This window comes from Panthera leo, chromosome B3 (genome assembly GCF_018350215.1).
Source record: "Panthera leo isolate Ple1 chromosome B3, P.leo_Ple1_pat1.1, whole genome shotgun sequence".
Taxonomy (NCBI): Eukaryota; Metazoa; Chordata; class Mammalia; order Carnivora; family Felidae; genus Panthera; species Panthera leo.
In genome coordinates this window covers 16,269,172-16,396,993 of record NC_056684.1, presented here as the reverse complement: position 1 = coordinate 16,396,993, position 127,822 = coordinate 16,269,172, and the positions used below count along the sequence as shown (strand labels likewise).

The window sequence follows — 127,822 nt, the reverse complement described above, 5'->3', positions numbered from 1 at the left end:
GTTTTTCACTTTGGGGAGGTTCTATTAAAATGGTATTGTGTTTTTAATTTTAAATTCCACTTGCTCATTGCTGGTATATAGGACAGTGATGGACTTTTGTATATTAACCTTATATCCTTCAACCTTGCTATAATCGCTTATTAGCCTTTGGAGTTTAGATGAATTTAAAAAGTTAAAGTATAAACATGTATATAGAAAATTAAATCAAAAGTGTATAGTATAATGAGTTTTCAAAAAGTGAGCACACTATGTATCAGCATCTTAGAATATTCCTTGTTCTTTTTCAGTCACTTTTCCTTCCCAAAGGTACCCCTAAATGTTGGTATTTTTGAGCCTATGTTTTTCTGTCACATTTGTATCTACAATCTCTTATGAAAATAAAACCTTTGCGTTTGTAAAAATTTCTATTTGTCCTCCTCTGCTTCCCAAGACCTTGATTTGTTATTTATAATTTTAAAAATCATTATTTTAGGCTCCAGATTTTTTTAAAAATGGTTTTTAAATTTTATTTTTGAAATTTAAAATTTTATTTATTTGTCTTGTTTATAAAAGTTATCCGTTCTGAGAAACTGCATTAAACTCTAGAAATGAATTGTCACTCTTGGTTTGATGTAGTTCTAAGATTTACTAGTTGCTTTTATCTTTAGTATGTTTTTATATCCAAAGTTTTAGATTTTTTTTTTTTGGATATATACATGTATACATATATCCAAAAAATTATACATGTATACATGTATACATATATACATGTATGTCATATATCCAAAAAATTATATATATGTGTGTACATATATGTATACACACACACACAGACACACACACACACACACACACACACATATATATATATATTAATTGACTAGGAAGTATAATTGAGCAATATTCTTTTTCAGAAAAGCAAACATTTGGTGTGTTTTCTGAATCCTCTATATACATACACATATATATGTACACATATATGTATACATATATACATGCATGTCATATATCCAAAAAATTATATATATGTGTGTACATATATGTATACACACACACAGACACACACACACACACACACACACACACACATATATATTAATTGACTAGGAAGTATAATTGAGCAATATTCTTTTTCAGAAAAGCAAACATTTGGTGTGTTTTCTGAATCCTTACACAACTGAAGAAATGTTTAGTTGGTCTTCATGTGCAAATGATAATATGGCTTGTTAAAGGATTCAAGATTCACAGTATTTTCTTCAAAACAATGTAGATATTTCTTCATTGCATTTTAGTATTTAGCATTTTATGATAAATTCATCATGTGTTTATTTCTATTTCCTTTTTAATAAAATAGTTTTATCTTTCTAAAAGTTCTTAGTGGTATTTTTTAGAATTAACCTCTGAGTTCAGAAATAATAGCAGGATAGATCTAATAATGTACTACTTTCAGTATTCCTTTTTAGTGTTTAGGTGGCACTTTAGTTATAAAAACTCAAATCTTTCTCAAATAATTCATATTTCACTTGTCTTTTGCTTTATATTATCAAAATGGGCTTTTAAATTACTAGTTGGAGGTTGGGTGTATGTACATCATGTTATTCTGTCCCCCATTGTGTTTTTATATTGCGCTAATCATATTTTTATTTGTCTAAGAATTTTTGTTTTGAAAAAAAAAAATTGTTGTTGTTGTTTTTTTTTTTTTTTTTTTTTACTTTCTGATTGTGCCTTTTTACCAGCCTGCTTTTATTATATGACTGCACATTGCCTTCAATATCATAAGGGATATTCAGATTTGGGGCCACATATTCTTTTCTTCCCTTTGTTAATGCTGTTTCCTTTGGGAACCATTTGTTTTGCTTTTATGGGGTGACTCCTTAATTTTATGCCTTTATTTTTTTAAAATTTCTAGTGACTCTTGGTTGTCAGTATACGTATACTGACATATACATATACATATACATACACATACATATATGTGTATATATGTACACATATAAATGTCTAGAGTAGTTGACATTAGCAGCTGATGCAGAGCTACACAGCAACTGTGGGTTCATCTTTTCTAGCCATGAACGAGAGTGTTATCTGCAGAGTCCTAACGGAATGAGGGGATGCGGGCCAGCTTCTTTAGAGATGCATAAGCCCACATCCATTGTGGTGGCCTGAAGTTGCCTGGGGAACAGCCCCTTTTTCCTTTGGCTTTAATACCCATCAGGAGCCCACCAAGAGCTCACAGCCTGATCCTGCTCCCTGAACTGGCTGACTCTGTACTTGAAGATTTGGGGGGCTTTCTTATTAAAAGTATTAGTCACTTTTCAGCCACATCCTTGTTTTCCTGGAATAGGTCACAACTCAGTTTGGTCTCAACCTCAGTTCAGTCCCACCTGCGTTGGGTCCTGTAGATAATTTCCAATGTTTCTAGTCTTCTGGGAGAAAAGTCCTTGGCCTTTCACTACTTCTATCAAATATTACTTTCATTTTGCCTTTGTCACCTCAGTGAGATGTTTGGAGGATGAATGGGTAATTTGTTAGGTGTGTTGTTTTTAACCCTCATTGAATGAATTTGATAGGTTTTAACCAAATCCAACCAGCTGGGACAAACTCAACCTAGTATCATTTGTCTGATGAAGACGCAATGCCTACCTGGTACACATGCTTTGAAAATTTGGAAATTCAGCAAGACTGACCTATTGCTAACACCTGTCATGGGGAAACAGGATCTTTACTAGATGCTTTTGTATCACTCAGCTCTGGGCACGAAAGATATTTGATCTACAGTCTTGGTGTTACCCAATTACTGAGCCTAGAAAACCAAAGCTGGCTAGATCAGCAATTTGAAGCAGACCATCATTTGGCATATCTGACAGTTATTCTGCCTCAAGTTTTGGGGGAGTCTCTGAAAATCGGGTTCCTCATTCAGCTCTGCTAAAATTCATCCTGCCTGAATGGGGCCCTAAACCCATGACTGACCTGTAGGTGACTTTCCTGAAAGGCTTCGAAGCTATCCCAGTAATTCCAGCTGCTGCCTGGAATCGTGTCCTAATCCAGAGATGTGCTCAAGCAGGAAGCTCCGTCTATTTGGCATTGATTTGCTATCCAGAAGCTTCAGAGATTCTGACCTGGCTGTTTGGGCTGGTTCATTGGACATTGACTGGAAGTTTTACACACAACAGTGTGCTTGCTAACTACTTTATTTGGAGGTCAAATTCTACTTCTACATCACAGACTCAACCTTTGCTCCACAAAATCCCGTGTCCTTTGATGGCCCATTGTTGAAATAGAAGCAAGTTTCTTGATTAAGGCAATTTTATGGTTGTATTCAGGGGGTGGTTTTAACAATGTCCTTGATGGTCAAGAATGGTTATCTATGGGTGTTAGTGTTGTCAAAGATTATCTCTCTTTTTTTAAATCTACAATAAGGGTGACTACCTTTTAAAGAATATAAAGGGCTAAGGTTATTTTGAATTATTATTGTCAAGAATTAAAACTCTACCTAGACCGGACAGCAAGGACACTAAAAGATGAAATAACAGTCTAAAGAAACAGCTTTGCAGATTGAGAATCAGTAACTTGGGATGCCTCCCTGCCTGTCACTTCTCTCCAGAGACTCCCAGGCCGGTCTCTCTAAGGAGAGTTATCAGAACTGGAGAAATTGAAGCCGTACGTCATTAGTAGAGGGTAGAAATTTAATGTGCTATAAATAGTGTTAGTGACTGTGGGGTTTGCTACGTATGTTTCAGTGGTAGAAATGTTTAAATATTTAAATTCTTGACTTTGACAAATTAATAATGTATAGTCTATTGACATTTCCGAAGGTCTGTTCCACCCCAAATCACAGTACCTGCTGAATAATTAATATTTAAAGCTTTTTATTCTTCCCCTGCTCCCCTGCTGGTGTCACTCGAGTTTTGGACCACAGTTGGTGCAGTGGGAATAAGATCAATTTTGGCAACTTTCTTATTCGAATCTCAGCATCATCACTTATCTAGGCTGATGAAGTTGGTCAAGTCACTGAGTAGTTCCAAGCTTCTGGAACTGTTAGCGAACATAATAATATGACATCTAATAATGCAGGGAGTAACACCTACCTCACAGGGTAAGGATTAAGAGAGTAGGATCTGGAATTATGTCGCATGAGTTTGGATCCCCACTGAATGCCTTGCTGCGTAACTTGTTAATGGCGCTAATCTCTCCCTGGCTCAGTTTCCTTATGGATAAATTGAAGCAAGTAATGGTAGCTTCCTCACAGAGTTGAGAGCCAACATATAGACACGTAATGTTTTATTTCAGAGTTTAGCACATGATAAATATTTCATAATTTTAAATATTTTAGGACCATTGTAATATACTAAAAATTCTAGTTATTGGTTTTTCCTATCTTTCTCACTTTCTTCTTTCATTTCATTTTCTACTTGTTCTGTGCACACTGGGCACAATCACATCCCTCTATCTACTATTTGTCTACACCACATGTTGGGAAATCCAGAAATAACCAAAACAGACAGGCTGCCAAACAGGCAGACAACGGGAACTTGAGAATCTAGGACTGGACGCTTACTGACTGTATCGTGATTGGACAGTTTGCCAAAGAAATAAGCATTTATTCCATTTTTATCCCGTTTTTTTAATTTTGTGTCCTTCAAAACTAGTTTACTCTTCTTGCAAAAGTGTGACATATGTTGCTAGAGGCCGTATATTTTGCTTACTTACTGATTTTATTGTTACTGTGAGAAGTTGCCCTTTTTGTAATATAGCTCTCGAGTAGACGGTACAGCGCGGAAAGATGCTACTCGTTTTCTGTACATTGATCTCGGGCCCAGAAACTATTCAGTATTTTCATTCTACTAGCTTGCTTGTGGATTGCTTGATCTACCACATATTTATTATTATGTAGACCGGGGCATGCAGACTTTTTCTGGAGAAGGCAAGATGGCCAATAGTTTTGTCTTTGAGGGTCCAGCAGTCACTGCTTTTAACTCTGCTGCTCTAGGTCTATAGCAGCCATAGGCAATATGTAAACAGATGGGTGTGGCTGGATTTGGGCTACAATAGGCTTCGTTTAGCCCGTGGGCTCTATTTCGCTGACACAGATAATCATTTTATTTATAAATTAGGACGTTTTGTTCTTTTAGCCTTACCTTAAGCCTTTTGCTTCTTTTTCTTATATTTTATGGGCTAGGATTTCTAGCATAGTATTATGTAGTGAGGCCAACAGTGGGAATTCTCGACTTTTTTCCCGAATTTACTGGAATCCATTAGAAAGCTTGATATTAAGAATGACATCATCTTTGGGGCGCCTGGGGGCTCATTCGGTTAAGCATCCGACTTCAGCTCAGGTCATGATCTCCTAGTGCAAGGGTTCGAGCCCTGCGTGGGGCTCTGTGCTGACAGCTCTGAGCCTGGAGCCTGCTTCAGATTCTGTGTGTGTGTGTCTCTCTCTGTCCCTCCCCTGCTCACACTCTGTCTCTGTCTCTCGAAAGTAAATAAACAAACAAAAAGAATGACATCATCTTTGAATTAAGAAACTTTCTATTCCTACTTTGCCAAATGCATTTATATTAAGTAAATGTTTCTATTTACCACTTTTCTGTATCTATTGAGATAATCATGTCATTTTTGGTCTTTTTTGATTGATTTCATATTTTTTAAATATCTTTGCCCTAGTAATATAAGTCCAATGCACTTATGATGTGTTAGGTTTTTTTAGTGTCTATTTATTTATTTATTTATTTTGAGAGAGAGAGAGAGAGAGAGTGCTCAGGGGAAGGGCAGAGAGAGAGGGAGAGAGAGAATCCCAAGCAGCCTCTGCGATGTTGGCACAGAGCTGGAGTCGACGCGGGGCTCAGTCTCCCAAACCCTAGAGACCATGACCTGAACTGATATCAAGAGTCGGATGCTTAACCAACGGAGCCATCTAGGCGCCCCTATGATGTGTTAGTTTTATACACTCTTGATTTGAGTTGACACTATTTTGTTATTGTTGCATTTATACTTATAAATGATTTGGATCTTTTTGCACTCCCCTAGCCAGGTTTCAGAATAAGGTTATAGTAACATCAAAACATCAGTTGGAGAGCTTTCTCTATTTCTTTATTCTGAAAAAAAAAAAAAAAAAAAAAAAAAAAAAGGTTGTAAAAACAAATAGAGAGTTTTGGGCTTTGTGGAGTTAAAGTTATCTTGTGAAATTGGTTGAGGAGGGATAGTTTTTGTCTCTTTTTTTAATAGTTATTTATTATTGAGAGACACAGAGAGACAGAGCATGAGCATGGGGGGGGCAGACACAGAATCCAGAGCAGGCTCCAGGCTCCGAGCTGTCAGCACAGAGCCCGACGCAGGGCTTGAACTCATGAACCATGAGACCATGATCTGAGCCAAAGTCAGATGCTTAACTGACTGAGCCACCCAGGGGCCCCAAGGAGAGATAGTTTTTAGACTGCTGATTCAAATTACTTAATGGCTGCTGGCTTGTTCAGAATTTATTTGTTTTTGAGTCATTTTGGTGATTAAAATATTTTGGGGAAATTTGGCATTTCGTTAGTGTTTTCAAATGTGTTGGTACAAAATTGTTTATAGTATTAACTTAGAACTTATCTATAGCTATGGGGTTGCCTGGCTGGCTCAGTTGGTAGAGATTGTGACTCCTGATCTCTGGGCTGTGAATTTGAACCCCACATCCAGGGGTAGAGAGTACCTAAAAAAAATAAAACTCTTTTAAAAAAATAAGACAAAATAACTTATCTATAGTTAGGTTTCTTTTACATTTCTTTTGCTTAAAAAAATTTTTTTTTAATGTGTATTTATTTTTGACAGAGAGAGAGAGAGGGACAGAGCATGAGCAGGAGAAGGGCAAAGAAAGAGAGGGAGACACAGAATCAGAAGCAGGCTCCAGGCTCCAAGCTGTCAGCACCGAGCCCAATGTGGGGCTTGAACCCACAAACCACGAGATCATAACCTGAGCCGAATTCAGATGCTTAACTGACCGAGTCACCCAGGTGCCCCTCTTTTCCATTTCTAATTATGTTAATTTTTGGCTTCTCTGTTTCCTCTTGATATGTCCCGCTAGAGATTTATAAATAGTACTCACCAAGGAACTACATCTTGATTTTGTTGTTTTACTTCTCCCCATTAAAAAAAAAAATGCAGTTTTGTTCTCATGCTTAGTCCCTTTCCACTACCTTATTTGGATTTGTTTTCTTGCTCTTTTAATGTCTGCTTGGTTGAATACTTCATTCGCTTATTTTCAGTCTTTTAAAATGCACATTAAGGCTGCATTTCCTCAAAGTACTCACTTAGCTGCATCCTACAGGTTTGATGTTTGCTATCAGTTATACATATTTAATAATGTCTAGTATTTAGGAATGTGTTTTTTGGTTCCCGTTGTATGGTGGTATTTTAGGACTTTCCTGGTAAAATTTTAATTTGATTGCATCATGATGAAATAACACCTTTATCGTATCAAGTTTGGAACGGTATTGAGACTTCCTGTGTAGTCCTGTGTAAGTTAGAAGCATCTGTCGTACGTTTCATGTATTCCTTGGGGTGCTGAGGTGGTGTGGGCTGAAGGATCAGGGACACCGACAGGCTGAATGATGCCGCGGGTCTCGGCGCGTCAAGGAAGAAAGTCTGGTTGCGTTTGTCAGGAGTCTATTGCCTTCTCATTTGTCAACCTATCAAACTTTATGATACAGGTTTCTGTCGTATACCGCATTGCGTTTTTACATTCCATACCTTGGCATCAGGTATGTATTTTACTTAAGGACGATTTACAAATCAAAACGGAAACTTGCAATAAACTCCCTTTACAGTTGTGGTTGTAAGAAGCCTCAAATTCCCTTAGGCTTGATTGATAAAACATGGCATTTCTCCTATTCCTACGATAATGTTCGGCAAACTTTATGACGGAGGGAAACAGCTGGTAAAGTGGGTTCATCGAAAGGTGAAGGTAATATAGTCATAAAAAACAAGACGATAATGATTTTAAAAGGGATAATAGTTGTAACAACACCATTAACCTTTTGCTTCAAATTATTGAATGTGTGGTCTCTTTTAGAGGTCTAGTCAAAGGTTTTCAGTAACTGCAGTAGGGGAACAAGAAGAAACAACATAGAATTTGCCGTAATTTTCCCCTTCAAATTACTCTTTTCCCTAATCCATTAGGAAATCAAGACCACTGCTGGGCTTGGACTTACTTTGAAAATTTATGTAATTTGCTTCATAGTAGAGAGAGTGTTCAAGGATAGATAGATAGAGATAGAGAATACATATAGGATATTATATGTGTGTGTATGTATATATATGTAATATCCATATAGTAGACCAGAATTCAAATACCTGGTGGTAAGAACAGATACCCTTGCTGAGGGGAGAAGGCATTTTATGAAGCTTAAGCATAGAACAATGTTTCCTATTCTAGGTTTATCAATCCATTTAGGATTTCGTATGCCATTTGGGCGATAGTGTAATTTAGCGGAAATTAGAATTAGTCTCCTTTTAGACTTTGTGATTGCACAGCTGATGGACGTTGCATGCATGTGGCAGAGGTGAAATTGATTGCGGCCTGCATGGCTCAATGAAAGTCAGATAATGTAAATACTGGTTGGGCCTAATTTAGATGAAAAACTATGATAACAGAATGTTTGTTGAGGGAAGGAGAGTTATCGAGACTGGGGCTCTCAAGCTGGTGTCCAGGGTCACGCCGACGTTCTTGGGCTCCAGAGGTTTTGCAAACCTCTCCAAATAGTATGCACAATTTTGTAAGAAGATACCTGTGCGAATTGTTTTGGGAGAAGTTCTAGAGGGTTCAGCAACTTCTCAAGGTTATGGGGGTTATGGGTCTTTAACCCCTTAAAGTTTCAGAACAAGTGATCTAGATTTTTCTTTCTGTGTTTACCTTGCTGCCTGGTAATGGTTCCATTTTCTGCTTCTAGAAGTTTCTGTAGCTAGAGATTTGAGATTTGGTGCTTCTCAGCTTTTTCCTGTCCTGTAAAAGGCTATTACATGTCTTTTTGGCCACCTTCTCAGAGTGGCCAAATTTCTTATAGGAAATTTACTTTTCAAAATTTTTTTAAACATTTATTTATTTTTGAGAGACAGAGAAGGAGTGGGAGAGGGGCAGAGAGAGAGGGAGACACAGAATCCAAAGCAGGCTCCAGGCTCTGAGCTGTCAGCACACAGCCCCACACAGGGCTTGAACTCACAGACCGTGAGATCATGACCTGAGCCGAAGTCGGGTGCTTAACTGACTGAGCCACCCAGGCACCCCTAGGAAATTTACTTTTCAAACCAACCTTTGGGATACATGGTCCATAGGTTAGGTAGCACTTGGAAGTTTAGGGAGATGCTGGAAGAAGGGATAGTGATACAGTCTGATCCATCTTGGAAAATCTGTGGCAAGGCTCCTACACACACATGAGTCCTTCAACTTTGTGTGTATAAAATGTGATCCAAATATAGTTGGCCTATTGTTAAGGCCTTTGTTTTTATTTTTTTTAACTTTTTTTTTTTTTTTTTCCCAGACAGAGAGAGACAGAGCGCTAGTTGGAGAGGGGCAGAGAGAGAGGGAGACACAGAATCTGAACCAGACTCCAGGCTCCGACCTGCCAGCCCAGAGCCCGGTGCGGGGCTCGAATCCACAAACCGCGAGATCATGACCTGAGCTGAAGTCGGACGCTCAACCGACTGAGCCACCCAGGCGCCCCAAGGCCAGACATTTTTCAACTTTAGAATGTTATTGTCCTTCTTGTTCTGGGTTTCACTAAGAACCTTGGGGAAAAGGCACAGAGCTTTTCCTCAGAGACATGCTCATTCCTACATTTAGGGCACATAATTTGAGAGCTTCCATAAATCCTGCAAAACATGTAGGTCCCAGAGGAAGAACTCCCGTTTTAGGTTCTGCTCATTTCTTGCCTGGTTGTACTGCCCGTGACTTTGGTAACTCCAGCTGAGTTTCCAGGGTGGTCTTTTTCAAAGGCCAACACAATTATTTTGCACCCCTGCTGAAAACCTTCTCGTGGTTTCCCAGTGCTTACAGGCTGAAGTCCATAAAGCCCGGTCTCATCCAGGCACTTGAATGCTTTTCGTGACCATGTTCTTGTCTACGTCTCCTGCTGTTGCCTACCTCTCTCTGTATACCCCAGTGAACACCCTGCCTCTTGCTTGCCTCTGTTACATGCACACATCCTGCCCAGTTGTTGTTGTTGTTGTTTTCTGGAACGGCCATGCTATTCTAGTACCCAGTCCCGCCATTTGCTTCTCCTGGCTTGGCTGGCTACCCCTTGAGTATGCTTGGTGATCACCCACCCACCCTTCAGGACCCTTTCGACTCTTCTCGGATGAGGCCACTGTGGCACCCTCCCTGCCCACTCACACCTGGTATGGCGGCTGTTGGCTTTTGTGTACCACCGTGGGCCTTTCTCATTGTAGTTCTGAGCACACTGCAGCTCATTTCTTTGTTTACATGTTTGTAAGGTTACTATAGTCAGAAACTAATTTTTTATTCATATCTGTAGCTGAGTTCCTAGTCAGTTTCTTGTTTAAATTTTAGCTTTGTTGAATGAATGGTTCATTTGGGCTTGTGGGGTACCATGGAGAATTTATTAGCAGGAAAGATTCAAAAAATCTGAAGGGAGAATCATTAGTAGATAATATATAATCACTCTGATCCAAGATAGTCTGTCAAGAGATTAATTCTCTTTCTCTCTCTATCATTTTTTTTTTTTTTGAATAGTATTGTATAGAGGAGTGAAAAGAATATCTTGTTTCTAAAAGAATTAAATTCAGGGGAGCCTAGGTGGCTCAGTCGGTGAAGTATCCGACTTTGGCTCAGGTCATGATCTCACTCTCCGTGAGTTTGAGCCCCATGTCAGTCTCTATGCTGACAGCTCAGAGCCTGGAAACTGCTCCCAATTCTGTTTCTCCCTCTTCTCTCTGCCCCTCTCCCGCTTGTGCTCTGTCTCTCAAAAATAAATAAACATTAAAAGAAATTAAAAAAAAAAGAATTAAATTCAAATTCTGAATTTTTCATTTATTAAAATTTTTTAAATGTGTATTCATTTTTTTTTTAATTTTTTTTTTAACGTTTATTTATTTTTGAGACAGAGAGAGACAGAGCATGAACGGGGGAGGGTCAGAGAGAGGGAGACACAGAATCTGAAACAGGCTCCAGGCTCTGAGCTGTCAGCACAGAGCCCAACGTGGGGCTCGAACTCACGGACTGCGAGATCATGACCTGAGCCGAAGTCGGACGCTTAACCGACTGAGCCACCCAGGCGCCCCAATGTGTATTCATTTTTGAGAGAGAGAGAGAGAGAGAGAGAGAGAGAGAGAAAGAGAAAGAGACAGCATGAGTGGGGGAGGGGCAGAGAGAGAGGGAGACACAGAATCCGAAGCAGGCTCTGGGCTCCGAGATCATGACCTGAATTGAAGTCGGATGCTTCACCGACTGAGCCACCCAGGTGCCCCTGAATTTTCTATTTATTATTAGGTGACCTTAGTGGAAGCCCATTGTTCTACTTAACAATTATACCCTTTGCCTCCAAATTAGAGATCATAAATACACTTTTTTTTTTTTAATATTAGAAGAAAGCTGTTAGGATGGAAATAATACCTGCATGCATGTATTGCTTCGGGTAACATGACATAGAAGTGTGAGTAGCATTTGTTATTAATATGCTGCTGGATTATAGAACTGTTACATTAATTTGAAAGTGAATGCCAAGTGAGAGGGTCAGACCAGGAAAAGAAAAGAAGCATCTTCATCCCTACCCTCTTTTCCTGTACGCATTGCAGGCATCACCAATGGATAGCAGAACTCTTCATCCTGGAGGCCACACTTCGTTTCAGACACCTTCTCAAGCAGTCGTGAACCACGGTTGATGATTAATCAAGCCGTCACTCATCGGGTTAAGCTATTAATCAGAGCTGGCTCAAGAGATAAAACCCAGGTGTTGTTTTTAACACTAGAGCCCGTGACCTATGAAGGAAGCCATGAGTAAGGAAGAATCTCGTTAGTGGTCAGAAGTCCACAGACAAATGCCCATTTCGCTGTCAACAGCACCTATGTTGTTCCATTCACTGTCTTCCTTCGTAATGGTGGGATTTTGTCTGGGCACACGGTTCCTCAGAGTCAAAATGGAATATTCTGTTCTCTTCTCTGCAGCAGGATGTGGCGATGGGAGGAGGGGTTTCGGCCAGTGGGACAGAAGCCACTATGTTCAGTGGCCGTTTCTGGGAACCCTTCTCAGGAGGCAGTCACACCAGCTCTTTGCCTCTTCTCTTCGTCTCTTCCCGCATTCTGCGGCTGGCATGCAGACTCGCCCCGAGGAGCGATGACAAAACAGTGAACTGGGGGAACACTGTGCTTCTCTCTTGTTTAAGACACCGTTCAACGTCGGGGCAATCCGGTGAGAGTCTGCCATTCCCCCTGCCGCTTTGTTTATTTAACCCCCCTCATGGGGAGTTCCAAGCACCTTCAGATATTAAGGCAAAACCCATTTACTGTAGGCATAGAAAGGCCAACAGAAAGACTTTTGTATACTTTTCCAGGTTGGGAAAACATGGCATGTTGATGTCCACTGGGACCGTTGCCATAAGTAGCAGCAGGAATGTGATGAGGTAATGGAGCGACGCATTGGGCAACTGGGATGTTGGATTTTGACTTGGGCCCCGTGTAAGTTGTCTGAAATTGTTCTAGGTACATAGAGCCTCAGTTTTCTATTCAATATGATGTGTACAGGGGCGCCTGGGTGACTTAGTCGGTTCTGCCCCTTCCCCATCTCGCGGTCTGTGAGTTCAAGCCCCGCGTTGGGCTCTGTGTTGACAGCTCAGCGCCCGGAGCCTGCTTTTTATTCTGTGTCGTCTCCCTCTCTCTCTCTGTGTCCCTCCCCAGCTCGTGCTCTGTCTCTGTCTCAAAAATAAATACACACTTAAAAACATTAGAAAAAAATGATGTGTGCACCTGAGGGAAAGCGGGGAGAGGTTTGTGCTGGTGTGGGGGGTGGAGGGTGTGGGGGTATGAAGCAGGGGCAAGACCAGGAGCCTCTCCAAATGGGAGCGAGACCTTGCCACCAAAGCGGGGACTGACCCGTGAGCTGGCAGAGGCCCAGTCAGGGGACTTGTTAACAAGGGACAGCAGACACATGATGCCTTTGTATTGTGACTTTGCCACATTCATGCACGTAGTCAATATGCCCCGTAAATTTTCAACGGTGAATAGTTTTCTGCATTTGTTACGTGCTGCTTGCTTTAAATTTCTGTCACAGAGCTCCACTTTCGCCCTTGTCTTTTATATACTCTGTTTACGTTTGAGTATCTATATTTATACTGACTACAGTAAAAAAAAAGTATATAATAAAGTCATTCGACATCAAGAACAGCTTTTTATCTGCTTTGTCAGAACATCATTTAAACAGCTACATTCTCTTAATGCACAGTAGTTAAGTAAACTCCAAGATTCTTATCCTGCAATAACCCATTAAATCATCTTAAATACTATGTCATAATGACAACTCGATGCAACCAGATGTGATATTTGGGGATTTAAAAGAAATAGTTTTCTAAAGACACAGCCTCCTGATTTTACGTTCTCGAGGCCGTGTGCACAGCTGTTAAATCTCACTGTTCTACTTTCTGTGAGTGTATATCACTTCTGTTCTGCCTCACGCACGGCATTACCGAAGTGCAAACGAAATGTTCCCCAGGACATTGTGATAGGCACTTTCGTGAGCTCTGCATCGGCCATGATTTAGTTCTCGAGGTGTGATTTTCTCACTGCGGAAATGCATGAATGCGTATGAGCCTGATGCCACACAAAAGCATTAATATCAGGGCGTGCAAGATGCCCCACGGTCTGACAGTCACGGTAAGTCTGCTGAACCCAAAAGGCCAGAAATCACCCCCAGGCTAGATGTAAGGTACAGGTGGAACTTACTAGCCCGCATTTGGGTTAAGCATTACCTCCTGACAAGTGTTTTTAACGCCATCAGCACAGTAACTCAAGACCTCCCGTGTCAGCCCTGCCATTAATTATTTCTAAAAGGTGTCGGCTTTAGAATCTTTGAAGTTTCCATGTCACGTGGGATCGGGAGTGAACTTTTGAACTTCTGATTTTATCAGCTGGTATAAAAGTTGGCACAATTCAAAATTGTGTATGTGATGAACCATCAAAGAGAGAGAACTCATCTGACAGCCATGTTATACACTGTGTGCAGGGAAAGATAATTCCACCATCAAGCAGGAATCCTAGAAATTAGGTCATAACAGGCAGTGCAAGTGGGCCCTAATGAACCGGATTCATATCTGTGGTGAAATTATATGCTGGATAATGTCCTTGGAAACGCTGCCATATTTCAGTCTGGAAAGAAGCCCATTGCTGATACAACAAATCAATTGATAAGAAGTGTCTTTATTGCACTCAATAAAAAAACAGCGCAACCCCAAATAAACATACACGGCTCATAAAACAAATTGCTCACCTAAAATGAATTACACTCTAAGTTTTTTTTTTAAGTAAATTACACAGAATATTCAGTGATGTTTCCACCCACTAAAGAGTAAGATTATAAACAGCACTAAAAGTAAATGTTTCCACGTTTCTTTTTAGTTTAGTTTTTGTTGTTGTTGTTGTTCAATCTACAGGATTACCAAGAGCAAAATGCAAAAGAAAAAAAAAAGTGGTAGAAATTGCCTGTTTCGTGAAATATAGGAAAAAATATACCATCTGTGATTTAGCACAGTCCTCAATATTCCATCTGCGATCTGAACGCGGTTCTTAACAAAAGCTGAATCCATTGTCGTTCAATATGATGTTTTGAAAAGTTTTTCCAAGAAGACGACTTTTGTAAGACACTGGTATTTTTGGCGTGGAGTTCCTTCTGAATGAAATAGTCGATGTGGCTCTTTGCAACTGTGTTAAGAACTGGTTTTTGTGACACGCAAAGGCTTGCAATTTTGAAAAGGTAGTCGGCCAGAGCTGCCTTCCACCACCTTGTCCCCAGAAAACTTCCTGAGAGAAATGTAGTTTTGAGCCCTGTGTGATAGGTTTGGATTTCTTCATGCGTTAAGATTCAACAAATATTTATTACCAACAATCTTGTCAGAGGGGTTTACCCCTTGTCAGAGGGGTTTACCCCTTGTCAGAGGGGTTTACGTGTGAGTCCAAAAGTATCAAATGGTGTTACTATGCTGCCTTAGGCATTGTAGTTTTGTTCAGTATTTTTGTTTAATGTTTATTTAGTTTTGAGAGACAGAGAGAGACAGAGCACGAGTGGGGGAGGGGCAAAGAGAGGGAGACACAGAATCCGAAGCAGGCTCCAGGCTCTGAGCTGTCAGCAGAGAACCTGATGTGGGGCTTGAACTCATGAACTGCGAGATCAGGACCTGAGCTGAAGTCAGACGCTCAACGGACTGAGCCACCCAGATGCCCCTAAAAAAACTTTTTTCATGTTTATTTTTGAGGGGGGGGGGCAGGGGCAGAGAGAGAGGGAGACACAGAATCCGAAGCAGGCTCCAGGCTCTGAGCTGTCAGCACAGAGCCTGATGTGGTTAATTAGACAACACAATGGCCCGTCCTGTAGTGACCACCAATGTTTCCTCAGGGTGATGCTGTCACCAATGTGCTACCCCCTGATGAACCCATTAGGTGATACGAAACCACACATGGGCACTCCCATCCATCACCGTCAAATAACATAAAAATGGGGTTTCTCAATTTTGGCATTACTGGCACTTTCAACTGGATAATTCTGTGTTGGGGGCTGTCTTGTGCCCTATAGGGTATTGCGCAGCATCTGTGCCTCTACTCATGCGATGCCAGGAGCACCCCCCTCCCCATTATGACAGCCACAAATGCGTCCAGAGATTGCCACGTGTCCTCCAGGGAGAAAAAAAAAAATCACCTTCGGGTGCAAACCACTCCTATGAAAGGAATCATTAAATTTTCACATTAGCAATTGTTAGAAACTATTGTTTTCTTTTCGTTTTTTCCTTCCCTCCTTCTCTCTGCAGGTAACAGCTCATGATTCGTACCTAGCTTCTTGCAGTAAATGAAAATGTGATGGAGGTTACTACCGAACGCAGAAAGGAAGAAAAAGTGGGAAGTGGTTTAGGAGAAGCGAGGGCTGCAAGAACTGTTTTGCAACGTGTGAAGAGCAAACAGAGGGGCGGACAACTCCAGTGGCACTGAACACAACCCAGTTCTCCAGCCACCCGGGACTGTTCTGAAACTAACCAGGTTGCCACAGACCACACTTCCTTTCTTCACTCTGGGTCCTTGGTGTGTGTTGGGGGGGGGCGGGCGGGAGGTGCGGTCCAAGCCCTCTTTGGTCTGGAAAAATACTCTTCGTTTTGCAGAGCTCGGCTCCAGTGTCTTCTCCATTTTTTTTCCGTGAGGGGGTCTTAGGTCCCACTGGTAACGCGAATTTTCTCTTTCTGCTTCTGCGTTGTGGACTTGTGTAAATTTCAACTTAGTGCTTTTCACATTCTGCTCAATATTTTGGTTAAGTGGTTAGATGCCTGCCTCTCTCAAGACGTTATAAAGTCTTGGAAGCTAGGCTACCATCATGTGACATCTAGTCAAGCGATTGCATTTGGCTGTGATTAACAGAAATCTGCTTCAAGGAAGTTAAGCGGAGGGGCGCCGGGGTGGTTCAGTGGGATGAACGGCTGACTCTTGGTCCTGGCTCAGGTCATGATCTCACGGTTTTATGGGTTCGAGCCCCACGTCAGGCTCTGTGCTGGTAGCTCCAGCCGATTTAGGATCCTCTCTCCTCTCTCTGCCCCTCCCCCACATGCACTGTTTCTCTCTCTCAAGCTAAATAAATAAACTTAAAAAAAAAAAAACCTTAAAAAAAAAAGAAGAAGAAACTTAAGTAGAGAGCTTGTTTCCCTTATATTATTAGAAGCCTAGAGGTAGGCAGCTGAAGTCACCGGTTCAGCAACTCACCGAGTCTCAACCTCCAAACTTCTTCCGGCATTTCCTTCTTGGTGGCAAGATGGCAGCGGCTTGGCCAGCCACCATCTCTGCGATCAACGAGTTCTCAGCAGGCAAGGGGAGGGTTCTTCAGAAACCAGCACACTTCCCTTCTATCTCTTTGGTCAGCACTGACTCATATGGCAATTCCTGAGGGTAGCAGAGGTGAGGAGAGTGAGTTTTAGCGTCTGTTGTAGAAACTGGCAAAGGAAAGCAGGTTGGAATCGGTTCAAATTAGTTGCCCTCCAATGGCTGACCACGTGCTACTGCTCGTGCAGGGTCCGTGGGGCTAGACGATGCCCCAGCGAGAATTCTTCCTCCTAAGCCCCTTGGCACAGGAAGAACAAACACCATCTCAAGTATTCCACAAAACTATAAATTCGGCCTTAATTTGGCCATTGCTTTAAAAAAAAAAGAGCTCAATAAATATGCATGCCTCCTTATCTTTTGCTTTCATTCTTCATGGCGCGGGGGTTGGATTTAATAAAAGGAATATGCAGGACAAGGCACAGAAGTCCGTCTGGGAGGGATGTGGGGCAGAAGGAAGGCACTGGTGACCGATCTAATCGTGTGGTGCCGTGAGCTACCAGGGCCAGGACGACTTTGAAGGCAGAAAGAAATCTGGATGGCCAACATGACCTATGGTGTCACAGTGGGACTTAGATAAAAGGGGTCGCGTGTTAAAACGTGATTTTAAGATTTGTCTGCCAGAGCAATGCAGCACTATTATTTCTTTTTAAGACCCACTTGAAAACTCACATAAAGACATCTAATAGCTATTTGAGATTTAGTGTACCTTTTCTACTCTGGTCTTATGGCTTAGCCAATGGAAAGCCCAGTTAGCCAATGGAAAGTACAGTTAGCCAATGGAAAGCCCAGAAATTTGTGCTTTAGGCTGTGTGCTTGTGTTTTTTTTTTTTCTCTCCTAAATATATGCATATGGAGATATTTAACCTGTAACCACAAAGTTCCGTAGAAAACATTCGTTTTATTTTCTTCTTCAGTCAGTGTGACAATTTAACCAAGAATGGCCAAATTGTTTTCTTTTTTCTTTTTCTTTTTCCTAAATCAAACTCTGTCTATTCAGTAGAGGATCACTATGGGGTTCCATTAAACAAAATAACACATTCTGTTCTGATATTTAGTAGGGCAGGCCTCAACTTCACTGTCTCTGGGATTCATTCGCGGGAATGCTCACTAGAGGAACATTTTCCCCCATCAAGAGATCTGGAGATCCACATTCCACCTGCCTCCCCTTTCCCTGGAGATTTCTTTTGCTTCCTCTGGTCTTGGGTATGATAAATGACACAAGGCTCCTATTAGCATGTATACAAACTCAAGAAAAATGGGGGGGGGGGGTAGAAAAACAGTATTTCCCTTTTCTCATCTAAAACAATAAACTTAAAATAAAATAAAATAAAGTAAAATAATAAATTTATATTTAATTGATTTTGTGGGTCTTTCCTCATGAAACGGTAAACCCTATTAGGAAAAGAGACACGATGATAAATTATTGGGGGGAGGATCTTTGCAAAGGTTTGTCATTGGTTGGTAATAACGGTCGTGAGGATGTAAGATTGATCACACCTGGCCGGCTCTTGATTCATTTAGTCCAATTGCCTGTCGTTGGCAGCTGGGCCAAGAAACACAAGTGTTCGCGATGTTTCTATTACATGCAGCTTGTCCCTAATCATCCCAGTGGACAATTAATGCTGCGACATCTATGCATGTGGCCAAAGCACAGATTTATGTTTGCACTACCTGCAAGCTCCTGAGGAAAAATAATTATTGTTTTGTTTGTGTGGGCTTTTTTTGTTCTTTATTATTCCCTTTCAGGCATCCTGGTATTCACTTGAGTGCTATTGCTTTAAGGGATGAATTACACTGTAGAATTCTTGTTTTGGAAAGCCAGCTAACATTCCTCTTATCCTTACTCTTGTTGGTTTCAAAATTATTTCATATCGTAAAAGCAGTGCATTCACATCCCCAGAAGTACACAGAATAGGGAAAAATGATAAGAAACTATTCATGGGCTTGGGCAGGTGCAGAAGGCTGTGTGTTGTAATATTGATGGCAAGAGTGAAAATCTGAGAACTAACTAAATGTCCATCAATAGGGAAACAGTTACATAAATGTTGTCAGGGACACGTTAGGAAATCCATGCAGCTATTAAAAAACAAGATAGATATTTTGTGTATTGATACAGAAAGTTCTTTTTTCAAGACCAATTTTTTTTTTTTGGTAAAGTTTATTTATTTATTTTGAGAGAGAGAGAGCACAGTCAAGCAAGGGAGAGCAGGACAAAGATGGGGGAGAGAGAGAATTCCAAGCTGGAATCTCCTCTTTGATAGCAGGGAACCCCAGCCGGACGTGGGGCTTGACCTCACAAACCGTGAGATCATGACCTGAGCCGAAATCGAGTTGGACGCTTAACCAACTGAGCCGCCCAGGCACCCCTCAAGACCAATTTAATTGAAAAAAGAAACATCGCAGAATGACACAAAAAGTGTGATAACATTTATATTACTAAAAATACTAAACATTTATATATTCCTGTATAATTATGTATTTACGTGAATGCGCAGAAAAAAAATGTCGAGAAAGATGCTCACTACCCTGGAGAGGCCGGGAAATGGGGAAAGTTTACAACAAAAATATATTCAATTTTGTCTACATTTGAAAACCAGTACAAAGGAATTGCTTAAAATGAAGGAGGGAAAAAAAGATCCTGAATCTCCTTACTCTAACAAAGAAATGCAATCAGAATGTTTTGTGATTTTTCCTTCTAATCTTTTATTCGTTTGGGAACATAACATTTAAACCTGTAACAGTGTCTAAAATCAGAGAGGGATGAAAAAGAAAACCAGAGTCCTGGTAAATCCGCTGTTGACATTGTCCTATGTAATTATGTGTTTAGGAAATGCGAAACATCCTTTTAGCGAAAGCCTCCTTCCCTTTGTCTGTAAGCACCCTCCACCTGTCCTTGTCTTTACCTCCTAGTTTCCGAAAGACTTGTAAAATTTCCCGACTTCCTCAGGGAGAGGAAAAGAAGTATATACCAATAGGTGTAAAATAATTACCATAACAAGCAATTTGTGAGCTTTTATCCTATAACTGTTAGCCACTGTTCTAAAGCACTTTGTATTAACTGACCCGTGGACTCCCCATAGATCTGTGAGTTAGGCTCTAGGATGACCATTCTACCGAGGAGGAGATTAGGGACAGAGAAGCTAAGGAAATTGTTGACAGTTACACAGCTAGAAAGTGGTGGACCCCGGGGTACAAATCCAGGGTCTATAGCTCTAGAGTCTCCATGGTGGCTTCCACCACACTGCCTCAATGTTAGTAGATTCTTAATGGCAGAAACACATGATGCCATGTGTCTACCTGAGTCTTTAAATTTTACACAAAGGAGGTCACACCATACCTGCTATTGGGCACCTTGATTTTTTTCCCTTTAAAAACTTTTTTCCCCCCAGGGCTAATTCAAAAGAACCGTATTCTTTTAATATATTGCAGAGATTTTGGGGCGCTTGCGTGAAGTCGGTTGAGCGTCCGACTTCAGCTCAGGTCATGATCTCAGGGTTCGTGGGTTTGAGCCCCATGTCGGGCTCCGTGCTGACAGCTCAGAGCCCGGAGCCTGCTTCGGATTCTGTGTCTCTCTTTCTGCCCCTCCTCTGCTCATACTCTGTCTCTTTCTATCTCAAAAATAAACATTAAAAAAAAAACCCAAACAGATTGCAGAGTTTTCTATAATAGGGATACAACTCTATTCATAAATACTATAGTCATTTTCTGTTTCTTTTTTTGGCGTTGTTTTTCACTTGTATTGCTTTATTTATGTTTTCTCCTTCTTCTGGGGTCAATTTTGTACCTTGTATTTTTTCTAGAAAATGCTTCATTTCCTTTTTCTCTGTTTGATATTTCTTTCATTTCTGCTATTACCTTTGTTATACTCTCCCATCTACTGAAAGGGCATATTTTATTGTTGATTTTCTAACTTCTTGAACTGGATGCTTAAGTAATTCATTTTTACTTTGTTCATTATGTAGGTCTTTCATGCCATGAATCTAGAAAAGCACGTTTTTCTCCTCTGATATTCTGCTTAAAAAAAAATCCAGGAATAATGTAAGATGTTGTTTAAAACTTTCTAGCTGGTTCACTTTTTTTCTCCTAATTCACGCCTACACTTTCTGCCTTGTATTACACTTCTTGTTCCTGCCTTGCATATCCTGGTTGATGACTGTCACATCTTCGTATTTTATATTATCAAGGTTGGTAACCTTAACCTTGTCTACTCGTAACATTTTCCATAGTAATTCAGTTTTCATTGTATATTCAGGTACATTTAGTGCTCATACGCAGCATTTTGTATCCAGAATTTAACAATAAACATGGTAAGTTTGTTATCATTTTCATGAAAGCAGGCATGGTCTTATTTTACATGTATCATGAGGTACCTGGCCGTTGCTTCAACATTGGATTTTAGATTGTTTCCAGTTTTCCCTTCTTGTGTGTTACACTGCATTCACTGCTTTTAAGGATTTGTCTCCAACCCCATATTCTGCATTATTTCCACAATTAGAGGAGGGCTCACTAGGTGGGAGTGGGAGTGGTTGTTTTGAAGCCCGGGGTAATTTATACTTCTGCTTTGAGCGTCCCCGACTCTTGCAAGAATCATGCTAGACTGCCCTCCCATGGCAGCCACTGTAACTACACTCACATTTCAGTTCTCCCATTGCTTCTATTGGGAGCCAGAACCACACCAGTGAGTGCATTCAGGGAGACACAGCTCTCCTTGTGGTGAGGGGGCTTTCTCCTTATTTCCAGAACCCTTTTTCTCGATGTTCAGCATATTTCCTGGGCTGAATCTCAGAACCTTTCTCCAAATTGACCCTGCGAGTTGAGATTGACAATGTTGCTTTAAGAGAACCGTAGAGTTTGGACTTTAAGAATCCGTTTTGGAATCATTTTTCCAGAAGATAGTTTTCATGTACTTTCATGTATAAAAATCTGCCTATGATGGTTTACTTTCACACAAAACCCTGAAAATATTTTCATTAAGTTATTACCCAGCAGGTGTTAAACTCATATAGAACATGTTACCTTTGTGCTTAAAAAAAAAAAAAAAAAAAAAAAAAAAAAAAAAAAAAAAAAAAAGACTTTCTTACCAAAAGCAGACAAACAAACACACAAAAGACTCTCTTAGCTATTTTCAGTAGTAATGGGCTGTTGGGCTGGGGTTGACTCATTGACATGCCCACAAGTGAGGTTAGAGAACAATCTGTCGCTATGAAATAACTTCTTCCTACAATGGTGCTGGACACAAGGTGACCCGAACGGAGCTGACTCTGTGGTCCCCAAATCAGTTCAAGCCAGTACATGGAGCCCCAGTCTTGGCTCTTCCTACCACCTTACCTTCTACACCCTGCCAGCTCTTTCTGCCAAATATCACTCAAAATCCATCCTTTCTCTCCCTCCCACTGCTAGTGTCCTGTCGGGTCCAGGCTGCCTCAGGATCTCACCCGGGACTCCGGCACTGGCCTCCCACCTATCTCTTCCTTTCAAACATGCCCTTTGAGACCCTTGCTTGGTAAAGCAGTCAGGGGGATTTTTCTAGCAAGAAAATATTTACTTAAAAGCCTTCAGCAGTCATCACAGCTCTTGTGGTTAAGTTCAAACTTACTGAAAGAACAGGTTATGCTCTCTGTCCTGCCCGTGGGTTTTTGTGCATACTCTTTCCTCTTCTGGAACATTCTTCTCTCCCTTCTCCAACCCATTCTTAGTCCTAACCTTAGATGTTACTTCTCCAGAGAAATCTTCCTGCATCTTCCAGGTTCCCTGGATTTGTAGCTCCTATGGTTCCCTGGCCCACATTGTCATGTTGTATTAGTTCTAGCTGATGAGTCCCTAAGTTCTGTAAAGTCAGGTATCTTGGTCTTGTGTACTGTATCCACTAAAAATTTTACTTGACTGTTAGTCACTGAGACTGAACAGAATAAGATAAAAGGATGTTTTTCTCACATACCACAGTCCTGAGAAGAAAAGCACCTCAGAGCTGGTGTGGGGGTTCCACATTCCCCCTGGAGAACCAAACTCCTTCTATTGCCACTCTGCATCCTTAGGCATTGGCTTTCATCCTTAAGGGCGCCTCATGGTCCAGTATGGCTGCTGGAGCTCTAGCTATTACAGCCATGATCCAGGAAGGAAAAAAGAAGAAGGAGAGAAGGACAGAGAAAGCCTGCACGGCCATTTGTCTCCCCTTTAAAGAGCTTTCCCACAATCCTTCCTGAGAATATCTGCTTCTATCTCGTTTGTCAGAACTTGGTTACCTGGTGATACCTAACTATAAGGTTGGTTGGGAAATAGCCTTCACCTAGGTATAATGTCACCCTAATCGAAGCTGGAGTCTATCACTGGGAAAGAAGATGGGAATGAGTATTTTGAAACAACCAGCAACTTCTGCTCTTGTCGGTATAGTATCTCAAGGTCTACCTACTTGGGTTCCCAGTAGACGTCATGAGACCATGAATGTGTGTCACTCCAACCAAGGGAGCAGACAGCCCTGGGACCCAGAGGGTAAAGGAAACCAAAAGGTTAGGATAGGAAATGTTATACTGCGCTCGACAGAAACCGTCTCCCTTGCGACGATGAGCGTGGCCCATCGACAAGTGACATGGTGACCCCTGTTTCTCTGAGCTGCTGTTTGCTCCGGGTCCAGCACATGGAAGCAGGGTTCTAGGCTTTGCCCCGTAATAAAGAAGCTAGCGGGCTTCGTTCTCCTCACTTGCCCCCGAAATCATTTTCTTCAATTGTTTGTTAGGGCCTGTGCCTTCTCTCCTACTCACTTGCTGCAGAGTGGCGGGGGCCGGGGGAGCCTAACAAGGTAATAAGATAATGTCCTATGTGACACATATGTGGACCCGCAGGCCTGATCATCAGTAGCTCGGCACCCACCTGGGGCCAGCTGCCTACGGCGGTGCCATTCAAGCAGCTACGTGCCTATGCCTCACCTGGAGCCCTTGTGAAATGCACGTCTGACTCAGTCGATCTGGTGTGAGGCCTGAGTTGGGTGCTCTGCTCTTTGGAACTCCAGGACCAGCTCCGTCTGACCGAACTCTGCGGGAGCGGGGGGTGGGGGGGGGCAGCTGTGCGGTAAGCCAGGGGAAGCACATTCCCTACCCCAGTGGAGCATGTGCTCCCCAGTGCAACTGCCCACATCCCTCTGGGGAAGCTCTCTCTCATGCTTTGGGAGTGTGGCTTTGACCTTCTTCGTGCCTTTGCTTTGCTGGGTCAAGTGCCATCAGGACCATCACTGATGGCCGGATCGTTTTTTAACCCTTGTATGGCGAGAATCTCCACTTCAAATACATGGAAACCTTAAAAAAAAACCCCAAAAACAAAAAACAAACACTCATGGAAAAATAAAGTACATAAAATTGGAATCGCTAATAACCAATAAAAACCTTGCAGGACTTGGCGTGGATAGCTCAGCTTTCTCTCACTGCCCGTTCATCTTTGCAAGGAGCTTACATGCAATAGACCCCCAGCCTTCACCTTGTACCCCATGCTCTGAGACCTTTTCTAGGCCAAGGCAGGAAGGGCAGAAGCAGGGATTTTTGTTGGGTTTGTTTTTCAACATTACGTTACATTTTTCTGATTATGAAAACAGTAGGTACTTATTTGAAAATGAGGGGGGGGTGGCGCTAGAAAAAGTCGAAGGAAAGAAATCTCTACGATTTTGTTTTTCAAAGGCAATCGTTTCAAACATGTTGATGTCTTGAAAATTCATTTTTGTATTTCAAATTCTGTACATTTAGACTTTCTCTTTTTACAGAACTGTGAACTCCTGTGAGAGGCAGTTGACTGGAAGATGGGCTAGGAGAAAGGCAGGTAAGAATTCAGGCCTGTGTAGACATTCCCTGGCGGGAGCCGAGGCCAGTTTGCCAGGGAGCTGGTAACCAGCCCGATAGCTGGGTACTGCAGTACTTTTCTGTCTCTTTCCCTCTGTTACTAATGTGTAAATGGAAGTAATGACCTCGACTTCTTAGCAAAATAGAATACCACAGAGGCATTAAACAAATGAATGTGTTTTCTGTTTAATCTTTGTAGCAACCTTTGAAGGCAGGGACCCATGTTATTCCCATTTTATAGATGAGGAAACTGAGGCCACGACCTTACTGGGTTATGGTGATGATTTTTTTTTTTTTTAACATGCAATATACGTATAAGCATATGTAAATTCTGGCACCATTTGTTATCATTGTGGTGAGACTTGGTCTAAGCACTAGAGTTCTGGGGTGGTTTGGAGGGACTCCCAACTCAAAGTAGGAAAATCAAATATGGCCTCTCAGGAATGGGCTATGTGAAGAGAGTGGGGGTGGGAAGGGATCAGCTTCAGGCATTATGGTGCACTCGTTGGTTAGAATGTAAATTCTTTTTGGGAGACTCTAGGGATATCCACAGGCTCTTTGCATTCTTTGCAGTAGGCACGCAAAATAGGTGTGTTGACCGTAATAGCAATACAATCTTCCAGAAGCCAAATCTAGAGCCATTGTTAACCTCAACAGTTACTTGTGCAGATTACAAATGGATGATCCCTCTGGGTGTAGACGTCAGGCACAACGGAAAGGCATCCTCCCTAGACCCTGCTCTAAAGCCTGTGCCTTTGGGCTTGGCCCCCACTTGCCTCTTGTTGGGTATCGTGTTCCGTGCACCCACTGCTCACCACTACCCATCAGAAGTCCCTGGTCATGAGCTCCAGGCTACTGGGGCTTGGGCCTTGAATACAATGACCCCATCTCCCCCAATCCCAGACACTGGGGTGAGTAGCAAGTGTGGGTCTCACTGGCATGAAGGCATAATGACCAACACTGGATATTTTCAAAAGTGGGTTTTGGGACACCTGAGTGGCTCAGTCATCTGGCATCTGACTTTGATTCAGGTCATGATCTCGCGGTCCATGAGTTCGAGTCCCGCATCAGGCTCTGTGCTGACAGCTCAGAGCCTGGAACCAGAACACAGAACCTGGATTCTGTGTCTGCCTCTCTCTCTCTGCCCTCCCCTGCTCATGCTTTATCTCACTCTCTTGCAAAAATAAACAACAACAACAAAAAGAGTGGGTTTTGATGGGGGCAACAGGAATCAATCTCTGAAGGCCCCAAGTGCCTGAAGGGAGTGGAAGAAAAGCAACTCAGTGGATAAAACTGGCAAGTTGAAATACCCACAGACAGGCTTCTCTCCTTCCCAGAGATTTCCCACAGTGGCCTTGCTTAAACATGCCCCTTCTTGCACCTTGAGAATAACTTCAGGGAAAATAATTTTATTTGTCCCTCATTATTTTTATGTGACTAATAAATCACATATAATTCTGGCACTTCTTCCTAATAGCAATTAGAATAAACAATAAGAACCATTTCAGCTGCTCGACAATTAGGATTCTAATGAGTGAAATGGAAGTCGTGTGATGCAGATTTGGACAATTCATTAGTTGGAAGCATAAGCGCTTTTAAAAACGAATGATGTCTTGAGCTAAATTATTCAAAACACAGCGAAAAACTGGACGGGAGGGACAGATGCCAGAAATAGGCCATATTCTTCACATTAGAGGGAAAAACGAGACAAATCCTAAAAAGGATCTAAGAATCGAGAGTCAGAATGGTGTGAAATCTTACTATCACTGAAAGGTACAAGCGTCACCACGTATCTGTGTAAGGAGGTGCACTTTTTTCACTGTGCTGAACAGCTTTGGCACTTCGCCTATGTCCCTGATGGTTAAGTGGGTATTTCTCAGCTGAGAAAGATCAGTGAGGTTGGACCACTTACCCGGAGCTACCCAACCAACTGACCGAAATGCCTATCTTTTGACCTGTGCCCCCTGCCCTCCTTTTTTTTAAGTTTATTTACTTATTTTGAGACAGAGAGAATGAGTGGGAGGAGGGGAAGAGAGAGAGGGAGAGAGAGATCCCAAGCAGGCTCTGCCTTGTCAGCACGGAGCCCGACGTGACGTGGGCTTGAACTCATGAACCGCGAGATCATGACCTGAGCCAAAACCAAGAGTCAGACGCTTAACCTACTGAGCCACCCACATGCCCCACACCCTGCCTTTTCCAAAGGCCAAGGTAAATTTCTCCTGAGGGGACATTTTAGAAATAGTAGAAATCGGGGCACCTGGGTGGCTCAGTTGGTTGAGCATCTGACTTTTGATTTCAGCTCAGGTCATGATCTCACAGTTTGTGAATTTGAACCCTGTGTTGGGCTCTGCACTGACAGCACAGAGCCTGCTTAGGATTCTCTCTCTCCCCCTCTCTCGGCCTCTTGCCTGCCCCCCCCCCCCAAAATAAGTAAAATAAACTTAAAAAAAAAGAGAAATAACAGAAATCAACACAGGAAATGCAAGAGTGGAGGTAATCTGTCTCCTTTCTTCCTTCCTCTCTTTTAAGTATAATTTTCTATAGAAAAATGCACAAATTTCATCCAAGTATACACTTGGTGAGTATCACATACGTGCACACCTGTGTAGCCACTGCTCAAATCAAGAGCTAGAACATGTCCATTATCCCAGAAACTTCCACTGCACCCTTTCCAAGTAATCACATCGCAAAGGCAATTGTTGACCCTCTTTCTATCACCGCAGGAAAGCCGGCCTGTTCTTCATATAAATGGAATCACAGAGTATTTAGTGTTTGGTATCTGGCTGTCTTCACTCCACATAAAGCCATGCTGTTGCACGGATCAGCAGATCATCCCTTTTTATTGCTGTGAGCGATTCCGGGGTATGAATATACCACAGTTTGTTCTTCCATTCTGCTTGTGATAGGCATTTGGATTGTTTCCAGCTCTGGGCTATTATGAATGAAGCTGCTCTGAGTATTTTCATTGCACCCACGTTTTGTGGACATCCACACTCCTCCCTACGAGGGAAATTCCTGGGTCACAGGGTAGGCTATGTTGAAATTCATTAGAGAGTGCCATATGACTTTTTAGCTAGTTCCTTTAAAAAAAATTTTTTTTAACGTTTATTTACTTTTGAGACAGAGATAGAGAAGGAGCGGAGGAGGGGCAGAGAGAAAGGGAGACACAGAATGGGAAGCAGGCTCCAGGCTCTGAACACAGAGCCTGACGTGGGGCTGGAGCCCACGAACCAAACCGTGAGATCATGACCTGAGCCGGAAGCAGGAGGCTCAACCGACTGAGCCACCCAGGCACCCCTAGTTACTTTTTTTTTTTTAAACATTAGCACTTTATAAATGTTAATTGTCCAACTTAGACTTTACCCACAGGCAAGAGTCACAAACTTTAGAGCAATTTCATATCTTTTGGTTCCCTGGTGACCAGTTGTTCGAATCGCATTTTAACTAAGGAAAAACTGGTTAAGGGCATCAGAGTCCCGTGTTCATCAAGTTTTGCCTGTACGTGTCTGTTAGGAGGTGAGTGTTACAAAATAAATAAATAAATAGATAGATAAATGAACGAACTCATGAATGAATGAATGAATGAATGAATCAGTCAATCAATCAATCAATCAATCAGTCAATAAGGTGCTTTACTCAGCAAACACAAACAGCCGTTGGACTGAGCAGAACCTGTTGGCTCCCAGGAGCGATCCTGCGGGAACCACACTGCCCGCCGCCTCGGGCTGCCTGGCCGCGCAGCGCCACCTAGCGTCGGCCGCGCTCGGTGCCGGGCTTGCTCAGCGCCTCGTTTCCTCAGGGTGTAGGAAATCACCCAGCATCCTGGTGACACCTTTTGCCAAAAGCCGGAGAACTCTTCTCAGCATCCTCGGCTTTCACCTTGCACGGTCCCCAACCCTTGTCGTAAGGGCCCCTGAGGGCGTCTCGCATCTCGGGCCCCAGTCCTGGCTGTACCCTGCGGCTCCAAGAGCATCGCGACCATGGACAGCAGCCAGGGCTGAGCTAAACTGCAGGCGCGTTCCCTCCTCCCCTCGATCCTTCCCACTGCGCACCCCTCTGGCCCTCCTGGACCTCTCTGGTAGGTTGGAGACTGGTTTTAAAAAGCCTTTGGGGAAGCCAGAAAGGGCAACTGACCCCGAGAACTTACTTCTCTTGGGCTGGGTGGGCCAGGTTGTGGGATATTTATTTAAAAGGCGAAAGAAAGGTTTATAAGATCTGAAGAGAAACTGAGTGTATGTGGGGTATTTTATATTTGATGTCCCAACAAGCCTCTGAGGCAGCTATCATTAACACATTTTATAAATGGGGGAAAGGGAGATTCAGAAAGGTTAAGTATTTTTTTCCAAGGTCACACAGCCATTCCAGAAAGAACCAGATCTCCAACTCACCACTAGCTGTTTTCTTCCAGGACAAGGGCACTTTTTCTGATTCTGTGCCTCCCCCCTGCCCCCACTCCGTTTTACTTCCTCCCTTCACCATTCACATCTTGTCCTTCTCTCCTGGGTGCTCATAAAATGTTGCTCTTCCTATTTTAAATTTGTTTTAATGTTTATTTATTTTTCGGAGAGAGAGAGAGAGAGAGAGAGAGAATGGGGGAAAGGCAGAGAGGGAAAGAGACACAGAATCCAAAGCAGGCTCCAGGCTCTGAGCTGTCAGCACAGAGCCCGACTTGGGGCTCAAACCCACAAACTGTGAGATCATGACTTGAGCTGAAGTCAGACGCTTAACTGGCCGAGCCACCCAGGTGCCTCTAGCTCCGCCTGCTTTAGAAGCCACATGTCACATGTTTGGAAGGAACTCCAGTTGGCCCTTACAGACCCCTGCCTGGTTCCTGGCCAGCTGTCCCAAGTCTCCTTGAGAGGCACGGTCTAGTTATGGATGTGCCCAGATCGCCACAACCTTCCCTTACAACGTGCGGCTCTTTGCTTGTACAGAAAAAGAATCCTTCTGTGATTCGAGACGTGTGGTGCTTGACCTCCCCCTTCCCAGGAAGTGATGCTTATAGTGAGGCAAATAGAAAAGTAAAAATCGAGAGGAGGAAGGGTGCTCGAAGTTCATTTAGTTCTGGTGCTGCTGCATACTGAGGGAGGAGGAGAGTGTCCTAGAGACGGATCCAGCATGATTCGGTGGTGTGGAGAGCAGAGCCAGGTGGGTTACCGTGTTATCCGGTGTACAAGAGCTGTCCCTGTGTGGAGAGAGACATACGGGGTGTCCACAGGGAGTGGGTAGGAAGATAGGCACAGTGAAACATGCCTACCCACGGGGAGTGGGTAGGAAGATAGGCACAATGAAACGTGAGGGGAACAGTTACCTGTCCGAAGGGCCTTGTGGGTCCACAGGTGGGCCCTTGACCATCAGGGTAGAGGCGCTCTATTGCAGATTGAATTGTGAGCCCCCCACCCCCAATTCATATGGTGAAGTCCTAACTCCCAGCACCTTAGGACGTGACCTATTTGGAAACAGAGTTTTATAGAAGTGGTCAGGTTAAGATGAGCTCGCTGGGGTGGCCCTAATCCAATATGACCGGCATTATAAAAAGAGGAAAGTTGGAGACAGGCCCACAGGGAGAACACCATGTGGGGATGAAGGCAGAGGTCAGGGCGAGGCTTCAGCAAGCCAGGGGCACTGAAGATTGCCAGGAAACCACCAGAAGATAGGAGAGAGGTCTGGGGCAGATCCTTCCCTCACAGACCCTGGAAAGAACCAGCCCTGATGATATCTTGAGATCACCATATCTTGATCGCAGACTTTCAGCCTCCAGAATCAGGAGACACTGAATTTCTTTTTTTTTTTTAAGTTTATTTATTTCTTTTGAGAGAGAGTGAGTCAGAGAGAAAGTGAGAGAGAGAATCCCAAGCAGGCTCCGCAGAGCCTTGCAGAGCCCGACACAGGGCTCGAACCCACAAACTGTGAGATCATGATCTGAGCTGAAACCAAGACTTGGAAGCTTACCCAACTGAGCCACCCAGGTGCCCCGTGAGACACTGCATTTAAAAAAATTTTTTAAGTGTGTTTGTTTTTGAGAGAGGGGGGAGGGGTAGAGAGAGAGGGAGACACAGAATCTGAAGCAGGCTCCAGGCTCTGAGCTGTCAGCACAGAACCCAAACACGGGGCTCGAACTCGTGAACCACGAGATCATGACCTGAGCTGAAGTCAGACGCTCAACTGACTGAGCCACCCAGGCACCCCGAGACACTAAATTTCTGTTGTCTTAAGCCCCCTTCCCTAGCCTGTGGTACTCGGTACAGCAGTCCTGGGAAGTGAACACGCGCTGTAGGGTGCTCCCCGAGTTAATGAAGGTGGGGACAAGCTCATATATGAAGAATATTGTCCTGTTGTTACATACTTCTCTGTAGGCGAGGGACTGTGTTCTGCATTTGCTAAAGATTGCAATCTCTGTCCCCCAAAATCTGCGTTCTTCCCACCTAGAAATGACTACTAAATGACCATTGGAAATGTTAAATTCTTGTCTCCCAAATCATTTCAGCTGGAGGGGAAAATAACCTGCAATTGAAGGGCCATTTGTCACCTGGACAAATTTAAGGAGGCTCCCACTCTCAGGTGCTGGCTGCCCACTGACACTGCTCGGAGATTCCACACCCCCTTAAACTCTGCACCCTACATACCTCTTTTGTCTTATCCTGGTCTAGACCCTGTACATTTGTACCTGGAGCCACAGAGAAGGAAATAAACCTGTAGATATCTAGAAACCGATATATGACTGCAGGAACCTCTGTCACAAAACCTGAGATGATTATAGAAAAGCTTCTTCTGGGGCGCCTGGGTGGCTCAGTCGTGTAAGCATCTGACTCATGATTTTGGTTCAGGTCATGATCTTGCAGTTTGTGAGTTTGAGCCCTACATGGGGCTATCAGTGCAGAGCCTGCTTGGGATTCTCTCTGTCTCCCTCTCTCTCTGCCCCTCCCCTGCTTTCTCTCTCTCTCCCTCAAAATAAATAAACTTAAAAGAAAAGAAAAGTTTCTTCTGGACAATTACATAAAATTATTATTCTTTATCTGAAACAAGTTTAACTGGGTGTCCTGTATTTTATCTGGCAACTTTACTTGGATCCAGGCAATTCCCCAGAAAGATTGCTGATATATATATTTTTTCTGGTTCAGGTGTTTTATTTAATTTTTATTCTTATTGTTTTCTAATTAATTTATTTTTTAATATAATGCATTATCAAGTTAGCTAACATACAGCGTATACGGTGTGCTCTTGGTTTTGGGGATAGATTCCCATGATTCATCGCTTACATACAACACTCAGTGCTCATCCCAACAAGTGCCTTCCTCGATGCCCACCACCCATCTTCCCCTCTCCCCCTCCCCCTCCATCAACTCTCAGTTTGCTCTCTGTATTTAAGAGTCTCTTATGGGTTTGCCTCCTTCTGTGTTTGAAACTATTTTTCCCCTTCCCCTCCCCCATGGTCTTCTGTTAAGTTTCTCAAGTTCCACATATGGGTGAAAACATAGGTTATCTGTCTTTCTCTGACTGGCTTATTTCACTTAGCGTAATACCCACCATTTCCATCCGTGTCGTTGCAAATGGCCCGATTTCATTCTTTCTCATTGCTGAATAGTATTCCATTGTATATATAAACCACATCTTCTTTATCCATTCATCAGTTGATAGACATTTAGGCTCTTTCCATAATTTGGCTATTGTTAAAAGTGCCACTGTAAACATTGGGGTACAAGTGCCCCTATGTATCAGCACTCCTGTATCCTTTGGATAAATACCTAGTAGCGCTATTGCTGGGTCATAGGGTAGTTCTATTTCTAATGTTTTGAAGAACCTCCACGTTGTTCTCCAGAGCAACTGCACCAGTTTGCATTCCCACCAACAGTGCAAGAGGGTTCCCGTTTCTCTACACCCTCGCCAGCATCTGTTATTTCCTGAGTTGTTGATTTTAGCCACTGACAGGTGGGAGGTGGCATCTCAATGTGGCTTTGATTTGTGTTTCCCTGATAATGAGGGACATTGAGCATCTTTTCATGTGCCTGTTGGCCATCTGGATGTCTTCTTTGGAAAAGTGTCAATTCATGTCTTCTGCCCATTTCTTCACTGGATTATTTGTTTTTTCAGGTGTTGAGTTGGGTAAGTTCTTTATAGATTTTGGATACTAACCCTTTATCTGATATGTCATTTGGACTGCTGATATTTTTAAGTGCACACAATAGTATGATAAGGTATGGTGTGGCTGGTGAAAGTTTTGGCCCCGTTCTCTAGGGGTTTATATTCCAGGTCCAAAAAAAGGCCATTAATCTCAGTAGATCAAGTGCCTCTAATTGTTTAGGCAGGAATGTTTCACCTCGAAGAATTCCAGCCAGGCTATTTAGACCAGAGCAGGGCCCCATTTGTTGGCTGCTTAAAGAAATGGGGATAATATAGCCGCCTATTTGTTAGGGAATTTAAATGTGGTCCAGCCTCGAAGGCAAGTCTTTCGTGACTTAGAGCTGGTTCCTTGAGGCTTTCTTCAAGGGCTGGTGTTCAGGGACTGCTTTGAATGCAAATTAAATTTTCTTTAAAAATAATTTGTTCTTAAGAATTGCCCAAGCAATTCTGGCTGAGAAGAGCATCCTCATGACAGATGTGATTTGGACTGGTGTCCTTGGCAACTCTACAGGACAAGGGGAAGCCAGGGTCCTCTTGCTGGGAGTGCTCCTGTCCTTCCACCCACACATCCATCCTTCCATCCATCTGCCAAACACCTGGGTTAGACACAGATTGAGAAGAGACAGAAAAATGCTACAGTTGTATTCTTCAAGGAGCTGACAGTCTTTTAGGGAAGACAAGCACATAAGTAGGCAATTATAATACATTGTGACTTTGTTCTGATAGAGGCAGGCACAGTGGATTGTGGAGATATTCAGGTGCAGGATTTAATTTAAGTGCAGGAAAGGAAAGAAGAACCACTTTCAGGAGGAAATGATGCTTTAGTAAGTCTGGAAGTACATACAGTAAAAGTTACGTAGCTAGGTGATGTATTAGAAGGTCAAGGCAAGAATCATTGGTCATTATTTGGGTAGAAAGTATGGGGTGCGGGCATGTGGGAAGAAGGCAGAGGGAGGAATCAAAAGTGAGTCCTAGATTTCTGGCTTGGCACCTGCCTCCTTAGGTTTAGACCTTCAAAGTAGTCACTTCTAGAAGTGAGTCACTGGACCACAATGAATGTTGGGAAACCTTCAAAATGTTCATTGTCCGAGAGCTTGGTAGATCCCATATTAACCAATGACAAAGAGTCACCTCTACTTCCTGGCATCCAAGACCCAGGAATGCAGACTGAGTTATTAAATACCCACGTGTCTGACATCACCCTACATTTCAAAGGTTTCTTTCTTTCTTTCTTTCTTTTTTTTTTTTTTTTTTTTGCCTGCTACTTTTAAATCCATAGTGTCAGAAGTAGAGCATATCTATGAGATCGCAGGTGAAACAGAATGGGCGTAGGGAAAAGGAAGTTGGCTATGTGTTCCTACTGGGTGTAGGGGGGCTGCTGCTTCCAGAGAGCTGCCCAGAGAACTTGATGCGTCAGTGAAATTTGGCAGATTGGCTTTGAAAATTGGACTGCGTCACCGGGAGGCACATTGCAACAAAATGGGTGGTACTGAGTTCCATAGATTGTATTTTTGGGCAGAATGTCCTGGATGAGCTTACAGATTGTATTTTCCATGTCTTCATGACTAATGTTTGCAATTACTAATAGCTGGGGACAGTTCCCACTGGAACAGACGTCTTCAGTATTTTTTTTAATACAAAATTAGTCATGTGGATTCCCTGGGACTTGGTGTTTTATTAAGTCTCTCTTTCTCTCTCTCTCTCCGTCCTTTTTCAGAGGAAAGCTCTGTTCTGTACACGCCTAAAAGATTTTTTAAAAGTGAGATGTGCATTCAAAGCAACGCGGACGGGTTTCTGCTCAGAATTCAAACAAATGCCTTTTCTGGTCAAAATGACGACAGGATCTAAAAGACAACTCTTTGATCAACTATCAGATGATACTTTTGTTCTACACCAGTGCAGCTTGCAGAATGTTTATTTGGCAATAGAAAAAAGGTCACCATTTTAAGGCAGTTCAGAAACCAAATGTTCCCATAATATGGCAGTTTTCTCCCTTGGCTTTGCTGCTTTGGAATCTGTGCTTTTGACAAGCTCAAGCTCTCTTAGATGTGTGGTTGGGGGGGGGGGGAGGGCGGAGTCGGTGGTGGGAGATCTGTTAATTGCAAAAAAAAAAAAAAAAAGGGAGATCTCCCCTGCAAGGAAACTATTTATATCACAAGGTGAGTTCTTTAAATAAGAAAAGGAGGTGGTGGGGAGAGAATATCTCGGCTAGGTGCGACATATGTAGAAACAGAACAGCAGCGTGTGCACAGAAATTTGAATCAGGTTGTGTTTTTTACTATCCAATCCTTGCTTTTAAGCAGCATTTTACACCCCCTCCTGAAACAGAAACCTCTTTAATTAGTTCCTGCAGAAGTGCCTCTCTACTGCCACCTGTTGTTCAGGAGAATATCAGAGCTCCGTGGGGGTCCCGGGAGCCCGTTTGAACTCCTGAGGTGCGTCTCTGTCCTGCATGGTCATCCTTGCTGGGACCCTTTGAGGCACAGGTTAGGGAGGTGATGTAAACTTGGATCATCCAGAGCTAGCCGAGAGAACTGGAAAATGCCGTATTTTCTCCACACGGAACAAGCTGTGTTCTTAGTTGCTAATCATTATTGATTTAGAATCTTAAAAAGCCATGCTTCCCATTTCAATAAAAGCAATGAAAAGTATTTTAGAGGTGGAAATTGCCTCTTCAAACAATATTAAGGAAAGAGAAAGGGAGTGGATGGAATCCAAGGTTGGGATTGTGTTAAAAGCTATCTAGGCCTTCTGTATGCTAATTACAAGTACTCAGGAAAGTTGAAACTAATCACAGCAGAGGGTCAAAGCCCCAGTCACTGCAAGTTAACCCAAGTGGCCCACTGTATACATTATATTTATTTTTGCTTCTCTTGGGTATAGTAAATGTGTCTGGTTTTGTTCATTAAAGCCTCAGATTGGGCTTATTTGGCTAACATCTGTTAGGACGAGGGTCTTACTCTTAATTGGTACCATCTGGAAAGGGGGAGGAACACACAGAGGATCTTCATAATGGATTGAAGGCCCAGCCCTTCTATATCTTGCAAAAATACTTTTTATTTTTAAGCTAGTATTATATACATATATACATACATACATGCATATATATACACATACATATATACATACACATGCATATATATGTACACACACACACACACACACACATATGCACATTTACTCATGTGAAAGACTATAATTTTACAATCCAGCAATATAACAAAAAATGATCGGGGTGCCTGGGTGGCTCAGTCAGTGAAGCATCCAACTTTGACGCAGGTCATGATCTCGCGGTTCGTGGGTTCGAGCTCCAAGCTGGGCTCTGTGCTGACAGCTCGGATCCTGGAGCCTGCTTCAGATTCTGTGTCTCCCTCTCTCTCTTTGCCCCTCCCCAGCTCGCACTCTGTCTCTCTCTCTCTCTCTCTCTCAAAAATGAATAAACATTAAAAAATTTTTTTAAATGATTGGTATATGAGATACGCATCATTTAAGGTACCAGCGAAACGTGTGCGTGTGTGTTTGTGTTTAGGGACGCTGAGTATCTTCCTTTTCTGGGATGTCCCCTCTTTGCAGCTCCATAGTGCTTATTCTGAGGCATCTCTTTTCCCTCTTCCTCTGGCTCTGGTTTCCATAGCTGCGGTGGACAGGTCCTCCTAACTTGCACACAGATGTCATTCTGCACTCAAAGCCACAATGCCACGGGCCATACCAGTGTTGCTGGGTTTTAGCTCTCTCTTTATGTAATTTGAGAGCTCATTAATAAGCACCATTTTGTGTGATTGAAAAATAGAAAGGGCGTCCTGGCATTAAACATTAAATCTGAGAAGAACTGACTTAGGAACACAATGAACTTCTTTTTTTCTCCTTATGTCGATTCTAGTCTGGGGATGAGTGGAGACCCAGACACTTCCTCTACTCAGCCCCCACCAAGCCTCTGCAGGAAGCAGAAATCTGAGTAGACCCTTAAGATTGATTTCCAGATGCATCTGGGTGATGGAAAGGCTTCTTCTAATTTTATCCCATTTAATTATTGCCGTCCTGTCCTTGCCGGGAAGCTTACTTGTGTGTGTGTGTGTGTGAGTGTGTGTGTGTGTGTGCGTGTGCGTGTGTGTGTGTGTGTGTGCGTGCGTGTGTGTGTGTGTGTGTGTTGACGAGGGTGACAAGCTTTTAAGGACTGGCCTGGGGAGCTCTTCACAGGGATTCGGGGTTGGGGGGAGGTCCCACCCCTTCAGAGTTTCTTCTGCAGGTGACTACGTTCCTGCTACCCTAGAAAACTCTGGCTGAAATGGGAAGTCACCTCTCCAGACCCCAAACTTCTCATACTTTCGGGCAAAGGGAGTCAAATAATGCTGCTGTGATGGACCCTGGAGCTCGACTCTGAGTGGTGATATGCATGACGGTCTCCTTGGATGCTTCCTTCCTCACATTGCGGTTGGTTTCTTTTCATGTTTTGAAAGAGTGGCAGGAAACTGCCCTCTGTTACTCGTGGCTGCCTTTTCATGGACCCACCTTGGCATCGGCGTAAAGACAGACTGTGTGTCCCTTCTGGAAAAGTTTGAAGAGAAAAGTGTGTATGTGATTAAGAGGCTGAATGTTCTATGTGGCTCCAGTATGTTCAGTAATGTTTTTTCGGCCTTCAGTTGTCTTCTCATTATTTGACAGACACGTGATAGTCTATCTCTATTCGTATATGTACTCATACCCACAGATTTGGTTAGGGCTTTATATGTTTATAGGGTCAGGTTACTACATTCTCTAGTGGGCCAATTCGTGAATTATTTTGATACTTTTTGGAGCCTCCAAGGATCCAAGGTCCAGTACTATGACAGTTTTTCAGGACCGGCTTCAGGAGGTAAGATCTGTGTAGGAGTTGAGGAGGTTTCTTGCCATCTTGGGGGACAGCCTCCGACCATCCATGCATTCCAGTTCAGTGGAAGTTTTCCCAGACTCGGTGCTTGGGAACCAGGCAGGTGCACACCCTAGTGTCTTTGGGTCCACTCACATGTGCATGGATGTCTTTGAGCAAATGCAGCTCTGTGCCTGGGACCAGTGTCTACAGACACTGTGTCTGGCAGTGGAATCATTGCAGTCACGGGGATTGCAAAGGAAGACTCCAGAGTGGCAGGCCAGATATTTGCTGAGTCCAGTTGTAGCATTTCTCCTCCTCCTCCTCCTCCTCCTCCTCCTCCTCCTCCTCCTCTTCCTTCTTCTTCTTCTTCTTCTTCTTCTTCTTCTTCTTCTTCTTCTTCTTCTTCTTCTCCTTCTTTTAGAGAGAGAGCATGAGCAGGGGAGAGGGGCAGAGGGAGAGAGAGAGAAAAAGAGAGAGAAAGAGGGCATTTAAAAATTTTCAAATATGGTTTTTTAGTCTCTAGAGACAGATAAACCACTGAGAAATGACTGATTTGCTTCTTAAGACTGTGGCATATCTTCTGTTCCAAAGTTCTTTGTTTTCCGTTTTTTTCCCCCAACATTAGCAATGGTATCACAAAATAAGAGCTTGCATTTCAAGAATATAGCATAGGAAACATTTAAAATTTGTGACTGTACTTAAAAATAATGACTCAATATTCACCAAAATTGTGTGCCATATAGTTGAGAAGTCACTCACAAAGATGATGGGATTTTTATCGATTAAAGCTGTCATATATCTGATCTTAAACACAATTTACAATTCCCATGGCTTAAAACTAAATGGCTCTTGGTTAAGTACAAAATTTTAGAGGGAGGTTCACATTGTTGTTTTTTTTTATAATGTCATATTTATTACTATTTCAATTGTGTCTATTTCAAATCTGCACAATATGAATTTATATAAAATATAAGTCACCCCCCTTTGAAATAAATAACTGCCCAGTATTTTTGAAAGTATAAAGGTCTAAATAGAAGCTAAAGTTTTAACTCAGGGCTTAGTTGTGTCTTTTGGTTTGCCCTTAAAGAAAACACTTTTTTTTTAAATTGTGGTAAAAAAATATGCTTAAAAGGGCGTCTGGGTGGCTCTGTCGGTTAAGTGTCTGACTCTTTTTACATCTTTTTTTTTAATGTTTATTTATTTTTGAGAGAGAGAGAGAGACAGAGCATGAACAGGGGAGGGTCAGAGAGACAGAGAGACACAGAATCCGAAGCAGGCTCCAGGCTCTGAGCTGTCAGCACAGAGCCTGACACGGGGCTCGAACTCACAGACCGTGAGATCATGACCTGAGCTGAAGTCGGACGCTCAACCGACGGAGCCACCCAGGTGCCCCTAGTGTCTGACTCTTGATTTTGGCTCAGGTCATGATTCAAGCCCCACGTCCAGCTCTGTGCTGACAGCATGGAGCCTGATTGGGATTCTCTGTCTCCCTCTCTCTTTGCCCCTCCTCTCTTGTGCTCTCTCTCTCTCTCTCTCTCTCTCTCTCTGCCAAAAATAAATAAACATTAAGAAATACACATACAAATGTTACCATTTTGACTTTTTAAGTGCAGAGGTCAGAGGCATTAAGTACCTTCACGATGTTGTGTAACGACAACCACCATCCATCTCCAGAATTCTTTTCATCTTGCAAAACCGAAACAATCCATTATCCATTAAATAATAACTCTATTCCCAACTCATTTAGCCCCAGACAACTACCACTTGACTTTCTGCCTCCAAATTTGACTGATCTAGGTACTTGTTATGGGTGGAATCATACAATATTTGTCCTTTCGTGACTGGCTTATTCCACTTAGCATAATATCCACAAGATTCATCCGTGTTGTAGCAGGTGTCAGAATTTCCTCCCTTTTTAAGGCTGAGTAAGATTCCATTGCTTGCATAGACCACATTTTGTTTAGCCATTCATCTGTCATGGGTCACCTGGGTTGCTGACATCTTTTGGCTATTGTGAATAATGCTGTTATGAACATGGGCGTATGTATATCTGCTTGAGTCCCTGTTTTCCATTCTTGTGGGGTATATACCCTGCTTTTGCGCCACGGTACTTTTCCCTCATGCCGTTCACTCTGCTTGGGATAGTCTTCCTCCCATTCACCACCACCATCGCCACAATCTTACTCGTGCTTTCAAGGACCGGTTTTAATGTCTGTTCTTTGGACTACCTTCCTGCAAATTCTCAGCAGAAAGCAGGCTCCCTACTCTGTGTACCCTTAACACTTTGTTCCCACGGGGCGGGTATGGATTCCAGGGAGAATGAGTGGGACAAGGTGAACTGCGTCCACCACGTGGAGGTTGTTGACAAGAGCCTTCACAGCAAAGAGCAGGCCCCCTGCCCGATGCCATCAGGACAGTGTTGGTTACCATGCAGTCCATCTCTGAGAGGTACTCCTGGTCTCCTTGTGAAGACAGGACGTGTTCATATAGAAGACACACGACAGGTACCCTCTCTCCTTTGGTGAACGTGATATTAGCAGACTGTGTCGTTCTAGTTCATGGTACCGGAAGCATATTACTGGTGTATTTAAATTCGTCCAGATTTAAGTGAGTACATCCTCTGTGCCCTGCACTGTGGGGGACACAGGTCTTCAGGCAGTTTGCAACTGACATGATCCCAAAGAAGTTGCATGAAATACTTTACTTCCCATCCCCGTGTTGGAATCATTGACGGCCCATAAGAGGTGCTGCCCATGCTTTTGAATGAATCGATGAGTATTTTAGAATCTTGTAGGGAGAGATATCATGTTTTTACTCGATCACAAATGATATTTCCTAGCATTGAATAGTGAAACACAACCCAGACTTCCTTTAACGGAAGCCCCTGAGGGTTTCACTGAGGACTCAGTGTTGCTGTCTTCACGGTACCCCTTAGGGGAGGTTAGGTAGGGCACAGGGTGGCAGTAGGCCCATTTATCAAAGGGGTGGCCCCCACCACTTGTTCGAGGCTTTTTGGCCAGGATTCTGTGCTGTCTCTCAACCTCTGCATTTCGTAGTTGGACCCCCTTCACAGATGGCGCCCAGCAGGCTCACTGGCGGCCGTCTCAAAACCTTAGCCATTTTGCTGATGGCTTCCAAAATGACAATGACCTCTATAGCTGTTCCCTTCCTAATACCCCTGATGGTTTCAGTATTCTACGTATTGAAGATCAACCACACGAAACGTTGATAAAATCATGAAGCTCTCAATAGGTAAGCCAATCAGGTGCTGTCCCTAGAGGACAAATTTGATTGACCCCTAAGAAGCGAGGTCCCCCCCACCTTTTCCCACCACCAACTCTAAGGTGTGAATGTAATTTGGTGGGAAAGCAATGGAAGGTTAGGGCAGAGGCAGGCTGGTTAGATTAGACTGTGATTTTCACGGAACTCTGTTAACAGCACGAATGATGAATTCGGGTGACTGATGTTGATGAGCTAGAGCCATTCAGTTCAGTTTTGTTTTCGATTCAGAAGAATTGTACTGACTTTTCCCCATGTGCTTAACGGTGGGCGATGAGGAAGACGCAGGGGGGTTCCTCCATGCTTCAGGTTTCCCGAGCCAGTGAGGATTCAGAGGGTCATCACCTGAGAAAATCACGGCGACAGCAAGAGCAGTGCCAGCATTTACGTCACTTGCCTGTGTGCCGGGAGCTGTGCATATTTGTATACCTTATCTCATATCATCCTTGAACTGATGGAGACTGCGGTTATTATTATTCCTGATTCGTGGATGAGGAGACGAGGCCCAGGGAGATTACTTCACGCGCCTGTGTTTGCACAGCTGTGTAGTGGGGAGACCAGGATCCCAACCCGGGTGGTCTGCCTCCAGGGTTGATGCCGTAAACTACGTCGTGCTGCTCCTGCGTCTACTGAGGGTAGCCGGTCCTGACTGGGTGCTGACTCCTCACAACTCTGCTGTGAAAGAGATGCTGTTGTCATCTCCGTTTTAGAGACGAGGTAACACATGCCCAGAGAGGGCCGTGACCGACCGAGGCCACGCAGTCCAGGGCAAGGTCAAGGTTTGAGTTCCCTTAGTTGACCTCATCAGTGTTCAGCCTGGGCACACTGTGCTATCCCCGCCCCCCCCCCCCCCCCCCCCGCAGTAACTGTAACAACCGTTGTCTTTGTGGTTTTTTTTTTTTTAAATATTTACTTATTATTTTTGAGAGACAAAGAGAATGCGAGTTGGGGAGGGGCAGAGAGAGAAAGAGACACAGAATCCCAAGCAGGCTCTGAGCTGACAGCACAGAGCCCGATGCGGGGCTCAAAATCCACCAGCCACGAGATCATGATCTGAGCCGAAGTCGGACGCTTAGCCCACTGAGCCACCCAGGCGCCCCCTGTCTTTGTGTTTTGAAGAGAGTTGGCATGATCTCTTCTTTTGCAGAAATCCAGCCTCTTAGATCTCTTTTGCACTGCTGGTGGGGATGCAAACCGGTGCAGCCACTCTGGAAAACAGTATGGAGGTTCCTCAAAGACTTAAAAATAGAACTACCCTAGAACCCAGCAATTGCACTACTAGGCATTTATCCACAGGATACAGGTGTGCTCTTTCAAAGGGACATATGCACCCCCATGTTTATAGCAGCACTATCCACAATAGCCAAAGTATGGAAAGAGCCCACGTGTCCATTGATGGATGAATGGATAAAGAAAATGTGGTATATATATACAATGGAGTATTACTCGGCAATCAAAAAGAATGAACTCTTGCCATTTGCAACTACGTGGATGGAACTGGAGGGTATTATGCTAAGTGAAATTAGTCAGAGAGGGACAAAAATCATATGACTTCACTCATATGAAGACTTTAAGAGACAAAACAGATGAATATAAGGGAAGGGAAGCAAAAATAATATAAAAACAGGGAGGGGGACAAAACATAAGAGACTTAAATATGGAGAATAAACAGAGGGTTACTGGAGGGGTTGTGGGAGGGGGGATGGGCTAAATGGGTCAGAGGCATTAAGGAATCTACTCCTGAAGTCATTGTTGCACTAGATGCTAACTAACTTGAATGTAAATTACAAAAAGAAAAAAAAGAAAGAAAGAAAGAAATGCAGCCTCTTAGGTCTCTGCTGAGCCATAGAACAGGTATCCCCAGTGGTGGCCTGACCAGGACGCCAAGAGAAGCCTCACAGCCCCCACCCCCTTACTTGCTGGAACCTTTCCAAGAGCCTGGGAGGGACCCTACAGTGGGGTCGTGTGTGTGTGTGTGTGTGTGTGTGTGTGTGTGTGTGTGTTTGTCAAACAGAGAAAAGTAAATAAGATTTGTGTAAAATGTGAAGAAGAATTTTGTACTTTTTCTTAAAGAGCCCCCAACAGCCGATTGTATAAACCAGCGATTCCCAAAGTGTGAACCCTCTCGAAGTGGGGGCCAGCAATTCGCCCCGTATCTCCGGGGAATTCTTTAGAACTGCACATTCTCAGCCTCCCGTCCCGGGAGATTTAGCTTCAACTCTGAGCAGCGGCACCCTTCCCTGCAAGGTGAATTCTAAACCCCTGTAGCTAATTTTATACTGGTAACTTCAAATTCTCTGTCTTAAAGGGCACACCCAAATGGTAGCCTCAAGACCTCCACTTGGGGGGCTCCTGGGGGGGCTCAGTCAGTTCTGTGCTGAGCTGTGCCGACAGCTCAGAGTTTGGAGCCTGCTTCAGATTCTGTGTCTCTCTCTCACTCTGTCTCTGTCCCTCCCCTGCTTGTGTGCGTGCTCTCTCTCAAAAATAAAGAAACATTAAAAAAAATTTTTTTTAATTAAAAAAGAAAAAAAGACCTCCACCTGGATCCACACTTCGTCACGACTTTAAAATGTGCCTATTTCTTCCCCTAACACTGAGCTCGTTTCTGTCTGGGCAACTTGGTGTTTTACGCAAACTTTATGATATTTCTAAAATGTTTGAACCTGACAGGAAACCACACGATCATACGGCTCACCCAGAGAGAAGGATTTGTCTATGCAGCAGGAAGGTAACCTCAACGTTCAGTTCACCTGTTGTAGCAGCTCGGATTGCCCCGGGCTTGCAGGCAGGCTGTAGCCCGACACCCTCTGAAGTTCAAAGAGGCCTGGAGAGAGGGCTTCTGAGACTTCTGAGAGGTCTTCCTCGGCCTGTCGGGGAAAAGCAGGTAGCATGAGGGTAGCAACCTCCTCCAGCAAGATGGCCAGGCCTCCAGGTTGAACGCTCTGCGGGGCTCCGTCCAGGACGAGCTCCCACGGGATGCTGCCCCAGGCCGGAGGATTGCTCTCCAGAGCAGCAGGAGGTGGGCTGGAAGGATTGCAAAGTGGTGTTGTTGCCATGTCCTTGGAGAGCTCTTTTCCTGTGGATGAGGACCTGGGGCGGAGGAGGAGAAGCGAGGGGGTTCGGGGGGGGGGGGGCTGTGAAACAGGTACAATCCACCTACCAGCTTCCCTGGGTATTCACTACTCTATGGCCTCTTGGTCAGTTCTTAATACAAACACTTTTTATTTTTATTAAAATTGTTTTTAAAAATGTTTATTTTTGAGAGAGACAGAGTGCGAGTGGGAGAGGAGCAGAGAGAGGGGGCGACACAGAATCCCAAGCAGGCTCCAGGCTGGAGCTGTCAGCTCAGAGCCCGACGCGGGGCTCGAACTCATGAATCATGAAGTCATGACCTGAGCTGAGGTTGGATGCTTAACCGACTGAGCTACCCAGGCACCCCTCACCAACACTTTTTAATTTTTTTTTTTTTTCTTGAGAATCTACTGTTCAGAGCTGTGTAGTAAGAGTTACCTTCAGGAATGTTCTTTGCAATACCTTTCTCTCATAGTGAAAACTAGATACCATGAAGATCTCAAATCAGAGGACGCTTAATATATGTAGCCATTAAAATAACAGTTATTAAAATGATGATAGAGAAGATTGCTAAATGACAAAGCAGAGGAATGCTCATGATTGTTGGATTTTTTGTTAGTTTGTAAGAGTTTGCAAATTACTATGCCCAGTTCAATTCTGGTTTTTTTGTTTTGTTTTGTTTTGTTTTGTTTTTGTACATTTTGTATAAAGAATGAACAGTGGAGGGGTGCCTGGGTGGCTCAGTTGGTTGAGCCTACAACTTCGGCTCAGGTCATGATCTCGCTGTTCGTGAGTTTGAGCCCCGCATTGTGCTCTGTGCTGACAGCTCGGAGCCTGGACCCTGTTTCTGATTCTGTGTCTCCCTCTCTCTCTCTGCCCCTCCCCCATTTGTGCTCTGTCTTTCTCTCTCTCTCTCTCTCTCTCAAGAATAAACACTAAAAAAAAAAAAGAATGAACAGTGGAAATGTACACCCCAAAATGTTAACACAGTTGTCTTTTAAACATGGTGGAATATTTGGTGTGTGTGTGTGTGTGTGTGTGTTACTTTCTTCAAAATAATGTACATTGAATGACTTCTACTTTGTCATCACAGAAAAGAAATGCTCAACTAGCTAATTGGATGGGAAGTACCAGTTGTTAAAACAGCATGGCCATTTTAATGCTGCTGGATTTAAGCAAGACTCTTCAGTGTGTGTCAGTCGAGAGACTGAGTGTATAAATCGGCAATGGCCAGACCATGAATAAAATAGACCTCTGACCCGCAACCTGCAGCAACAAATCCGGGCAACTAAGTCAACCGCTGTACCAACGGGCCGTGAATAGTCAGGACTTGATCAGTAACTGAAACCTTCCCTAATTTTTGTCCCTGCTTCCAGTTGAGGGCCAAGCGGAGAAAGCCAGATACGCTTCCCTAACCAATGACATAGGATGTCCCCCTTCTAGCTAGCCCGTGTCCAGCATCCCCATCACCAGTGCCTCCAATGAGGGCACACCTGAAACCTTCCCTTTTCCCCACCGCGGCACACGTGTTCTGTTCTGTCTGCCTTTGAATCTCTGCCAAGCGCCCGTGATTGTCGCTGGCTCCCTTGAACTCAAAAGAGAGAGCCCCTGCTTGTTCTCATGTGGGTGGTCTCTGTTTATTTCCACAAAAATTTGGCCTTTTGGAAAAACATGTGCGTTAAAAAAAATTATTCACTCTATGTGTAGCATTATGCTATCGTTACTACAAAAAAAAAAAAAAAAAAAAAAAACAAACCCAATTCCTCCTTGTACAGAAATTTTTGAATCTCAAGCCAGTCACTAAATCCGAATGGTCCAGGATTATTTGGAGAGATGACGGTCCAGCTCATGGGGAATGAAATAAACACTGAGTCTGAGATTATTATTATTAAGATTTCCAGGTAGGGAAAAGTAAGTAACGTCAGGAGTAGAGAGATCGCTGCTTTTTGCTCTTCTGCGGGATTCTAACGTTCCCTACCTATTTGCCAAGTCTCATTACCTTGTCCCTCTAGGATGAAATCAGCTTACAGAAAAATTAAGTTTGATTTAGTGGCAAACTGGTATTTTCTACTGTGCAAATTGTGTAAGTGATCAAACTTGGATGGGTCAAACTTCATTATTAATATGAGTTACTAAGTCTTGTAGACAGTTTTCATCTGAGAGAAAGCTAGAGCTAACTTCAGAACCTTTACATGAGAAGAACGCCAAACAATTTGGAAAAATGTGTTGAAATCCTGCAGAAAGGACTGAGACACTATGTGAATATGAATGAGGGATTCTGGTTATCTAACAGGTTTTCAGAAGACATCTGTGGTGAAATACCCTGATATGAATAAAACAAGGGTAATCTGATTCCTGTGTTAACGGGCATGTGTGGGTGGGGGTGGGGTGACAGGGAGAAAAGTCACAAATCCAAGCCACCGAAGAGAAATGATGCTTCCGTATTAATGCCAAGCAATTGTCTTGTGTTTTCAAAATAGGACAATGAAGGTATCACATATGTCATTGATTCAGATGGCTACTTTGTATATGGTGGGTCCGTAATACATGTGTAACAAATGCATTAATTCAGTACAATAATCTGGAGATCAAATGGGATTATACAGTGTCAGAAAGGCTTCCCCAAATTCAAGCTAATAAAATTTGCTGACTTTTTTAGGTGTGGGCTGTTTTGCATTATGAGTGAACATTGCATGCTTTTGCCATACCCTTGGGTAAGTGCTTACAAGTTCAGAACTGGGTGAAATAGAAACGCATTAGACAAGAACAGCGGTGACTTATTTTTTTTTTTTCACCAAATTTAAGTGTTTGGCAAAGAATTTGTTGATTTGAAGGCTTAAGACTTAAATCATTAAGCAGTCAAGGATGGAAGAAGTTGGCTTTATCGTCACAGAGAATACTACAGATGGACTAGAGGTACTCCTGTCCTTACAGTACTGAATCAGAAGGGCTATATTCAAAAAATGTTTTTTATATTTATTCATTTTTTTAAGAGACAGAGAGTGAGAGAGCAGGGGAGGGACAGAGAGAGAGAGACACACACACAGAACCTGAAACAGGCTCCAGGCTCTGAGCTGTCAGCACAGAGCCCGACACGGGGCTCGAACCCACGGACCGTGAGATCATGACCTGAGCCAAAGTCGGACGCTTAACCGACTGAGCCACCCAGGTGCCCCGGGGTGTATTTAAAGTAGGGCCAGTTTCATAGGTAGCTGGGGTGATGTCATCATATGGATTTATTGAAAGGTCCGCCTTACCTATGACAAAGTACCAATCTTACCCACCTTCTTTGGCAGCTATCCATGCTTATCTAAGCAATTGTAGTGTTTGCTTTTAGAGGGTCAACAATGATGGCCAATAGTTTCCATCTGAAAGAAGTGGTTACTTGGAATCCTGTATTTAGATTTGTAAGGTTGCACCTGGGTTTAGAGGGCACAAATGTAGGATTGTCAGACAGGACCTGGGAAGGGTTGTCTTGGATCTAAGACTTTATTTTCAGAAGCCACTGTAACAATATTTACACTGTAGCTCTTACTTTAACCATTTAACTGTTTTAGTAGCTACAGATTAGTACGGTCTACACAGGCTAGGCATGTGTGGACAGGATTGGGAGAACAGATCCCATTGCCGGACACTTTCCAAATGAGGAAGACTGGTCTGGTTTGAGGTCCTGCAGTCGGGAAGACGGGGTGCCTGGTCAACTGTCAGGAGTTAGGAAAGCACTTGGAAGGAATAGCAGACAGGCAGAAGGAGACAGAGTCTGTGGGAGGCAAGTGCCGATCAGAGAACTCGCATGGCCATTTTATTTTTCCAGCCCTGATTTCATCACCCTCTCTGGCAACCGAGGCTGAAATTCTCAGGCTTCCCACTTCAAGGAGGGCAACGCTTTCCGTCTTTCTTCCGACTCTGAAACTTTTTATTTTCCATTGTTCTCAATTCAGTCAGACTGGATGTTTCTTTGTAGCTCTTAAAGGAACAAAGAAATATCTGGGTAACGAAGACTAGATGCAGGTCTCTGGGAGGTAAGACAGTGTGGATATCATTCTGGGAACTGCTAAAGGCAGAATGGTATGTATTGATTTTCAACTAGAATTAGGTGGGTAAGATCGTCTTTCAAAGTTGGCTAAAAAAATGGACTTGTCCTTTCTAAGGTCTAATTAAGATCCTCTGTCAGAAAACATAAAAAGGACTGTATATTATATCACTGGGGACAATGCAAACCATTGGCTCCTTTTGCATTTAATAAGATGTCATGATAAAAAGAAGTTAGCTTTTTTTTTAAAACCAAGGAATGGGAAAATATTAAAGAAGCTCTTCTCATTAGATTATATCTGAGTAACCCTCTTGGTCTGATATTTGCAACATATTTGGCATAAAATTCATGGATCAATATGGTTTCTGAGGCAGGAGGTTACCTTTCATGTTGATGAGATTCAGGTTCCCTTCTGCTATCACGTTATTAATGGACGTTATTTGCTCATCAACCATTATGTAGAAAAGTTTCTAATCTAGAAAAGTTAGAAGAAAGAGCATATTAAGAAAGACTTCTGGGTTAAACTTTTTCTCCATTTTCCCCCTTTTCCCCCAAATGAAAGAAAACTGGACCAACAAATGGTTCTTGGCTACATATGGATGCAATATGGGTCCAAGAATGCTTGATGACAGAAAGCAGAGTTGTAATCTATTCCAAATGGACCATCATCTGGATATTTGAAATGTCATGCTGTAAACAGTGTTCCCTTGTCTTATAGGATGTTATGTGGGGTTGAATGCAGATGAAAGCATAAATTTATATCATGAAGTAAAGTATAAAATGAATGTTAACCTCCTAAGTACTTCTTTTTTTCAATGTCAGTTTCTGTTAACTGCCTGTCTTCTTCTAGCAGTGCACCTGCCGTCTTTAATCCTTTGGCCATTTGATGACCCCCATCATTCCTCTCTCTCCCTTCAAGAAAGGGGTAAGAAATTTAGAATTCAAAGGAATTTTGGAGCTCTTTTTTATAAACCTTATTTTGTAAATCAGCTCAACCTTATTTCGTAAATCAGAAAACTAAGATCTAGGGAAGCTATATAGTCCCACAGCTCGGTAGGTAAGTAGATGATACAGGAATTTAGTCTACAGACTCCTAGGGTGGGATAATTTGCATGGTGTTATGTTGCCTTTCAGTAAATACCTGTCTGATCCTATAATGTTTCCATCCCTAGCAGAGGACTGATTTCATCAGCTTGTCCTCATAACCAGCATAGGTATTCAGAATTAGCTACTTGATTATGTGGATGTTATTCATTCAATTTTCATTCATTCACTCATTCATTTAGATAATACTTATTTTCCTCAAGCTTTTATTGTAAAGATATACATACTCAGTGCACAGAGCACCAGCAGCCTCAAAATTCACATAAAGGAGCAAAATTCTCCTTTCCTCCACCACATCCACTTCCCAGAAATGTTCCTCATGAGAGCACACTGTATATCCTTTCAGACATTTTTTTGATGCATAAAAATGTTATAGTACATAATATATATATATATGTATATATATATATACACGTATTAAAAATGGGAGCATACTATACATGTTTTCTGCAACTCTTCTTTTTTAACTTTTCTCACATAATAATGCCATGCACACTTTATCATATCATAGTTAATTTGCTCCTGTTATCAGTGCATGTGTACATGTTATGTATATTTTTATCTATGTAGCAATCCATAGTTTGTATGCTATGGAAGGTTATCTTACCATTCCTCTGTTGATGGGCATTTTATGTAGATCCCAATTTTTATCGTGGAAGGCAATGCTACAAGGAATATCTCTTTTTGCATTGCTGCCAACACATCTGTAGGACGCATTCCTAGAAGGGGAATTTCTGGGTCCTTCAATGTATATTTATTGCGTAACTATCGTGTGCAAAGTGCCGTAGGTGATAGGATGCAATCTTTGAAGAAGAGATGGTTCCTCTTCTCATGAAGCTTGTGGTTCAGGTAGCAAGAAGTATACACAAACAATGGATTTCAAGTAGAAAATCATGAGTGCTGTTTAGAAAACTTGGTGACTCTGCCATGGGAGGATAAAAACACCTTGACTTTCTAACCCAGTCTGTGTGTAGTAACAGTTACCTGGAGATGGGAGTCTCAGTGGAAATGCGTTGAAAATTTCTGAACAAAATTACTAGGATGAGTTGAAATGTGGGAATGTGGAAGGTGACCTGTGTCTTGCGAGAGCCGCACAAATGTCCAGGAAATGTAATTGGTGGTGTTGAACTTCGAGGAAGTATCGATATTGGTGAGGGCGAGAATTGTTGCTATCCATTAGATGATACAAGACTGAAGAAAGGACTTTTGTTCCCAAGATCTTTTCTCATTGTTTGATGGAGCAAAGTTTTATTTTGACTCAAGGCTAACTTGCTGTGGGTTTTGGCTTTACATATGAGTGGGGTCAGCTACAGGGAGCCTCTTCTTGAATCTGGACCATTTTGGTAAATCACACATTCGTCTTCAGTGTAGCTAGAGTTTAAGAACGAGTGCTTGTATTTTTTTTTTCTTTTTTCATTTACAAACCCAATCCGGTTTTCCTAGGGAAGCTTCTCTTGAACCTTCAGCAGCCGTAGTTAAGACAGCAGCCCTCATCAGAATCTTACAATAGGATGCAGATTTATGGGTTTTAAAAATCGATTCAAGCATGACATTATTCTTATTATCATTTGATATTTATTCATTTATTTTGAGAGAAAATGAGAGAGAGAGAGAGAGAGGGAGAGAGCAGGAGAGGGACAGAGAGAGAAAGGGAGAGAGAGAGAATCCCAAGCAGGCTCTGTGCTGTCAGCGCAGAGCCTGACGCAGGGCTCGATCTCATGACCTGTGAGATCATGACCGGAGCAGAAATCACGAGATGGATGCTTTACTGACAGAGCCACCCACGTGCCCCCAAGCATAAAATTATTTAAGTGGAGATGTAGATTATAAGCCTTGTGCTCTAACGCGTTCATCTTTCCAGTGAGGAATTTGGTGAGAAAAAATTCAGTACGATATTTGACAGAAATTCCTCCAGCCACATCTTAGAATCCTTTTGGCTTCATGGCCTTGAAGTTACCTCACCTAATGCGTAATACAAGCTCAGCCCCCACTTGTAACACTCAGCAAGTTCAAAGTACTCATCAACACGCAGTGAAAACCCACAGGAGAGAGGGGAAGGTAATCAAATACTGGAGAAACTAACCCTAGGCAGAATCAGTGGCAATTTTCAGAAGAAAAATTGGGGAGACCTTAAAATATTTTGATCATGCAAAGCGTTTTTCAACTCCTGGTAAGAGAGAGCAACGCATTAAGTCGCTGGCAGTTGGAGAAGGAATCAGATTCTGGTCCTTCCATTGCAAGGTACCCGGCAGAGCAGAGCGTTTTCCATTCTGAGGGATGCAAAGCAGCCAGCGGTGTTTAAATGCTCCCTCTGGTCTGTGATGTCTTCATCAGGCAGTCGGGAGGCCTTCCCAGGAGCCCCTCAGGCCTGGGTGTCCAAAGAGCTTCTTCAGGAAGCACCGTGAGCTGATCTTGCAAGGGTCCCCATGCCTATTGTGAGTCATGTCAGGCCCCAGAGCCCGCATCCCACAAGCAAGAAGCAGCAGGGGAAAAACAATTTTGGCTTTTGCAGGTGTCGGGACTGCAAAGAAAGAACGGTTGGTACAAGAGGCAACACCCCCTTTTAAAAAGTCGGCTTGGGTGATTGAAAGCCAGGCTAGGAGTTTTCAGATAAAAAGGATTTTAGTAGTGATGACCACTCCTATAGAGAAACCCTCTGGAAACGGAACAGTTAACTTGTCAGAAATATACAAAAAAAAAAAAAAAAAAGAAAAAAGGATGTGGTTGGTTTTTTTTTTTTCTTTTTAAGTTTATTTATTTACTTTAAGAAAGACAGAGAGTGTAAGTTGGGGGAGGGACAGTGAGGGGGACACAGAGGGTCCAAAGTGAGCTCCATGCTAACAGCAGAGAGTCCAATGTGGGGCTCAAACCCACAAAGCGTGAGATCATGACCTGAGCTGAAGTCAGACGTTCAACCAACTGAGTCACCCAGGCGCCCTGATGTGGTTGGTTTTCAACTAGATTTTACCTATTATATTATAGTGGAACATACCCTAGAGGCTTCTTTAAATTGTGATTTCTTTTTATTTTTTTTAAGTTTATTTATTTATTTTGAGAGACTGAAAGCGAGAGCGAGAGAGAGGGAACCAGTGGGATAAGGAGAGAGAGAGAGGGAGAGAGAGAGAATCCCAAGCAGGCCTGCACTGTCAGCATGGAGCCCAACGCAAGGCTCGAATCCACGAACCATGATGAGGTCATGACCTGAGCCAAAATCAAGAGTCAGATGCTTATCCATCTGACCCACCTGGGTGCCCCTAAGTTGTAATTTCTTTATTATTAAAACTAGTAACCGAATCTAGGGTGCCTGGCTGCCTCAGTCAGTAGAGCACGTGACTCTTGATCTCAGGGTCATGAGTTCAAACCCCACGTTGGGCATGGGGCCCACTTTAAAGAACAAGCCAACAAACTAGTAGCTGAATCTAGTTGGTGTGGTCGTGGGTTAGGACATTGTGGGTTCAGAACCAAGGAGAACCTGGTTTCAGTCTCATTTCCATCCCCACCATATTTAAAACCAGGCACAGATCACTTCACTGTTCTGTGCCTCAGTTTCCTCATCTGTAAAATGAGATCCATAATAGAATCTCTCACATAGGTTAATAGGAGTAATAAATGAGCTGCTTTCTAGGATGTACTTAGGACAGTGCTCAAAAACGACTAATTGTCACAACGAACACTAGTCATAATTCGTGTTGTGGTTTAAATATCAATTACCATTAAAATATTACCGAGTATTAATTGTGTTCCAGAATTAGCAGCTTTTAAGCCAATATGACTAATTATTGTTGGGTTTTAATAAACTTCACTTCACATATTCACAAAATAAGATTTAATTCTTACTCAGGTCAATTGGTCGCCATTATATATACCAATAGATCGCCGACTTTAAAAGTAATTTAATTTAATACCTACATCATTCAACATCTCTCTGATGATGAAGATGATGAAGAGCCTGGCTTTTGTTAAGCACCAAATAAATACAAATTATTTTTAGCATCATAAACGCATGCTTATCTAGTCTGACTGCCTTTGGAGTTCCCTGTGTTAAGATGTTGCTTACAAGTGTCTATAAGCCTGTTATCATGTACCTGCTTTGTCTACACATGTTTATTTTGAGGACAGGGATTGTGTCTTCAGCACCTGAAGAGATAATGGCTCCTGGTGGGCATGAAGCATCTAGCATAGTATTTGGCACATAGCAGGTTCTTAGGCAATTGAATTCCCTTTACTGTGAAGCTGTGTTGCTGACTCATTGGATTCCTCTTCCATTGGGGAGTGTGGTGCTCTACAGTCTCCATTAGTTTTGTGTCACCCTGGGACTTTCCTTGTATGTTTTATTCCTTCTCGTTAAGAAATTCAGGATTCTTGGAAGTCAGGGGACAGCACAATAGCATCAGGCTGACAAAAGCTATATCTACCAATGGCCTCATGGTGGTTGGGGACACAAAAATGCAAGAGTTTTGAGGCAGCAGGCACCGCCAGGCAGCAGAGGTGGATGCTGGGGCAGACTTTTACTTGTTTATCGTTGCATCTCAGATTTACCGGGTCTGTTAATTAAAAATGTAAATTAACTAATAGTTCATCATGGCACACTAACAGGAAAGGAGGGAGGTGGAAAAGGTAGAGATGTTGAGGAAAAGGATGCTTCGTTTTAGAGAGGGAGTTGGATTAGTTAAACTGATCCTTGGGTACTATTCCAAATCATAGAGCGAAAGGGGGGTTGTTGACAGTCCAAGTTTGATAAGTATACTTGGCATTAGTGGCATTAGGAACTAAAGGAAATTAAGGGAAATTAAGGTAAAAAGGAAAGCTAGACAGTGCCCAGTAGGAGTTGGGTATAGCCAAACCCCAATGACTGGGGTGGCCAGGAGAGGATGCGGAAGTCACTGTAAGGGACTTCCAGACTCTCTTAGTCTGCAGTCACCCCATTGGGGGACCAACACGTGGCAGAGTAGAGGAGGAGGAGGTGAACCATCACACGCACCCCACCCTGCACAGGCGGACCAGCCACCTTTCTCCCATCTAGGGCCCTGTCTTGTTAGCACCAGCCCAACCATCGGGACGTTTAGCTGGACTCTGACAACAGAGATGGGAAAGTGTACCCGTGGGTCAGGAGAATCTGAGTGGGATGGTAGAGAAGAAAGGGAAGGGGAGTAGATAACAGAAGGAAAGCTTTTCCTTCCCAGGGACCAGAAAACAGCTCAAAACCTGGCTGACTATACCTTGAATTTCCTTCCTTCCTTGATTGGCCACATTACTAAAGAAAGAAAGCACAACAGCGCCTTCCTTCCTTTCATGGTCTGAATGCTTATTTAAAGAACACGGCTTCCCATTTCCTGCTGTAGCCCCAGAGCCTGGTCTCTTGATTTCGTTTTCCTCTGGGACCCTCTTTCTCTCTGCTGAGTGTCTCCACACACTCCCCTGCCTCTTCCAGCCCCCTCTGCTTCCTGCCCCTGCGGCCACCTTCATCCCCTGCCCAGCTCCAGAGGAAGAAAGGCTCCTGTCACTGTGAAGTCTAAGAGGACCACCCAGCAGGTTTTTCTTTTCTTTCTTTCTTTCTTTTTCTTTTTCTTTCTTTCTTTCTTTTTTTTTTTTTTTTTAGCTTCAAGAGTGTCTCTTGACACTCTTCAAGAGGCCAGTCTCTCTGGCCTTGGTTAAGAGCGGGCAAGGGCTTTGGGAGATAGAGCGGAGAATGAGGACAGGAACAGTGACAGTTGTGGCAAAGCCCACAAGTGCCAGCAGGAGGGAAATGTTAGTCTGCCATTTCTGGGAGCTGCAGAGCATATGGGGAGCCTGGAATTGTTGTCAGCAGCCCAGATCAGGGCTGTCCCATCCTGGCAGCTTCCCTGGGGCTTTAAGAAAGCGTTTCCGTGAGCTCCCTTACCTGTGGTTGTCAGAGGAAATGGTCCTATGTTGTTTTTCATATCCTTCGATCTGTTCATCGGGGTATCATTATTAAAGGCTGCATTGTACTCCACGGTGTGGATGCACCATATAATTTATCTAACAGAATCCCGTCTTTAGGACATTTGGTTTGTTTCCATTTTTAAGAACTGACGCTAAACAATGCTATCATGAATATCCTTTTAATATACATTTGTTAGCAGTGTAATTGTTAAATCAAAGAACACATCTATTTCTAAAACTTTCGGTATGTAAGGCCAACCTGGTCTCTAGAAAATGTAAGCCAATGATTATATCCTTCAGCTATGTGATATGAGCACAGTTATCTCATTTATACATGTCAGTAGATGTGCACTTATGTTTTAGCTCAGGAAATATTCTGAAAGATAAACACTATAATGTTGAGAATGGTTATTTCTGGATACTAGGGTTTTAGGAATATTTGGGGGTGGGGAGTGAGGGAGGTTGACATTATTTTCTTTTTTTCTGTAATGAACATTTGCTGGTTTTGTATTTAAAAACTTAAATGCTATCGTTCTCTCTAAGACTGGATGTCTTTAAGAGAAAATAATATCATAATGAATCTTAATTAATTGATTCTTAAATAAGAATTTTTTTTCCTTGTAGACTGATTGACTGTCAGGACTGGAAGGGAACCTGAAATTCAGCTGGTCTAACTACATTGTGTACTTACTGGTGTGGAATTGAGTCTCCAGGAGATGGCCTGAATTGCTTCTATTCACAGAGCTACTCTAGGGCAAATCCAGACCCTGGAGTCCAAGAACATTCTGACTGCCTGTTTATTAAAGCATTGTTCTACACTCTTCCTCCTGCTTTTAAAAAAGGAAAATCTAATTTGCTTTTATTTATTTCCCCTTTACTTTAAAATTATTCATACTAGCTAATGATTAGTTTACCAAAGCATGGCTCCAATATTTTTGGAGCTCCAGAACAGAGTTCTTAGCTTTGCCTAAAGGAAGGCTCAGTGGGTGAAGTATCTGACTCTTGATCTCAGCTCAAGTCTTGATCTCAGGGTCATGAGTTCAAGCCCCACATTGGGCTCAAAGCCCACTTAAAAAAAACAAAAAACACAAAAAACAATAGATAATAAGAGCTATAAGAAGAACATGAATGAAGGCTCAGAAGACAGACTGGTGCTGCTTTTTTTCTTTGCCTTTTTAAAAATTGCTCTTTAATTTTCCAGTATCTTTCCTATTCTTTGTCACTTGTCTGTAAGTTGAAAAAAAAAAAGCTTCAAATTGCCCGCACAGGACAGTCATTTCGGACCACAGAAAACTATCTTTACATCTTCAGAACGTCCAAATAAGCTCTCTACCATTTAATGGGGATGGGAGTGGGGTAAATTGCTGCATCCCAGGAGGCCAGATGTGTGAGCAGAAGAATTCTGCTAACTGGCAATACGACATGACACGTGGAGCCTTCACTCTATTTAAACAATTTTGATAAGAGATGTTAAAAATGGAAGACACACAGATACTAAATTCTGTAGCGCATGGAGTTGCTAACCATTTGGGAAGTCGACGCCCCTACACCGCGCTCTATTTTCACGCAAACTCTAAAAGCAACATGTGAGTTTATTGTACTCATTTCACCAAGTGAGTTTATTGTACTTCATTTCACCAAGAAGTACAGCAGGATCCTGGAAATACAAGGGCTTCCTCTTAATGCGTCGTTAGCTGAGCTGTGAGAGGCCAGGCCACTGAGCATTTGACTTCAGTTCAATTCACCTATGACCTCCGAGGAATCCCGACTTTAGATGAGGAGGGTGGGTCTGAGGATTGCTGTGACTTTTCCCAACATGGTGCACAGCCTACCTGGTAATGCGACAGGTTGTATTTGGACGGGTATCGGTCTTTGCCTCTCTGCTTACACACACACACACACACACACACACACACACACACACACTTTACATAATAAATAATATAATGAAATATAAATGGCATAATAAAAATCGATTAAAAATATCTATATATATATATATAGAGAGAGAGAAAGAGAGGTTTTCTCTCTATATGGAGAGTTTCTCTTTATATAGTAGCTTCCTGAAAATCAATGTACTGCAATACAATAGGAGGAAAAATACTCAGTGAAATCTTTCCTTTCTTGTAGTTGATGCAGGTTGGAAAATAACACTACTTAGATTAAGAAAAATAAACATGGTCATTTTTTGGAAAAATAAGCAGGAGCTCTCCTGGACCCTTAGATAGGAAAACTCCCCATCCTAGCCCCCACTTGCTTTTGTTCATCATCCTGTGTCTGATTGCACGTTATCACCTTCAAGAGAACAGCTGGGTCACCGTGAAAGGGTGTTAATCTCCCAGTGGCTTCCCTAACACCTTATTGACAGCTCAAGTCAGGGTGGCCTACTTTGGCTTTGGTGAATCCGACTTGTCAAAATTCCTTTTCAACTTTATATTCATTTAAAAAAAAAAAGATGGCCTCTACAATTTCCCCAGCAAGATCTGTAATGATAACTATTCCGCATGACCTAGCAGCGTTGCGGGAGAGTGCTCCCGTTCCTGGGAGGCATACAGCACGGAAGTCAACTCCTACCTGCATATATCAGCGGAGCCTGGGGGACTGTCTTTAGAAAGAAGCGAATGTACAACTAATGAGTTACAGACAGTCCCATGCATCACACAGAGGAGCTCCGGTTCTCCGCTGGTTTGAAGATTTGAGCATTATTTCCTGTGATTTTTAGCTGCAGTGGAATGAGTGCCGTCAGTTCCGGATTCTCTCTGGTACACCTGCCAGGACTTCAGCCTGCCCTAGATTGGGCCTGCCCTAGATCAGATCAATCTATCAGCAAAACCTGATTGTCCACTCATTTGATGAACCTTTGGGGTAAACAATTATGCTGAACTAGTAGGGAGGCTTGGGGATGCAGGACAGCGCCCTGTTCTTGAGATCACCCAGAGGGGACACAGCTGTATGGAGAGCTGACTCATGAGTCAGTGGGTGATTAGCTAAGATCTAGCTAAGACCCCTCAGGAGAGAGGCATATGATGAGGAATGCTATAAGGAAATGTCTGATGAGGGAAAACGGTTTGAACTTGGCCTTGAAAGACCAACCATGGGATGAGAACATTCCAGGCAGAGCATGAAGATTTAGGATGCAAAACCTTAACACACGCCAGGGAAGGTAGGTAGGGTGACCAGCTGTCTTGGTTGGCCTGGTAAGTGAGCAGGTTCCTGGGGCTTGAGGTTTCAGTGCTAAAACCAGCAAAGTCCCAGGAAAGCTGGGAGAAATTGGTTATCCTACAGGAAAGCCAGAATGAAAAGGAGGGTTGTGGCTGGACTGGAGAGTCATGGTCCCAGTTCAGTGGGAGATGCTGCTGGCTTAGGTAAAGCACCACATGGAGCTTACAATCTAGCCAATGAAGTAAGACTACCAAGGACAGAACAGTTTTAGCATTACAAAAGAATATTGGACACCGAGCAGACTTAGTGTGAATTTGTGCTTTGCACACAATTAAGGGCACGGGCCAGGTACTAATTGGGTAGCTAGAATGAATTACAGACAAGGTAAGGAGGAGGTCCCTAGGGTTGAGCTGAGACCTCAAAGTAGGGACAGGCAGATGGCGGCATGGTAGATAGGAAGAAATAACTTGAGTTTAGGCTTGGGTTTGAGGCAAATTATAGTGTGGGTAGAAGATTACCTACTACCTATTAGAAGAGAAAATGTTCCTGCCAAATAATAATGCAGGGACATGATTAAGCAGGGCTGACGGGTCTGTATGGAAACTTGAGGCATTTTAAGAGGCCAGCATTTCCAGGAGGATGTTGTCCAGGTGACTAGGCTCCTGAGGGTCTCAGGAAGGCAATGGGTTCCATGAGGTATCCAGGCTGGGAAACACCACATGCTGTCTCTCCTTAGTGGAGACTCATGATGAATAGTAACATACTTCAGGCTGGGAGATGTTCTGCAATAATGAAACAGAGCAAATTACCCTTTCTAACACAAGAGGCCACTAACCCTCTTTGGGGACGGGGTCAAGACTAGAAGGCAGGGATTTAATAATATTTTGTGGACGAAAGATTCTTTGGAAAGACTTTGAGGCGCTTGACTACAGATATGAATGAGTCACTTTTTTTAAAGCTAAAGCGATGCTATTAATGCATTTCAGGAAGCTTGCCCTACCAACGATTGCAAAAAAGATCTGAAGAGGTACTATGGCAGCAAGAACTATAGAGGGACAGGTAGATCTCAGGTCAGATTTGCTGCTCACTCACTGTCAGAAGCCTCATGGGTTTGTATGGTTCAATTAAATTTTGGTTTGAAAGATCTTGGCACGAAGCCTACCACATGGCAAACACTATATGGAAGCTATTGTTATAATTTTCATTTTTGGAGTGATAAATTGGAGCAGAAAGGTCAAACAATCAGTTTAGACTTTCCCAGAGTTGTCTTGCCTTCCTTCCCCAGACAAAATCCCTCACGCTAACAGTCTCGGGTGCCATCTTACCTTCCCCGATGAGTGAACTGTTAAAAGACTAAGTAAGCGGCTCCCTGCAGTGGCAGAGCCCAGCAATATGCAGCCTGTTGTCTGTCAGACGATACAGTCGCAGTCCCAGTGAGGGGCCCAGCACGCACACCCCAGGAGAGAAAGTCTTGCTGCATGTGATATGGAAGATGCTGAAGAGGTGAGGGAAGCACCATATGCTGCTGGGCCTTTGTGTGTGTGTGTGTGTGTGTGTGTGTGTGTGTGTGTGTGTGTGTATGTGGGGTAGGGGGAGAGATAAATAACAGCAGAAGCCTGGCACAAGGCTCCGGCTGGAACACCCACCAACAGGTCCTCCAATGGCGTTCTCCTGGACACATGCACATGGCTTTCTTCTTCATTATGGAATAAAAGAATGTTCTTAATTTTGGAACAAAGGAACAGTAGCAAAACATGCTCAGCCAAAACTAAAGTGAGGAGAGAGGGACAGGAGAAGACCCATATGCCCATGTTCATCCAAAGAAGCAATACTTCCTTTTGAAATTGGGGAGAAGCCATGTTGTACTGTGTGGCCAACTGCTGCCTACCAGGTCACTGTGCATCTCCTGATTTCTTTACCTAGATCCTGAAAAGTGCCAGGTAAGCATAATTCCCCTCAGGGGCACCCCGTATTTGCACAAAGGAAGTATTTGAAAAGCAAGAGGGGACAGGCAGATTTGGTGAGTAGAGTAAAGCTGAAACTCCATCTGTCGTTCTTGAGATGTTTTATGAGTTCTGCTGTCACAGTTGCATGAGTGTGGGATTGATCATTCAAACGGGGATGATTTTTGAGAGTGAAAAGGTGCTATGTAATAATTACCTTGGGGCAATGAGCTCACACTGGCTATTCCAGGCAAACTGGAGTATATGGCCCCTGGTGTGGTCTGAATTGTGTCCCCTCACAAATTCATATGCTGAAGGCCTAGCCTTCAGTACTTTGGGATGTGACTGTATTTGCGGCTAGGCTTTTAAAGATGTGATTAACTTAAAATGAGGCCTTTAGGTTGGGCCATAACCCAATCTGACTGGTGTCAGAGGAAGAGACACCAGGGGGTGCACACAGGGGGAAGACCGTGTGAAGACACAGAGAGAAGGCGGCCATGTGCAAGCCAGTGAGAGAGGCCTCAGAAGAAACCAAATTGGCCAACACCCCAATCTTGGACTTTTGGCCTCTAGAACCATAAGAACCATAAGAAAATACATTTCTGTTGTTTAAGCCACCCCATCTGTGGTTATTACAGCAGCCTTAGCCAGCTAACAGGAGCACTTATTTTCTCTAATTTTCCTGATCTATAAAAATGGAGGTAATATGCCTAACACTCAGGGTTGAATTAGACAACATATAGTACATCGCATTGTGCTATAATGTAACGTGTATACACCTTGACATACGTAAGCCTCCTTGCGGCCACATCCTGAAAGTCCTTGGTTTTACCAATTCTGGACAATGCACTGGAGTATTAATTATAAAAACAGTAAATATCTGCTAGTCCCATGTAGCCCTTGAAAATGATAGCCTGATGGGATTTTTTTAATGTTTATTTATTTATTCTTGAGAGAGAGAGAGAGAGAGAGCAGAGCAGGAAAGGGGCAGAGGGAGAGAGACAGAATCCTAAGCAGGCTCCACTCTGTCAACGCAGAGCCCAACTTGGGGCTTGAACTCACAACCACGAGGTCATGACCTGAGCCAAAATCAAGAGTCAGATGCCCAACCAACTGAGCCCCCCAGGTGCCCCCTGAAGCTTTTTTTTTGTTTTTTTTTTGTTTTTTTTTTTTGCTTTGTTTTGCTTTAATTTGGAACTTTAGTAAGAAAACAAAAGGACCAGTTGAGAATGACTAAACCCTCATTCTGGAATGTGAACTAGAGATGAAATTTATTCTAATGTGGTTAAGTTAAATACGGTCCTGCATCACCGAACATTCAATGCTGTGCACTGGTGGGCAGGCTGTCCAGGAGTCAGCTGCAGGGTTACAGCATCAACTGTGGTTGGGGCTCATCTGCACGACTTGCAATGCCCCTTGCATTGCCCACATTGGGTTGACCCCCTTGTGGGGGCCTCCGGTGGTTCTTGAGGTTACCTGCCTGTGGCCAGGCCTTCCCTGCTTGTACGCTGACTCTCCTGCCTCTGTGCATGTGTTCAGGTCCCGTTGGCCATGGTTCCAAGCTCATTCTGTGATGATTCCAAGAAGGCCTGCTGTTATCATATACTCTGCCAGTGGCTGAGGCCAGTTATCAGAGGTCAGGGGGTACAGGGAAAGGTGGGCGGGGGGCTTTCTCTCTATTTGGGCCAGGATTCTATGAAGCTTTTCCTTCTCATGTGGATGCTCTGGACTCTGCCCCCTTAGGACTCATGGTTTTTCCCGCATGGAACTTACATAGGGGGTAAACGCCAGCAGAGGGTCCCTGGCACATTCAGAACGTCATCCTCCTGGTCAGACAGTCTCAAGAAGGTCTGTTGAACCATTGCACACAAGGCTCACTGAGCAGTGCTCAGAAAGCAGTGGGTGCCCAGCCCATGGTGGCTTTTCCTTTCTGGGAATTATTCCAGGGCTGTTACCTTGCACTCTTCTGTTCTGAGGAATAAAGAAGGCCTTGCTCCTCCCCATGGGATGCATAAGGGCATCTGTGACATACACAGAAACAGGAGGCCTGCTTCAGTCAGTCACATGACCAAGACTCCTCCAGCCCTACTCTCTGCCCAGGAGTCTTTAGAGGGTGATAGGCCCAGTGAAGGAGGCAACAAGGACAAGGCAATAGTGAGCTTAGGCCTGAACAACACCCGGCCCCAGGTTCAAGTTCCTCTTGCCCTTAGTTTTCCTCTCTGGGCTTCAGTTATTCTCACTGGCTGAATCTTCTCCTTCTCCTTCCTCTTCCTCTTCCCCTTCTCCTTTCTCTTCCCCTTCTCCTTCCTCTTCCTCTTCTCCTTCTTCTTCCTCTTCTCTTTCCTCTTCCTCTTCCCCTTCCTCTCCTTCCTCTCCTTCCTCTTCTTCTTCTTTTCCCCTCCCATTGTTGATTTTCTTATTTTGCAGACTGGTTGTTCAGATGGCTGAATGTTTTCTGATACTTTCCGGTGGAAACATACTGAGGTCAAAAGACAGCGCTGTACCCCACAAGAGGCTGATTCCTATTTAGAGAGAAGTCTTATTAAAAGAACCAATGCCATTCAGTCTCTCAACAGTCATGCATGGCCTACTGTTTGTCAGGAACTCATTCATTTATTCACCTATTTATTTATGTATCCATTTTTTACCATCTTTCTTATGGTGTACCAGGTAATGTTTCTAGGCTCTTGGGATTTATCAAAAAAACCCAAACAAAGACAAAAAAAATACAGCCTTTACCTTTAGGGAGGAGAGTAAGATATTAATGTTTAGGAACAACAAATTATGACGTGTTAGAGCAGATCAGTGCTATGGAGAATATACAGCAAGGTAAGGAGGTGAGAAGCACCACGAGGCATGGGTGAAGGCAAATTTATACGGGCTAATCTGTGAAGGGCTCTCTGATTTGAATAGAAAACTGATGGGATGGTAGGGTGAATCTGGTGGAGAGCTGGAGGAGAACATTCTCAGTAGGGAACAACAGGAGCTGAGCTGGGGCCCATGGAGAGCTCAGGGAGACTGGGCAGGGTGAGCGGGCAGGTGAGTGCTGGGACGTGAGGCTCAATCAAGTAGGGCTTTGGGCAAGCAGAAGGACTTTGGCTATCGCTCCATCTGATTTGAGTCAGAGTGACCTGATATGACTTACGTTTCCAAAGGCTCACTTTGACTTTCATGTACACAACAGATGCCAGGGGAGAGGGCGTTCCAGAGTGGGTCAAGGAGACCTGTTAGTTAGAAGGCTATGGCAATAGTCCCGGGTGAGAGCGGATGGTATTTGGATGGGTGTTTTTATAGTCCACCTCTGTGGTGTGAAACGGTTAAATGGATGCCCTCCCAGCTCCCGCTGGGGGATGTTTACCAGCGTAATGCTGGTAGGATAGTGATCATGATAAACCCTCTTCGGGGTTCATTCAGCATCTGCCACATACTGGGAACTTTCCATACCTTATGTCTAATTATTATAAAAATACTCCAAGATAATCTGATTGCTTCCAAATTACTAATGGAGAAACTGAGGCTCAAAGAAGTTAAGCCACTGGTCCAAGGCTATACATCTAGTACTTTTCAGAACTGGGCCTCTGTCCCAAACCCATCTGTCTCCAGATCTGCTGTTTATTCACTCCATCCTAAAGCATCTTGCATATTCCTTTTTCATATGGGATCTGTGAGATGTAGCACCTTTTGGTACTTGAAAATTTTAACAGTTCAAAAAGAAAGATTTCCATAAGCCAGACACCATATCTGCCTCTCTGTAAGTTTCTGGCAGATGACTGCCCCCTATCTCCATGTTTACCGAAAAAGCATACTGAATCCCTATCGAAAGATGGATCTGAAATTTTGATATCCTTCTAGAAGTCTGAAGCATACTTTTCTGTTGGAAACGACACTTGTGAATGTCCTGATAATGCCTCATACTCTGATGTCATAAATATAAATGTAAAGAAAGCGAATACATATAAAATTTTTCAATAACTTATTCATTGGGTTTTACCTTTCATTAGATCAAATTGTGGCTAATATGACATTTCTCTTTCTATCAATTTTGAAATAAAATTGGCCCACATCAGCTAAATATTTTACTTCTCGAGAACCGTAAATCAATACCCTGATCATTTTAATACAAGGAAAATATGCTTGATACAATATTGTATGTCCTTCAGGCCAGGTCTCCCCCAGCCAAGGGGAACCAAGAAATGAGATGGTTGTCTGGATAATCAGAACAAAATCATTTTACCCTCAATGATCTATGGAATTTAAGACAAAGTGTTTTGTATTGTGAATTACCCACCCATGCAGTTTTGTCTGTTTTTGATATTGGTGTTGGAACCTGAAGGCATCCAAGATTGTTTTGTTCTTCAGGTATTTTTATGCTCAACAAACTATCCAAGTGAGCCCAGATTTTTGCTAGAGGCTGTGGGTCTTTTTTTTCCAGCTCGGAAAATCTTCAGCGGAATGTCTGAAACAACGTGGTCTGAATTGTAGGCTGAGTCTCTGGGAAGGTCAGATGGAATCCTGGAGCCCCTCCACCTGGACCTGAGAGTCTAACCTCGTGCAGGTGGCTGCAGGTGTCTTTATGACTTCCTGTGTGTGTTTTGACTCAACATTCAGCCTGAAACAACCGTCAGGAAAGAACAAAGGGCTGTTTTCTTTTGTTTTGTTTTGTTTACTGAGGTCCTGGTTGCTGATCTTGAAAGGTTGGTATTTGTCAAGCGGATTTGGGCAGGGGCAGAGTCAGGTGTAAGGGTGGATGGTTGCGGCTGGATCCCTAACAGATTGAAAGGGCAGTGTCCCCGAGATGAGACTTTTTATTCCCTCCTGGGAATGTTCTGCCAATGTGTTCGTGTAGAGTGTGGGACTCCTGTGATTTTTCAGGTTGGCCCCCCGCTACTTTGCTGTGTCTACCTGCTTCCTCCACCTCATGCTTAGGTAGACAATTCCTAAACATCTTTAGCATCAGGCTCTATCTGAGGGCAAAGATGAAGTATAGTAGTACGATGTACGTCCCTTCTCTCTTCCTCACAAAGTACAATCTGGTCAGGGCACCTGGGTGACTTAGTCAGTTAAGCGTTTGCCTCTTGGTTTCAGTTCAGGTCATAATCTCACAGTTTCGTGGGTTCGAGCCCCCCATCAGGTTCTGCACTGACAGTGTGGACCCTGCTTGGGATTCTCTCTCTCTCGCTCTCTTTCTGCTCCTTCCCCACTTGCACTGTCTCAGTCTCTCTCAAAATAAATAAATCAACTTTAAAAATACAATGTGATCTTAATCATAAATCTGAAATGCACCATAGGCGTATATCTTGCGTGGGTTCTATTCAACTCAAACACAAGGAAGTATCCTATATGTAGACTTACAAAGTATAGGTATCATCTGAAAGCTCTTTTTTTTTTTAAATTTTTAAATGTTTATTTATTTTTGAGGGAGAGAGAGAGAGAGATGCAGAGCGTGAGCGAGGGAGGGGCAGAGAGAAAGGGAGACACAGAATCCGAAGCAGGCTCCAGGCTCTGAGCTGTCAGCACAGAGCCTGACGAGGGGCTCGAACTCACGGACCGCGAGATCGTGACCTGAGCTGAAGTCGGACGCTTAACCGACTGAGCCACCCAGGTGCCCCAAGGAAGCTCTTTTTTGTTTTAATGTTTGCTTATTTTTGAGAGAGAGAGAGAGAGACAGAGAGACAGAGCATGAGTGAGGGAGGGCAGACAGAGGGTGGGGGGCAGAAGATCTGAAGTAGGCTCTGTGCTGATTGAGGAGAGCCTGATGTGGGGCTCGAACTCACAAACCCAAGCTGGGAGATGATTACCTGAGCCGAAGTCTGATGTGTAATCGACTGAGCCACTCAGGCACCCCCTGCCTGGAAGCTCTTAGGGACGTGATCTTTCCAGGCCCACTGCAGACCGACTTAATCAGAATCTGCATTTTAACATATTCCTCGGGGATTCTTGAGAAGTTTGAGAGGCACCGTCTCTGGGGACAGTGCGTATGTCTCTGGCTATGTGAACTTGGGCGCACTATTTAATCTCCCTTGCCTCAGCTTCCTCATCTACACGCGGGGATCAGCGGAGGCTAGCTGAGGGGAGGGATGTCCGACGCCCAGCCTGGTGTTTGGTGGAGAGCAGGGGTCACGGGGAAGCTGGGACTCTTCCTCCTGCAGGCTAAGTGCAGTGCTCTCTGGGAGTTGGCAACATGTGACCGTGGCCTTGGACAGACAGCTCAGGAAACGCAGCCAGCCTTGACTCACGGGGAGCGGCGGGCTCTGCTGTGATGCCAACCACCTGCCAGGCTCATCCCAGCCCCCACCCGGAGAACACTGCATGCAAGTGCCAATCAGCGGCAATGAACCCCAGTGGGCCCCCAACAACAGGTGTCTCATTAAACATCTCTCGTCCTCCCAGGCTTAGCCACTGACAGGCACCAAACTCACACTCAATCACGGCTTAATCACAGCCAGACTCCATTAACAAGTCATACTAATTACCAACTTCTAACAGTGTCTCCAGTTTGGAGGCAAAATACCTTATTCTTTTTAGATGAAAACTGGCTTGTGATCCTCCAGAAAGACCCATAATTAGGTCCTTTAAAAATGGGGACCAGGGGAGGAGGCAGGGGTAAAGCTGATAGGCCGGGGGTGGGTGCAGCCCTGAAAGGGCACAATGAGAGGCTTTGTTTGTTTTAATTTTGTGCCTGCTGGTGGCCCACAAGGGTCCAATTAGCTTGTTACAGATGCTTGTACTGGTTCCATCCTCTTGTCTCGTCCTTCCTTCCTTTAAATTTTTTTTTTTTTTCCCTAGGAGGGATAAACTTGTAGCACAGATTGCTGGCCTGCAGGCATCCAAAGATCAACAACTCGTTTTCTGTGATCGAACCCCCCATGAACCATGAACACTCATTTGCAGAATTCCTAATGCATAGGCTGAAGCAGGGAGGGGGTGTGGCCTGTGCTTGAGGTGCCTCTAACAGGACCCAGTGCGTTTTTTAAATGACCAGGAGGTATGTATTCTTGGAATGAGGACAGCTTTCGGAGACTGGCTTTTATGCCTTTTTTCAATTGTATTTTGAATCAGGATAAAGCTATTATCCTTGGTATTATTATTCTTTGCATTACCTTTTCCATCGCAAAGCACTCCATTTTATTCTTTGAAAGAGATCTTACTCTTTAGAAGAACTCATACTATACTATCTTATGCTATAGAACTTATTCTATGTTATGTATAGAATATCCATTGCCAGTCAAATATAACAAACAAAAATGAATTCCTTATTAGGTTGGATGTGCTTATGGACTCAGCCCATGGATGCTAGGCACTCAGGTGTCAAGGCCAGTGAGGCCAGCTCCAGCAGTGGTGGGAAGGTTTAAGGCGAGAGGCAAAACTACCAAAAATATGGCAGAAATTTGGGTGATTACCATATGTCCCAATCTTCTTCCAAGGTTCAGTCGAGGGGCTCTGTAGCCCAGACATTTGAATCAATTCTACCTTTAATTGAAGAAGTTGAGGGGCGCCCGGCTGGCTCAGTCAGCAGAGCATGTGGCTCTTGATCTCAGGGTTGTGAGATCGAGCCCCATGTTGGCTGTAGTGATTACTTAATAATAAAATCTTTAAAAAAAAAAATTGAAGAGTTTGGGATTGAATCAAAATAGTGTTTTGAAATCTATGATTTGTGTTCCTTAATGGACATGTGATCATGGTTTTAAGGGTTCTGATTTATAGAAAATGTTTCTTTTAAAATTTCTTTTCTAAGAATTCTAGAAGTTTCCATGGCTCCAGCCAGCAAGTTTTTCCCTCCTTTCATATATTCAGTCATTCCAACTCCAAATGACCCGATGTAGTTTCTGAGGTGGGGGAGTCCCACTTGAGTGCCACTTGATGGCACTCATTGGAGATGGTGACTGTAATCTTGGCCATAAAGCAAGTCATTAATTAATTGCACATGATTAAAGTCATGTATGTTCTCTAACCATAACAGAACTAAATCAAAATAAATAAATAATAGAGATATGTGTGGAATCTTCCCGAATAGTTGGGAAACAAGTAACATACTTCTGAAAAACGCATAGGTCAATAAAAAATGCAAAAGGGACATTAGTATTTTGAATTGAATTAAAATAAAACATGCCATATCAGAATTTGTAGGATTTTGCTAAGGCAGTACTTAAGGAAAATTTAAAGCCCTATATGCTTTTATTATAAAATAAGTAAAGTCTCAATCAAAGTCTTCAGGTTCAATCTTATGAAAATAGAAAATATGCATCAATTAAACCCAAGGTAATAAGAATAAAGGAAATAATCGATATCAAAGTTAATGAAGTTAATGAAATTAATGAAATAGGAAACAGAAAAACTTCTAAATTAGTCAATGAAATAAAATTAATTCTTTGGGAAGATTAATAAAATTGATAAATCTCTGACCAAACTGGTCAGGAAAAAGCAAGACACGAATTACCCACATTAAGAATTAAGTTGGTGACATAGAGCAGATTCTACAGATATTAAAAATATGTGAAGACAATATTATGAACAACTTCAAGACAATAAATCTGACAGCTAAAATGGCCAACTGTCTTGAAAATCATAAACTAACAGTGATCACTCAAAAATAGCTTTATACCTACCCAAGAAATATACTGTTTAGTTTAAAGCGTTCTCAGAAGACCATTTCAGGCCCAGGGAACTATGCCAGTGCATTTTACCAACGGGTGGTTTTCACATTGGAAAACATTAATTGATGTTATTCTTATGTTTTCCTAGTGAATAAGGAAAACCCCATGACCATTCCATTGCATACAAATAAAGCCTTTTGGAAAAAAGTCAACATCCAGTCTTTTTTTTTAAGTGTTTATTTTTCAGAGAGAGCGAGCGAGTGTGCGCGGGGGAGGGGCAGAGAGAGAGGGAGACCGAGGATCCAAAGCGGCTACGCTGACAGCTGAGACCCCAGCGCGGGCCTGAACTCACTAACCGGGAGATCACGACCTGAGCCAAAGTCGGGTGCTCAACCGCCTGAGACACCCAGGCGCCCCTAGTTCTCACAAATTTTAATCGACATTGTACTGCACGTTCTTGCCACAACAGCCAAGCACAAAAGGAGTGCCTTACTCCCATTAGGAGAGAAGAAATGTAACTTTATTCACAGGTATGATTGTATATGTAGAAAATCCAATGGAGGGGCGCCTGGGTGGCGCAGTCGGTTAAGCGTCCGACTTCAGCCAGGTCACGATCTCGCGGTCCGTGAGTTCGAGCCCCGCGTCAGGCTCTGGGCTGATGGCTCGGAGCCTGGAGCCTGTTTCCGATTCTGTGTCTCCCTCTCTCTCTGCCCCTCCCCCGTTCATGCTCTGTCTCTCTCTGTCCCAAGAATAAATAAAAAATGTTGAAAAAAAAAAAAAAAAAAAAAAAAAAAGAAAATCCAATGGAATCTCTAAAAACTATGAGAAGTAATGTTAATTCACCAAGGTAGTAGGGTGTAAGATCAATATATAGAATATAATTTTGTTCCTATATACAAGCAACAAACAAACGGAGATAGTGATTATAAAGGAAATACATTTACCATAGCATGAAAAATATAATTATTAATTATTAAAATAAAATACAAAAACTAATTATAATTTTGAATGTAAAACCTAAAACTACAAAACTTCTAAAGGAAAACAAGTGAAAATGTTTGTGGTCTAAAGTTAGGCAAAGATTCCCAAAGGACAACACAATGGCTGAGTCCTAAAAGAAAAAATTTGATAAGCTGAGCTTTACCAAAATTAAAAATATCTGCCCTTCAAATGATACTGTTAAGGGAATGGAAAAAAAAAAAAACAATTCACAGACTGAAGAAATTACTTGCAAAGCATATCTGATAAGGGACTTGTATCCAGAATACACAGAGAACTTTTGACATTCAATATAAAAACTAGTAGCTCAATAAAAATAAATGGACCAAGGTCCGATAAGATACCTCACAAAGAAGATATATGGATGGCCCATAAACACGTGAAAAGATGCTCAACATCGTTAGTCGCGTGTTAAAATGTGCCAATTTGTTGCTAACACACTTACAACCAAAGGCGTGATGTGATAAAGGTCCATCTTGCACATGGAGACTATAGACGCAAATTCCAAGCACAGGGAGATACTACTACCCCGCTAATAGAATGGCTAAAATTGAAACTGATCATAGCAAGTGTTAGCGGGAATGTGTAGCGGTTAGATCTCTCATACGCCGCTGGTTGGTATCGAAGATGGACTGGCCACTTTCGAAAACAGAGTGGCAGTTTCTTTTGGGAGGCAGGATGAGAGGGGTGAGAGGGAAGGAGAGGGGGAGAGCGTGGGGACACAGGAAGGGAAAAAGAAGGGGTTACCAAGGGGAACAGGAAACATTTGGAGGTAACAGATCCATTCATCATGTTGATCGTGGTGATGTTTTTCATGTGTATACATATAACACAACCTACCAAATGTTACACTTTAAACATATAAAGTGTTTTGTACTTTCATTATATTTCAGTATGGTTTAAAATATTTTTATGTTTTGTGTATTAAAATTTTTCAAAGTTAAGTTTTAGTCCTTGTTAATACATGGGGGAAATTAGGTTTTTCCTTTACTTGTGTGTAGCTCCTGGAAATTTCATGGTGCAGAGATTTTATTTTATTTTTATTTTTTTTAATTTATTTTTTTTTTGTTTTTATTTATTTTTGAGACAGAGAGAGACAGAGCATGAACGGGGGAAGGTCAGAGAGAGGGAGACACAGAATCCGAAATAGGCTCCAGGCTCTGAGCTGTCAGCACAGAGCCCAATGCGGGGCTTGAACTCACGGACCGGGAGATCATGACCTGATCCAAAGTCGGATGCTTAACCGACCGAGCCACCCAGGCGCCCCATGGTGCAGAGATTTTAGAGTGAAAGGGAGAGTTAACTCTTCTCTGAAGTGTTCTCCTTCCTTTGTATAATCTATTGTCCTCAATGTGGGCCAAATCCCACTTTATTAGTTGATGGACCCATCGTTCTTTTATGAGACTTTTGTGTGTTATAATTCCAGCTCTTGAGGCTAAGACTGTCAGGTCAACAGAAATTGACTCACAATTACCCTTCCCTAAAAACTCTGATTTCTACTTAATTGAGAAGCAGAGCATATTAAGTTTGTTTTTTTTTTTTTTGGATGGTGCCTAGTGAATCACAGATGTACTCTGATGTACCACTGTGCACATCCTGTGTTAAAATGTTCAATTTGTTGCTAAAACACTTACAATCAAAAGCTCGACGTGATAAAGATATATCTTGTGCATGGAGACTATGCTGGCACTTGCTTAAATATGAATCGAGGTTTATGCGCTGAGACTAAGGACAAAGCTACTCTAAGTTGTTGCACCGATGGACCAATCAGAAGCCAAGTTAGAAATGGAAGGTTTGGTGGTTTTTGCACTTACACGGAGTTTAAAGATCCAAACCTGCCAAGAGAATATTATTTACCCTGATGCATTGGGCTGTCAACTCATTAAAATTTGTTTTCCGAATTTAAGAAACAAAACAAAGAAAAAGTAGAGACAAATCAAGGAACAGACTCTTGGGAGAACAAACTCACCAGAGAAGAGGTGGGTGGGGGGACAGGTGAAATAGGTCAAGGGGATGAAGAGACACTTATCTTGATGTGCACTGAGTAATGTATAGAATCGCTAAATCGTACACCTGAGCATATAATGCTCTATGTTAACTATACTGGAATTAAAACAAAAAGTAAACATCCTCCAAAAACTTTGTTTTCTGACACTTCAAAGCATTGATTCTATTTTAAGCTTTTCCTAAACTCTTAATCTTTTTCTGAATGCATCTGTATCATAATAGGGATATTTTCTTATTTTATTCGCAGTGTGAGAATTTTGGGGAAGAACTTGCCTTTAAAATGTAAATGAGTTAAGCATAAAATAAAAGGGCAGAAACTCTTAGTTTGGCCACAGTGATTGAGATAATAAAGATCAGAAATGATTTCTGAACTTTGTGAGAACTTGGGAAATTTTAAAACTCTTGGTGACATATTTAACTAAAATGAGTTTAAAGAAAGCTGAATACAGGACTTCAACTGAATTAAACTATGTGCAGAGTAGACCAGCAGTCCGGCAGATGGTTCCCTTGGCCCCTTAGTCCTGCTTGGCCAATTTGATGTACTAACATTCAATAATTCATCCTAATTGCCGGAAGTCCAGTAATCCCCCATCACTAGCCAGTTCTTCTATGTTTTTTTTTTTTTTTTTTCTGGACTATGTTTGTAGCTCAGTGTGAATCATCAATATATATATATATTTTTAAGTTTATTTACTTATTTTGGAAGGGAGAGCAGGTCAACGGCAAAGAGAGAGGGAGAGAGAATCCGAAGCAGGCTCCACACTGTCAATGCAGAGCTGGACTTGGGGCTCGATCTCACGAACTGTGAGATCATGACCTGAGCTGAAACCAAGAGCTGGCTGCCTAACCGACTGAGTCACCTAGGCACCCCAGTGAATCATCAATATTAATAAATGTTAACAATAAATAACATACCCACTCACTTGGTCATTTGATCATTCACTCATTCAGAAAACATTTTTGGCTCATCTTCTCTGTGCCCATCACTGCTAGGTTCCAGGCCACAGGACATTTTCTTCCATTCCTTCTTTTGAGGAGGAACCTTGTGAAATAGTCTTTGTGTGTCTTGACACTATTTTGTCTCATTCAGGCTGTTATAATAAAGGACCATAGACTGGGAGGCTTAGAAAGAACAGAAATTTATTTTCTTACAGTTCTGGGAGACTGGAAGTCTGAGGTCAGGGTGTCAACTTGGTCAGGTTCAGGTTAGGACCCTCTTTGGGGTTGTGGACAGATGCCTTCTGGTTGATCTTCACATGGCAGAAAGAGAGCAAGAAAGCTCTCTGGGATATTATTAATAAGGGTGTTAATCTCCCCCCTCATCTGATTATCTCCCAAAGGCCTCACCTCCTAATACTATCATACTGGGGGTTAAGATTTCAACATATGAATTTGGAGGGGGACACATTGAAATAACAAACATATTATACAGCCTCTTATTCAAGCCCAGTTGTGATGAGTAACTTTTCTCTACCTTTGTTTTTACTACCTTTGATTTCCCCCCAGTTCATTCATCCTCCCCTCCTCATAACAATCCTCATCATGCAGCACGTTTTATCAAAGGGGTGAGTGGGGAGGGCTTTAGCGGTTACCATTTTGTGTTGTCTCTTTATTGCATAAGCTTTTGGGATCTTGAGATGTGAAATACCTTCCCTGAAGCATGGTCAAAGTCACCGGATGGATCCAGGGGCTGGTGGGGCATCTGGTACAATGATACTATCACCATTCAGCTGTGTTCTTTCCGATACCTCATATCAAGTTAGGTACCTAAATATAATACAGTGGAAGGGGAAAAGTAAAGGGTCTTGTGTCTAAGTAACTATGATCTAATTCCCACAGCAGGCTATAGAGAGTCTTAGGCAGGTGACAGAGAAAGACCTCAGAGGCTCTGCATTTTCTTGCCCTGTATTAAGGTGTTCCCCACCATTGAGGGTTCAGGGAAGGCATAGAAAAAGCCTGGCAGGAGCTTCCACTGGACCCCTCTACAACCCATTACCATTCCTGAGTCCTCCAACCCCTGACTCTGTTTAGGCAAATCCTAATATGATCATTTGTAGAGTTTAAAAGCCTTTTTTTTCAGGAGTCTGACAATTGCAGGCCAACTCACTGGGTTGACCTGGAGCCAATGATTAATTGCTCAAGAACTCAGGTGCCTCTTCTTTGAGATGAAAATAATAAGATTATCTACCTTGTAGGCCTACTGCCAGCCTGAAGTTCCTGCTGTTACCATTATTATTAATTTTTTACAATGTGCCAGATGTATATTTAGGAACTAGAACCATGAAGGTAAAGAGTGAGTTCCTGACCTCAGAGACACCATAGACTAAGGAAGAGACAGACACTAAGCAGGTGGCCTGAGTAGAGAAGGGGAAAGGGATGGGGGCTGAGGGCTCAGGTACCTGCAGAGGCTTGGACTGGAGAAGAGGTGTGTGAGGCCAGGGCTGATGAGCAACTTGCTGCAGGTGCTAGAGGGGGAGGAGCTGTGGCTTGACCAGGTTGGAAGACCTTGTATGCCATGCCCAGGATCTGGAACTTGATCTTATTCGACGATAAGATGGAAAGTTATTCAATAGGGAGGTGATATGGTGGTACTGACGTTTTAGATGGAATGCTTCTGTGGCCATTAGGTGGGACTTGAAGACAGAGAGGCCAAGGTGGGTCTGGACAAGGGTAGCCATAGTGACCATAGAGAGGAGGGGGGAGTTGGAGAGACTGCAGATACCCGCTAAGAGTGATGTGCCAAGGAGATTTCCAGGGCTTAGTGGAGAAGACAACAGTTGCTTGTTGAGGTATGAAGGCTGCATGTGTATGTGGTGGCAGTGAGAAGGCCAATGGTAGGTGATAGCAAAAGCGTCAGACTTTTACTATTCCTGATTCAGGAAGAGCGATGTGTGGGCATGCTTGGATTGGGAGAACACCAGTGAGGGGAAGGAGGAAATTGGGCATAATCCCTGTTTCTCCAATTTGACAAACAGGGAGGAACAGAGGGGAACTGACTGGGAGGAGAGCAGTAGATTTCAGGGCAGATTTCCTCACCCTCCCCTTCCTCTGCCTCCTTCTCTTCCCTCTGGCTCTGAGCAAGCCTCAGCCTGTTCAGTAGGTGATAACTGGGCTGCAAGGAAATCCAGACGCTTCTGGAACAGCAAATAACTGTGGATGACAATTGGGAAGTTCAAGCCTTTGGTCTTGAACTCCTGGGTCTATCGTACATTATCAACGGGCTATGCCTTCTGGAGTTAGGATAGTACCTTCTGCTGATAGCAGCACAGGGACACTGACCAGCATCCACACTCATGGAGACATGGATCCTGCAGAGCCCTCTGAACTCTTTGTTTTGTTCTTCTTGACATTGCAGACTCAGCTTCTTGGGTGGACAGGATTCTGTCCAACATCCAATTTAAATGACTTCATTGGAAGGGGCTGTATTTCCATAATGAGCTCAAACCTAAGGGTAATTTAGTGGCTCAGTGGAAGGTGAGAGGTGCTGAATTTTAATCAAGGGATTTTTCTTTTATTTTCCACACTACCAGATGTGATCCTCCTTATTCTTTTTCTTTTATCAGATATTTGCAGCACCAGGTGATGCTTAAACTTGCACGTGATGTCACTCGGGGCTGATTTGAAATGCACGGCATGGGAGCCTACAGGGTTCCTTGGCCCCCAAAGGCCTCCTCAAAATGCTTAAACCAAGAGACCAACTACAGTATACCCAACAGTATACAGTACTTCGAACAGTATAGTGTAGACACAGGCTTGAAAATATCAACCTTGGTGCTTATCCTGGGCTTGGCTTTGAAAGGTGAGCTCTTATTAAATACAGCAACACAACTACTGAGCTTTTACCCAGGAGCTTGAATACAATGCTAGGTGCCAAGACACCCTTTTCATGCCTTCGCAAGCATTTCTTGTTAAGTAAAATCTTTATTTGCTGCGGGAAAGATGAGTCCTCACCCTGCAAGCCTCAAAATATGCCCATACCTCTCCCATCTTGAAAACAAAAACCCAAATCAACTGTTCTTGACCCATTTACTCAGCTAACTGCCACTCATTTCTCTGTTCTCACTGAGAGCAAACTTTCTTAAAAGAGGTGACTGTACATCTTTCTCCACTTTCTTGTTCTTCCGTAGAGCCACCCCAGTCGTACCCTGGCCCCACATAACCGTTGGTATGACTCTTATCAAGGTCACATGTGACCTCCTCTGCTGCATCCTGTGGTCAGTTCTCAGGTCTCATTTCAAATGACCATGAGCAGCATTTGCTCTGCTCTCCTCATTGTCTTTCAAGACACCCAATGCTTTGTTCGTTTTTCCCCGATCTCGTGAATTGTCCTTCTTCAGGCTCCTTCACTCATTCTTCTTTTCTCTAGACTCTTGATTTTTCACTACCAAGCTCAGTCCTTTTTCCTCTTTTCTACTTAAACCCTGTTCATGGTCTCAATTCCTTTTGATGGCCTTGAATGCTCTCTACCTACAGATGATGAGCAATTTCACATCTTCAGCCTAGACCACATTCTTGAATTCTGGACTTTTATTGCATCATGGACCACCAACTCACTTCATCTCCCTTCAAGAAAGAACTTGCCTTGCCCTTCAGCCTCAAGAAACACAGTTGGCTATCAGCCTCCAGCTTCAGCACCTTCAAGAGCTGCTATATTGTTTGAGCTGAGGCCATGCTCTCCCCAGCCAGTCGTCAGCCAATGAATGAAGACAGTAAGGATATTCGAATCTGGCCATTTCTGTCTAATGTAAGAATTCTCTAACCGGCAGACTTAGCCCCAGAGCACTTAATTGGCTTGGCCAAGACTTAATCAGATGTATATCACAATCTGTACTTCTTCTGGTCAAATCCTGCTTCTGCCTCCTTAATTATAACAAGTAAGTGGTGTTTTTTTTTTTTTTTTTCCATTAAACTCCATGAACTCCCAACTCTGTCCCAGTGTCTGCATCCTGGAGACCCTCACCTGACAGTGACCAATTGCCTGCAAGAGCCACCACAACAGGACATGTCAAAAATCAAACTCCCGTTTTTCCCTAGTCTACAGCAACGTTCTTCATCTTGGGGAATGGCAGGTTCACCCATCTAGAAACTCAGCCAAGAACCTTTCTTTCTTTCTCCCTCTCTCACAATACACCTCAAATTCATCAGCACATCTTGGTGCCTCTACCTTCAAAACATATCCAGACTCTATTCTCGTCTCTCCCCCTCCACTGCCTGCACCCTGGATTATTGCAGTACCCCTTAACCGGACTCCCTGATTCTCTCCTTGGTCCTCAGGTTTACCCATACGGCCCGAGTGTCCTTTGAAAACTTTCCCAGGTCAGATCCCCTTAAAGCAGACCTAAGACAACAATTCAAACATACGTGGGTTATTTAAGGAAATGCACCCAGGTGAAACTGATAAGGGAATGGAGAAAGGGACAAAGGAATGAACGAGGAAGGGTGTGATGGAGACAAAGTCCCAGTCCCAGCCTAATCCAGGGCAAAGGTGTTCTGGAGTATCATGTATGCCCTAGAGTGTGTCTAGCTTGAAAGAAAGGATCAGTGCTGGGCACTAATCAATTCCAGGCTCCAGGCCACCTGGGAAATGTAAATTGCAAGGCACTGTGCATCCTCTGTGCTGGGGTCAAGGCCCCTGGAGCCCGAGGGCAGTTTGTGAGAAGGAGAAACACACAGAAGCCAGGGGAAGGTTGCACAGGAGAGCCCAAGGGATTAGATGAAGCTGATGATGTCTGCTACAAACATTATATCATGTCACCACTTTGATCATAACCTGCAAAGTCTCCCCATTTCCCTTCTAATAAACCAAAGCCTTTACTATGGTCTATAAAGCCTGACGAGATCTCTCCCTCTCCCACCCCTGATTACTCGTTTGTTCTCATCTACTACTCTTATACTCTCCTTCCCTCATCTCACTCTGGCCACTCTGGGGTCCTGCTACATTTCTAACACTCCAGACATTTCCTTACCACAGGACCTTTGCACTGGTTGTTATTCTCCCCTGGAAAGCTCTTTCTCCAGATAACCACACCATCAAATCCTCCACTGCTTCTAAATCTTTCTACACAGGTCATCCTCAATGGGTTGAGATTTCTTCAATCTCCTGAGCCCCCTAATTAAAACCGTAATCTGCCTATGCTGTGACCCATTGTTGTCCTGACTTCTCTCACTACGAGCTCTTTTTTCTATAGAACTCACCATCTTGTAACTAGAACTTACCACCTTGTACTGTGTAATGTAGTTGTTTATTGTGTTTCTTTTGATGCAATGTCAGCAGCGGGAAGTCTGTTTTGTTCACTGATGTGGACCAAGGACCTAGAACAGTGCCTGACATATAGGCTTCTCAAGAGGTAATGATCAAATCGACCCCAAAGGGTACCATAAGGGTTAGCTTCTCCATGCTGACCATCCTAACAACAGCTGTGGTGAATGTTTTAAAAATCTATTCCACTGCTTTGCGAACTAGAACACATACCTCACTATGGGAGATTCCTTAAGGATGCTTAGTCATGATGCTTGGTTCTGGAGGGATGAGTTAGACGCTGGGATGGATAAAACAAGTGTCCTAGAAGAAATGAGGCTCACTATTTTATTTTAAAGGCCAATGATATGCTGAAGCAAGCTGTGTGAGGGCAGAGGTGGTGTGAATTTCTTCTGTGTACTCTTTTCGTCCCTCCATACTTACATGCCTAAAGTAAGGACTCAATAATGGTTGAATGAGTAATGAGTGTATTATCCATTTGTCTTTTCTTCTCCTATAGCTTTCTTTTCTCTAATGGTAGAAGGATACGTTTGACCAGTGAGACTAGTTTTGACCTAGGTTTAAGGGTCAGTCTTGAACCTGAGAGTCATTTCACTGAGTGTCAGTTTGGGTGTGGTTCCACTCTGGTTGGGTGTCAGGAACTATAATCTGTAGGGTTATGAGGACAGAACTCTGGTCTTGGTACCAGGATTTTCCATGAATCGTGCAGGAATAAAGTTGGCTCTGGTTCTTTCAAATGGAGTGCCTTTTCCTTTCGACTACCCAGCACAGACACACACACACACACACACACACACACACGCACACGCACACACATACACACACACCCCACATTCCTGGTGTCCCTTGAGGGCAGGACCCAGATGGCTGCTGATGGGTTTCCTTCTTGCTTCTTCTATGCTACCTGCCAGACTTGTCTCTCCCAAATGACCTATTTCTGGACTTTAAATGGATCCCATGTTGATTGTTTTGCCTGGAATGTGACCTGCGCCTGGCTATTTTAGTTATTGGGCTGTCTCTGGCTGACATCTCCCTCATTACCAGCTTCTAAACCGCATCTCCTAACCTCTATTTTCATGTTACCTACAAAGCAGGTAATTGTTTTAGGTTTTCATCCAACTTACCTAGTTCTGCTATGATCAACTCTTTCTCACTTGGCCAGGTAACCATGTCATAAAGTAAGCCATATATTAGAGAAACTCAGATGTAGCCTAAAAATCCATTCTCAAATTTGTGTAAACCCAATGCAGACAGCTTTACCCCGGGTAATGTATCCCTGGAGTGACTTGATTCTACCTCTGGAGCCCACCATCATTTGGTCGACATGAGTATCTCCAGACACACTATTTACGTCCTGCTTTAGAACTTGACAGACTCGGGCATTTGTAATGAACACAATCAGAAATTCTGGAGCTCGCATTCCCCTTTGATCAGGGCTTCCTGTGATAATTCCCCTGTGTGCTGCCTCAGTGAATTCCACATCTATTTCAAGACTGCCGTCATTTGGTAGGACCTCCCTTCAAAGAATGTTGTTAATGCAGCACGTACAGATGACAACACCCACCATCTGCATTTCAGGGAAACGGAATATGAAGAAAGATGCTGTTTAAGCTAGGGATTTGCAGTTTCATCAAACTGCTTTGAAATGAGTTTCCTTGCATTTTTCAAGGGCTGTATTAACAATAGAACCACTGAAATATCCCCACAGTGAAGGAGACAGGCTAGACTGGCTGGTGTCTGGGTTATAAATACAGCTATCATTGAATTCAGATATATTAAAGTTGATGTTTCCCTTTTGGTTTCCAATTCATTATAAGGAAAGAAAACACTAAGGCCATGGCATCGGTGTAGGTAAGGCCCTAAGACATCCTGACTCAAGAGCTTTCGAACTGCGTGCTAAATTCCCAGATTTCTCATCATTATCTCCAGGGGTGAGACAGGGTAGGGTACAGAGTGTTGAAGTTTTGGACATGACACTGAAATAGCCAAGGCTTTGGGTAAACAGGTCCACTTTTCCTGTTGTACGTGTTAGTGTTTATACCAAGATTTATTTTGAGTAAGACGACTATTATTGTTTAACTAGACTTTTTTTTAGAGTAGTTTTAGGTTTTCAGAAAAATTGTACAGAAAATACAGAGGTACCATACCACAGTGTGGTACATTAGTTACAACGGATGAACCAATATTGATGCATTGTTATTAACTAAGGCTATAGTTTACTGTTGGGTTCACTCTTTGTGTTGTACGTTCTATGGGTTTTGACAAATGTGTAATAGCATGCATCCATTGTTACAGTTTCATACAGAATAGTTTTGTTGCCCTAAAAATCCCTTGTGACCCACCTGTTCGTTCCTCCCCGCAAAATGCTGGTAGCCACCGACCTTTTTAATATATATAGGTTTGTCTTCTCCAGAATGTCATATAGTTGAAACCATACAGCTTTTCAGACTGGCTTCTTTTACTTAGAAACATGCAGCTAAAATCCTTCTATGTGTTTTTGTGGCTTGATAATTAATTTCATTTTATTACTGATGATACTCAATTAAATGGATATGCCAATCTGTTTATTGATTCACTCATTGGAGGTCTTCTTGGTTGATTACAATTTCTGGAAATTATGAATAAAGCTGCTGTAAACATTAATGTGTAGAGGTGCGTGCGTGCGTGTGTGTGTGTGTGTGTCGATATAAGTTTTAAGCTCATTTGGACAAATACTTAGGAGTACAATAGCTGGATCATATGGTAAATCTATATTTATCTTTGTAATAAACTGCCAAATTGTCTTCTTATGTGGCTTTCCCATTTTGTATCCCCAACAGCAATGAATGAATTCTTGGTGCGTCACATTTTTATCTGCATTTGGTATTGCCAGAATGGGATCTCAGCCATTCTAATAGGTTTGTGGTACCGTGTCATTGTTGTTTTAATGTGCAATCTCTTAATGCCGTCTGTATATCTTCTTTGGTGAGTTATCTGTTCAGATCATTTGCTCATTTTTAAACTGCATTGTTTGTTTTCTCGTCGAGTTTTAGGAGTTCTTTGTGTATTTTCAAGATGAGGCCTTTATCAGATATGCGTTTTGTAAATATTTTCTCCTATTCTGTGGCTTATACTCTCATTCTCTTAACAGTGTCTTTGTAGAGCACAAGGTTTGATTTTAATGAAATCCAACCTATCAGTTTTTAATTTCACGAGTTGTACATTGGTGCTGCATCTAGAGAGTCATCACCAAACCCAAGGCCCCCTTTGTTATCTTCTAAGAGTTGTAGTTTTGTGATTTACATGCAGATCTGTTCATCAGTTTTCACTTAATTTTTGTGAAAAGTCTGTGTCCCAATTCATTTTTTGCACGTGGATGTCTAGCTCTTGGTTGAATTGGTTGAAAAGATTCTTCTATTTTTGTCGAACTGCCTTTGCCCCTTGGTCAGAGATCATTTGACTCTGTATGTATAAGGGTCTTTTACAGGCTTGCAATTCTGTTTCATTGGTCTATTTGGCTATGGTTTTACTAATACACCCTGTTGATCACTGCCGCTTTTTAGTAAATCCTGAAGTTGGGATGAAACGGTTCATTTTCAGAATTACATCGGCTATTTTATCATCTCTTTCTGCTCTCTTCGATGGTTTATAATTTCTTTCTCTCTGTGTGAGCTTTGATATGCTGTATGTACTTCTTTCAGAGAATTGTTCCAGTTCATCTACACCATTACATTTGCGGGCATACAGGAGTTCAGAATATTTCCTTATTATCTCTTTAATGTCAATGAGGTCTGTAGTGAAGGTCCCCTCTTTCAATTTGGATATTATTAATGTGTGAGAGAACTCTTTTTTTGTGTATGTAGCCTGGCTATAGGTTTATCAATTTTACCGATCCTTTCAAAGGACCAGCTTATACGTTTTATTGATTCTTTCCATTCATTTCTTGTTTTCAGTTTCATTGATTTTTGCTCTACTTGTTATTATTTCTTATCTTCTACTTACTTTGAATTTAATGCGCTCTTTTTAGTTTCTTAACATAAAATCTTACATTATTGATTGTACATCTTTCCTTCTTTTCTAACATATACATCCAGTGATCTACATTTATCTAAGTTTTTGCTACCTTAACACATTTTGATAAGTTGTTATTTTCATTTTTGTTCAGTGAAAAGTTTTTTTTTTTTAATTTCCCTTGAGACTTCTTCCTTGACCCATGTGTTATTTCTAACAATTTTGTTTAATACCCAAACATTTTGGGATTTTCTAGCTATCTTTCAGTTATTGATTTCTAGTTTAAATCTATTCTGGTCTGAGAGCCTACTTTGGACAGTTTCTATTTTTGTGATTAAAAAATTTAAAAAAAATTAATTTATTTTTGAGAGAGAAACAGAGCATGAGCGGGGGAGGAGCAGAGAGAGAGGGAGACACAGAATCGGAAGAAGGCTCCAGACTCCGAGCTGTCAGCACAGAGCCCGACGCGGGGCTCGAGATCATGATCTGAGCTGAAGTCAGACACGTACCCAACTGAGCCACTCAGGTACCCCTCTTTTTTTAATTTTTAAAAAGTGTCTTTTGTAACTCAGAATGCAGCCTATCTTGGCATATGTCCCATGTGAGCTTGAAAAGAATATGTATTCTGTTGTCATTAGGTTAAGTATTCTACGAATGCAGATTAAATCCAGTTCATTAATGGTGCTTCTCTGTTCAATTATATGATTTATTTTCTTCTGAAGGGCCTGCCAATTACTGAAAAAGGAGGGTTAGAGCCTTCAAATATAATAGTGAATTTGTCTATTTCTCCTTCAGTTCCGTCAGGTTGTTTACCTCGTGTATCTTGATGCATTGTTTTCAGATACATACACACTCAGGGTTGTTATGTCTTATTGGAGCATTGGCCCCTTTATTATTATGTACTGCCTCTCTTTCTTCTTGATAATTTTGCTTGCTCTGAAGTCTGCTTTATCCAAAATTAATAGAGCTACTTCAGCTTTCTTTTGATTAATATTATGATGGTATCTTTTTTCATTCCTTTATATTTAATCTATCTGTATTTTATATTTAAAATGGGTTTCTTGTGGGCAACATAAATACTTTAGGCTAGTTTTCTTATTCAGTCTGATAGTCTCTGTCTTTTAATTGGTGTATTTAGATCAATCATACATATTATTTTTTATTTTTCCAATTGTTTTTATTGTGGTAAAATACACCTAACATAAAATTTACCATCTCAATCATTTTTTAAAAGTTTGTTTATTTATTTTGAGAGGAGGGAGGGGCGGAGACAGAGGAAGAGAGAGAGAATCTTAAGCAGGCTCCATGCTCAGTGTGGAGCCCAACGTGGGGCTTGATCCCACGAACCATGAGATCGTGACCTGAGGCCAAATCAAACAGTCAGATGTTCAACCCCCTGACCCACCCAGGCGCCCTTCTATCATTTTTAAGTGTACAGCTCAGAGATATTAAATATGTTCGTAAAGTGCTATCATCACCACTACTCATCTCCAGAACCCTTTTATCTTCTAAAACTTAATAATGTCCTCAATATTCACGCCTATTTCATTAGACGTGAAAATTTCTTTATTTTTAAGACTGAATAATATTCCATCGTATGCATGTGCCACATCCTGCTTAATCATTCATCCATCAGTGGACACGTGGGTGCTTCCACATGTTAGCTGCTGTGAATAACGCTGGAATGAATGAACGCACAAATATCTGTTTGAATCCCTGCTTTCGAGTCTTTGAGGGTTACACCCAGCAATGGAATTGTTGGATTACAAGGCGATTCTGTTTTTAGGGTTCTGGGGAGCTGCCATACTGTTGTCCACAGCAACGATACGATTTGATATTTCCATTGATAGTGCAGAAGGGTTCCAATTTCTCCACATCCTTGCCAACGCTTGTTTTCTGTTTTTTTGATAGTAGCCATACTAATGGGTGTGAGGGATTACTTCGTTGTAGTTTTGATTTGCATTTGGTTAGTGATGTTGAGCATCCTTTCGTGTGCTGTTTGGCCATTGTTGTATCTTCTTTGGAGGAATGCCTGTTAAAATCCTCTGCTTATTCTTAAATTGGGTTGTTAGTTTCTTTGCGGTTGAGTTTTAGGAGTTTTGTATGTATTCTAGGATATGAATCACTTGTCAAATATATGATCGCAAATATTTTCTGCCATTGTGTGGGTTGCCGTTTTACTCTGTTGATGTGTCTTTTTTAAAGTTTATTTATTTATTTTTGAGAAAGAGAGAGAAAGAGAGAGAAAGAGAGCTAACGAGGGAGAGACAGAGAGAGAGGGAGACAATCCCAAGCAAGCTCTGTGCTGTCAGTGCACAGCCCCATGCGGGGCTTAATCTCACGAACCAGGAGATCATGACCTGAGCTGAAATCAAGAGTCAGATGCTTAACCAACTGAGCCACCCAGGTGCCCCTGTTGATGAGTGTGTGGATGCACAAACTTTTATGAAGTCCCATTTGGCTCTTTTTCTTTTGCTAACAGTGCTTTCGCTGTCATATCCAAGAAATCACTGCCAAATCCAATACTATGAAATTTTTGCACTTTGTTTTCTTTTAAGAGTTTTATAGTTTCAGGTCTTATATTTGGGTCTTTGATTGATCTGGGAATAATTTTTGTATATGGTGTTCAACTTTATTCTTTTGCATGTAGATATCTAGTTTTCCCAGCACCATTTGTTGAAAACACTGTTGTTTCCCCCTTGAAGGGTCTTGGCATTCTTGTCAAAATCACTTGACCATATATGTAAAGGTTTATTTCTTTTTTTTTTAATTTGTTTTAATGTTTATTTATTTTTGAGACAGACAGAGAGAGAGAGAGAGAGAGAGAGGCAGAGGCAGAGAGAGAGGGAGAGAGGCAGAGGCAGAGAGAGAGGGAGACACAGGACCCGGAACAGGCTCCAGGCTCTGAGCTGTCAGCACAGAGCCCGACACGGGGCTCAAACTCATGAACCACGAGATCATGACCTGAGCCAAAGTTGGACACTTAACAACTGAGCCATCCAGGTCCTCCATGTAAAGGTTTATTTCTGAGTTCTCTATTTTATTCCATCAATCTCTTTACAACAATACTACACTATTTTGATTATTATAGTTTTGAACTAAATTTTGAAATTGGGAAGTGTGAGTCTTTTATGTTTCTTTCTTCTTTTTCAAGATTGCTTCGTCTATTAAGAGTCCTTTGAAATTATGTAAATTTTAGAATGGGTTTGCTATTTAGAATTTAGAATTCTAGATTTTAGAATGGGTTTGCTATTTCTACAAAAAACATCATTGGGTTGTTTGTAGAGATTACACTGAATCTGTAGATTACTTTGGGTAATACTGACATCTTAACAACGTTAAATCTCCAAATCTATGAACATGAGATATGTTTCCATTTACTTATGTATTCTTTAATTTCTTTCAGTTAGAGCTTTATAGTTGTGTGTGTGTAAATCTTTCACCACTTTGGTTAAGTTAGTTCCTTAAGTATTTTATTTTCTTGATGTTAATGTAAATGGAATTGTTTTCTTAGTTTTCTTTTCCGATTGTTCATTGTTAGTGTTTATAAGTACAACTGGTTTTGAGTGTTGATTTTGTACCTGCTATTTTGCTTAATTTATTTCTTTTAACAATTTCTTTTGTGTGGAGTCTTTAGGGATTTCTGCATATAAAATCATAACATCTTCAAACAGAGTTAATGTTACTTCTTGCTTTCCAATATCGATTCCTTCTATTTTTTTCTTGCCTAATTTCTCTGGCTAGAATTTTAAGAGTGTGTTAAATAGAAGTGGTGAAAGCAGGCAGCCTTTCCTTGTTCCTGATCTTAGAGGAAAATCTTTTATTCTTTTACCATTGAGTATGATGGTTCCCTGTGGGTTTTTCATATATGGCTTTTATTATGTTTAATTTCCTTCCATTCCTACTTTTTGAGTGTTTTTTTTTATCATGAAAAGACGTTGAATGTTTTCAAATGACTTTTCTGCATCAATTGAGATAATCATATGGATTTTTCCTTTTGATTTCCATAAGATTCTCTTAATGTGGTAGATTACATTGATTTTTCTTATGTTGAAATATCCTTGCATTCCAGGAATAAATCCCACTTGGTTATGGTGCCTTTAAATATGCTTTTGCATTTGGATTGTTGGTATTTTGTTGTGGATTTTTGCATTAATATTTGTAAGGTATATTATCTGTAGTTTTCATGCACTGTCTTTGTCTGCCTTTGGTAGTAGAGTGCTACTGACCTCAAGGAATAATTTAAGAAGCAACACTCTCTTTTTGTTCTTTGGAAAAGTTTGAGAAGAATTGGAGTTAGTTCTTTTAAAACTATTTGGCTGATTCATCAGTAAAGCCATCAGGTTCAGGACTATTTTTTGATGGAAGATTCTTCTTTACTGATTCAATCTCTTTACTAGTTATAGATTTATTCAGATTTTCTATTTCTTCATAATTTAGTCTTGTGAAATTCTGTGCTTCTAGGAATTTGTCCATTTTATCTAGTTTATAAAATTTGCTGGCACAAAGCTGTTCATAGGACTCTCTATAATTCGATTTATTCTTACAAATTAGGTGGTAATGTCCCCATATTAATTTCTGATTTTTATTAATTTGAGCCTTCTGTATTTTTTCTTAGTCCATCTAGTTAAAGGTTTGTCTATTTTGTTGACTCTTTCAAAGAACCAACTGTTGGTGTTATTGATTTCCTCTATTGTTTTTCTATTCTCTATCTTATCTCTGTTCTTATTTGTATTTTAGCTTTTCTTATGCTAGCTTTGAATTTAGTTTTTTTCTTCTTTTTCTAGTTCCTCAAGTTATAAAGTTAGGTAATTAATTTGAGATCTTTCTACTTTTTAAAATAAACATTTATACCTATGATTTTTATCCTCAACACTTCTTTTGCTGTGCCTCATAAGTTTTGGTGTGTTTTGTTTCATTTGTATTTCTCTCTAAGTATTTTCTAGTTTCCCTCATGATGTGTTCTTTTATTCTACTGGTTGTTTAAAGATGTGTTATTCGCTTTTCACAAATTTATACATTTTCTAGTTTTCCTTTTGTTGTTGATTTCTGTCTTTATCCTGTTGTGGTTAGAAAAGATGTTTTGTATGGTGTCCATCTTTTTAAATCTATTGAGATTTAAGTTTTAGCCTAACATAGAGTTTATACTGGAAACTGTCCCGATGCCCTTGAGAATAAAGAGCATTCTATTGTTGAGTGTTATATACATATTTATTAGATGCAGTTGATTTATTGTATTGTTCAAGTCCTCTATTTCCTTACTTATGTTCTGTCTAGTTGTTTTATCCATTACTGAGAATGGGGTATTGAAGTCTCAAATTATTACATAGTATCTCTCCCTTTAATTCTGTGAATTTTTTATTTTATATATTTTGATGATCTGTTATTAAGTGTGCAAATATTTATAATTGTTATAACTTCTTGCTTTATTGAAACCTTTATTAATATGCAGTGTCTTTCTTTTTCTTTTGTAAATTTTTTTGGATTTAAATTCTACTTTGTCTGACATTAATGTAGTCCCTCCTGCTCTCCCTTGATTATGATTTACATGGACTAGCTTTCTTCCATCTTTTCACTTTCAATGTATTTGTATCTTTAGATCTAAAGTGAGTTTCAGAGCACATGGGTGGCTTAGTTGGTTAAGCGTCCGACTTTAGCTCAGGTCATGATCTCACGGTTCGTGGGTTTAAGCCCCGTGTCGGGCTCTGTGCTGACAGCTCAGAGCCTGGAGCCTGCTTCAGATTCTGTGTCTCCCTCTCTCTCTGCACCTCCCCTGCTTTCACTTTGTCTCTCTTTCTCTCAAAAATAAAAATAAACGTTAAAAAAATAAAGTGAGTTTCTTGCAGACAGTAGTTAGAACATGCATTTTCTGCCAATAATTGCCTTTTGGTCGAAGGGTTTAGTCCATTTACATTTATTTATTTTTTAAAAATTTTTTTAATTTTTTAATTTTTTTAGAGAGAGTATGAGCGGGGGAGGGGCAGAAAGACAGGGGGACACAGAATCCGAAGCAGGTTCCAGGCTGTACCCCCTGAATGGTGAGAGTATTTGGCTCTGTCAGCACAGAGCCTGACATGGGGTTCAAACCCACAGACCACGAGATCATGACCTTAGCCAAAGTTGGATGCTTAACTGACTGAGCCGCCCAGGTGCCCCAGTCCATTTACATTTAAAATAATTATTGATAAGAAGGGACTTACTTTTGTGATTTTGCAATTTTTCCCATATATTTTATGCTTTTTTGTCCCTCACTTCGTGTCTTACTATCTCCTTATATTTTGATCTTTTATATTGAAATGTTCCAATTCTCTTCTCATTTCCTGCTGTATATATCCTATAGCTATTTTCTTTGTCATTAACATGGGAATGATATTTCACATCCTTATGTTATAGTACTCTAATTTATACCAGCTTAACTTCAATAGCCTACAATACTCTGCTTCTTCATAGTTCCGTTACCGCAATTCCAGCAGTCGGTGTCACAGAATTATGTCTTCATACATTGTGTGTCCGAAACCACAATCTAATAATTCTTTTTCTTGTTGTAGACTGCCTGTGTGCTGATATCAGGGAAAAAGAGAAAAAAAGGAAGGAGGACGTAAAGGATGCTAGCTATTTAAATCCCCCGGAAGTCACTTCCACGGGCAGCAAGTATTTACAGCGATGGGAGGAGAGGTGACCACAGTGTCTGCCTGCCTCTGTCTCTGCGCCTCTGAAGTCAGAAGCAGAAATTAGTGATAGAAGCACAGATCCCTAATATTTGGAGGACAGGGACTTTTTGCCCACCCTGGCTCCAAGGTGCTTGCAAGCTGCTCTGGTAATTGTGCATAGCTGCCTGCCACAGGGCTAGGGAGTGGGCCGTGGGCAGCTAGTGCAGAGCTAGGATTTAAAATGGGATGAAATTAACTATAATTTACCATCCTAGCTTCCTCAGGAAGTTGCATGCTCTTTAATAGGGTCCAGAGTTCCCAAGTAGTTACACCAGACAGATTCTGACAGTGCAATTGTTGTCTGGGTGACGAAATAGTATCATGCTTCTTACTCTGCCGTTTTCCCATAATCCTCCTCCAGGCCATTTATATTTAAAGTGATTACCAACAGGGGCGCCTGGGTGGCTCAGTCGGTTGAGCGTCCGACTTCAGCTCAGGTCACGATCTCACGGTTCGTGAGTTCGAGCCCCGCGTGGGGCTCTGGGCTGATGGCTCAGAGCCCGGAGCCTGCTTCCGATTCTGTGTCTCCCTCTCTCTCTGCCCCTCCCCCATTCATGCTCTGTCTCTCTCTGTCTCAAAAATTAAATAAACATAAAAAAAAAAAATAAAGTGATTACCAACATAGTTGCACTAATATCTATCATATTAACTTGCAACTCTTTTTGATTCGTTGGCCCAATTCTTTGTTTCTTTTTCTTTCTTCTACTATTTTATGCCTTTTCTCGTTTCAACTGAGCATTTCATATGATTCTATTTTCTTTAGTGTCTAATATATCAAATATAGTGTTGTTTTTTTAAAGATTCACTGGGTTTCCAATAAATTGCAAAATCTAAGTTCACTTAGATTTACAATTAATCTAAGTCCACTTTCAAATAACTCCACATTGCTTCACAAACCATTTTGGTACCTTATAAATACATTATTCTCAATTCATCCCTCTCATAGTTTGTTAACATTGCTATCATTCATTTCATTTAGTCATGAGCTATAAATGCCCAATATATTGTTGCTATTATTATTTTGAAAAAACTTTTATCTGTTAATATCTGTTAAGAATAAGAAAACTGAAAGATTTACATTTATACATATTTTACCTATATATATTCCTTTTATTTAATTTTTTTTTGTCTTACAAAGAGAAAGAAAGAGAGAAAGGAAAAGGGTCAGAGGGAGTGAGAGAGACAGAGAGAGAGAGAGGTGAAATCTTAAGCAGGCTTTATGGGCAGCACGGAACCCAATGGGAGGCTCAATCCCATAACCCTTGGACCACGACCTGAGCCAAAATCAAGAGTCAGATGCTCAACCAACTGAGCCACACAGGCTCCCTGATATATATTCCTTTTCTAACACTTTCTTTGTATAAATTTGACCTATGTCATTTTCCTTCTCTATGAAGAACTTCTTTTAACATTCTTGCAAGAAAGATATACTGACAATTCCCTCAATTTCTATTTTTCCGAGAAAATCTTTATTTGTTCTTCATGTTTGAAGGATAATTTTCTCGGATACATGATTCTAGATTTAAAAAATCAACATTTGCTTTTACTTTATTCTTTTTTTGTGTTCATAATTTCTTAAGAGTTCTCTGATGTAATTTTTATCTTTGTTCCTCTACAGGTAAGGTGCTCCCTGTCCCCCTCCCCCCCACCCCCGGCTTCTTTCTAGATTTCCTTTATGTTCTTCTAACTTTCTTAACTGTGGTTTGCATTGATTTTGGAAAATTCTCCAACATTTTTTCAAATATTCCTTCAGTTCCTTTCTCACTTCTGGTATTACTACTGTGTGTGTTACAGGTTTTGTAATAGCCCCACAGTTATTTGTTATCCTGGTTTTTTTTTCCCCTCCATTCCTTTTTTTCCTCTTTACTTTCCAGTTTGGGAAATTGCAGTTGATATTTCTTTAAGGTCATTGATTTTGCCTCAACTATGCTTAGTCTACTGATAAGCCCATCAAAGCCATGCTTTATTTCTCTTACCATGTTTTTTTTTTATTTTTAGTATTTCCTCTTCATTTGTTTTTGTTTCCATCTTGCTCTTTACATTGCTTTTTGTTCTCGCATGTTGTCCACATTTTTCCATTAGGGTCCTTGACATATTAATCAGACATTTTTAAATTCCTGGTCTGATAATTCCCAAATCTCTGCCATATCTGTGTCTTATTCTCATGCCTGCCTTTCTTTTCAGACGATGTTATTTTGTCTTTTAGCATGACTTGTGATTTTTTGTTGAAAGCTGAACCTGATGTATTGGGTAAAAGGAATGGGTAAAAATAAATGTGTAGGGTGAGGTTTAATGTTCAGCTTGCTAGGATTTCCACTGAATTTACTGTTTTCTGTACTTACAAGTGTCAGCGGCTAAAACGTCCTCATGCGTTCTTGTTTTTGTCTCCTCTGTTGCCTTTGGGTTTCCATAGAGGCTTCTTCTTAAATTGGTATGAGACTTACAGTTCTTTCTGTTGTATTCCTGTTATTATACAGGAGCCTGATTGATGTGATGATAATATATGGGGAAACATTCTATAATCCTATGATTAGGTCTCAGCCTCATAGGAGCCTGTGACCCTGGGCTGTGGACTTCACAAAAGTTTCTCAGCTTATTTTAGCCTCTTTCGCAGGCAGCAAGGCTGACAGGAGCTAGAATTGTATGTTTCCATTTTTAAGGGCAACAGAACACTCAGTACATATTTCAAAATGGTTACTGTTTCCCTTCCCTTGCCAAAAGCAACAGCGAATTTGCTCTAATCTTCAAAGTGAAAACTCGGCAGGAGTCCTAGAGGTATGAGTCATGAAAATGTGCACCCTATCCTTCTCCTAACAAGCCTGGGCCCCAGGAGATTTTATCTCTTCAGCTAGTTCATGCTCAGTCTCCAGTGATTAGTCAATTGCCCTTTGAGTATTCTTAACACTTGCTGGCTCCAGGGGTGGCTCCCAATATCTGTGGTCTTCTGTGTCCACCTGTCTTTCTACCTTTGGAGTAGCAGGTTACCCACTGACTTTAATTCTCTGATGGACCTAAGAAGGGTTCCTAATTTTCAATTTGTTTACATGTATCTTTTCCTGAGGATGGAAGTAATGACTTCCAAGCTCTTTACGTGTTGCATGGGGGACCACAGGCCCAGCATTATTTTTTAGATGTTTGATAATCATTGATATAGTTCAACATCTTCTTTTTATGAAAGACCAAACTGAACAAAAGAGGTTATATCAGTTGCCCGATATTGCATAAAAATATGATGACTATGTTAGTGAAAAGCATGTCTCTAGACTGAGTTTTCTATATGCCAGTGATGAACAATGTGAACAAAAATTAGGAAAAAAAATTTCCATTTACAATAACAACCCAAAGAAGTAAATACCTAGGAATAGATTTAATTAAGGAGGTAAAAATCTTATACACTGAAAACTATAAAATGTTTCTTAAAGAAGTTAAAGAAGACCTAAGTAAATGGAAAAAAAAAATCCCCCTGTCATGGATTGAAAGACATAATTGTTGATATTACCCAGAGTGGTCTGCAAATTCAACACAATGCCAATCAAAATTATGACCTTTTTTTGGGGGGGGGCGCCTGGGTGGCTCAGTCGGTTAAGCATCAGACTTCGGCTCAGGTCATGATCTCACGGTCTGTGAGTTCAAGCCCCGCGTTGGGCTCTGTGCTGACAGCTCAGAGCCTGAAGCCTGTTTCGGATTCTGTGTCTCCCTCTCTCTCTGACCTCCCCTGTTCATGCTCTGTCTCTCTCTGTCTCAAAATAAGTAAACATTAAAAAAAATTAAAAAAAACCCCAAAATTATGACTTTTTTTTTCAGAAATAGAAAAACGAATTCTCAAATTCACATGGAATTTTAAGGGGCTTTTAATAGCTAAAACAATCTTGAAAAAGGAGAACAAGTTTAGAAAAGTCATACATTCTGAATTCAAAACTTACCACAAAATAACGGTAATTAAAACAATGTAGGACCGGCATGAGAACACATAGATGCTTAACCGACTGAGCCACCCAGGCACCCCATGAGAACACATAGATGAATGGAGGAACAAAATGTGGCAAATACATGCAATGGGATATTACTCAGCCAGAGAAATTAATGAAGTTATGATACGTGTCACAACATGGATGGATCTTAAAAATATTATGCTAAGGGAAATAAGCCAGACACAAAAGTACCAATATTATATGATTCCACCTACACGAAACATATAGAATATCCAAATTTGTAGAAGCATAAAGTAGTTTAGAGGTTACCAAGAGCTTAGGAAAGGGAGAATCGCGAGTTATTGCTTAATGGGTGCAGAGTTTTTGTCTAAGATGATGAAAAATTTTGTAAATACATAATGGTGATAACATTGTGAATGTAATTTATAATACTGGATTGTAAACTCCCCTTCTCCTCTTCCTCTTCTACATCCTCTTTTTCTTCCTCCTCCTTTTCTTCCTTCTTCCCCTCTTCCCTCACTTCCTCTTTCCCTTATCTATCTTCTTCTAATAGCTTTATTGAGGTGTATTGTTCCTATTATAGAATCCATCCATTTCAAGGGTTACAATTCAGTGATTTTTAGTAGCTTTACCAAGTGGTTCAATCATCCCTATAAATAAGTTTTAGGGTATTTTCATTCCTTTGATATGATTATTCATACCCATTTATAGTGAATCCCTGCCTCTCACCTGCTCAGTTTCTGCCCCCCAGTCCTAGGAAATCAACCTATTTTCTATCTCCATAGATTTTATTTTTCTAGATATTTGAAATATAAGGGTACAATATGTGGTCCTTTGTGTGTAACTTCTTTCGCCTCGGATACTATTTATGATGTTGATCCACGACAGGCATGTATCAGTAGTTGGTTTCTTTATATTATCGAATACTATTCCATTGTAAGTTATACTACATTATCTTTCTCCATTCACCAGTTGGTGAACATTTAGATTGTTTTCGGTTTGGGATATTATGCATAATGCTGCTTCGAACAGTTGTGTGCAAGTATTTTTGTATATATGCTTTCATTTTTCTTGGGTGTATAACCTAGAAGTAGAATTTCTGGGTCATAGGAAATTTTTTTGTTTAACTTTTTAAGACACTGCTAAATTGTTTTACAATCTAGCTTCACCATTTACAGTTCCACCAGCAATGTACCAAGTTCTCACTTCTTCAAAACTTAGCCATTATTTTGTATATTATCCGTTACAGTCATTCTCATATGAGTGAAGAGGTATTTCATTGTGATTTTAATTTGCATTTCTCTAATGACTACTAATATTGAGCATCTTTTTGAGTGCTTATGAAGCATTTGTATATCTTTGGATAAATGTCTGTTCATATTTCCCCCCCACTTTTTGGTTGGGTTGTTTGTCTTCTTACTATTGAGTTGTAGGTATTCTTCGTAAATTCTGAATATAAGTCTTTCATCAGGTATGTATTTTGCAAATTTTGAGTTATCAGATGAGAAGATCTTGGAGGCCATTGAGTGTGAGCTGACAACGTGGGAAACACTAGAACACAGGATGCCACACGCTATGGCACCCACAGCTCTTTTTTCACAAATAGCACTTTTTTCTAATAATGTGTAATTATGTCAAAACTCAAGTTGTAGGGTGTCTGGATGGTTCAGTTGGTTACATATCTGACTCTCGTTTTTGACTTAGGTCATGATCTCACAGTTCGTGGATCGAGCCCCATGATGGGTTCTGTGCCGACAGTGCAGAGCCAGCTTGGGGTTCCCTCACTCTGCCTCTCCCCTGCTCACATGTGCATGCTCTCTCTCTCTCTTTCAAATAAATAAATAAACTTAAAAAAATCAAGTTGTTTATATTGTTAAGTGGAGCCACTGAGTGTCTCTGGGAGGTCAAGAGCCATGCCGAAGTTGTTCCCTGCTATATTTGGAGGTGATGTGGGGTTGGGGGGGGGAGGAGGGAAGTGTTTTCTTGTATCATTTGACAACAAAACAAGCTCTCAAAGAAACCTTCCAGCAAAATTACAAATAATTTTGATAAAATGTCTTTGAATGTACGTAGACTATTTATAATTAGGATCCTAATATACACAGCATCCTAACATAAACAGCATCCTAGATTTTTACCCAAATTGTAAGCCTAATGCATTACTTTACCATTTTTGTGAATCTGCTTCCCTGTTTGCTTTGACCATCTCTCTTTTCAGTGGGAACATCATGCAGAGAAATACATGTGAGACTAAAATGTTAGAGAAGCCTTGTGGAAATCCCAAAAGATGACCTGTGCAAATGTTTTAGTTCTTCAGAGAAAATCTAGGCAATTAAAAGCATCAGGTCAATAAAATTCCATTCCATTGATGAAATTTCTATTTTCCTGTGTTAAATTTATGGATTCTTACTTCTTTCCTCACTGAAAAACTTTACACATGCATTGGAGTAAGGAGGTAAGCATGTGACCCAGGATCACACCATGGGAAGCCTTCTCATTTCAGAGAGGGGGAAAATAGTTATAATTGAAATTGCAAGCATATTGTTAAGTGTACATGGAAACAATTAGGTATGTTGGGGCACATAATTCCTGCTGTTATTTTATTTTCTTCATTGCTCTGGGTCAATATAAGATCTTCATTTTTCATAAAGATAGAAAATAAAAACAAAGACACTGTGGGCATAAACCAAAAGACCTACTGTTGCTCAAATTACCACCACACACACCCTCTTTTTATGGCCTTCCCATTCCTCTAACTTTTTTTTTTTAAAGCATTGATCTACAACTAGTACACTCAGAAGTCCCTTGAAACAAGATTCTCATGAAAATCAAATCAAGATGGAATAGAAAAAATGGTAGAGATTATTCATACTTCTGGCCTGAATTCTTTTAGGTCTTTGGCATTTCTCTTCTTAAAATAACTCAGACTAAACTTCTAGTTATTGATTTGCACCAATAATACCCATGTGAAGAATAGTGGAGGTAATTAATCACCCAGCGTTAGATCCAGGAATACTGAATCGGAAAAAAAATACCATTACACCTTACCTTAAGTTAAATGTGTGTTCTCAAACGCTTGTTTATTATTTTTAATAAACTGAGTGGTTTTAAATACATGAAGAGTTTTGTGTATTTAGAAACAGGTTGCAGTGGGTCATAAGAAGCGATCAAATGCAGTATTTCAGGGTTGATAAGGGCATTCCGATGGGTTTGTTTTGTGAATATGGAGTTTAGCATGTGCTACTTGGACTAGTGGCATGGCTGTTCCTTTCTGTGCCAGAGGGGGTGCTCTTCACACCCATGGTGGAGGGAGAGGGGACAAATAATGAGGGAAATGGTCTTGCAGGTGTCATAACTTGGGAATCTTCTGATGGCCCCTCGTCCTCCCCATCCAGTGATCCACAAGAGTGTAGAAGCAATAGATGTTGGGAGAGAAAGTGTCATCTTCTTGAAATCTTTTCTAAGTTGAACCCTTTTTAGACACCAACCAAGCTGAAAGCAGAGGCTGATAAACATCTCAAAGCAGGACCACATTTTGACTTTGTGGAACTAACATATTCCCTTATGCCCCATCCAGTGGAAGAGACTTTTTCACATGCATGGGCTTTTGGGTGCCCTATGTGTGGGTCTACATCTCAAGCTAAATCTGTATTATTATCTCTATCTACTCCTTCTTGTCTATTTCTTAGATCTCACCAGTCTTTCCTTCAAAGAGCCTCTTCATATCCTGTTAATCTACTTTCCTCTGCCAATCATCTCCCTGGCTCCTCCAAAGAGAAAGGAGCCATAAATCCTTGATCCCTTAATGTAGCTTAAAAGTCTTAGCTGTTCAGAATTTGGCTTCCTTTACCCAGATTTTTCTGGTACCAGATAGGGCAGGGGTAGGATAAAGGAAATGATGATGCTTTGATTCCAGTTCTATTTATTTACTAGAGAGATCTGTAGATGGTTCACCAAAGATCTTAGATTAATCTTCTTGCCACTGTGAGATTTATTTTCTTCCTAGGAAAACAGAGAGATTAATGGGACTTGATGAACATAATTTTGCACAAACTCCTTTAGTTAAATCACTTCTTGGAAAATGATTACTGAGAGCTTGTTTCCTTCCTGAGTTTACTTATGCTCCAAGAGTCCTCTATATTGTGGATAATATCTCTCACTTAAACAGAATGAATAATTTCTCACTAAAAAAAGCATCCACTTAATTGGAGTATGAAGGTGGGAAATAGTTCTCACTTAGTTTTTCCTTTCATGTATGTAATGCCGTAACCCACTTCCACTTTTTAGAGTATAACAGGTCACTTTGTTTTAAAGTTTTCAAATTAGCCTCTTGTGAACCCCCAAGTTCAGATGAGAGGGAAGTTGAGCCTCTCCAGGGAGAAATCATCGGTTCAAAATTTCAAGGACTTAGTCTTCAGGGACCAGTCCTGTTCACAATCCTTTGTCTTGAGCTATGTGCAGAATTGAATCAGCCTGCTCTTGGGGCCCTTTTATTCTAGGTCCTGGTTGACCTGATTTTGGGGCTCTGAGAAAGACTTGGTGATGCAGACAACTGCAGAAAACACAAGAATTCCTCGTGAACAGGAGGCCCCTTCTCTTTAGTGTCCTGCTTGGCCAAGGGTGTGTCATCTTGGGCGTTAGAGCCTTTCAGGTGATATTTGTATGCTTAGCCAACTTCATGGATATTGTTGGTCGATTACCCACCCTCGTGTCCTCCTCACTCACTGGGCTAGCATCCTTTCTTTTCTATTCCTTTAATCCTTTAAATTCTTGTCTCCTTAGAATATTTGCACAGATGATTCCTCTTCCTGGAAAGTTTTTGTCCCTCAGATTTGCATGGCTGGCTCATTGTCACTGAGATCTCTGATGTCAGGCATGGCATCACTCTATTCATTCTCTGCATTTGTCACCATCTGATATGTGTGTTTGTGGTTTGCTGTCTACTTCTCCCAGTAGAAGGTAAGCTTCTTAGGAGCCTTGCCATAATCTCTTTAAATTCTGTGTTCTTTTTTTTTTTTTTTTAAATGTTTGTTTATTTATTTTGAGAGAGAGAGAGACAAGGAATCCAAAGCAGTCTCCAAGCTCTGAGCTGTCAGCACAGAGCCTGATGCAGGGCTCAAACCCACAAACTGTGAGATCATGACCTGAGACGAAGTTGGCTGCTTAACTGACTGAGCCACCTGGGCGCCCCTAAGTTCTCTGTTCTCAGTTTACAGAACAGTGTCTGGTATGGAATATGTAAATATTAGCCATTTTTGGAAGAAAAAAAAATAGCTGGGAGTGAAAGAGGAGATAGAAAATTTGTGGAATTACATTTATGGGAAAATAGTTTTTCATCATTTCTCTAAATAAAGTTCTTTCTGCCTTCTATTTCTCTATCCCCTCTTTCCCACACTCCCTCTTTTTTCCCCCTCCTTTATTAATTTGGTCTTTATTTGTACATCAAAAACGGAGGCAGGTAGACCCCAGAGAACAACACATGGAAAAGCTAGGCATTGTTATTCACTCTCCAACACATTAACAGAGTTACAATGCTGTTATCTCATTGTAAATTATATGTTTATTTTTAAAGTTCATGTATTTATTTTGAGAGAAAGAGAGAAAGGGAGAGGGAGAGACAGAATCCCAAGCAGGTTCTGCGTTGTCAGCACAGAGCTTGATGATGGGCTCAAACTCATTAACCAGGAGATCATGACCTGAGCTGAGATCAAGAATTGAATCTATGACTGAGCCACCCAGGCTTTCGGTAAATTATATTGTTTATATTAATCAGATATATGTAGCTAACAGTGTAAGGTGTTTATTTATTCTGATATTTACCTCCGTATTTGTAAATCACATTATATTTTATATATTGGATTTTACTTTATTAAAAAATTTACAAAAAATTTAATGTTTATTTTTTGAGAGAGAGAGAGAGAGAGAGTGAGGATGAGTGGGGGAGGGACAGGGAGAGAGGGAGACACAGAATTCGAAGCAGGGTCCAGGCTCTGAGCCGTCAGCACAGAGCCTGATGCGGGGCTTGAACCTATGAATGGTGAGATCATGACTTGAGCCGAAGTTGGTCGCTTAACCAGCTGAGCTACCTATGTGCCCCTACGTATTGAATTTTAAAATTTCATATATCATCTATTAGTGTTTAGTTTCTCACTTTCCCTCACTTATATTTACCCCCCCTCCTCCTAATATTGCTAATTGTATTCACACGGTTATGCCTGGGAAATAAGTTTCATGACAGACGTTTATGTTGGAATTCCATCCCCGTATCAGAAGGCACGTTCCATGGTGTTCTAGCCTCCACTGTTCATTCCAAGAAGTATACTACCATTCTCAGTTCTTTGAAACTCACTTTATGCTTCAATCTTTTATTTACTTCTTTTCTCCAAAGTGCTTCGAATATACTAAATGTTACAGATAATATGATTATATCCACGTTCTCATTATTAGCTTAAAAACACAGTGTAACACAGGGACGCCTGGGTGGCTCAGTTGGTTAAGTGGCCAACTTTGGCTCAGGTCATGATCTCATAGTTTGTGGGTTCAAGCCCCGCGTCAGGCTCTGTGCTGATAGCTCAGAGCCTGGAGGCTGCATTGGATTCTCTGTCTCCCTCTCTGTCTGCCCCTCGCCTGTTTTGCTCTGTTTCTCTCTGTCTCTCAAAAATACATAAATAAATGCTAATAAAATAAATAAAATAAAAATACAGCACAACACAGAGTACAATTCCAAATTCCATGCCTACCACTTCTTAATCTCATTTCCCTATATTATTTTTGCAAAGGTAATCATAATTGGTAGTTTAATATTCCATGCCTTTTTACTTTTATCCTCTAAGAACATATCCATAAACAATATGTGGCATTGATTTTCATGTAGTCAAACTGCATAGACATGATATCATATTATATATTATGTTCCGGAACTTATTTTTTTCTCATTATGTCTGTCAGATTTATCTGTGTTGGCACAGTACCTCCACTGCATATTTCCCCTATAATTAAAAAAACCAAGTTTCCACAACAAAATGGCCCATCAAATAACTACGGTAATGACTGCTACACTGAGGCACATCGTTGTGATATTTTTGAATGCTAGATATGGGATTCTAAAAGCTTCTGGGGAGAAAAATTAGGTCATTTGGTGTGCTGGACATTTTGTTCGTCCTTAAATCCATTCCTGCTCTTCTGTGCTCTGGGGGGCTGAAAGCCTGCAAACTGGTGTTTTTTTTTTTTTTTTTTTGGCTCTTTGACAGCTGGGTTCTGATAATGCTCTGCCACAGAAGACATTGGCACAAGACTGGAAGGAAGAAAATAGCCATACTACTTCTAGTAAGAGCCCCAGCAGTGGCTTTTGATGGCCCCAGCAGAAGCTGCATGGACTCCCCAGGGATGCAGAGATTGTGCAGGCTCAGGGGTCCTGCAGGGATGATGGTAGCTCCCTCATCTGCATCACACTCACCCCTCTTTGGCTGCTGCAAGACTTGCCTTTACTCCTTTGCTTCTGTACCTCTTCAGTCTCCTAGTAAGCAAATTCCCTGCATTCAATACATCTCTGTTTTCTGACTTTTCCTTGACAGATGCACTTAGTTGCTGACTCCTAAAAAACAGCCTTTCAGAAAAGTGTCTCTAAAAATTCTCCCATGGTATACACCTAGAAATGCTGGATGAAACATAAGCTTCCTTTCAAATGGGTTAGTAGAAAGGAATGTAAGAGGACTGTTCACAGGCCAAAAGCAAGGTGAGACGTGAAATTTCACAAAGTTTGAATAAACCAAGCGCTAGTGAGGATTTGGAGTAACTGAGTGAACATTACCTATTGGAAGGTGCAAAGACTAATACAACTACATTGAAAAGCACTTACCAATGGCCAGTCAAGTTTAAGCTAAGCGTTTCCTCAGGACCCTGCAACTCTACCTCTGCTAGTCGTGTTTCGTTCTTCTTTAGTTCTTTCTATGCATTCCCTAGAGAAATTCTCTCGTATGTGCCCGAAGAGAAATATACAATGAAGATCATAGCAGTGTGGCTTAAAACAGTGAAAACTGGTATACTCGTCAACAGGACAATTGATTAAGAAATTGTTCTCTAGTAAGGAGGACAATACAAAGCTAAAGATAAGGAATATGAGGGGCGCCTGGGTGGCTCAGTCGGTTGAGCGTCCGACTTCAGCTCAGGTCATGATCTCACGGTTCGTGAGTTCGAGCCCCGCGTGGGGCTCTGGGCTGATGGCTCAGAGCCTGGAGCCTGCTTCCGATTCTGTGTCTCCCTCTCTCTCTACCCCTCCCCCATTCATGCTCTGTCTCTCTCTGTCTCAAAAATAAAATAAACATTAAAAAAATAAAAAAAAAGATAAGGAATATGATAAGTGTCAACATTGATAAATCTCACATACGTGATCTCGAGTGAAAAAAGAACTATTTGTAACTAGCTTGTGACTATTATATCTTTATGTACAATTTTAAAGCATCCAAAATAATGCTCTATGTTGTATATGAATATGTAGATACATAGTAAGAGTATGAATACATGTAAAAACAGGTATATAAACCCTACATACCAAATTCAGAATACTGATTAGTTCTGAAGAGAAGCAAGAACCGTTGGATAGATTAGAGGCACACGGGAAGGAAAAACAAAATGTAATCATCTTCAAAGCAAACAAAACTTTATTATATTTTCATCAAAAATGTCGTTAAAATTCATTCAAAAGTCAAAACGTCAAGGGGTACCTGGGTGGCTCAGTCGGTTAAGCATCTGACTTTGGCTCAGGTCATGATCTCACACTCTATGAGTTCGAGCCCCACGTCGGGCCCTGTGCTGTCAGCTCAGAGCCTGGAGCCCGCTTCGGATTCTGTGTCTCCCTCTCTCTCTGCCCCTCCGCTGCTCATGTCTTGCCTCTCTCTGTCTCAAAAATAAATAAGAACATTAAAAAAATTTAAATAAAAAAAATTAAAAAAGTCAAAGCGCCAAAAAGCTCTTTCCTTTTACAATATCTATTAGAAATAAAAGAGAAACACAAAAGGTACTATCGAAATTTAAAACTAAAATTATATCAATAAAGCTGAAATATTTTCCTACTTTTTGAAACATTAATTAAATATTGTTACATGTATTTATAAAAATTAAAACTGTTTTTTGATTTAGAGCTCAGGGCTCCTCTCTTTCTTTGCCAATGCCAGAGAAGGCGTCCCACTTTATTTGCACTTCATCTGTATTCACAATTGTTCAAATTTAAGCTTAATGCAAATTTGTTTAATGCCGCAAAAATGGTCCTTAGCATTAAGGGCAACTGTTGTGTGGACCTTGTTAATTTCTATACAAATTCACTCTGGAAACACAAGTTGGAACAGGAAGAGAGGTTGAAAACTGGACTAATGTTGGGCACTATGCAAAACTCTTACTGCGTTTTATCAGAGACTAAAATACTGACAAGTGAATTAAGTTGGGTTTTCACTTTCCCAGGTGATTTTACCATTCCAAACACTCTCCTCACTTCCAAGCCATGTGCGTCCCCATTTTGGCCCTTCACAACCTGCAGGCCTTTGTATCCAACCCCAATGACAGAGGCACCCGTGTGTTCTTTTTTAATAAACGCATTCCTTTGTGTTTGTGATTTGTGAGCCCAAAGCATCGGGTCCAACACAGGGGCTCCTATTGCCAGGATCTAAAGGTGGTGCAGTTAAAAATAATTTAGAATCAGGATAAGTAAGTCTACTTGATTTCTAAAATCTTGGAAAATAGTCACAAATCTTGAGCTGGTCAATCAATCTGGTATTTCCATGCAAATTCAGAAAATGAAAATACTAAGTCATTTAAAAAATGTTTTTAATATTTATTTATTTTTGATAGAGAGGGAGAGAGATAGAACACGAGCAGGGGAGGGGCAGAGACACACAGAATCCCAAGCAGGCTCCAGGCTCTGAGCTGTCAGCACAGGGTCCGACACGGGGCTTGAACCCACAAACCGTGATATCATGACCTGAGCCAAAGTCGGACACTTAACCGACTGAGCCACCCAGGCACCATTAAGTCAATTTTTAAAAATGAAAATGAAGGAAGTATACGTTGAAATAATAATGGATATTTTCCCCAAAAGATTATTTTTTTAAATCCCATTTTTATGTTTGAGTCAGTCTCAAATAATAACAGCAACGCAAAATGTCTCAAGGACTCTGATAAGGGTTTGGATGTATCATCTCTTTAGCCCTTAGACCATCCCTGTGATGTTGTTCTTTGGGGCCCAGTGGTCAGTAGTACTGAAATTCAAATAGAAGCTACGTGATTTCAAAATCTTTTCTCTTAACCACCGTCAAGCTGTGGGTCCCTGAGAATATAGTTTTTTATTGTACAATGTTGTGAATGTACTAAATGCCACTGCATTATGTACTTCAAAATGGTTAATTTCATGTTATGTGAATTTCACCTTAATAAAAAAGCCAAATTCATGACTTTAGTTTTCTTTCATTCTAAAGTGATTTCCACACTTACATTATCTCCATGCTAAACCATTATGTCTGCTATGGAATTGCACTTTGGAGCCCTTGTAATAAAATGAGATGGCATTTGAACACAATTTGATTGATCTTATGCAAGTTAGAATTGTAAAAAAAAAAAAGCAATTGATATGTGCAAATGTATGTGCACTCATATTCACATGTATACACGCACACTTATGCTTTGTGGTTATATGCGTGATGGACTGGATGATGAGGACGGGGTAGGAATTAGACTAGAAAGGAAGATGCATGTGTGGAAATTCTTGTGAGTGACCTCTGCCTGGAAGGGACCACATTCACCCAGTTATGCTCGTAGATGTTGCTGGTGGCTCCAGCTTCCAGACTTCGGGCTTTGAGACCAGCTCTGGAGAGGTGACTAAGTGGGGGTGAGGGCTGATGTGCCCCTTGGTGGATGGTGACTGGAAGACTTGGCAAAAGCAGCAAATTTGACCGCCAGGAAAACCACTTAAGACACGTGGTGAGTCTCCCCTTTGGGGAAGTATTTGGCAGGTGACAAGTACACCCTGTGGCATTTGATGACAAAGCACAGAATAAGAGCTCTCTTTAAAAAAATGTTTTAAATTTTGTTTATTTTGAGAGAGAGAGAGCATGAGCAGGGGAAAGGCAGAGAGAGAAGGAGAGAGAGCGAGAATCCCAAGCAGGTGCCGCACTGTCAGGGCAGAGCCTGATATGGGGCTCAAACTCACGAACCATGAGATCATGACCTGAGCCAAAATCAGAAGCTGGACCCTTAACTGACTGGGCCACCCAGGCGTCCTCTTTCATGACTTTAATGTCCATGTCTAGTAGATTATAATTTAGTGAGTTGTTTCAAATATTTTCTGGGACATCTTAAAATAGTACATGCAGTGAGGCATCTTATTTTCTCTACGTAGTTTGACTCATTTGACAATTCAACTGATAGTTTGCCTAACTATTGGGCACCAATTATATACTAGATACACTGGAGAGATTTAAAAAAATATATGTATTTGTTTTGAGAGAGTGAGAGCGCGAGCATGAGTGGGGGAGGGGCAGAGAGAGAGAGAGAGAGAGAGAGAGAATCCCAAGCAGGCTCCATGCTGCCAGTGCAGAGCCAGATGACGGGCTCAATCTCACAAACCGTGAGATCATGACCTGAGCCGAAATCAAGGGTTGGATGGTCAACCGACTGAGCTACCCAGGCGCCCCTATATGTGCTGGAGACATTAACAAAATGAGTAAGAAGTTGCATTAGACACGGAGCAGGTGCACATTCTTTATCACACGAAGCACTCCGTTCTCAGATACTTCCAAAAGGTGGAATTATTTAAAAAAAAATAGCTGTTATATAAAATCAAGTAGCCCAAATATATGAACGGTTTTGCTAATAGAAAACAAAATCAGTGAATCCCAGCGCAAGCATCTTATCCGACATAATTTACATTGACATAATAAAGCCGCTGGCTCTTTAGCATGGATGACACAACACTAAATATCCACCTATGGCTAGGTAGGGAAAGGCTTCTCACTACTGAACGCCGGAAGCCGCTGGAGTTTCTGAAGGATTGGCTGACCCCAAAATTAACCCACAAGCAGGGAATGATTGGGAGCCAAGGGTACGTTGTTTACGTCCTTCAATGAGCTGGAGTTCATGGTTCCTTGTGGGCAACTTTTCCCTCCCCTTTTAACACTGAAATTTCATGGTGCGTTTTGCTTTTTAAATTCCCACGTGAAATATTTAAATACAAAAGAACATACATATAGTGCACGCTATTCAACCACAATAGAAGTAGGCCCGGCAGCTAACATTTTCCTCTCTGGGAGTCATTTTAATCTGGTGGTATTTAGGGCTCCGTTAAAACACTTACTGGCACTTGCAAGCAAATTCCCTTTCCATCAAGGCGCGAGGTTTTAATTTCCCAGTTCTAACGAGAGAGAGTGGCTCAATCACCTGACAGTTTGGGGGTTCATTTTTTCCAGTCGGCTGCGGAGTGAAGAAGAACGACGGCAGCCTGAGGTCCCCTGGCAAGTACAGAAGTGGCGGACCACTCTTCCCAATTAGGGCTCCTTGAGGATGCCATCAATATGCACCAGTGGTTTCGCACTATTTTTTTTTTTTTTTGCCAGAAGCAAATGAATATATTATCCGTCAGCAGAGAGACACAGGGCAAATGGATCTATGAGTCGTGGGTGATTGGGATTCCACGCGTGCGTGGGGGTGTGACTATGCTTCAGAACTCATTTTCACTGATGCTGACAGGCAAGACGGTCCTCAGAGACCTGTCTATCAAACTGCCGCACGCTTTGCAGAAAAATTAGATTACTCATGCACAGACAGAGGGGGTGATGGCAATTTAGGATGGCCCCTTAAATACCAATTACACTTGTATTTACAAAGCAAATTAAACTCACGCGAAGGATAGTGTTCACGGTGGCTACCCGGGCTATGTAGGAACGGGGTTCTTCACTGCTGCTTGAGAACTCATGAAAACACACACACACACACACACACACACACACACACACAGAGTGTGTACAGTTTTCTCCCCTTGGGGATTTAATTTCGATAACCCGGAGCTCAATCTGTTTATTTTAGTAGCGAGATTTGTTGTTTAATTATTATTGCAATATGCCTAAGTTTGCAAGTCCACTACCTGAATACTTATTATCCGTATCCAAATACCTATTACAAGCGAGGAATTTGCAGGTGGATTCTCTTTGTCAGAGCTGAAGCCGGGGCAGGGATGTGCTCGTGGTGAGGATGTATTCCTGGGCTCTCCGCATTTCATTCACAGTGTTTGCATAGTTACTGAAGACAACAGATGGGTCAAAATCCATCAGACGAACCCGCTGCCGTTGTGTGGAGGCTGGCCAGTTAAACGTATTTTTTTTTTAAATTAAAATCTACGTTAGCAAATCCTGTGTAATGAAAAATTATATATTGAAGGGGCCATGAAATCGCACTGAAGAGCGAGGTGAATAGCTCTGAAGATTTTAAAAGAAACCACGGAGGCACATGATACTTCTTGGCTGGAAATAGAGTCTGGTGTATGGGGAGGTCGAATATTTCCCAGCACCTCGTGGAGGGCTTTTCACAGGGCTGGATAATGAGAGAGGCTGGCCGGGATAAGATTTCCCTCCTTGTAATGACATGACATTGCTAGGCTCTTTGAAACTCCCAGGGTGTGTTCTGGAATGCTAATTGAGCATTTGGATCCCTATCTAGTGGGGTGTTTATTTGGATTTGCTCGTTGTAGCCCGGTGGCAAATTCTGCTTGAGTTTCGTGATCAGCAGAGGGATCACGGAGGATTTCTTGGATTTACAGCTCCCCGGACCATGGCACTTGCAGCCGAGTACCCAACTTTCTTCATGGTTCCACATTCTGGTATCTTGCCGTATATAATCAGCATAGATCTGTTTATCCAGCATTCTGTCATCCAGAAAACTCTATTAAGTTCTGCATCTGTTCTTTGCTGCTCTTGGGATAATTGATGTTCATGATAATGACCCTGAAGCAATTCAGGTGCCTTTTGAATCACTCAGGATTACATTCTACTTTGTAGGGACGGGAGTGAGGGAGTCTCTGGGGGTCCTGAAAGAGGGCAGTGGTTTGAGAGGCACAGCCGTGTCTAGCGTGGGACAGAAAAAGAAGCTTGATAGAGAAAGAAGTTTTCTTTGTTCACTCCAATCTCTTCATCCTTTATGTATGCGTCCCGCCCTCATTTTCTGAATGTGTATACTAGCCAGATACTCTGTGAGGCACCAGAGATACAAAGATGGGCTAAACTCAAACCTTGTCTCTAAGAGACCCTCAGCATAGGGAAGGGGCAGGCTAATTCTCATGAAATGGTGGTCATGAGTCACAGCGTGATTTTGGTATGGACATGTAGGGATGGGCACCTCAATTGGTAAAGCCCAAGGGGCGGGTTGAGTCGGGCTTTTTGATGGAGACAGTGCTCGAAGTGATTCTAAAACCTGAATGGTTTTGGAGGGGGTGAAGAGTGCTGGGGCAGAGCGGGGAGGATGAGCAAAAAAGCCCAAGGTCCTGACGCAACACAACGTCTGCTGGGAACTGCGAGCAGTTCAGTGTCATTGGGAGATGATCTGCATTTGAGGGGGCGGTTTATGCAGGTTCCTGGCACCACATAAAGATGCTACACTTCATTTGGAGTCTGTGCGGCCATGACAGGGTTCCAGGCAGTACCTGTTGGGCCAAGTTTTTGTTTTCAGATTGCAGTTTTCTATAACTTTTTTTTGTTTCAGTTGTAGAACTTTGCCTCTGTTTTGTTTTCCAAGAATAACCTTGGGAACAGACCTACCCCCCGGAGCAGACAAAAGTGGAGGTCTTCTATTGGAAGTAGGGTAATGGCGGTGAGCGTCTAAGTTGGTTTGTCCATCCCTCTACCCACTGAGGTCCCAGGATGTTGCCCCCCACCCCCGGATCTAGGGGCTACTTGATTATGGAGAGGTGATAGGGATCCAGAGCAGGGTGCTATGAGCAGGGCAAGGGGAGAGGGAATGATTTGAGAAATATTTAGGAGGAAAAACTGGTAGATACAGCAGGGAGCCTTATGAAGACTTTTCCTTGCAAGACTCCTGCAGCTTGACCCTGGGTTCGAGACTCATTATGTGTGATAGTGAGGAGGAAATTCCAAAGAATGTGGAGAAACTTCTTAGTGCTCCTGAGTTCTGAGCCCTTCTTAGAAGAGCTCAGATTCAGAGCCCCTGGGTGGCTCAGTCAGTTAAGCATCCGACTCTTGATTTTGGCTCAGGTTATGATCTCACGTTTCATGAGTAGCAGCCCTGTGTCAGGCTCTGGGCTGACAGTACGGAGCCTGCTTGGGATTCTCTCACTCTCTGTCTGCCCCTCTCTCTCTCTTTCTCAAAATAAAATAAATACACTTAAAAAAAAGAAGAAGCGCTCAGTCTCTCTGGGGTGTGAAATGGAGGGGGAGAAATGCTCTGTGATTAGAGAAGGTTTAAAAATAAAGCAACGTCCCAAAACAAGAGAGAAGGACTGTGACTTCAGGTGGCACCAGCACGGGACTCCTAAGACCCATTAGCAGAGGCGTTCCCCGGAGGACTTCCTATGTATAACTGAAAGAACCCAGCACGCAGACACTAGGACAATACTGTCTTATTGCAGGGTCACAGCCAGGGAGAGCCATCCGGTGTCTCTAATTTCATCATTTGTCCATGAAAAGCAAAGGCAGTAACCAAATCAGTAGGTTGACCTCCACCAGGGCCTGTCCTGAATGGGACTGGCCACGTCTTGGGGAAGATTTCCCTTCTCAGTGCTCTAGAAGATCCAGAAGATGGTCGGTACAAGGGTAGTCATAGTGGACTTCCCGCCCATATAGCAAATGGGAGTGTGTACCGATTTTATTGTAATTTATGAAAACGGAAGAGAAACAAGTGTGCAAGCATTTCCAATGTTGTGAACGCTTGTTAGCCTCGCAGTGCATGATTGCTGAGATTCATGAGTAAGGTGAATCAAACAATACTCTCAGGTTTTTAGCTTGAGTCAGTGGTTACATGGAATTATATGCCATAGGAGAATAACGGGAGAAAACGTGAGGGATGGAAAATTCAGTCTGAGAGCATTAAATGTGGGGGGGACCAGTGGATTCAAGTATCTGAGAGGTGGCCAAATTTGGAGTGTCAGCTCTGGAAGTATGTTATCTGGTCCTGGGTGGAGAATCTCTCTGTCTGCGTCTCAGTTTCCTCATCTTGAAAATGGACGTCAAACGCACCAGTTGGTTCTTGTATTGGCTAACTAATTCTTTGGCGCTCTTCCCCTGTCCTTGAATCTGGGCAGGATTGTGACTGCTTTAACCAAAAAAAAGTATGGCAAAAGTAACAGGATGTGACTTTAGAGGATACATCATAGAAATCAATGAAGCATCTGTCTTCTCTGTAGGGGACCTCATGTTTGGAGCCCTGAGACCCCCTGAATGACATCTGGCTACTCTGAGGGTGCCCTGTTTGCATGTAGATGCTCTGACCGATAGCTCTCACAGAGGTCCCAGACCACAGTCAGCATCACCTGCCATGCATGTCGGTGAAGATGCTTCCAGGTGATTCTGGCGCGCCAGATACTGACTTGCCCCTGGCTTCCCAGTCTTCCCCATGGAGGTCCTATACATCACGGTGCAGCAACAACCGATCCTTACTGAATTCTGTCTGAATTCTGTATCCATAGAAAAATAAAAGTGTTATTTATCCCACTAAGCTTTGAGGAAATGTTACACAGCCATAATGTATCAGTCTGGGTCATCTGAGAACCAGTTATCAAGAAGGGGCTAAGTGTCAAGATACTTATAGAGGAAATAATGCAAAGACAAAGTGCAGAAGAAGCCAGAAGACCCGTGGAGAGACACTAGGCCATGGTGCATATCTGTTCCCTACTGAAGGAGAAAGGGAAGGAAGGAGGGAAGGTTGGGGAGATCTGAGCGGTTCTAAGGGAAGTCTAATGAGGCTGCTGGGGAGTCCTCAAGCCAAAAACACCTGTTGTAAGAGGTCCAGGTCCCCTAGAAGCATATCTTTCTTGGTACCCCACCAGCATTCAAATGTGTGGCCCTGGGACACAAGTTGTGATGGATTTCAGAGCCCAGTCAATAGCAGAGATCAGAGAGGAACATTCTCATGGCTATCACAAATTCTAACTAGAACAAATAGTATCTACCTCATTTGAAAATTAAATGATTACACACACACACACACACACACACACACACACAAACACACACACTTCGTGCTTAGAACATTCTTTACCTGATGCATTGCAAATACTTTGAAATAATGAGAGTGGAGGGTCAGGCCATCCAGGAAAAGTACCATAAGAAGAGCTGTTTGCTCTGGATAAAACCATGGGGATATTAACATTTAAGAAGCACTCAGTGCAAGGAGAACCATGAATACATCCAATGTCTGATGTTAGCTGAACACGTACCATGACCAGGGACTGCCTGCCACTGAAATGTAGCATCAAGAAAACAGAAACTTTTGTCTGTGGAGTTTACTGGTGTATTTCTGGTATCTGGAACAGCCCCTGATTGGAGGCTAAGGGAGTTATTTAAAGAGAGTAAGGAAAAGTGTTTTAGATAATAAATTAAGCAATGATTGGATTAGAATATTATCATTTTGAAGCCTCGGATGAAATAATGGATCTAGAAAATGACCACCAATAACTGCTAATATCATAAAATGAGAGACAATCTAGTATTATGTACTGCCTGATGGAAAAACACATTACAGGTTATGGAGTGTGTGTGTGTGTGTGTGTGTGTGTGTGTGTGTTCTCATGTATAAAATCAAACTTGAGGAAGATCATACGTCAGGATCTAACTACAAAGTTAATAGAAACATAAGAAGGAGGGAAATAGGTTAAATAACGTTAGATTTTGCAATCAGCAACATTCATACCTTGGGTAACTATAGGACAGATTCACCCAGTTTTTTTCATTAAATAAATTGTTAGAGAAAAAGAGAGATGTATTTAACCAATTACAATGTACGGACCTTGTTTGGATCTGACTCACACAAATTATTACAAAATGCCTTTGTAATCACGGTGAGATTTTGAACACTACTTGGATATTTGGGGATATTAAGGACTTACTGTTAGATTTGGTAGTGATATTTAAAAAATGATTTTAAAGGATTTCTATATCTTTTGAAATATTTATTGGTGAAATATTTATTTTGGAAGCAAAATTTATTGCTTCAAAATAAACCGGGATGGGTTGGGGGGGGGGAAGTAGGGAAACAACACTGACAATGAATTGAGAGTTCTTGAAGCCAGCTGATAGGTTTATGGGAGTTCATTATACTAGTCGCTCAATTTTCATATATATTTGAAATTCACCTAACTGAAAGTATGGTCAAAGTTAAAAGTAAAGTGTGGGGCATTTAAGCAAAACAAATGAGAGAGTGAATAAAAATGTCAAATGCGGTGAAAGTCTGGGTAGATGAAAACTGGAAGAAGCATCACCTGTCTGACATTAGGAAGCAGTGCCATGACTTGCACAGTTTGAGAGGTGAATCTGTAGTGACAGATGTACATGTCATGTTTAGATTCTTCTTTGAGGAAGTTCTTTTTTTTTTTTTTTTAATTTTTTTTAACGTTTATTTTTGAGACAGAGAGAGACAGAGCATGAACGGGGGAGGGGCAGAGAGAGAGGGAGACACAGAATCGGAAGCAGGCTCCAGGCTCTGAGCCATCAGCCCAGAGCCCTACACGGGGCTCGAACTCACGGACTGTGAGATCGTGACCTGAGCCAAAGTCGGATGCTTAACCGACTGAGCCACCCAGGCGCTCCTTCTTTGAGGAAGTTTGAAACAGTAAGACACAACTTGGTTTTGGGAGCTTGAGAGGATCTGTGTCCAGGAATAGAGAGACAGTGTTGAGATGGATAGGTCAATTAGGAGTCTCTAGAAATTGGATGCAAAAGAATAAAACAGGTGAAGGAGTTTGGTGTGAACCAAGGGACATCCTAGGAGGCAGGAACATATAATTCCACTGAAGGGTTGGAATCTGGAAGCCTCTGTGAAGTAGGAAATATGGCTGCTAAGCATGAGCACAATATGGTTGAGTAGGAGTTATGAGTTTCTGGGGTTGATGGCCCAGTTGAGGTTAGAGATCATGAATGGGTTAACCCATTGTGCATGGTCCGTGTGACTTTCATTATGCAGTGTTCGGTCACCCGGAACAGAACCAGGGAGGAAAATACTTCAATCCCTGATGGGAGAGTACGGTACAAGGAGGGTTATGAAGTATGGGGAGGGCTGTTCAGAGACACGCTCTGACCATCAACCCTGGTCTTCCAATAGGGTCCACAAGGAGGAAAGACAGTCAAGGAGGTTAAAGTGGATGATGATGAAGGGATCCAAGGAAGAGGCTGTGGTTAAGTCAATGTGTAAGTGAAGGCACTGGAAGGGCCAGAAATGATGATCAAAAGGTAGAATATCATTTCTTTGGAGTGATAGCAAATTCCGGCATGTGGCTGAGTGGAGTCTGGGTCATGGTCATTGGAGTAGAGAAGGTCAAGGACTGGTAAAGACAAGGTAGTGATTAGTCATTGATATGGGCTCTGAGGTTACCCAAGGTGAAATTTGGATGTGTACAAGAGAAGGACAGACGGAAAGATGGCATGGTCCTTTATGAAAGTGTAATAACCAGATGGGACTGTGGTCATTAGGTTTCAAGACCTCACTTGGGTAGTCTCAGTCTAAAAGCCAGATGGATTGACACCTAGTCTGATTGACCCTTTCAAATATCTTTGAGTTTGTATTGTCTCTGTAAAAAAAAATGTGGCTCATTGTGAATCAATTGTGTGTCACACATCGATTGTGTGTTAATTCTACAGTCCCAGAATTATAGTCTATGTCAGTTTATCCCTTTGCCTCTCTGAGAAACATAAGTTGAGGCTCTGAAAGAATAAGTGGCTCATGATTATCCTTCCTTCTCTGAGCTGTGGGCCAAGGGAGAAAGCAAGGCTGAGATGAGATCTTATGGATCAGCCAGAAGAGACATTTTTTCCCCTGGCAACTTAATCCTTTCTGATGCTGTGCAGACGTGGTCTTTTCGATATCTCTGTCTTACTTTTGCTTCTTCATAAAGGAGCTCTTTAGGTTTATTTGAAAACCACTTTTTTTTACTAGATTCACTGTGGCTTTTTATCTGGGTTTTGCTTTTACTCAATAAAATTAAAAATTCCAAATGGTGCCAGAGAACTGACCAACACCTCTCCTCCCCATGCCCCGAATGCTCTACTCTTTACGGCCCTGTGAATGATGTTTGAGTGGGACATAAACTAGGACAGAATCTAACTGCCAGTAGTACCCAAGGTGGGCTGGAATGTCTGGGGTGTGGCAGGTAGAGTGTCATCGGAGAAGGCTCTGCAGTACCGGAGGCACAGTGAACACGGGGGTCCTGGAGGTTCAGGCCACCACCTTTGACCACAGTTCTGGTGATTAGAAAAGTTTGCTCTCCTTCAGAGCTTTCATCTGCTAGGGGTGTCTGGTGTTGTCGTTTTTGCTGCAAACTCCATTACGGTCATGGGATTGCCTGGTGGCTGGATTGGGTAAACATAGAGGAAAGAAAGAAAGAAAGAAAGAAAGAAAGAAAGAACCCAGGGATTGATTTTGGTTGCCTTTCCAGATATCCCTGCTAGTATTTACTTCTCAGGGTCCTCAAAGAGCGGCTATATGTGTTTTTTCAGGCTCTCCAGCAGCATTCAGTGGGGGAACAGGGTGGTAGGTTGCCCCTTCCCTCTTACCTGGAACTGAAACCTTAAAATTGCAATTTGGTTATTTGTCATTATTTCAGGATAAATGTTAGTGCTTGTTATTTTAATCATTCACCCCATTATTTGGGCCACACTATTCTTTCCTTTTCCCATGATCTCTTTAATTTTAAAGTCACCTGCACTTAGATATAGTATTTTTGAATCTGGATCCAGAAGCAGAAAACAATTCCCTATTAATGAAGAGAGAGGGTATAAGACAAACCCTCGATCAAACTGAATGTTGACAAATCCGGACCCATTCTAGGGCAGAGGGCAGAATGTGAGGACCAGGGGTCCCCCTCTGAAGACCTGTTTGGAAGGGAGAGCACAAAATCCCACCTACTCTTTTGGCCTCATCATTTGCTTCTCCTTCAAACAGCTCAACAGGAAGATTAACATAGTCTTAAAATTAAAGTCTATCTGGATTTATATGAGAAGAAACGTGGTTTGTTAATGGAGAATGGAAATATTCAAGGTAACCTCAATGCAAATGTGTTTTGCTTAATGAATGCTACTGAAAACTGGGACAGGAGACAGGAAAAAAAAAAGCAAGTGGGAAAGACATAAATTATAAATCTGCAAGTTTTTCATGAAGGATCATCCCTTCCCTGGGGTTCTTTTACATTGCTATAGGATTCTCTGAACTTTCTAATTTCTGGTAAGCATTTCTTCAGGTGTGCTATTCATTTTTTTTTCTTAATTTATATGAATACACAGACTGCCTTTGGTGATCAAGTACTGGTAAAGAGCATTATTTGACGTTTATTTAAGTATGTCTTCAGGCGTAGTGAATTTTGTTAACACGATGCTTTTGAATTTAATGAAATCCCTTATCAATACCAGTATTTAGTATTTCATGTTTACTTAGTTCAAATGATGATTTAAGTTCCTGACTATATAACTATATATTCACTGGAATCACAATGCATGCTATTTAGAAAAGAAGGAATTTATTTGGGAGAAGTCACAGGCGGGGGGAATTCTGTCCATGGTCCCTGAGAAGATCCCATGCATGGTAAGAATGCAGGAGGCTGTAGGCTGGTTTTGAGTAGGGTCCAGCGGAGAAGTGATGGTGCAGAGGTCAAAGTTCTATTCTTGACTTTGCTGCTAATCAGTTTCATAACTTAAGAAATTAAAAAAAAAAGAGATGTTTCTTTGGGTACAAAGCAAAGGGAATTAATACAATAATTTCTGAGGGTATATCTGCTTCTGAGATTTATAGAACCTAGTTTGTGGCTATGTTGAGGGTTTTATCTTCTGAAAATCAACTCAAATCCATTTTTACATCAGGGGAGAGATGAACCTGAATTGGTAGCTCTTAAACACGGCGGCAGGTGGAAATTATCTGGATAATTAAAAAAAAAAAAAAAAACAGATTCCTGGGTCCCAATCGAGGCCTACTAAATTATCCTCTCTGGTGGAAAGGCCTAGGAATCTATAACCTAAAGTTGTCCTGGGTGATATTTATGCAACAGGTTCCAAGTACTTGAGTTTGAAAATCTCTGGTTTAGGTGACCCCTAAAAGCGCTTGCAACTCTGGCCATCTCTGACACTCTCCAATATTTATTAAAATACCTACTCCATGTCCAGAACTGCATGCAAATGGTAGTGTACTACAGTGAGGAAAACCTGTCTTCAAGAATCTCAATTAAAAAAAAAAGTACATGCATACACCACAAAAAAAAAAAATTGTCAACGAAGTCACTGAATCATGAAGCTCCTTATACAGATATGATTGAAAATCATGTAGTTCTAACAAGACAGGAAAATAAGTTCACTTGTATAATGTTAAAATAATCAAATTGTCTTTATTCTTTGAATGCTTATATTTATTTTTGAGAGACAGAGAGAGAGAGCACAAGCAGGGGAGGGAGACATAGAATCCAAAGCAGGCTCCAGGCTCTGAGCTGTCAGCACAGAGCCCAACACGGGGCTTGAACTCACGAACCGCGAGATCATGACCTGAGCCGAAGTTGGACGCTCAACTGACTGAGCCACCCAGGCTGCCCCGTAATCAAATTGCTTTTATTTGAATTTTAATAAATACCTTTATAATACTGGCACAGCTTTACAATGCTATACTTGTAGATCTAGAAGAAATATTTAGAATTAAAAAAAAAAAAAACACAACGAATAAGATTTGTCAAAGTCCCAATTAAAAAGCTGTAAATTTAGAATGCACTGGAGATATTCAAAGAAGACAAAACAAACAGCAAACAAACCCAAATCCAAACCAAGCCCACCCACTCCCCACCCCCACCAAAAAACAACCCCCCTCAAACCCAGGAAATAAGTGTTCAGGGCAATGAGCTTATCTGGAGAGACTCTAGGACACAGAATAATGATCTTATTTCAGAACTACAGGGGAAAAACAGCTTATCTTGCTCTCTTCTCACATTCTCTTACATGATTTCTCTTTTATTCAAATGCCATGTGAGATTACAATTGCTTTTTGGCCCATCACTTATTGTAGCCTTTGTTTAAAATTGGGAGGATGCCTGGTTGAAATGGGGAAACAGTGATTGGAGGGTATGTGCTTTGAGGTCAATGTGAATTACAAGTTCTGTAAAAAGCGTCTGAGAAGAGGGGAGTTCGGGATGGGTTGCAGTTCAGGGAACCCCGGGGGAACAGTTGGGGGTCGTGCTGAGGGAGCCTCTTCCCCTTGGGTAGGTGTTGGAAGGAATGCCCTCGGAGTGTCGGCCAGAAGAATGAGGAGATTGTACTTGTTAGCTGAGATGCATGTATCCGTCTAGCTGGCTGTCACCTATTTCTCTTTGTGTGTATTCTGAAATGGAGAAGAACGACAGACAGAATGTTGTCAAAAAAAGAGTGGTCTGCAGGAATTAATGAAATGAAGAAAACAAAAAGTTGACCAATCTGGTGGAAAAGCTTCTTTTAAAAACTCTTTGTTTTTAATTTCACTTGTTTTAAAAGGGAACATGTCCATTAAAATTAATTCAAAACATCTCTTGGCTATTTATTTTTAGGGTGCTGGAACTGTCTTCTACCTTGAATGGAACGGTGGCGGTACAGGGGCCATGTGTACGTAAACATCCATGGGGTTGTATATTTCAGAACTGTGTAGTTTAGAGTATAGTGTTAAACTGAAAATTATCAAAAGGCTTTGGGTTGAATTTTAATACTAAATATAACATCCTCATAATACTGTGCTCCTAGATCCGGAATGACTATTTAGAATTTAATACACAGCGTGAGAGGTTCCGAGTAACTCTCTTTGATTGAGAAGCATCCTACGGGGCAAAGTGGGACTTCTAGGTGGTTCATAATATCAAACCAAACATAGTTTTGAACAAAACGCAGGGAGAAGTAAAAACTAAAACCTACAGCAACAACAAAAACTGTGAAAAAATAAAAACGCAGGCAAGGGAAAACACTTATGAATAAATCATCCGTCATCTTTGATCTCAGCGAAATGACCGTTGACTTGGCAAGCGCTCAAGACAGCATTTCTTTTATTTGTAAAAGTTGAAATGATTTCTCATCGTATTATTTTTGGTGCCAAAGCTGAGGTTATTTTCTCTGGCTCAACATCTGTGGCTACCCCTAGGAACTAATTGGGCCATAAAAGTTCTCAGGCTCATGAAAATCAGGTATTAAAAAGATGGCCGATAAATATTAGTTTTATAAATACAACAATAGGGTTTGGTAACTGAGCTCTGCCAGTTGCGTACAGAACAGATTTCAAAATGCCAGAAGTGAAACCGATGTGGCCAAGTGTCAGAGCTGAGGACGTCTGCCTCTGCCTGCACATGAAACAACTTTGATGTGGCTTAAGATGTGTTTTTGTATTTCAAACAGCCCGCAGAAGGGAAACCAGCACGGCATCAAATTATTTACCCTTCTCAGGAAAATATTTTAAAAGCTCTACGAGGGCTCCATTTCCTGAAGCCACCTGTCACCTAAAGCACATGTAATAAACCCCAGATGCTGGATCCCAACCTGCGAACCCCATGACTCGGAGAGAAAATATTTCACTCATTCCTTTGGCACATCCTTAATTCGTTCGAAGCTAAACTTTTAGGCTATATTTTCTACTTAAACTTAATAACTCAGCTTTGACATTCCTTCCCGGTGACCCCAAAGTTCCGTTTGGCCCCCTCGACATCTGCTCCCAAATGCATTAGAGGCGCTCAGGTTTTTTTTTTTTTTTTTTTTTTTTTTAAAGTATCAGTTTTGTTTTCTTTGCTCAGCCTTGAGGCCATCCTTTGAATGCACGGAAGTAGGGGATACTGGTCTCTATTCCATTGTGAATTTTATTACTGTCTTAGGTTTCTCTCCTCAAACTTTTGTTGATCTTGTTTCAGGGACAGAGATATTTTAGTCAACAGGATTTTGGAAATCTATGACATTATTGTTTCAAGTCTTGATTTTGGAAGATAATGGGGGAAAGATTCCAACGATCCCTTAAGTTAGCTATAGATGTAAAGGAGTCTGTGCCAAGAAGCTTTTTAAAAGTTTACGAATCTTTCCTCTGATGTAAAAAAAAAAAAAAAAAAAAAAAGAATTTGTGACTACTTATTCCTGCTGGCATAGGCATTAACATTCCAGCACGGACTATTCAAAAATTTAGTTGATGATCTAAAACAACGTATGGCTAAAATGAAAAGTGTTGAGGCATTTTAATGAAAGTTTGTTAAAAAATCTGAAAACACAGAAAAGGTGCAAATCTACTGAGAATGAATAACTATACCCATTTTCAGGGGGAGAAGGGTTACAGGTTTTCATTGCGTTATGAACAAGCAGCCAAAATGATTCCACCTTCCCATAGGAAATCATTCTTTCACTTTTGTCTATGTTTAAAATGAAGTGTCTTTCTCATATTAATGAAATTATCAATCAAAACATGTTCTACAGGGCGGATGGGGGAGAATGGGTGTTGATTCTGGAGTGTGTGTGTGTGTGTGTATGTGAGTGTGTGTGTGTGATTATGGACAAAAGAAAAATTGGGCCATGACAGAAGTTTGGGGCTTACACCCCTCAGATGACTTTATAAAGAAAGATGGAACTTTGAGAAGGTTTCAGGGGCAGATGACTAGTTTTGCTTGTATCGAGCAGCGACGTGTATCTGTTACCTCTTCTTTTCTGAGAAGCTGTAAAAAGCACAGTACCCCATGTATTTCAGATAGTAATTGTAAATGGAGGCCTTTGTTTTTTGGAGGAGGGGAGATCAAGACGTTAAAATAATGATCTCCACATCCAACCTGTTGTGAGCTGCTTTTTTCTATCAAACAGGGGGAGGCATGTATAGAGGCCCCGAAACCGGGCTCCCCTATCGTATTTCCCTCTAATCCAGATAACACCAAATAAACCCTTAATCACACAAGAAATCACTCAACTTTTACTGCTCTCCTGCTCCTTGACCCGCCACCAGCCCATTTCATTTCCCATGGTCTGGCCTCTTGGCCTCTTTCTTTATAAGCCACATCACCTGGCCATCAAGAAACTTCCAGCTCCTGGATCCTGTCTGGTTTCTAGTTTCACCCAGGTTACCCAGAGTTTACGGACTGGCTGTGCTCCTCCTGGTTCTTTTCTGCCCCTGGAAGTGCTGTCTTCCCTCTACCCCCGGGGCATAAAAGTCTTTCTCTACACCGGGCCTATTCCCTTACCAGCATCTTGGAAGGCCTTGATCGCTTCAGGGAGACGTTTTGTTTTCATTCCCAGCAGGGACGTGAAACATTTCTTCCCCATCTCAAGCGGGAAAACTTAAAAGATACTTCCGTTGGCAATTTTCCATGTGATTTCTCATCCCCAGGTTGAGGGTTTGTAAGACGAGAGTACCTCCTTACAAGTACAAAACCAGTCAGACACTCTCCGGGAAACAAAGCAAGCATGTAGTGTCTAACCTGAACAATAGTGTCAAAGCTTTAACATTTCCTCATTACCTCAACTTCAACATGTCCCAAATAACCTCCGCCTCCATTCTTCCCTTCCCTACCCTTCCTCCAACGCTTAACTAACCCCTTTAATTGGTGTGTCCTGTTTCTGCCCATGGCCTTGAGGTCCTTCCCCTGCCAGCTTCCAAACGAGCAGACCTCTGCTTCTCCCTCTCTGCTACGATAGAAACAGAGTGCATTCGTGGCCATCTCCACCCCCTGCCCCAACCCACCCCCCACACACCGAGTTAGACTGACATGGCTTTGAATCAAGTGCTGTAACTTTCTAGACTTGGGAGCTGCTAGATGACCTCCCGCTGAAAACCGAAGGCAGCGGTAGCCGTCTCCATGGTTATTACAAGGATTAGTGAGATTTTGTCAAGTCCCTTGTATAGCACTAAAAAAAAATAGGCAGTTTTCTAGTGAATGTCAGTTGTTGGCTTTACTGTTATTCATCATCAAGATGGTTAGTAGGCTCCAGAATCCTATCTTATTGCTTTTCCGTATCAGTGAGGCTTCAGCTAGAAAACTGGCACCACGGGGAACCATATCTTTGTTACCAGGATTTGATGCTGTGCAATTGTGGGGGCTGGTTAACAGCTCTAAGTTTCTGTAAGGCTGGTGCACTGTTACCTCTATATCCGATGCTGGAGTTTCAAGCCCACAGGGCATCCAGTCAGGTGGGGAAGATAGATGTACAGTGTAGGACAACAAGGGTAAGCTAGAAAATGAAAGGAGACCCGTGTCAGTTCTTGGAACCTGGAACCTTTCATCATGGAGATGAAGACATAACCCTAACCCAAGAGCCGGAGTAGCTAAAGAAAAATCTAGGGCAAGGTAGAGCCGTCACAGGCCCAACCACTGCTTCACACGAAGGAGGTGGGTCAGCAGATCTACAAAAACTCATGAGCTGTAAAATGTTTCCCCCTTCTCTGCACCCTCCAAGTCTGCCCCAAATCTCCATGGTGGTCTTCCTAAACAATAAGTGTACAAGAAAGGGCATTCTGGGAAACACAGACCCACCCAAACCACCATACTTTCTTCCAACATGTTCTCTCCATGACCTCCCTTCTCAGTTTCCATTAGGGCATTGGTCTCTAAGTGGTTCCTCATTTATTACTTAGTCTCTCCTTCCCAACAATTCTACTTCTAGATTGTTCTTCAGGAACTCTGCTGTTATCATAACACCATTCCTAATCTGATGCCACTCAAGTCTCCATACCAGGAGGAGCCCACCTGTTACCCCACCATGGTGTGCTTGGAATGGCCAGATTGATCTCCTTTCTCTTCCCAAAACACACTGGACCATTTGTGCAGTGTCCCCATATGAAAACCACTTTAGCTCCTTTAGAGCCCCAATCAAATCCCACTTTCCGCCTCAAGACTTTCCAATCCCAGGCAGCTCAGGTGTTGTGGTGGCAGATTCTGAGATACAACAAGCAACCACAGCTCCTCAGTTAGGTTGGGGGTTATCTCTTACCTCTTCAAGTCTCTTACAGGGCTGGGGAGCTGGTGGGAAGGAATAAAATGCTTTACAGTGAAAGAAATAACATCTTGTATGACTTCTACTATCTATACGTAAGTGGAAAAACAAAAGTGATGGTTCACTGTGTGGTAGGAGAGCTCTGTTCTCCAGTATGGTAGTGTGGCCTCCACTCCCTGGCTCTTAATGGCCATATCCAACCAGATCCAATGAGATCTTGACGGAGATCTATTTGCATGCAATTATCCCTACATCTTTGTTTAACCCAAATGCACATACTTCGATACTGATATTCCTCCAGAGAAAGACTTTCCTTTTTTCTTTTTGTATTTTGCTTCTTTAGAGGAAGACTGAACGTTGCTTGTTAAAGTCGGGATCTGGTCTCCCTTCATCACAAAGGTCCTGACTACTCCTTCTAAAGTCCCTTCGTCTCAGTTGGTCTTTTGTCCGGGTTTATTTTTCTTTGTAACACTCTCCTATGGCTGACATTATCGACTGTCATCCTTTATTTACACCTGGTATATCTTCCCTACTGGAAAGTAAGGACTCTGTTTTGTTCACTGTAGAATCCCCAGCATCTGGCACTTAGTAGGACCTTAGTAAATATTTGTTGTTGACTGAATAAAATTGGTCTTGTTTGCCTCTTGCTGGCACACCAGGTCATTTTCTCTCTCTGGGTCTCTGTAAAATGGGAGCATTAGAAGTGGCTGCTGGCGATTCCTCTGCTAACACTTGAGGAGCATAGTATGTAGGAGAAGGACATGCAGAGGGTGAAGGCACAGGTTCTGGAATCAGACCCCCTGACCAGAGTCCTGGCTCTGTCTTTCGTGTAAACATGGATGTAGTCTCACTTTACTGAGCCCCAGTTTCCCTTTTGAATTGGGGGAAATGAAAATACTTCTCCCATAGGGCTGTTATGAAGATTAAGTAAGATAGAAAGAGTTCAGTGCTTTAGATGGAGCCAATGCTCATTAAATGTAAGGTAGGCTGACTCACAGGCTTAGAAAGATGCCCACACCCAAATCCTCAGACCTGGTGAATATGTTACCTTACAGGCCATAAAGGGTTGTGCAGATGTGATTAAGTTAAACTTGTTGAGGTGGGAAAGTTATTGTGGATTATCCAGGTAGGTCTGATGTCCGAGGGAGGGAGGAGGGCCAGAGTTAGAGAAGAGGGGAAGACAAAATCAGGGGCTGGAGTGATGTGCCTTGAAGACGGAGGAGGAGGCCACAGGCCAAGGAATGGAGGTGGAATTTAGAAGCTGGAGAGGATGAAGAAACAGAGACCCTCTAGAACCTGCAGGGGGAATGAGGCTTGCCAACAACTTGTTACATCTTTCTGTAGGACTAATTTTGCTGTTTTGACCTTCTAAACGAGAAGATAATGGGTCTTTGCTGTTTTCAGTCTCTGGGTTGGTGGTAATTTGTTATGGTGGCAGTAAGACACCAACACGTGTGTATCACCAGGCATTCACTTTTACTTGGCCTGTTTTCATCACCTAAGCACTAAGTTTATCATTGCTTCTTCAATTCCCCACAGAAGACACGTTTCTGTGTTATCTGTGGCTGAGGACTCAATTTTGAGTACTGGGGACTGACTGATTTGTATTCCACAGCCCAAGTCAGGATTGTGACATTGTGGCCAATGTGATTTTCTTCCCCTTGTTCCCTGATGACCTTATTCCTCCCATTGTGATCCTTTATTTTCACTCTTCAGGGTCCTCAGACCTCTCTTCACCTGACTTGCCCCTTGGTCTTCTTTTAAATGATCTGTTCCTACACAAAAGATCTCCCCAAACTTAGAGGCTTAAAACAACAGCCATTTTGTTGTTTCCCATGGCTCAGTGAGCTCAGTTGAGCAGATCTTCTACTGACCCTGTTGGTGGCCTCTCGTGGGGTTGTTGTCACACAGTGACCAGGAATAGGGTCATGAAGCCTTGACCGGGATGCTGGGCCTTTCTTCCTCACCGTGAAGTGTCAGGGTCTCCTCTCTACATGATCCTTCCATATTGCCTTCCTGACCTGACAGGCACACTTTTTAAATGGACTCTGAAGACTCCAGCATTAGTTTTCTGGGGACTTCATGACAAATTATTGCAAACTGGATGGCTTAACATGACAGAAATTTATTCTGTCACAGTTCTGGAGGCCAGGAGTTGGAATCCAGGAATAGACAGGGCCCCGCTCCCTCTAGAAGTTCTCGGGGAAGAATCCTGGAGGAGGCTCCTCTAGCATCTGGTGGCTTCAAACAGTCACTGGTTTATGGTAGCACCTCTCCGTTCTGTGCCTCTGTCTCTGTGTGGTCTTTTCCTTTTCTGTGTCTCAGGTCTCCCTCTTCTTTTTTCTTATAAGGGCACTGTGGTTGGGATTAGGATCCCCTGGGTAACCCCAGGTGATTTCATCTCGAGATCTTCAACCAAACTACATCTACCAAGATGTTTTTTTCCAAAATAAAGTTACATTCCCAAGTTCTGGGGCTTAGGACATGGATGAAACTTTTTAGGGAGACTCATTGAACCTACCACCACTCCCAAAGCAAGTATTCCAGGAGAGGAAGTAAAAGCGTTCCAAAGGTGGTTATTGGTGTTTTTTCCCAGTCCCTGTGGAAAGGCCACTTTCCGCTTTGCTCTGCATGGCCTCGGGACAAAGCAGATTAGGGGTGCAGCTTTGAAGTGGAATAACGAAGTGCCTCCTCCATAAAATGCAGAGAATAAGACAAAACTCCCAACATGGGTATGGGGATCACATTGATGAAGATGAGGTATTGTCCTATGAGTGGGACCCCCCCCCCAGTGGGTATGTAAAAAGCATTGATGTAAACTTGATTTAAGGGGTACAAAGCGAAAAATTACCTTTCTCTAGATATCGAATAGCTACTTTTTATTTATTTATTGAAACATTTATTTTTGAGACATAGAGAGAGAGCAGGCTCGCACAAGTCGGGGAGGGGTAGTGAGAGGGAAACAGGGGATCTGAAGCAGGCTCTGTGCTGTGAGGGCAGAGCCCGATGGAGCGTTCGAACTCAACAAACGTGAGATCATGACCCGGGCCAAAATCAAGCATTGGCAGCTTAACCAACTGAGTCGCCCACATACCCCTCAGCCACATTGTTAAGAGTTAACTCTTAATTGCTTTGGATAAATACTCACTCTTTCTTTTTCATTCATAAGAAATGTTCAACATGCCGCATCTGTTGTGGTAAAATAGGGTAAAACAAGAAAAGCCGGCCTGACAATCTCCTGAGGACTTTGGTTTGGACTGGTTATGTGTGGGAAGGAAACCCCTCCAATTCTTAGAATCCGGGCTCACCTCTGTCTTCCCTGCCTTTGTCCCTGCATATGAATATGCTTTCTCAAAGCCTCCTACACGGAAGAGGTCACTGGGGCAGGACACATGGCAATAACGGAAGTCGCTGGAGAGGAAGTCACGCTCCGATGACCCGAGGGTTTGGTTTCGCATCCGGTTTCACTTCCGGTTTGCAGGCCGTTGCGGGGGGGGGGGGGGAGGGGTTTCTTGTATTTGCTGGCAAACAGTGCCTTTGGCTCTGCAAAACTACCCCCCCCCCCACCTGCCACTGTGTGCAGCCCTATGGTTGATTCACAGGCACAGGCTGGAGAAGGTGCCACAGGCCGCAGAACCGGAACTGACAGAGGGTCCAGGAGGCAGTTGTGGAGGTGAGATTGCCCAGGCCAGCTTGTTGCATCCTCCAGGGCCCTTCACCTGTGCTGCGTTTGTCACAAATCCAGCTCTGCTGGTGATGCCTGCTGTGACCCGGGGACCCTTGCTTCCTTCCTCCTCCGATCCGTCCTGCTCACTAGTCTAGGCATGTGTGGAATCTGGAGGCAGAAGGCCTCAGCTTCTGGGGCGCCTGGGCCGCTCAGTTAAGCGTCTGACTTTGGCTCAGGTCTGACTTCACAGTTTGTGAGTTTGAGCCCCGCATCGGGGCCTTCTTCAGATCCTCTGTCTCTCTCTGTCTCTCTCTCTCAAAAGTAAACATTAAAAACAAACAAAACTACTCTTCCTTACTCTGTTGGGGTATCCTTAGGGAAAACAGGTAAGTGGACTTCTTTCTAAATAAATAAATAAATAGGCAAATAAATAAATAAATTCAGCTTCATGGCTTATTTCTTCTTCTCAGATCTTGATCAAATTATTTCACCTCTTTGAGGCTTGAAGGTTTTCACCCATAAAAGGGAAAGAACAACCTCGGACCTGTTCTTTGTGTGTAGAGAAGAGACATGATCCAATGAACCGTGTCTGTGAAAGCTCTTGGTAACTTCTTGTGAATGCGAGCTGTGTTTTGTTTGTTCCTGGCTGGGAACAGAATGGTCAGACACACGGACTCAGGTTGGGGTGTTCTCAGGAGGTGCAGAAAAGAAGTGAACGGGTAGATTTGGGCCACTGGTTCAGCCTGGACCATGTGTCCTAGGTGCAGGGGAAGGTACCCTGAAAATGATCCTGAATCATGCCCATTTTCTACATGAGGAGACTGAGGGCAAAGGGATAAAGGGCTTGGCCTAGGTCTCAGACTTCCTTTCTTTCCTTATTATTTTAACGACATTTATTGTTACCTGCACACACCTCCACTATGAATGTTTCTAAATTGTTTATCTGTTCGCCTCCCCATCCCAGCACCACCTAGACTGTCACTGCCCTGAGAATCGGAGCCCGTGTGACTGGTTTGTGTGTGCAGAGTCGTGGGCATCGGGCTGGCATATAACTGGGCCTTGAAAAAGCGTCCAGTGGGCAACATGCCGGATGCCTCCCTTGGCTTCTAGTCCAGGGGTCTTGATGGTTCAACTCACATCTTCCCGTTTCAGGGGTCGTGTGTGTACCCTGGGCAAGTCCTGCCAGGGTTAGACCTTAGGAATCTGCAAAAGAAATCCTCAGCCAAAGAATTCCTCAGCAGAGACCTGCCTGTCATTTGGCATCCACTTCTCGGAAATTAAGAAACACAGGTCAGAAAGCTCCCCATACGGGAGGCGTGAGGAAAGCGAACTCCACGAGGTCACGGATGGGGTGGCGAGTCTGTGATTGCATTTCAACGACTAGGCGTGTGGCTGGCCCATAGGAGACCCTTGGTAATGTCTGCAGAGCGAGTGAGGGGACAAACGCATGGCTTCTTTAGAAGACCGATGAATTTGCAACACCGCCACAAGATGGCTGCTGGAATGGCACACTGATGGCCCCTCGGTACTCTGCCCAAGAGGGGATGAGGGCAGCGGGGTGCTGGGGGGACACGGCGCGTTTTCATCTGTCGCTGCAAGTCAGAATATCTGGTTGGGTAGTTTCCACGCAGATGGGGGCAGGAATCGGGAGCCACTGCAGCTGCGGAGGGATGACCAGGCCGTCACTGCGACCGTAAATATGCCAGGGACCCACGCTGTGATGCTGACAGATGCCCTCCCTGCAAGGCTCAGATGGGAGGGACGCGCCAAGTCCGGATTTTAAATTAGATTCACCTGAGCCCAGTCAGGGACCTGTCATCCTTCCGATGGAATGGTAAAGGAAAAGGGAGGGGGCGGGCGGTGGGCAACGGAAGAAAATCTTTGTAGCTGAGCCTACCTGACTCTCCTCAGTGGGAGACACATGAAGACTGTTTCATGTCAAGGAGAGGTAGTTAAAATGCAGGCTGTTCAGTCCTGGTCTCAGAATTCGGGAGGTGTGGCTCATGCCTGTAGACCACTCATCTTTCCTTCCTTTGATCTATCACTTGATGGAGAGGAAGGCTTTTATGTGTGATTCCTATATAATGGGTAATTTAGTCCATCCCATTATGAAAAAGTAGTGAGTCCAGTTCTAAGTGCATTTGCTTTAGCTCGTCCTACAAGTCACCAGGAAGGTACTATTCTTAGATACTTTAGGTAGCTTGAACGCATTTTCTCAGTTGTTCATAATATCATTTTGGGGGCTCCTTTTAAAAAGTTTAAAGAGAGGAAGTCACAGGTTAAAAAGCAAACCAAAAGGGACACCCGGCTGGCTCATTTGATTGAGCATCTGACTTCGGCTCAGGTCACGGTGCCCGCGGTTCATGAGTTCGAGCCCTGCACTGGGTTCCTTGCTGACAGCACAGAGCCGGCGTTGAATCCTCTGACCCCCGCACCCCTCTCTGCCCCTTCCCGCTTGTGTGCTCTCTCTCTCTTTCTTCCAAAAATAAATAAAACATTAAAAAAAAACTTTTAAAAAATACACCAAGGATGACAACATGTTCTCTGTCAGTGCGAGCAGTTTCTTGAGAGAAGGGACCGAGGGGATATATTAGCGCATGGACCAAATACGACTTGCCTTATTTGTCACAGACTGTAGCATATTTTCACGGATGCTAACTTTTGGGTCCATTTCTGGTCTTTTTATGCCATGACCCAGCCTTAGAAGAATAGCCTCCCTCTGCTCAAAGCCTGGGTACTATATTTCTGAATTTGCTTCCTTAGCTGGTCAAATAAGAGCCCTAAACTAATTCGCAAGGAGTCAACCACAGAAACCTGGGTTTGAGGTTCAGACACGACCATGTGTGAATGAAGTAACTGCCCGTAGGAAGGTTCGAGTTCATCAGACTCAGGTGAGCCACTGCAAGCCAAGACTAGTAACCCTTGATTCACAAACCATTTTGGTTTGATTCAAAATGTTTTGGGGTGGCTGGCTCAGTTGGCAGAGTATGCAACTCTTGATCTCGGGTTGGAAGTTCAAGCCCCATGCTGGGTGTAGACATTAACGATAAGATCTTTAAAAATAAATAGATAGAATGATTTAGAAAATTTCAAGGTTAGAGAAAAGTCTTCCCTCACGTGTGCATTTCTTAGAGGAGACTCTTTTTTCTTTACATTTTTAAAAATGTTTATTTATTTCTTTTGAGGGAAGAGGCAGAGAG

General features: G+C 42.2%; 2 long non-coding RNA genes across 2 annotated transcripts; one reads left to right on the top strand and one right to left on the bottom strand.

The window, feature by feature from the left end:
- Positions 1-15,986: 15,986 nt before the first annotated feature.
- On the top strand, positions 15,987-56,031 carry LOC122221133. Its single transcript, XR_006203094.1, has 4 exons — positions 15,987-16,207; positions 24,783-24,838; positions 49,063-49,137; positions 55,845-56,031. It is a non-coding gene; the product is annotated as an uncharacterized LOC122221133 (long non-coding RNA).
- Positions 56,032-114,560: 58,529 nt separating this feature from the next.
- On the bottom strand, positions 114,561-119,516 carry LOC122221132. The gene is made up of 3 exons (XR_006203093.1): positions 119,206-119,516; positions 115,626-115,668; positions 114,561-114,701 (listed from the first exon to the last, which is right to left on the bottom strand). It is a non-coding gene; the product is annotated as an uncharacterized LOC122221132 (long non-coding RNA).
- Positions 119,517-127,822: the final 8,306 nt, after the last annotated feature.